Here is a 144179-nt window from a genome sequence, read left to right as displayed (position 1 = left end):
ATATTCATTATGGATATCCTGAAAACCTGAAAGGCTGGCTGTGCACTGAGGACTAGGTTGAGAAGCACTCCCTTAACTTATGATATCAGCAAGGTGAGGAATGATGATCCCATTGGTGTAAAAGGGACTGGAGATCACTGAAGGGCATTATGATTTCAGAAGGTGCTATTGAGTGCGAGGGTGGGGGTTATTACTTTGGGCTTCCTCCCCCATTAAGGATTTGGGCAGGATCACCAGGCCCACCTATTGCTACAGCCAGTAATAGGCATTTCTTTCTAGCCATTCCCATCGGAATGCGTGTTGCTGTGGCTAGAAATAGTGTGAAACATTTGAAATTAGTGTGAAAAAAGTACAGTAATGTCACTTTATTGCAGCTTAGAAAATACACTCCTGATGCAGCCGTTTAGACAGAAAGATGACCAAACATCAAGCGAGCCAACTTTCTTCCATTTGACTGCCCTTCCCGATGTGATAATCCAGGAGGAGGTGTAAAACACTGGGCATCTGAACTGACTGCCACACCGCATTGACAAAATCTTCCTTCCTGACCCCAAACTCCATGATCAGCTGAAATCCCTTCCCTCACAGTCTAAAGTCCTCACCAGACCCACAAATATCATTATCCTGCTCATGGTAATTGAATTCATGTTAATTTATAGAGATATTTCTCAAAACAGAACATTGTTTTACTATTGATAACATTGGGCAACAATGAAAGTATTACTGACTAAAAAGGTCCTACTCTGTGGTATCTTGATGTGCTGAACACGAATATGACCATGAAAAGTTTTTATTGGCTCTCGTTTTGAAGATATTTAATATAGTTCGCTTTCCTTATGTTTAGTCATGTACATTTATCCAGTAGGAATGTAACAACATCCTAAATTAGTCTAGAATGATGTAATATTGCATCATATTGCATAATACCATCATGCACACATCATCCAGAGTTTATTACTTCATTTTCTGATGCAATGCAGTTCTACTGCCATGCTGCTGCTGAGTAAGCTGACGTCAGCAGTGTACTATATGAAGCCCAGTCAGACAGGGTGAGCATTTGAAATATTCCAGACTTTGTGGGATACAGTTTAAACTACTGATGTATAAAACTTTTTCTATGTTATCCATTTAGGTAAATTAATACAGAATACTAATGCCTCGAAAGTGTGTTAATACCATGGACAATTTCTGTTATATTTGTGGGGAAGTGACATTTGCAAAGCAGAAGAAAAAGTATAAGTTCTCAAGTGAAGAATGCATATCATCTTTATTTCGGATGCAAGATTGGCGACCAAGACAAGCCATGGGCATCGCATATATGCTGTGCTACATGTGCAACACAGCTTTCACAGTGGTTGAATGGCACAAGACCATCAATGCCGTTTGCAGTCCCCATGGTGTGGAGAGATGCAGTTCTGCGCAGAGATGCTCCCGAACAGGTGTACAAGAGACAAGCAAAGAAATCTAAGACATAGTCTATGACTTCATTTTTCAAACGGTATTAACCGTAGGTCTCCTACTATTGGCATACAGTTCAAGATGTAATTATATTATTGCATATTACAAAAAAACTAGAGCCAATTTTGCATTTTCACAGTCACATTCATGTTTAGCACATGGAAATTTATAAGAATTGACTAATTTCAATTCCATAACATGACTTTTGTGAAAATTTGTTGCCCAGTGTAATAGGGCCTGATTTTCAAAAGCATTTACCATTTTACCCATGAAAAATAACCCATGCTATAGTTACACAATATTAGGTTCCATATTAGGTGCTACAACCCAAGAAAGAGATCTAGGTGTCATAGTGGATAACACATTGAAATTGTCAGTTCAGTGTGCTGCGGCAGTCAAAAAAGCAAACAGAATGTTGGGAATTATTAGAAAGGGAATGGTGAATAAAACGGAAAATGTCATAATGCCTCTGTATCGCTCCATGGTGAGACCGCACCTTGAATACTGTGTACAATTCTGGTCGTCGCATCTCAAAAAAGATATAATTGCAATGGAGAAGGTACAGAGAAGGGCTACCAAAATGATAAGGGGAATGGAACAGCTCCCCTATGAGGAAAGACTAAAGAGGTTAGGACTTTTCAGCTTAGAGAAGAGATGGCTGAGGGGGGATATGATAGAGGTGTTTAAAATCATAAGAGGTCTAGAACGGGTAGATGTGAATCTGTTATTTACTCTTTCGGATAATAGAAAGACTAGGGGGCACTCCATGAGGTTAGCATGTGGCACATTTAAAACTAATCGGAGAACGTTTTTTTTTACTCAACGCACAATTAAACTCTGGAATTTGTTGCCAGAGGATGTGGTTAGTGTAGTTAGTTATAGCTATGTTTAAAAAAGGATTAGATAGATTCTTGGAAGAGAAGTCCATTACTTGCTACTAATTAAGTTGACTTAGAAAATAGCCACTGCTATTACTAGCAATGGTAACATGGAATAGACAGTTTTTGGGTACTTGCCAGGTTCTTATGGTCTGGATTGGCCACTGTTGGAAACAGGATGCTGGGCTTGATGGACCCTTGGTCTGACCCAGAATGGCATATTCTTATGTTCTTATGTAACTGCACTTCACCCATGCAAGTGGGTTTTTGAAAATTACTACAATATATAACATTGAATTGTCCATAGGATTTACCTATGAAAGTCAATTTTGAAAATTGCTACAATACTACAAAAGTCCTTTGAAAATTCACCTGATTATAAGAATCCAGCTCTCCTTGTATCTGATGCTTCAGCTCCTGACAGAACACAGCTATGGTTTTGGATTCCACATTTTCTATACAGTTACTATGACATAGACTATTAAGTCACTTGAGTAATGTCACATAGGGGGTGTGCATTCGGTCCCTACATATTGGCAATCCGCAACGGATGTGCCAATATTCGTTGCATTTGTGGGGAAGCAAAATGTATTGCGATTCCCCACGAATGCAACGAATTTTCGCCGAATTATTCGGCCGCCAATTTAAACACCCTCCCCTCCTGACCCCCCTAAGACTGACCAAAACTCCCTGGTGATCCAGCGGGGGGTCCGGGACCCATCCCCTGCAGTCTCACACCCTCAGTTCCAGTTCAAAATGGTGCCAGATAGTCTTTGACTTACTATGTCACAGGGGCTACCGGTGCCATTGGTCAGCCCCTGTCACATGGCCATCGGCGCCATCTTGTGCTCCTACCATGTGACAGGGGCTGAACAATGGCACCGGTAGCCCCTGTGACATAGTAAGGGCAAGGCTATCGGTGCAATTTTGATTCCTGGCACCCGACGGCACGAGTGCAGGAGATCGCTCCCGGACCCCCGCTGGAACCCCATGGACTTTTGGCCAGCTTGGGGGGGCCTCTTGTCCACCACAAGACTTGCCAAAAGTCCAGCGGGGGTCCAGGAGCGACCTCCTGCACTCGGGCCGTATTGCCAGTATTCAAAATGGTGCCAGCGCTATCTTTGCCCTCACTATGTCACAGGAGCCGACGGTTGGCCCCTGTGACATAGTGAGTGCAAAGGCTAGCACCGGCGCCATTTTGAGTACTGGCAGCCGCTAGCCTTTGCCCTCACTATGTCACCGACTGTCGGCCCCTGTGACATAGTGAGGGCAAAGGTAGCAATGGCTCCATTTTGAATACTGGCAAAATGGTCCGAGTGCAGGAGGTCGCTCCCGGACCCCCGCTGGACTTTTGGCAAGTCTTGTGGGGGTCAGGAGGCCCCTCAAGCTGGTCGAAAGTCCCTGGGGGTCCAGCAGGGGTCCGGGAGTGACCTCCTGCACTCGTGCTGTTGGGTGCCAGGAATCAAAATGGAGCCGATAGCCTTGCCCTTACTATGTCACAGGGGCTACCGTTGCCATTGGTCAGCCCCTGTCACATGGTAGGAGCACAAGATGGTGCCGATGGCCATGTGACAGGGGCTGACCAATGGCATCGGTAGCCCCTGTGACATAGTAGGTCAAAGGCTATCGGCGCCATTTTGAACTGGTACCGAAGGTTTGAGAGTGCAAGGGATGGGACCCGGACCCCCCGCTGGATCACCAGGGAGTTTTGGTAAGTCTTGGGGGGATCAGGAGGGTGGGGGGTTGTAGTAAATTTTAATTTTAGCCGGGTAACGAATAGGATTAGACATATAACCGTATCGGGGTGCCATACGGATGTATGCAACGTATCTGCCCCCTGACGAATACATATTCCGAATGCAATGTATGGCGTCCCTCTGCACATCCCTAATGTCACAATGAGCAGTATCTATCTAACAGGAGTGATAGTCAATGAGCTAAATCATAGGTATGATGTCATTTGATTTTTACTCACAGGAGAGTTGTCATATTGGAGAGTAAGCAATGTCAGTCCATTGTCACCTTTCTCTCTACCAGGTGCACTCTGGCCATTCTGTGTTGTAAACCATGCAAGGCCCTGTAAAGTCTGGGAGCTGTGGCTTACTGAAGTTCAAAATACAGAATGGTAGGTACACACCAATTGGAAAAAAGGTGTTAGTGGTTCCCCGTACATCTTACAGTGAATTTTGGCTGTAACTCTCAGGAATAATGCCACATGGGACTGTAGGTCACAGTGGTGATGTCACAGTGCTGGAAAACTAGTAGTATCTCCTACATATGATAATCTGCTGAGATTTACCATCTGCACTCATAAACTACTTCCCTATGATCCTTCTCACTGCATTTTTTACCTCCTTGTTCCTCAGACTGTAAATGAGGGGGTTCAGCTGTGTGGAGCGGAGATAGGATTTTACTCTCCTCCTGGACATATGTCGAGTTAGGTCTCAGATACGTACAAAATAGTGTACATATGGCACTGGCCATCCAGTGCTCCTACCATGTGACAAGGGCTGGCCAATGGCACGTATACCCTGTCACATGGTAAGGGCAAAGGGCTATCAGCGCCATTTTATTAGTGGAAGCTGATGACCCGAGAGCGGGAGATCACTCCCGGGACTTCCACTAGATCACCAGGTACTCATAAAAAGTTTTTGGGGGGTTTGGGAGGGTGGGGGAAGCTAAGGGGTTAGTTTTAAAGAGTCGGGGTGGGATTCTCATCCCTAGTAAGGAGGAAGGTCTCAATGCAGGCAAACCCAATGAAGAAATGCAGCTGCACAATGCATCCAATGTAGGAAAAGGTCTTATCCACAGAGATGAAAATCCCAAGCAGTTTGGGAGTGATGGTGGAGGTACTAGGGGTGTGCATTCGTTTTGAACTTAAATGTAAAACGCAACTTTTTTTTTTTTAACTTAAAAAAAAGTTAATGAGGCGAAAACTTTTTTAACTTAAAAAAGTGATGAGGCGAAAACGATCGGATTTCCAACTTATTCAACATAGCTATGTTGAATACGTTGGAAATCGCGATTGTTGATCCTAAATAAAAATTTAAACCCCTCACCCTCCTTAATCCCCCTCCCAAGACTTACCAAAACTCCCTGGTGGTCCAGCGGGGAGTCAGGACGCCATTTATGAACTCCTTTGCGAGGAGCACGTGACGCCGCGTCACTCCGACGTGACGCCAACGTCACGTGCTCCTCGCAAAGGAGTTCAGAAATGGCGTCCTGACTCCCCGCTGGACCACCAGGGAGTTTTGGTAAGTCTTGGGAGGGGGATAAAGGAGGATGAGGGGTTTAATTTTTATTTGCACGTATGGACATAGACTCAACTTATGAAATTCTCCATATGTCCATATTGACCGAAATTGACCCCCCCTTTCGACTTATGGACTTATGAACATAAACTTTTGGTCTGCACACCTCTAGGAGGTACTGCAGATGTCTGTGAATGACAAGTTACTGAGGAAGAAGTACATAGGGATGTGCAGGTGGGGGTCAGCACAGGTCACTGTGATAATCACAAAGTTCCTCAGCAGGGTGATGAGGTAGATGAGCAGGAAGAGAGGAACCTGCAGCTGTGGATTATCATAAAGTCCCAGAATAATGATGGTGCAGGTGCGTCTATTTCTGAACACAATACACCCAACATTGTGGTCCTATCTGCAGGTGCTTGGATTAATGGCAGTGACCTTGGAGTTGGTGCTGCAGGAGAGGGCACATATGTGGAGCCCACAGACTAAAGAATATTCAATTCGTCTCCACCTACCAATGGAAATTTGCACTCAAATGCAGTGGTGGTTAAAAGTGGATCACATAAAAAAGGAGGTTTACCTAAGTTCACCGGACTGGCTAGTACTCACATCAGATGCAAGCCTCCAAGGCTGGGGAGCTCACTGTCAGGAGCTGACAGCATAGGGGCACTGGAGTGCAGAAGAGTCTCTCTGGAACATCAATCAGCTGGAAGCCTGGGCGGTCCGGTTGGCATGCTTGCAGTTTGGCAACAGGTTGCAGGGTCGAGCGGTCTGGATAATGTTGGACAATGCAATGACAGTAGCCTATATCAATTAGCAGGGAGGAACCAAGAGCCAAAAAGTATTGCAGGAAATAGACCAACTTATCAAATGGGCAGAAGTACATATTCTGGAGACTTCAGCCTTGCACATTGCAGTAAAAGACAACATAAGAGCAGAATTTCTTAGCAGGCAGAGTCTGGACCCAGAAGAATGGGAATTGTCAGACAAGTCATTTCAGCTAATAGTGGATCACTGGGATCTGCTGGTGACTTTTTGCAATGCGAAGGTTCCTCGATTCTTCAGTCACTGGAAAGATCCAAAGTCTTTGGGCATCGATGCTCTCATACAGGAATGGCCAGAGGAGAAGCTGCTATATGCCTTTTCCCCATGGCCCATGTTGGGAAGAATGGTTCAGAGTGTTGAGAGTCATAGAGGGATGGTGCTTCTGGTGGCACCAGACTGGCCCAGGAGACCATGGTATGTGGATCTGTAAAGGCTCCTAGTAGATACCCCCCTCCAATTTCCAGTGCACAGGGATCTTTTGCGGCAGGGGCTTGTGCTTCATGACCCAACTCTATTTTATCTTACAGTATGGCCCTTGAGAGGGCTTGCTTGTTGAATTGTGGATATTCTACTATGGTGATTGTCACCTTGCTACGAACTAGAAAGTTTTTCACCTCTTTAGAATATATACAGGTTTGGCAAGTGTTTGAGACTTGGTGTGAAAATCGAGGGGTTCGTCCCCATTTGGTTCAGATCCTGCTTATTTTGGAATTTGTGTAGGATGGTTTTAATAAAGGGTTAGCTCTTAATTCATTAAAGGTACAGGTAGCAGCTCTTGCCTGTTTCAGGGGTCATGTTAAGGAGGACCCTTGTCGGCACATCCAAATGTGGCTCGTTTATTGAATGGAATAAAACACCTTCGTCCTCTCTTGTGGTTATCAGTGCCCTTGTGGAGTCTCAATCAGGTTTTGGATTTTTTAGCAAGCCCTACGTTTTGACTGATGCATATCCTGTCTTGAAAATGGTGTTTTTGTGGTGATTTGTTCTTTGCATAGAATATCCGAGCTACAGGCCTTGTCTTGCCAGGATCCTTTCCTTTGAGTGTCTCTGGGGGTGATACAACAGCGTACTGTTCTGTAGTCTCAGATTTTCACTTGATTCAGTCCATTTCTTTGCTGTATCTGTTGCTACCCTTGGATGTTAAGAGATGTATTGTAAGGTATCTGGAAGTTTCTAAATCTCTCAAGAAGACGGATCGCCTATTTATCCTCCAGGGTAGAGGTGAACAGGGTGAGCCTGCTTCGTGGGCTACAATAACTTGCTGGATTAAGGAGGTAGTCACGGCCATGTTTGTGGTTGCTGGGCAATCATTACCTATTCATGTTAGGGCTCATTCCACTGGGTCTCAGGCAGAGTCATGGGTGGAGGTTAAATTATCTCCTATCAATATTTGCCGAGCTATGACATGGTCTTCCTTACACACCTTTTCCAGGTATTATCATCTGGAAGTGCAGGCTTGGGAGGATGCAGCCTTTGCATGTGCGGTTTTCACTGAACGGCGGGCAACCTCCAGTCCTATTCGGGAGAAGCTTGGGTACATTCCTCTGGTTCTGGATTCATCTGTCTAGATGCTAAGAAATGAGAAATTACTATTTACCTGATAATTTCCTTTTCTTTAGGATAGACAGATGCATCCAGCTTCCCGCTCTTGGCTGCCAAATAATTGTTTTATGGTCCTCCTGCATGACTACATGGTCCGGGGGTTACTAGTAAGTGTTAATCCAGTCCCTAGACTAGTGTTAATACATTTTTTGTCTAAGCTCAGTGTTTCCTGTCAACTGAGTACTGGGATGGTTATCTGGTGTTAACAAGTTTTGTTAGTTTGTCCACAGTTGACTTTTGCAAAGAATACTGGCAGGCTGATGTCACTGCAGGGGTATATATACTGTGATGTCAGCTTTGCTCCAGATCCATCTGCTGGTAGAGGTGCATAACCCCACTGGTTCTGAATTCATCTGTCTGGTCTCAGGATAAGGAAATTATCAGGTAAGTAGTAATTTTTCATTTTGCATTGTGACATACTTATGAACAGGCAAGAATCTGTTTATTGTAGTTATGCCAGTAGTTCTATGGTGAGAAAGTAAGCAATTAACTGATACTAAAGCCTGAGAGAGTGAAGACCACACAGCTGTGCTTGAAAGTGATAAGAACTCAGAGGGAGGCAAGATTACTGCTTTTCCCAAGCATTTAATGTATAAGGAGAAATAACAGCTGGGGAGAGAAGAAGATCACACTTCCGGATGTGATAGCACAGGTTGATTCTTTGGAAACATGTAAGCTTTTTATACATAAGTAGCAATTGTTATTATCTACCATTACTTCCTCTGTATGATCTGATTCTATATATTCTGTCTTCTTTTTACTCAAATAAACTTACTTTCCTAAATACCTGAAACCGTGATCTACTAGATCAAAGTTTGCGTGTGTAGCTATTTATGTGGGAAATAAGCTCCTGGGTTCAAACCCCCCAGTATAATCCCAGTGATTGCATGCGTTTACATTAGGTAAACCTTCAAGGTGGTCCTGTGTGCAAACGGGTGACAAGCCCCTTGGGTAACTCCCAGTGTAGGCCCCAGTGAGATTATCTCCTAGATCAGAGTCCCTGGGAACGATGCCAATGTGCACGAGCTGAACCCAGAACAAGCCCCTAAAAAAACCCCAGAACTAGATTTGACAGTGTAGCACACCATGGCCTGGTCATTGTATTCCTTGTATTTGGCAGGCTCCTAGGCATAGATGTTGAAATTGGGCAGCACGATGGAAAACCTTTGCCTGGCTACCTTTGCACTAATGGCCACACTTCAGGTTTTGGACTCAGTGTACCAGTCCACTTGTTGGAAAAATGGGGAACTGGAGTATCCTGAACTAGATGCTAGAAAGTCAAGAGATATTCCTTGGCCTTTCCTGGGGAAACTAGAGGGTCAGTGATTAATACCTTGCCTAGGCCTCATCCTGGGCAAAGGCCTCCTGAGGGCTGGTCCTCCCCACTTGCTGGAGTTCTCAGCTGCCGTAGTTTTTTTCTTTCAAGACACCTTCCTTCTCTTCAGCTTCTAAAATTTTACCCCCTCTTACTGGTCACATGAAGACCTCTCTCCTTTTCTCATTTGATTTCCATTGTCATCACCTCCGGTTCCAGAGGCTTAAGTGGTAAGACCTCCAACAGTTCTTGGAATGAGATCATCACATTCCCCGTGATGGGAGATACATGTAACTCCTTGGTGGTAACAGCTGCAAATTTAATGCTGTGATCCCTACTGCTTTCAGACACCTCGTATGGGGACACAAATTGCTCTTGCTGGGTCACATGGTATAAGGCCTCCCCCAGCTGCTGGCTTGAAATGGGTGCTGGCTGAGTGCTGCCAGGCTTAGCCTTCCGGTAAAGTAAGTACGAACAACTGCAACGCTGAAGACTAATCACCTGTAGATGCTGTAATGTAAAGCTGTTTGCACACTCTAGAGCTCTCACAGTCTGGCAGCCTCAGCAGATGAATTTAATCCTCCCCTTTGGGATGAAGAAATGTGTGGCTTCACCTCTGGTTGATGTTCCTTGGCTGGTTGGGTCATTTGGTTGTCCCTCGGACCCTAATGGTGGGCTGGGTCTTTGCCTTCCGGGCTTGGCAGCAGAGAGCTGCCTCCTGCCCCAGATTTCAGGGACTCTACCATGGCGATGTCACTTTCCTTCCCTGAAATGCATAAAGAAGTAAAGTGTTATTGATGTGTGCTTATGATCATGACTCTGCAAGCAGCTCACCTCACACTCTCTCCTTACTCCTCATACACTGCTCCACATGTGTGCTGACTTCATGCATTCTTAGCGTCGCTGGGTGGCTCCATGATGTCATGAACTGATGCACTCCCTTCCCCATGTAAGTGTTTGATGTGCTTTTTCTTCTTGCTCGTGGTTTCGGTGGGAATGTTGGCCATATTTCAGAATTTCATGTTTTTCTCCCAAATGCAGCACAAGTTGGCACAGTTGGAAACAGCAATTTTTAGATACAAATCTTTACAATTCACTCCCTGAACCATTCCTTGCCCCATAAGAACATAAGAAATGCCATACTGGGTCAGACCAAGGGTCCATCAAGCCCAGCATCCTGTTTCCAACAGTGGGCAATCCATGTCACAAGTACCTGGCAAGTACCCAAACATTAGATAGATCACAAGCTACTATTGCTTAATTACCATAATAGCAGTTTATGGATTTAACCTCTAGGAACTTATCCAAACCTTTTTTAACCCCAGTAACAATAACTGCTGAAACCACATCCTCTGGCAATGAATTCCAGAGTTTATCACCATAGCTGGGAGAATGGTGATGCAAGACTAGAGATTGTGCTTGCGTGCTGCATGGTTGCCTAGGTGTTGTGTTGCTATGGATTAAGAAAGGAAATTACAGAATACAAACTCAGACAGACAGCTCAAGGAAGGAGGAGCAGATGGCCTTGGCATGTACCGCCAACTGTCTAACTCCCATGGAGTTTGCAGTCACCATAGCAGCCGGGTTTACCTTAAATCCAGCTGCTGTGTCCAAAGCCATATATACAGGGCGGAATTTACCATGCAGACCTCATCTTTAAATTCAGCCTTTCAGGGCAAAAGCCCCTACCAGTGCTTTCTGCTCCTAGCTATTTCTGGGGAGTGATGCCGTTCCAAATGCTGATGGGAATATAACCCCCTGCAGCAAAAGATGCAGTTATTTCTACTATACAGCATTGGTAACATAGCAATGTTGTGTAGGGATGTGCAGAGGGACACCATACGTTGCATTCGGGATACGTATTCGTCGGGGGGCAGATATGTTGCATTCGGACGTATGGCGCCCCAAAACGTTTATACATCTAATCCTATTCGTTACCTGGCTAAAATTAAATTTACTACAACCCACCCTCCTGACCCCCCCCCCCCAAGACTTACCAAAACTCCCTGGTGGTCCAGCGGGGGGTCCGGGAGCCATCCCCTGCTCTCACACTCTCAGCTCTGGTATTCAAAATGGCGCCAATAGCCTTTGACCTACTATGTCACAGGGGCTACCGGTGCCATTGGTCATCCCCTGTCACATGGCCATCGGCACCATCTTGTGTTCCTACCATGTGACAGGGACTGACCAATGGCACCGGTAGCCCCTGTGACATAGTAAGGGCAAAGGCTATTGGCGCCATTTTGATTACTGGCAGCTGACGGCCTGAGTGCAGGAGGTCACTCTCGGACCTCCGCTGGACTACCAGGGACTTTTGGCAAATCTTGGGGGACCCTCCTGATCCCCACAAGACTTGCTAAAAGTCCAGCGGGGGTACGGGAGCGACCTCCTGCACGCGGGCTGTCAGTTTCCAGTATTCAAAATGGCGCCAGCACTAGCCTTTGCCCTCACTATGTCACAGGGGCCAACCTGAAAATCACGATTCAAAATTGCACTAAGATTTTACAACAGCCAGCAGCATTAGAATAATTTCTCACAACCCAGGAGCATTCTTCCTCTATGGTGACTTGATTTTCTATCTCTGGCAGAGTCTTTACAGTCACTTTTTCCACTCTGTATAAGGATTCAGCTGCAGTGAGTCCTAATGTTTGACCCCAAATAGGGGATAGGAGATCCTTTTTTTTTTATTACCATTTTTCCTTTTTGATGTGTTCTTCATGAGATCATGTTTTTTTAACATGCAACTTAATTTTTTCAAGCACTCCCAGTCACTTTGACATAAAATGATTCCAAGAGAGAATGAGGAGTATATATATAAAAAAACATTTTGTTTAACTTGTCTCTTTATACTCTATGGTTTAATATACTAGTATCTCCATTGCGGTCTGGTGGAATCTCCCGGATCGGGTAGCCTCTGGCATGGCAAGGGACCCTTATACGGGAAGCAGCCTATATGGCTAGTCTGGCTTTCTCCCCCAGCTTTTTACTCTTTCTTCCTTTTCTTTTTCTTACCTTTCTCTTCTGGTTTCCTGCTTCTTATCTCTCTACTCTCTTTTTCTTCCTTCCTCAGCCACTCACAGTATTTGTTTACAGCAAGGATATTCAATACCTCCCTCTACAGAATTTATGGTTTCTCACATGGAATCATTGATTACCTCTCTCACCATTGTTTCTTTGAATGTCAATGGTTTCTCACACCCCATCAAGCAAAAGAAAATTTTAACATATCTTCAATCTCTTCATGTGGACATTGCCTACCTCCAAGAAACCCATCTCTCTTCATTAGAATCTCTCAAGTTGAAACAGCAATGGGTGGGTCATGTCCTTTTCAGCCCAGCTGTCCATAAGAAGAGAGGTACAGTGATTCTTCTGCACAAATGCTTGGATGCCCAAATTCTTCATCAAGTTTCTGACATAGATGGTCGATGGAACATAGCTCAAATACAAATTGCACAACATGCATATACTTTACTCAACTTATATGCCCCCAATGTTCATGACCCAGGTTTTTTTCACTCTGTGTTTGCCAATCTTCTTATCACAGAGCCGCTACTAGTGATTGTGGGAGGAGATTTCAACCAAACCCCGGATCCATTTCTGGATAAGACAACTATCCTATGTCTACACGTCTCTCGTCCTGTATGGCCTTAAAGCATCTTCACTCACATAGTTTATCTGACCCATGGCGTCTCCTTCACCTTACTACTAAGAACTATACCCTCTACACACATCCACACTCGTCGTATTCCTGTATAGACTTTTTTTTAATATCCAAGCAATTGATTCCTTCTCTACAGTCCTACTTGCCTTTTGTTCTTTCTACGAATCCCTTTATCAATCTGAAGCAATTTCGTCCTCTGATGTGATTCATCAATTTTTATCCAGGATCTCTCATCCCTCTCTTACAGATGTTCAAGCGTCTCAATTGGATGCACCTCTTACGACAATGGAAACATCAAAAGCTATCTCCTCTCTATCCAGTGGCAAGGCACCTGGTCCAGATGGTTTTACTACAGACTTCTATCATGCTCTTAAATGGACCTGGTGCCCCATCTGCATACATAGTATGACTCTCTTCTGTCTGTCACTCTTGGTTTTTCCACTTTTATGGAGGCTTGTATTATTGTTCTTCCAAAGTTGGGTAGAGACCCCACCCATATATCCAATTATCGCCCAATTTCTTTATTAAATACTGATTACAAAATTTTTGCTAAAATATTGGCTACGCATTTATTCTATTTCTTGGGTCATATTATCTACAATGATCAATCAGGCTTTATAAAAGGCAGGTTGCTTGCTCATAATTCCTGCTTATTTTTGCATATTCATGAGCATGCGAGTGCTTTGCATTCCCCAGCAGTGGCGATCTCATTAGACGCTGACAAGGCTTTTCACTGGGTCGAATGGCCTTTTTTCCTAGCAACCCTGAAATGGTTCACCATCACTAATTGGTGCAGTCCATTTACTCTTCTCCTACTGCCTTCCTTTACGTCAATAAATGTACTCCCCCCCCCCTTTTCCATTTATATAGGGGTACTCGCCAAGGTTGCCCCTTATCTCCCTTACTTTTTAACCTGGCTTTGGAACCCTTGCTACTATCCACCCGGCAATCTGATCGATTGAAGGGTTCCCTTTTGGAGATGTCTCTTTTAAGTTATCAGCTTATGCAGATGATGTTCTTCTTTTTTTGCTTAACCCAGATACATCTCTTCCATCCTTGTTTGAACTTATTTCATCTTATTCACTGGTTTCAGGCTACAAAATTGGCTGGCATAAAACAGACTTGCTTCCTCTCAACTTGGCTGGCTCCCTAGTGGATTTGTCACAATTTCCAATTCAAAAAGTTCAAGGGGGCCTTAAATGCTTGGAGGTCAAATGCCAATTGAATCTCCCTTCCACTGTATTTCACAGTGAAGAATCAGTATTACAATCAGTACGAGATACAATTTTAAAATGGTCACCTTTGCACCTCACATAGTGGGGGAGACAAGACAATATCAAAATGGTATTTGCACCCAGGATCTCATATATCCTTGCTATGATACCATTTTTTTTTTCAACTAGTTTTTATAAACAATTGGATCACCTATTATCCCATTTTTTATGGAACCAAAAGCTCCCCCGCATTGCTTTGGTCAAGTTGAAGAAGCTGACTCAATTTGGAGGGGTTAATTTCCCAGACTTCTATGCTTATCATCAAGCATTTATCCTCCAACAAGCCTACTATTATTTTACTCTTCCTCAATTTGATATCCATATACCCAGAAAGTTAGCCTTAGAGCATTGTCTCTTACAATCAGTCCCAGCAGAATACTTTCCCAGCATTTCTTTAACACCAAATATCATGTCAAACTCTATTATGACTTCATTACATCAGGCTATGGTAGAATTTGATGGAATTCGACCCTCTCATTTACCCTCTTGGAAACAATATAAATTTGCACCCTTGTGGTGCAATCCTAAAATACAAATCGGAAACCAGCTGCCTAATTGGCCGTTATGGCAACAGCATGGGATATGGTTTTTGGCAGATATTATAGTTGATGAGAGACTTTTATCCTTTCAACAGATATGCCAAACATTTGGTCTCCCTTCCATGCAATTCTATGCATGGCTCCAATTGTGACATGCCATCCAGCATATTGATTTGTCACCCCTCATGACATGTGATCTCCCATATCTAGCCACTCTGTATTGTCACTGGCTGAGCAGGGTCACCTAGCTTCCAGATTTTATAAACTCATTAAATTGGCCAAGTCCAACGCCTCCATAACTAGTCTGCAATCTCATTGGCTTTATGAATTGAAGATTGCACAGGGACTAGTTAATTGGCATCATTTCTGGCAAGTTTACATGCACATCTCTCTTTCCTCCAGTCTAACGCAGACTTCCTTTTTTATATTACACCACGCAGTATGGACCCCTTGGAAACTACATAGAGCTGGATTACTTCTGTCTCACTCCTGTTGGTCATGCCAAGAGCCTAGGGGTACATTATCACATATGATATATTATTGCCCATATATCCAAAATTTTGGGGCCCAAATTTGGATCACCGTGTCAAAGATTCTGCATCTCAATCAGCTTCTCACATATTCGATTGTTATCCTGCGAAGTGCAGACCCTTCTATAGGTCTCACTAGAGCCCTCAGTAAATTGCTGGATTTTTTGTTAGGTGTCATACTACACAATATTATGGCTAATTAGAAGCATGGTGACCTGCTTTCTGAACACATGATGAAATTCTGTTTGTATGTTTAGTAAATATGAAAAAGCTATGGCATTGAAATTTCGTAGACTCAAGGCTTGGTGTCAGGTTTGGAAACCTCTCGATGAGTATGTTGAGTTATTATCTCACTGAGGGAGGTGGTTTTGCTTTATTTATACCATTGTATTCTTTCCACCATTGTATAATTTATCTTGAATATGTGTCTTTAAACAAGATCTCTTAGTTCTGCTCACGGCTACTCTTTTTCTTTCCCCTCTCTATTTATATCTCCCTCACTTCTTTCTCTTACTCTCTTGGCTTTCACTTTTTCTCTTCTATACTCTTCTTCACCCTTCTTCCCTCCTTCTTCCCTCCTCTATTATAAGAAATAAGAGGGACATGGTTGTTATATCTCTGCTTGTCTAATTCATCTATAATAGTGTGTTACTCCTATGTTTTTTTCCCATTTGTATGACTAACCTCTTAATAAACAGTTTTCAACAACAACAACAAAAATGGCGCCGATAGCCTTGCCCTTACTATGTCACAGGGGCTACCAGTGCCATTGGTCAGTCCCTGTCACATGGTAGGAGCACAAGATGGTGCCAGCCATCCATGTGACAGGGGCTGACCAATGGCCCAGTAGCCCCTGTGACATGGTAGGTCAAAGGTTATCGGCACCATTTTGAAACCGGCAGCCCAGGGTGTGAGTGCAGGAGATGGCTCTCGGACCCCCCGCTGGACCACCAGGGAGTTTTGGTAAGTCTTGGGGGGGTCAGGAGGGTGGGGGGGTTGTTTAAACTGGCTTATTTAGACAGCCGAATAATTGGGCGAAGATTTGTGTATTCGTGGGAAATCGTGATACGTTTCGCTTCCCCACGAATATAACAAATATGGCCACATACGTTGTGGATTGCAAATTCGGAGGGACCGAATGCACACCCCTAATGTTCTGTATGGCAGAGTTGTCAGAAGGAAATCTTTTCTATGACCCCTTCCCAAAAGTCATCATCTGAAGCATGCAAAAGAAAACCTTGATAAGACAGAATCCTTTTGAAACAAAGTGCTTATTCAGCACGAGTGGGGCCATAAAAGAATTTTTCTCTTTGGGTCTTGAACTACTCATTGGCTAGCTCTTTCATATTCCCTTTTACTCCCATGGCTGGATCCTTTGTAAGTGTGTGCATGTATGTATGTGTGTGTGTGTGGGGGGGGGGGGGGGGGGGGGAGATATACTTCCAGAGCCCAGTGAGACAGCAGTGACCTTTTCACATATTATTTCTTGTCCCTTGTGCTCCCTTGGAGAGGGATACGCTTTTCTCAACACTGTAGACACTGTGAGCACTAGAAATAAGAGACAGGAGACTCTGGCTGAGTGTCCAAAATCAATATCTTTATTGGTGGATAATCAGATGGAAATTGGTAAAGTTCAACTTAATTCTTTTAGTTTCCACAGGTTATTTCTCATTCTGTCTGTACAAGGGTCACTTTACTTTGGTGCAAGGGCAAGGGAGACACTCACCATCCAGAGCTTGAATTAATGAGGTTACCATGTGGTCAAGGATCTCCTTGTTGGGATGGAAAAACCACTTCCAACAGGTCAAAAAATACTACACAGCCTCTGCATAGGATTCTCAATTATCTCTCTTCCCCTGGGCAAAGTCTCCAATGTAACTCAGATTCAGTATTACAGTTTTCCTTGGTCCTTCTTGATTTTACTCACGTCACCGATCCAAAGTTGGGAAGGGATCCTGGAACACGCAGCTTTTTTCATGTTTCTTACCGGGGTAGGAGGAAGGGGCAGCAAAACCCTGCCTCCCAGATTTTCTAACACAACTGATATTAACACCAAAGTTGTTCCTTGCGGTGGGTCACCAGCTCATGGGAAGGTCTTCCCTGTCCCTGGGTGTCCCAAGCACAGGGCTTCCCATTCCCTGAGTCCAAGAAGGCCCAGATGTCTCACAATGTTCCTATTAAAATCTCATAAACAAACCAGAAGGAAAATCCCAACCAGCCAGTGATTGGACTGGAAGAGGAAATCCCTCCCAACCCTGGTCAGGACCACCAAGCAGGGCTCGCTTGGATCCTCTGACTCGATTTGGAAAATCAATTCAAGACTCCTCACTGCCCCCAGAGCTCCTCTTATAAGCTGCTTTTGTTAATTCTCAGGAGGTGGACCATCCCAGCCCCAGCCTATACTAGTAGACTGCTTTCTGAATGTCATATATTATATTGGACTTTTGTTCAGAAGACAGATATCATATTGGAGCTAAGCAATGTTCCCTGTTAAGTTGATGTCGGACCATTGACACCTTTCTCCCTACCAGGCACACTGTATGGTAAACCATGTATCCCAGTGAAACATACCTAGTGGGAAGATAGGTGTTACTGGTCTCCCATGAAACTTACAGCAACCTTTGCTTGTAGGTCACTGGACTGATGTCACATGGGGCTGTGTGTCAGAGTGGTGATGTCACATGGCATGTTTATATTGATTTAGATTTTATATTTCACTTTTTGGTATTTCCGTATCCTCACAGGGCTTACAATTTAATTTTGTACATGAGGGAACAGGAGGGTAAAGTGACTTGTCCAAAGTCACAAGGAGCAACAGTGTGATTTTAACCCAGATTTCCCTGAGTTGTAGCCCACTGTGCTAACCACTAGGCTACTCCTTCATTCCATGTCAGAGTGCTGTAAAACTTGAGTTTGCAGAATGAGTACTGGAGGAATCATTTGTGTGTGAGGGGGGGGGTGTGGGGGGGGGATTAGGAGTGGGATTAACCTGGCAATGTCCTCTGGCTCTTTTGTGCTTGCAGCTCAGACAAAACTAGAACTGGGATAATGCACTGTGAGCATTCATTTGCAACTATGCAGGGGTATTCCCCCTTTTATAACATCTACCTCCCTATGACCATCCTCACTGCATTTTTAACCTCCTTGTTCCTCATACTATAAATGAGGGGGTTCAGCATGGGGGTGACAGCTGCGTAGAGAATGGATAGGAGTTTACCCTGCTCCTGGGAGTATGATGAGGTGGGTCTCAGGTAGACAAAGAAAATGGAGAGATAGAACACAGAGACAACTGTGAGGTGGGAGGAGCAGGTGGAGAAGGCTTTACGCTTCCCCTCTGCAGAGCGGATCCTCAGGATGGCTGAGATGATGTAGCTGTAAGATGTAAGAGTCACAAAGAAGGCAGGGACTGTCATCAATGCAGCTATAACAAACATTATGCTTTGTATGGTGGCTGTTTCACTGCAGGAAAGCTTTAACAGTGGCATGAACTCACAGAAGAAATGATCAATCACATTAGAGGCACAGAATGAAAGGCGGGTGACAGAAACTGTAATCATCCCAGATAGTAGAAAGCAGTTGATCCAGGAAGCAGCTGCCAGCAGGACACAGACTCTATGATTCATGATGAGGGAATAGCGCAAGGGGTCACAGATTGCAGCATAGCGGTCATAAGCCATGGCAGTGAGGAGGAGAGTCTCAGTGCAACCAAAGTCCAGGAAGAAATAGAGCTGCACCATGCACCCAGCATAGGAAATGATCTTATCCCTTGAGAGGAAAATCTCCAGCAGTTTTGGAACAATGTTAGAGCTATAGCAGACGTCTGTTAGTGCCAGGTTACTGAGGAAGAAGTACATGGGGGTGTGCAGGCGGGGGTCAGCACAGGTCACTGTGATAATCACAAGGTTCCCCAGCAGGGTGATCAGGTAAATGAGCAGGAAGACCAGGAAGAGAGGAACCTGCAGCTGGGGATTATCAGAAAGTCCCAGAATAATGAATTCTGTCGCCGTCGTCATGTTTCCCACTTTCATTGTGACCACCTCTCTTCTCTTAGGGGTATAAGAAGAAATTGAAATTGATGTGTATGTTAAGTACAGATATCATTGAACTTTCCAGATGATGTAATGTATGGACAGCAGTAAAAGTCAACAATCTGCTTCTTATGGACTGTAACATTACACCCATTAGCAATAGGGATGTGCTTCGGCTGAACCTTTTGATTCGGCCTTTGTTATTGGCTCGCCGTGGGAAATTTCCTATATCAAGTATTTTATATTTCTAATTTTGTAATCCAAATAAAGAGGTTAAATCTAAAAAAAACAGAAAAATTGAACATAACAGAGGACTAAGGAAAACAAAATAAGAGACATTCATATTAAAATATCAAACTGAATAAATATTAAAAGCCATAGCTCATAAATCAGAAACTTGTCAGGTAAATGCAAAAATAAAAAGTCAAGGTTTAACCTATTTCCTAAAGCTTAAATATTCTTGAAGGGATTATATTCCATAATCTGGGGGCCGATACAAGAAAAGGCTTTTGATCTGGTTTCAAACAATCCAGCATCTTTCACTGAAGGAACACAAAGTAAAGCCTCTTGGGAAAAGCAGAAATCTCTACCCAGAATATATCTCTCGAGGCAATTAAATAATCCAATATGTTTTTGGTAAAATAATGTCTTAAGAACCAGGAAGAGTGTCTTAAATTGAATTCTGCAGGCAATGCAATGATTACAGAGCCGGAGAGATATCGTCTGGGTTTGAAGTTTTAAAAGCATCCTGGCTGCAGTGTTTTGAATAAGGCAAAATCTATCTAATTGCGTAAGGCTGGCATATAGTGCGTTGCAGAAATCAATGCATATTAGATATCAACACATTTTTAATTGATGCAAATCATTCTCTATCAGATCAACTTTCAATTTAGTACGGTGAAAACTTGATTAACATATTTAATCTACATTTGCTGATTTAATATTTTGGACGAGTTTGCTCTGTGTCTTAAAGAACAGGATTTAAGAATCAGTGATAGAAAGTCAGGGACAGTGCCAGGAATTAGAGCTAAGGCACAGGAGCATAAAATGATTTCTCCAGGGTCCCACAACCATAGGCAGGGCCAAGGATTAGAACTTGGAAGTTTTTTTGCTTCCCAGTTCACAATTCCAATACAAAATCAGAGGATACATTATATATGATATGATATTGTATAATTTCAGGAAATTCAGTTACATATTTCCACCTCAGTCATAAGAACCTAAGAACATGCCATACTGGGTCAGACCAAGGGTCCATCGAGCCCAGCATCCTGTTACCAACAGTGGCCAATCCAGGCCATAAGGAACCTGGCAAGTACCCAAAAACTAAGTCTATTCCATGTTACCGGTGCTAGTAATAGCAGTGGCTATTTTCCAAGTCAACTTAATCAATAGCAGGTAATGGATTTCTCCTCCAAGAACTTATCCAATCCTTTTTTAAACACAGCTATACTAACTGCACTAACCACATCCTCTGGCAACAAGTTCCAGAGTTTAATTGTGCATTGAGTAAAAAAGAACTTTCTCTGATTAGTTTTAAATGCACCACATGCTAACTTCATGGACTGCCCCCTAGTCTTTCTATTATCTGAAAGAGTAAATAACCGATTCACATCTACCCGTTCTAGACCTCTCATGATTTTAAACATCTCTATCATATCCCCCCCCCCCCCTGCCTCTTCTCCAAGCTGAAAAGTCCTAACCTCTTTAGTCTTTCCTCATAGGGGAGCTGTTCCATTCCCCTTATCATTTTGGTAGCCCTTCTCTGTACCTTCTCCATCACAATTATATCTTTTTTGAGATGTGGCGACCAGAATTGTACACAGTATCAAGGTGCGGTCTCACCATGGAGCGATACAGAGGCATTATGACATTTTCCGTTTTATTCACCATTCCCTTTCTAATAATTCCCAACATTATATTTGCTTTTTTGACTGCCGAAGCACACTGAACCGACGTTTTCAATGTGTTATCCATTGAAAATGAGGAATTTGGATTCAGAGACAGTGAACACAAGCCATGATGTTTTACAGTCTGGGGTACTGATGTACAGACATCAAGGAAAAAACAGAGGCCAAGTCCATAAGCAAAGCATTTCAAGCAGCACTGACTGATACATGGGGGTAACCTGTACAGCACGGCAGATACTACCATGGGAGGATTACTGGACAGACTGGATGGACCACTGGTCCTTTAATGCCATCATTTCTATCTTTCTATGTTTCTATGTTATTGTAATTTGTCTAGAAATGACTGTCCAATCAAAAAAGATGGAATAGAAATCAAAAATTAAATTTAAAGGATGATCTATCTTGGCTGCCCTTGGATGGAAGGGTCTGAGCCGGGTGGAAGCTTCTGAATAAAACTGTAAATTGTATCTGATGAGATAGCACAGCTCACAAGGCATTAAAGTCACATGCTACAGGTTTGCTGGGTTTTCTCCTTACCTGTTCAGGAGCGCTGCCTCCTCTCCTCCACTGTAGATCAGGTGGGGGCACCTTGGGTGTCTTCAATGCTTTAAGAATGGGACTCAGAGAAAAAACATGTTCTGTCCATCTGGGAAATTAAAAAGTCTCACAGACAATTATGGGGAATTTTCTGCTCTGTGCCAGAGTTGATTTGAGAGTTCAGAAGTGAATGATCTGTAGAGAGAATATGTATTCTGCTGTGCTCCAGCTCTGGTGAGGGAATTTTCTGTCAGTTTTGGAGAAGTTTAGAGAAAGTGTAATCTAGGCTTTGTTTGCCCTGATCAATGATCAACATGTGAGGTTCATATATTAATTTAAACCTCTTCGTCATTTACAAAGACCTCTCCCTGCCTTTTCTCTCATGGTCACCATTTCCCTTCCCAATTAACAGCACTTTTGAGCTTCCTTCTCTGAGATCTTCTCGCACCTCCTCCCCCTCCAGCTGCTGCAGCCCTCACAGTCCCTTCCTCGCTCTGTACCATGTCCCTCATGGATCATGTCTGTCATATCAAACTTTCTTTGTATACTTTCAGTTCTTTTGGGTAGGGTCCTGCTATGTTCTGCATTCATTTAATATTTGTATATCTTATCAAGTTTTCCTGCTGTATTCTCTGTCTGTACCCTGACGGCTCTTTATTAATTGCAAAAAATGAAGCAGTAATCAAAATTCCCTGGCAATGTGAGAGAAAGCCAAGTAAGAATAGTTAGCATAAAAGTTCCTCTATAGGAGGGAGAACAGGTTGTGACATGCAGGAGTTGGGAAGTTCAGAGGACAACCTCAGATTCATCTGAATGGCTGCCCAGTGCTCATCCGTCCAGAGGTGAATTTATTAAACTAAGAATTTCAATGAACTCTCACTATTTAGGTCATCGATTGTTAGCACTCAGGGCTAGAGGGTGGACCCTTGGGCCGGCCGGGCGGAGCGGCAGCTCCGAGATGGACTGGGCCGGGAGGCAGCACACAGCAGGTGGATGTAGAGCTTCACCCGGCGGAGACGGAAACCCCCCAGGAGAAACCCGTAGGGATCCAGACCACCGGGACTGGGTACGTGGCAGAGACGAGGCGTCTGGGCGGACAAGTAATCGGGGCTGGCAGCAAGCAGAAGAGTCAAAGGCGAGCCGCGGTCTGGAGCCAGGAAGACATCCAACAGGATCTGGAGCAGGGCTGGAACCACGAGGACAACAGGAACAGGAGCAGGAGCAGGACTGGAATCATGAAGACAACAGGAACAGGAGCAGGACTGGAACCACGAAGACAGCAGGAACAGGAGCAGGAATGGAACCACGAAGACAGCAGGAACAGCAACTAACACTTCCGCAAGGAAGAGACCTCATTGCAAGGCAAAGTGTCAGGAGCAGACACCGGCTTAAATATCCTGCCGGCATGTGACATCAGTCGGGAGGAGATTCAGCACTTCCGGGTGCTGGACCTTTAAGAGCTTGGTCCTCGCACGCACGCGTGGCCCTGGAGGGGGAGAAGCTAGGATCATGCCTCGACGGCGTCTCCACGAGGGAGAGGCCGCAGCCATGCGGTCGGGTAGGCCCCGGCGTCCGCGGGTCCCGATGCGGCGCGGAGCAAAGCGAGGCAGGTAAGGACCCGGTCGCTAGCTTAGCGACTGGGACTGCAACAGTACCCCCTCCTTTAGGCCCCCTCTTCAAAGGACCAGGCTTGTCGGGGTGATCTAGGTGGAACTGCTGCAACAGAGATTTATCGAGGATATTGCGGGCAGGTTCCCAGGTATTTTCTTCATCACTCCCAGGCCAGTAAGTACTCCCAACGTCTGTTACAGAAGCGGATATTGAGCACCTTGCGTACTTGGAACGTGGGATCCTCGACCGTAGGAGAAGAGGAACCCTCCGGTGGCTGTCGGTGGAATTTGGAGAAGAGCACTGGCTTCAAGAGGGTTACCTGCTGTGCCGCCGGACATTCAGCACTGCCTACCACCACTCCAGGGACCTCCTGGGTCTCCCTCATTGTGGCAGTAAATCCCTGCTGGCATCCCCAGAAGGCCGCCTCCAGCCCTGCTCTTGCCACATGGCAGTGACACCGTCCGACACATGGTCCACACCCGACCCTCTAGGCATGCACTCTTACTGCTTCCCCACTCTTAAAGGTCCAGAGGCAGGAAATACTGTGGCCCTCGGTGATGATATGGCAGCCAGGGATCTATTTAACCCTGGCCCTGGCAAGAGGTAGATGCCTCAGCAACAGGTCTCGCTCTGCCTTAGAGCCACTGGTTGCTTCCTCTGTTCCTGATCCTGCCTCGTCAATTCCTGATCCTGCCTCATCTGTTCCTGCCTCATCTGCTCCTCTTGGTTGGTTCTTCTAGTTTTTGACTCGGTTCATCCGTGGATTCTGCTTTGTCTGCCACCTGTCCCGACCATCTGCTCACTCATCGACTCTTCTGTTAGCCGCCTGTCTTGTCCTCTGTCCCATTTCTGGATTATCCTGCCTGCTACCAGCTCTGATCTCTGGAACATCTAACTTTGCCTCTGACTCTTGCCTTCAGAATCATCTTCATCTGAGACTCATGCCTATGTCCTGCTTGCCACAGCACCCAAGGGCCCAACCTGTGGGGAAAGAAAGCTGGTATAGGTGAAGGTCCAGTTGGGTCTCCATCACCTGCATCCACCTCCTGACAATGAGGTCCTATCAGGGCCTTCCCCTATAGGTGGCACCAACCTCGTCTTGGCAAGGGTCCGCCACTCCATGTAACAGATTGTTAGGAAAGGAATGGAGAATAAAACAGAGAATATCATAATGCCTTTGTATTGCTCCATGTTGTGGTCTCATCTTGGGTATTGTGGACAGTTCTGGTCACCACATCTCAAAAAAGATTTTGTAAAATAAAAAAAGGTACAGAGAAGGGCAACCAAAATGATAAAGGGGATGGAACAATTCCCCTATGAAGAAAGACTAAAGAGGTTAGGATTCTTCAGCTTGGAGAAGAGTCAGCTGAGGGGAGATATGATAGAGGTCTATAAAATAATAAGTGAGTAAATATTAATAATTTGTTTATTCTTTCAAAAAGTAAAAAGACCAGGGGACACACAATGAAGTTATTAGGTGATACATTTAGAACGAATAAGCAAATATATATTTTTTACTCAACATATATTTAAGCTCTGGAATTCATTGCCAGAGGAGATGGTGAAAGCTATTGATGTAGCTACATTTAAAAATGGCTTGGACGAGTTCTTGGAGAAAAAGTCCATAAAACATTATTAAGTTGGAGTTACAGAAATTCACTGCTTATTCTTGGAATAAGCAGCTTGGAATCTATCTAACCTTGGGATCCTGCCAGGTATCTGTGACCTGGATTGGCCACTGAGAGAAATAGGATACTGGGCTTGATGTACATAAGAACATAAGAACATAAGAAATTGCCATGCTGGGTCAGACCAAGGGTCCATCAAGCCCAGCATCCTGTTTCAAACAGAGGCCAAAACCAGGCCACAAGAACCTGGCAATTACCCAAACACTAAGAAGATCCCATGCTACTGATGCAATTAATAGCAGTGGATATTCCCTAAGTAAACTTGGTTAATAGCAGTTAGTGGACTTCTCCTCCAAGAACTTATCCAAACCTTTTTTGAACCCAGCTACATTAACTGCACTAACCACATCCTCTGGCAATAAATTCCAGAGCTTTATTATGCATTGAGTGAAAAATAATTTTCTACGATTAGTCTTAAATGTGCTACTTGCTAACTTCATGGAATGCCCCCTAGTCCTTCTATTATTCGAAAGTGTAAATAACCGAGTCATATCTACTCGTTCAAGACCTCTCATGATCTTAAAGATCTCTATCATATCCCCCCACAGCTGTCTCTTCTCCAAGCTGAACAGCCCTAATCTCTTCAGCCTTTCCTCATGAATTCCCCTTCCATAAATACAGCAAACAATAAAGCATTCACAGACTATTTCAAATTTTCTTGTTATACAAAGTGAAGGACCATGCATGTAATGCCAAACTTATGCTTATACATGCTTAGACAAGTCACATATAATCATCTGTCCAACTGAAAAGTGTGCAATTGTTTCTCAATTTTTTTCAGTCTTTTTCATTTTTGTGCAGTTAAAACAATATGTAATCCAGACATCAAGATACTTGCCTTTTGAGTGAGCATGTTAAAGCTGCATGAATAGGGAAGTACTTGATGTCTAGATTACTTTTAGTTTAATTTTGCAAAAGTGAAAAATACTCAAAAATTGAAAAACAATTGCACACTTTTCAGTTGGGCAGATGATTATATGTGACCCGTCTAAGCGTCTATAAGCATAAGTTTAGCATTTTACCCATAGTCCTTCACTTTGCATAACAAGAAATTTTGAAAGAGTCTGTGAATACCTTATTGTTTGTTATATTTAATCTGCTTTGATGTACACTCTGAAGTGCCGAATAGCGTAATATAAAAAATCTAAATAATTAAATATTTCTTATACTAAATATATCTTCAAACTGATGTTTATTAGGTTTGCTCCATGTCTTTTTTTTTTTTTTTTTTTGCTTCCCTGAAACCTAAATAAAGATATTAAAAGACTTATAACAGATGGAAAGAAAGCCAGGAACATCACCCACATCCAGCACCCCTATATTTTATTATTCCTTGCAGCTACCCAAAGTGGCCGAAACTCAACTGGGCAGATAAGATGGACAATTATGGTCCTTATATGCTCTCATTACCTGACTATGGCCTGGCTTTATCAAAATGTGGTAAATATTGGATGTGATGGGAAAAGGAATGTGTTTTATGTTAATAAGCAGTTTATTGCAATTTGTGCTAATACCTATGGGGTAGATTTTCAGACGAGCGCGAACAGCCTACTTTTGTTTGCGCTCCAGGCGCAAACAAAAGTACGCTGGATTTTAGTAGATACGCGCGTAGTCGCGCGTATCGGCTAAAATCCTGGATCGGCGCGCGCAAGGCTATCGATTTCGTATAGCCTGCGCGCGCCGAGCCGCGCAGCCTACCCCCGTTCCCTCCTAGGCCGCTCCGAAATCGGAGCGGCCTAGAAGGGAACTTTCCTTTGCCCTCCCCTCACCTTCCCCTCACCTTCCCCTCCCTTCCCCTACCTAACCCACCCGCCCGGCCCTGTCTAAACCCCCATCCTACCTTTGTCGGGGGATTTACGCCTCCCGGAGGGAGGCGTAAATCCCCGCGCGCCAGCGGGCCTCCTGCGCGCCGGGCCGCGACCTGGGGGCGGGTACGGAGGGCGCGGCCACGCCCCCGGGCCGTAGCCACGCCCTCGTACCCGCCCCCAAAACGCTGCCAACACGCCCCCGCAACGCCGCGCACTCCGGCCCCGCCCCCCGACACGCCTCCCGACACGCCAACTCCGAAAACCCCGGGACTTACGCGAGTCCCGGGGTTCTGCGCGCGCCGGTGAGCCTATGTAAAATAGGCTCACCGGCGCGCAGGGCCCTGCTCGCGTAAATCCGCCCGGTTTTGGGCGGATTTACGCGAGCAGGGCTCTGAAAATCCGCCCCTATGTGAATGAAGCGTGATAACTTTTTCACACTTTGTGATAAGTGCCAGAATCATTGTATTTCCTACATACAACCACTGCGGGGGACCATGTTTAGTATTTTTAAGGTCCTGGAGGGCCAGCCTAGCTATCAGGGCCACTGGAGAGAGAAAGAGAGAGAGAGAGAGAGAGAGAATGCACCTAGCCATAATGCCCTCACGCTAGATAGGTATTTATATATTTCTATGGGAGGCCCACCTAGTAAACTGAGGTGAGGTTTAGGTATTAATGTAGGGGGTATTAATGTAGGGGTTAGGGGCCACTTTGACATTCGAAGTGAGACGTACAAACAGAACAGTGCTCTCTTGTGAAGATTTGATAACCTTCGGAGTGAGGAAACTCACTCAAAGATGAGATTTGTGCAATGTTCTCTCAACCTAGCTTGATGGACTCTCTATACCTGGGTAACATCAAGAGTTGTTTTTGTAGATATTCATGCAGCGACACATCAGGGCTTTCCCAGTCCCCTCCCACTCCTCTCCAATTTAGGAGCGTACTGGGAAGGAACTTTCTTATCCCCCTATCCTAACCTCTCTTCCCCTTCCCCCCTCTCCCCACCCTCTAAAAACATATTTTTAAATTGTTTACCTTTGATTTTTCAAGTTACTTCAGGGCCCAACCCGAAGTAACAAGCGCATGCCAGCAGCTGGCTGGCATGTGAGGATCCAGGACAGCGAACAATGGAACTGACCTGGCACACACACCTGCCCACCCCTCCCATCCCAAAACATGTCCTCCAGTCCGCCCCTTCCAAGAGGCCTGGCACTTGAGCCAGTCCCGGCCTTTACGCACATGGCTGGGCCTCTTGGAAGATTCGCCCAGTGTGCATAAGGCCCAGCCACACACATAAAGGCTGAGATTTACACACGCCGGGCATTTAAAATCTGCACTTATATTTTTAACCATGCTCCAGTCAAATGATAATATGTGCCTTAACCTTAGGTGTCTCTATACCACTATTTCCAAATCTTTTGGGACTGTGCTGCTGTGGAAGATACCTTGGATAAGGACAACCGTTAAATTAAAAAAAAAAAGACAAGTATTTGCCTTATTGCTGTGTACATGGAAATACCAACTGCATAAATTGAACAAGTTCAAATAAAAGGATTCCCCATGTCCTTGAACTGAAAAAAACCTGTCTCCCATATGCAATATAGTTGTATAGCCCACATTAGTAAACTGATTAAATCAGGTTACAACAAGTTACGGAAACTGAGCCAATGGAAACCATTACTAACCATAACAGATTTCAGAACTCTATTATAAACACTAATATTCTCAAACTTTCACTACTGCAAAGGTCTTCCCGCAAGCCATATAAAACCACTTCAACTACTACAAAATTACGCAACAAGACTAATATCCAGAGGAAGGAAATACAACCACATCACCTCTACATTGATGGTACTGCATTGGCTCCCTATACAATCAAGAATATATTATAAATTTATAATGATTATATTTAATAACATTAACCCAGACAACAATGGACTACTTGGGGTAACACAATTCCCCCCCTCCCCATCCTGAGCTCTCAGATCACCAACAAAGGCCTCTTAGTAATCCCCACTATAAGAAAGACTCATCTGGCACAAACTAGAGAGTAATTTCAATTGCTGGCCTGAAACTCTGTAATTCCGTGCCTGAGGATATAAAAATAACAGACACATAGAAATTTAAAAGTGACTTGAAAACATGGTTGTTAAAAAATGCTTACAACATAACATAAACTTCCAGTGAGTATACCATGACTCAGAAAACCAAAATAAGACTTGAATAATGGGATATATTTAGGATTGTAGAAATGGTGGACCATATTTGGGACCAAAATTGGAGTACATATGGGCAATAGTAAAGCATATGAGATAAGGTACCCTTATTTTTATGGCAGGACCAGCATGCATGTGATAGGACCAACCCCGCACAGTATAATTTCCAGGGCGTCCACAATGCCCTATGCATGATAAAAAAAGATGCGGGAATACCTTCGCAGTAGTGAAAGTTTGAGAATATTAGTGTTTATAGTAGAGTTCTGAAATCTGTTATGGTTAGTAATGGTTTCCATTGGCTCAGTTTCCGTAACTTGTTGTAACCTGATTTAATCAGTTTACTAATGTGGGCTATACAACTATATTGCATATGGGAGACAGGTTTTTTTCAGTTCAGATGAAAATGATATGCGAACTGACACCCGCCATAGATGTTGCCAATTAACTGATTCTGGTACAATATCCAGTTCAGCAGCCAGCAGAGACTGCAGGCCAGATCCATGGCTGGTAAACTTTGATTGCTTAATGATTTTATACAAACGAGAAGCCAGATGACCTAGAGGACCAAACTTAGAATACAATGAGAGCATGTACGGTGATTCCAAAGTAAATAAGTCAGACGAAACCTGATCCTGTAATGCATGACGAATCTGCACCCAGGCATAAAACTGCAATGCAGGGAGACTGTATTGTTCTCAAAGATGTTGGAAAGGAAATAAATCGCTACCATCCCACAAATAAGGCAGGAACCAAATACCGTGACGTTGCCAAAGAGACCATTGAAGTGTATGGCCATCAACTTTTAATTTAGAATTGTGCCAGATGGGAGCGAAGCGGGATTGCCGCCAGGAAGGGAAATCAACAGGTCTAGCGTGGTCCAGTTCCGCAAGGGCACGATGTAAGGATCGCACTATGGGGTTGGATGCTGCGGATTTAAGTAAAGGTACTGCAGGAAAACATTCTATTGGAGCAGGTAGTAGGACAGAGTGCTCTATAGCGAGCCATCGAGGAGAATCTATATTTAATGTGGGAGGGGTGAAGTAATGGTATACTTGCTGTAAAATAAAAGCTTGGTGGTAAGCATAAAATCAGGGAAGTTAACCCCGCCTTGTTGGTTTATCTTCTTCAATTTGGTCAAAGCTATAGGAGGGGTTTTGATCTTCCATAAAAATCTAGTAAGTAATTGATCAATTTGTTTATAAAAATCATTAGAAAAAAAATATAGGAAGCATGGCTAGGTAGTATGTTATTCTCGGGGCTAAAACCATTTTTATAGTATCTAGGCAACCCCCTCCAGGTGAAATGCAAGGGAGACCAGTGGGTGACAGCATCACATAACTGCTGAAGAACGGACAATTCACACTTCCTCAGAGTAGTGGAGGTATCCATATGAAAGTGGATGCCTAAATATTTGAGACCCCCATTTACTTTTTGGATGGGAAAACTAGATAAATCAACTAGAGAGCCCAGAGAATTCAATGGTAACATGTCAGTTTTATGCCAATTGATCTTATAAACTGAGACCAGAGAACATTGGGATAATAGAGCTAAAAGCGAGGAAAGTGACAGATCGGGATTAAGAAGATAAAGAAGGATATCATCTGCATATGCCGATAATTTGTAGGATTTATCTCCAATGTGTAGATCTTCAATCGAGGCAGTTTGCCTAATAGCAAGTAGAAGTGGTTCCAAAGCCAGGTTAAAGAGCAGGGGAGACAGAGGACAGCCTTGCCGTGTACCTGTATGCAAGAGAAAAGGGGAAACCCGATTGTTTATGTATATGAAGGCGGAAGGCGAGGAGTAAATGCGTTGCACCAACAAAATGAATATAGGGCCAATCCCAAACCATTGCAGTGTAGCCAGCAAATATGGCCACTCAACCCGATCAAAGGCCTTTTCAGCATCTAGTGAAATGGCAACTGCTGGAACAGGTAGGGCAGAGGCATGTTCTAATATGTGAAGGAAGGTATGGGCATTATTGGTAATCAGTCGACCCTTAATAAATCCTGATTAGTCCAAATGGATAAGAGAACACATCACATGGGAAAGCCGAGTGGCTAAATTTTGGTGAATATTTTATAATCAGTGTTTAATAGGGAAATCGGTCTATAATTAGAAATTTGCATTGGGTCTCGACCTGGCTTCTGAAGGACTACTATACATGCTTCAGCAAAATGCAAGGAGACTGAGGGGTATGAAAGAAGGGAAGTAAAATACTCATGTAAATTCGGTACCAAAACAGATTTGAATGCATGATAAAAGTCTGAAGTGAATCCATCAGGACCTGGTGCTTTTCCACTGGACAGAGCAGAGATAGCTGAGGAGATTTCTGCTTGCGTGATGGGCAAATCCAAGGTGGAGGCCTGAAGCTTTGTGAGAGAGGGATGGGCGAACTTTAATAGAAAGTTTTGAATCTCTGGAAGAGAATGAGTTGATTAAGATTGGTAAAGCATTCCATAGAAGTCTCTAAATGTGAGGAGGATGTCTGTATCCAAAGTTAGCGGAGATTGAGTGGACGACATTACTTTCACTATATGCTTTTTTACCTGGCGTTTTTTGAGATAAGCTGCTAGCATGTGTACACATTTATTATTTTCCGCATAGTAGTGGGCTTAGTGCGCGTGAGACATAACTGAACTTGGGCACTCAGGTGTTGATTTTATCGATAGCATGCCTTCAGGATGGACGTAAGTTTGGCCCCAGTGGGCGAAGAAATGTGAGCTCGCTCCAATATGTCCACTTCTTCCTGCAGCTGAAGTAATTCAACTTTCTGTGATTTCTTAAACTTAATCACATAATTGATGATTTGTCCTCTGATAGTAGCTTTGAAAGCATTCCGGATGGTTTCCAGGGAAACATCTAGGGTAGAGTTGAACTGGAAGTATTCCATTATCTGGACCTGTAAATCAGCAATAAAAGTAGAGTCAGCCAAAAGAGAGGAGTTGAAATGCCATCGATAATCAGATTGTACAGGAGAGAAAAAGTTAAGCGTTAGGGACACCGCTGCGTGATCAGAGACTAATATAGGGCAGATAACCGCTGACTTGATAGATGAAACCAGGTTAGAAGAAATAAGGAAGTAGTCAATCCTGGAGTAAGATGTGTGTGGAAATGAGAAAAAGATATAGTCCTTAGACGTAGGATGAAGAAGAAGCCAGGGATCTGTAAGACCATAGGAATGTAGCAGATATCTCAGGGCTTTGCAAGACTTGGAGATTTGGGGGCGTAATGTAGTAGTCTTATCCAAGAATAACCGGCATGGATTCCAAGGCTAATAGCTGAGAAAAAATTCCATGAAAAAACTCTGGAGTATCTGCATTGGGAGCATAGAGGTTCAGCAATGTATAAAAATGCTGAGAGATTTGTATTTGAGCATCATTCCGTCTGCCGTCTGCATCAGATGCCTGATGAAGGATTTGTGCATCCAACCACTTATGTAATAGTATAGCAGTCCCTCTCTTCTTATGTATAGCCGGGCTGAAAAGAACAGGACCCCACTCATTGTTGCTGTAATTTTTGCGATTCCAAGGGGGTAATATGGATCTCTTGAAGAAAAGCAATATCAGCATGGAGTGAGTGTAGGTAGGACAAAACTTTCTTCTGCTTTATGGGATGAGAGAAGCCATTGACGTTCAAGAAAATAAAAGTAATAGAGGTTATGGAGGATGCCATGAGATTCACATGGAGCTTGAAACTGGGCGGTATCGAAGAAAAACATTGCTGTGGTATTCCAGAAGAGAAGGCAAGATGAAGAAAAAATCACCAGGGAATTGTAAGATTATAGAAAAAGGAGTATGTAAGAAGGGGAACAAAAAGGAAAAACAAAAATAAAAAACAGTCATTGACCAGGATAAAAAAAAACAATCAAGAAGCCATATTGGTTGCTTAAGAGAAGCTAGGGCCTCTTGTCATACCAGAGGCTGTCACAAACCAAGTGCACTCACCGGACCAGTAACAAGAATGGGTGAGAAAAGAAAAGAAGCTGATCCCGGAGTCAATACATATGAAGAAAAAAGATCTTCCATATTTAGCATGAAAACAGCTGAATCATTTGGCTCTAGTGCTGGTGTGCACCCCTGGGAAGGGATGTACAGTTGGGAGAGAAGAGAAACGCAGAAAAGTCAATTCCTAAGATTCACAATAAAAGAATAATGGAGCCATGAGAACAAAAGCCAGCGGCTTTAGTAGGAAAGAAACATCTCCAAAATCTGAAATGTGTGCTCAAGATACCATTTCAGAAGCTGATTCTTGAGCACATAGAAAATCCTCAAGAGCATTAGGTTGTCGAAAAATCGAGGTTTTATTTTGGAATGTAACTTTCATTTGCACCGGATAAAGGAGGCCATATTGAGCCCCCCAGAGATCGAAGATGCGGGCACAGAGCCAGAAAACACTTTCATCTCGCAGCCATAGCTTTTGCAAAATCTAGCACAAAGAAAATGGTTTTACCTTGAAACTGTAGGGGCAATTGATTTTTAGCCACACTTAGAATGTGCATAACTTGAGGGTATCACAATACATTGAAGATGAGAGATCGTGGGTGTGGGGAATCCTGAAGTGGCCTGGTCAGGACCCGGTGTGCTCGTTCAATTTCAAACGGGTGATCAAATTTTAAGTTTAGAAAAGAGGGAATGAGATGAAGCAAGAAAGCCATGGGGCCAGAGCCCTCAGCGCCCTCAGGGACGCCCAATAATCACAAGTTGTTTTGGCGATTTCTGTTGGACAAGTCCTCGATCTCACCCTGTAGTTGTTCCAGGTCCAGAGCAAAGCGTGGCACCATCGCAGTGGTAATCAGAAGGGAAGAAGTTTGAGCTTCTACATCTTCTAGCCGGGCTTGGAATTGAGACATTTGCTGTGTGACCAATTGTATTTCAGATCGTATAGCTGCCATAGCATCTATTTAGGTTTGCAGCATGTCTTTCAGCTGCTTGAGTTCTACCAGGACTAAGTCAGCAGATGCCATTGTTTTTGGTGTTGCAGCTTTCTCTGGCGTAGGCGGGTCCTGTTTTAGGGCGTTTTGAGCCGAAAGATGCGGCGAACACTGCCTCAATTTTACCTGACTTGGAGGTAGACATCTCCAGCGATAGCCTCCACTGTTTACAATCTAATATTATGAAAAACAACCGGGTACAGCACTCTAAATCGGTAAGGTCCAGCGGAGCTCTGTGGTGAGGCAGCCATCTTAGTTGTTGTGCAAGAGTGCCCCCCATAAGACTTGAATAATGATCTTCCCTCGCAACCTCTCTGTATTCTTAAAATGCTTGCATAAATGGATGTCTGCCCTTTGTCCTATGGCTTACAATTATTGTGATCTAATGATTCTGACATGGAAAGATGATTTATAAAACACCTAAATAAATAAACAAATATAAATAAATAATAAGAAATAACATAACTACCTCAATGGCAATAAAAGAGGCAGGAATACCGCTTAAATAATGTTTTTCCAGATTTTACACAAACTTGACTTTAAAGCATCCAGATCCATTTTTGATCTCAGGGGATCCAGAATGGATCTAGTTAACAGAGATCATTTGCACTTCAGACTTACAATTGTGTCAAGGAGTCACAAAACAAATTTCTAGGAATCCATATGCAAACTGCATGAGTCTATAAGATACCTAGGAAAGGAAATAAATTGATACATGCATTTTCATTTCTAAGGCAATGGTCCTAGACTTCAGGAAAACTAACCTTATTAAAATTACTTCAATAAGTCATTAGCAGGATGAGAAAATCTAGGTGAAGTAGAAGCGTATTGCGGAAAACTAAAAGGAGATTTCATAAGGGCAGCTAATATTTTTATTAGGAAAATTAAAGGAAATGAAAAACAGGCTGCTATGTTTTTCTGAAAAGGTTAAATTCATAAACTACAAGAGACAACAGAAATGAAGACAGGCAGTAATATTTGGAAAAATTAAGAGAATCTGGGAAAGTTGTCAGGAATGTAAAAATTCAAATAGGAGGAAAAAAATAGTAAAACTGGGGACAGAACCTTTTTTAGATATGTTAGATAGAAGGAAAGAAAAAAGTGGCACTGTGAGACTCACAAGTGAAGAAGAGGAATATATAGAGGCTGATGAAGAAAAAACTAACATTTCTTAACTAATATTTCTGTTCAGTGTTCACTGTGGAAAGTCCTGGAGCAGGACCATATAAAATAAACACAGTGTGCAATTCTGGAGACCACACCTTCAACAGGATATAAAAAAGTTGAAGTCAGTCAAGAAGTTGGCTACTAAACTAGTCAGTGAGGATAGACTGACCATTTTAGTAGCCAAGATATAAAGATATGCACCCTGGAGGAAAAGTGAAATAGGTGAGATAACATTCAAATATCTCAAAAGTTTCCATGCACAGAAGGTGAGCCCCTTTCAATGGAAAGGAGGCACTAGAATGAGGGGTCATGTAATGAAGTTGAAAGGCGGGAGACTGAATAATCTTGGAAAATATTTTGTTACAAAGAGGGTGGTTAATATATGGAACAGCCTCCTAGAAGAGGTGGTGGAGAGAAAAACAGTATCTGAATTTAAGGAAGCACAGGATAAATATAGGTGATCTCTATGGAAGTAATGGAAATTATAATGCTTAATTAGTTGAGTGGTTGGGCAGACTAGGTAGGCTATATGCTCATTTTCTGCTGTCATGTTTCTATGCTTTAAAGTGCTAGAAAGTAGAATATAAATCAACTGAAATGTGAGCTTTTCACTTACTTTCTTGCAGGTAGATCTTCAAATCATACGCGCGCATGTACTTTTGTTCGCGCCACCGGATTTTATAAGATACGCACGTAGCCGCGTAGCCGCGCGTATCTTATAAAATCCGGGGTCGGCGCATGCAAGGCTGTGCAAAATCGACAGCCTGCGTGCGCCGAGCCATGCAGCCTGCCTCCCTTCCCTCCGAGGCCGCTCCGAAATCGAAGCGGCCTCGGAGGGAACTTTCCTTCCGTGTCCCCCCACCTTCCCCTCCCTTCCCCTATCTACCCCACCCCCCAGCCCTACCTAAATCCCCCCCTACCTTTGTTGGGCAAGTTACGCCTGCTTGAAGCAGGCGTAACTTGCGCGTGCCGCCCCAGAATCCCCTGGCACAGGCCGCAGTGCCGGGGGACTCGGGACTGCTCTCCCGGCCCGCCCCCGAACCATCGCCACGCCCCCGGACCTGCCCCGGACCGCCCCCTGCCCCGGATATGCCCCTAGACACGCCCCAGACACGCCCCCTCCCACCCCTTTTACGAAGCCCCGGGACTTATGCGCGTCCCGGGGCTTTGCGTGCACCAGCGGCCTATGCAAAATAGGCATGCCGGCGCGCAAGTGCCCTGAGCACGTAAATCCTTCCGGATTTACGCGCGCTGGGGTTTTAAAATCTACCCCTTGGTGAGTGGCTTCAGTATAAGTGGAATGATAAGAAGTCTGATGAACTAGTATATAAATTGGCTGTTGAGCCAATTTGGGACATGTTCCTATAACACATAGTCCTTGCTAGGTGTATATTTTCAACCTTTAGATTAATGGTGGACCCATGGGTCTTTCTATGTGTTATAAATGGACTGGGGAAAGCTTCCTTCCCTTGGTACTCTATTTCCTTATCATTTATTTATGTAAACATAAACACTGCACGCAGCTCTTTGTACATCTTTTTGCTTCCATAAATCTCTTAATACAAGTTTCAGCTATTAGAAATATTTTGCTTTAGGCACAACTTATACAATTCCCCCTTCCTGATAATGTGGGAATTTATGCATTCACATTATGGGGTTGTGAAAGTGTTGCATTAGATGCTTGGCAGAGAGGAACCACTGTGTAGAAATACCAATTCACATTACTCACCAGGTTAGAGTTTCCATGTACTTATTGAGGTAGTTTTTAATAATTCCAAACAAATACTTTATTTAATATTCATAGAGGTGAAATAATGGAACGAGTAATGGGATGCCAGAAGGGCAGGGTGGAGAGGTGCTCCCTCTTGTACCTACCATATTTTCTTCACCTCTGAAGGGGTAATCCAGGGGTAGAGAATGAGAGATTGATCTTTTAGGATGTGCATTTGTTGAAAATGAATATAAAAAAATACAACAGATGAGACAACTTTTGGTTCATTCAAAATGGAATAAACAAAAAATGGCCTCCTACAAAAATACCCAAACAATGTTTGGCACTTTCAAATTTGTGTTGTATTTAAAAAAAAAATTGACCTTCTGCCTCAACTACTCTCCTTCCCTGTCAAAATTTAACCCAGGTCCTGGGCCTGCCTAAATGGGTCTTCCCATACGTTTCTATCACCCACTCCTTCCACAAAATAAATCCAGCTCATAAATACCCTAAATAATGCAAATCAAAATAACATAAATAAATATAAAAAGGTAAAAAAAAATATATCAATAAAATAAATCCCAGAACAAATGATATATTGAAAAAATGTAAATCAAAATTAATAAATCTTTATTCAAAAACAATACCCTTCTATAAACTACCATATTTTATCAATAAAACACAATTTTGTTTAGAGAAGAGATTGGATTTAGAGGTTTCGTAATCATTTTTGGTAAAAGCTTGTATCTTTAGCTCTAACAAATAATTATTTTTTCATTGAATTCCTGCAGCAAATCCATGTGACAGAGAAGAGGGCCACAATGGCCCCAATACCATTTTTCTCTATGTCACCAGTTTTGAAGAAGTATATGTTTATAATTCTGTGATTTCTCTCACATGGTAGTTTGGCTCAGATATATTGATAATAATAGACAAAATACCTAAACAAAGGGGACAACAAATTCCCTTTATAGTAAAAAATGTTTGTCCTGTGCAATGAATGTAAAGATACTAACCACAATATGGCAACCCCTATAGCCAGGCTATTGCACCAATTTGATATTTTTCTTTTTTTGAAATACATTTTACTATTTTTTCTTTTTAAATGCTAATAAAATTATTTCAACATTAGCCATTTGTATTTTTCTTCTTAAATGTTGATAAAATTGTTTCAACTGCAAATGTTCATTGTTTAAAATCATTGTAGTCCAAACACTTGACAGGACCAGTATATATGTGTGTATAATTTGTTTTTGACATCAAACACAAAACAGAGGACTCGGCACAAATGTAATGCCCAAGAATTATCAAATGCTTTTTATTCCCAACACTTTTTTATATTTTTTAATTAGAACCCACATGTGCTACAAATTTCATGAATTAAAACCCACCAACGACGCGCTAACATACTATCACCATTCATACCATTCATACATATAAAAACTCCACAACATCACGTAAACACTATAAATATATACCTATACCATCCGATGTAATATGCTCAACCTAGCACACATGTTTTTGAAGCATAATCATTCTGTTCTATAATCTGAAGTGATACCATCCTACTAGAGAAAAAATACCTGACACTGACAATGTTTCGATGATCTTCATCTGCTTCAGGGTTCTGGGGAGGGTATTTTAACGCATGAAAAAACTTTATTAGAATCTAGTTCCTCATGAGAGGCTTCTAGGAAAAGCCTCTCATGAATCTAGTTCCTCATGAGAGGCTTCTAGGAAAAGTAAAAAGTCATGGGATAGGTGGTAATGTCCTTTCGTGGATTGCAAACTGGCTAAAAGACAGGAAACAGAGAGTAGGATTAAATGGGCAATTTTCACAGTGGAAGGGAGTGGACAGTGGAGTGCCTCAGGGATCTGTATTGGGACCCTTACTATTCAATATATTTATAAATGATCTGGAAAGAAATACGACGAGTGAGATAATCAAATTTGCAGATGACACAAAATTGTTCAGAGTAGTTAAATCACAAGCAGATTGTGATAAATTGCAGGAACACCTTGTGAGACTGGAAAATTGGGCATCCAAATGGCAGATGAAATTTAATGTGGATAAGTGCAAGGTGATGCATATAGGGAAAAATAACCCATGCTATAATTACACAATGTTGGGTTCCATATTAGGTGCTACAACCCAAGAAAGAGATCTAGGTGTCATAGTGGATAACACATTGAAATCGTCGGTACAGTGTGCTGCGGCAGTCAAAAAAGCAAACAGAATGTTGGGAATTATTAGAAAAGGAATGGTGAATAAAATAGAAAATGTCATAATGCCTCTGTATCGCTCTATGGTGAGACCGCACCTTGAAAACTGTGTACAATTCTGGTCGCCGCATCTCAAAAAAGATATAATTGTGATGGAGAAGGTACAGAGAAGGGCTACCAAAATGATAAGGGGAATGGAACAACTCCCCTATGAGGAAAGACTAAAGAGGTTAGGACTTTTCAGCTTGGAGAAGAGACGACTGAGGGGGGATATGATAGAGGTGTTTAAAATCATAAGGGGTCTAGAACGGGTAGATGTGAATCGGTTATTTACTCTTTCGGATATTAGAAAGACTAGGGGGCACTCCATGAAGTTAGCATGGGGCACATTTAAAACTAATCGGAGAAAGTTCTTTTTTACTCAACGCACAATTAAACTCTGGAATTTGTTGCCAGAGAATGTGGTTAGTGCAGTTAATATAGCTGTGTTTAAAAAAGGATTGGATAAGTTCTTAGAGGAGAAGTCCATTACCTGCTATTAAGTTAACTTAGAGAATAGCCACTGCCATTAGCAATGGTTACATGGAATAGACTTAGTTTTTGGGTACTTGCCAGGTTCTTCTGGCCTGGATTGGCCACTGTTGGAAACAGGATGCTGGGCTTGAAGGACCCTTGGTCTGACCCAGTATGGCATTTTCTTATGTTCTTAGTCAAAAAAATTGTAAGCCGTGTTATTTGATTTGAAGTTATCAACAATTCAAAAGTTGTAGCTGAATTCCCCCAGGAGCTTCAGGAAGTTAACGTATGTCCTGAAGCTCAGGGGACACTGTGTTTAATGTGCCACTCAGCCCAGTCCCAGAATAAGCCCCCCTAAAAGCATCCAAACATGCCAGGGAACTGCCCTACACAACCCACCACTGCCTCAGGAGGTGGCTGTAATTTCAAAATACTTTATTAAAAAATGTTTCACATCATGTCCAGGCCTCATCCCCATCCCCAACCACTCTCCTTTATTCCAAAAATCCCACCCCGATCTATGCCTACTGGGAAAGGAGCATTTTGGACTATTTCCATAGCAAGTGAGTGTTTGAATTCAGATGTAAGGATTGCACCACTATGTATACTTTTGATACGTGCATTGCATTATTGTACAAGGTTTTACTTCTGATTTAAAGAAATGTACAGAAGAAGGAAGTTTAGCATTACAATGAATGATGTTGTAATATTTTGTATTGTGTGGCAATGGAAAAATGGGAGAGTTGTGTGAACTTTGAAGTTGATTTTCATTCAGATATAATATACATTTAAACTGAGTAAAGTGTAAGGCTCCCACAGGCTCATTTATCATTTTGTGTTAGGGCTAGGGGTCTGCACTCGTTCCCTACGAATTGGTAATCTGCAACATATAGGGCCATATTCATTGTATTAATGGGGAAGCGAAACGTATCGCAATTCCCCATGAATACAACAAATCTTCACCAAATTATTTGGCCATCTAAAGGAGCCAATTTAAATAAACCCCCCACCATCTTGACCCCCCAATACTTACCAAAACTCCCTGGTGGTCCAGCGGGGGGGTCTGGGAGCCATCTCCTGCACTCACACCCTCGGCTGCCGGTTTCAAAATGGCACCAATAGTCTTTGACCTACTATGTCACAGGGGCTACCAGTGCCATTGGTCAGCCCCTGTCACATGGTAGGAGCAATGGATGACTGGTGCCATCTTGTGCTCCTACCATGTGACAGGGGCTGACCAATGGCACAGGTAGCAAAGGCTATTGGCGCCATTTTGATTACTGGCAGCCGACAGCCCGAGTGCAGGAGATTGCTCCTGGACCCCCGCTGGACCACCAGGACTTTTGGAAAGTCTTGGTGAATCCTCATGACCCACACAAGACTTGCCAAAAGTCCAGCGGGGGTCTGGGTGTGACCTCCTGCACACGGGCTGTTGGTTGCCAGTATTCAAAATGGCACTAATAGCCTTTGCCCTCACTATGTCACAGGGGCCGATGGTGCCATTGGTCAGCCCCTGTCACATGGTAGGAGCACAAGATGGTGCCGGCCATCCATTGTTCCTACCATGTGACAGGGGATGACCAATGGCATCAGTAGCCCCTGTGACATAGTAGGTCAAAGGCTATCGGCACCATTTTGAAACTGGCAGCCGAGGGTGTGAATGCAGGAGATGGCTCCCGGACCCTCCGCTGGACCACCAGGGAGTTTTGGTAAGTCTTGGAGGGGTCAGGAGGGTGGGGGGTTGTAGTTAATTTAATTTTAGCCGGGAAACGAATAAGAATTAACGTATAACTGTATCAGGGGGCCCCCCTTGCTAAATGCAACATATCTGCTCCCCCGAAGAATATGAATCCCGAATGCAACATATGGTGTCCCTCTGCACATCCCTAGTTAGGGCCTTAAATGCACATGGTGAAATGTGCAATGCACATTAATTTGAGTGCAATATTTTTTTTTCTGTGCATTGTTCCTGTGTTAGAGAGAGAGAGAGAGAGAGAGTAAGAGAAAGATTCACGCTATAGGGACAATATGTTACTCTACCATTTATTCCACTGTAAGAGGGGGGCACTATTAGCTCAGGGTGAGATTAGAGTGGTGGGGTAGTTTTTTTTTTGGGGGGGGGGGGCAGTTTTACATATACAGTCAGAGGTATGAACAGCAAAGGTGACATCAGTGAAGATTTTCTGTCATTTGTAGTGGTGAAAGGCAAAAGTTGATTTGTATAATGTGGGGTAGATTTTAAAAAATAGCGCAATCACGTACTTTTGTTGGCGCACCAGACACAAACAAAAGTACGCTGGATTTTATAAGATACGCGCGTATCTTATAAAATCCAGGATAGGCGCGCGCAAGGCTGCCGATTTTGGGCAGCCTGCGCGCGCCGAGTGGCGCAGCCTGCCTCTGTTCCCTCCGAGGCCGCTCCGAAATCGGAGCGGCCTCAGAGGGAGCTTTCTTTCGCCCTCCCCTCACCTTCCCCTCCCTTCCCCTACCTAACCCACCCCCCGGCCCTATCTAAACCCCCCCCCTACCTTTATCCATGGATTTACGCCTCCCGGAGGCAGACGTAAATCCGCGCGCACCAGCGGGCTGCTGGCGAGCCAAGACCCGACCCGGGGGCTGTTCCGGAGGGCGCGGCCACGACCCCGGAACGCCCCCGGGCCGAAACCACACCCCCGGGCCCGCCCCCCAAATGCCCAGTCACGCCCCCGAAATGCCGCGTCATTTGGCGATGCCTCCGACACACCCCCTTAAAAAAGCCCCGGGACTTACGCTCGTCCCGGGGCTCTGCGCGCGCCGGCAACCTATGCAAAATAGGCGCGCCGGTGCACGAGGGCCCTGCTCGCGTAAATCTGGCCGGATTTACGCGAGCAGGGCATTTAAAATCCGCCCGTGTATTCTCTATCTAGCTTGATTGCAGCTAGGTAGAGAGTGACATTTTGGTCCCATTAGTGTCTCTCTCTCACTCTCCCTCCCTCTCTTCATATCACAATATGATCAGCCTGCATTTTGCCATCTAATTCTCCAGAACTGTTTAATGTTTAAAGATATAGCTTTCATTGCCACTGAGATTCTGCATTTGACATGGCCACATAAGCAGTGATAGAGTAATTGACAACAGATAAATACCAAACTGGCCCATCCTGCCTAGTTGAGATTCATTCATTATGCGTAGATGCGCGTACATGTTTCCATAAATAAACAAACTCCCCCCTATCACTTAACCTTTATTCCCAGTCTTTTTCCTTCCACTGCACTCCATATCTATCTCAAGCATACCCAAAATCTGTTCCATTAATAGTCTCTAATAGACCATTTTATGTAATATCAACTTCAACTCTCAGTCTTACAAGATTAATTCTTAAACCAACACTCACGCCTTGTGAATCTCTTTATTACCAAACATTGCAATATTATTCACAGCTGCCAAATTAACGTCTGAGGTTATCAGTACTCCACAAAGCATACTAGGGATGTGAATCATTTTTTGACGATTTAAAATATCGTCCGATATATTTTAAATCGTCAAAAATCGTTAGAGGCGATATTTAATAGGAATTCCCCCGATTTATCGTCAAAAATCGTAAATCAGGGAAGGGGGAGGGAAAGGGGGAGGGGAAGGGGGAGGGGAAGGGGGAGGGCGGGAAAACCGGCACACCAAAACATCACTAAAACCCACCCCGACCCTTTAAAATAAATCCCCCACCCTCCCGAACCCCCCCAAAATGTCTTAAATTACCTGGGGTCCAGTGGGGAGGTCCCATTGTGAACTTCCACTCTCGGGCCACGGGTGCGTTGATAGAAATGGCGCCGGCGCTACCTTTGCCCTGTCATATGACAGAGCAAAGGTAGCGCCGGCGCCATTTTGCTTCCTGTCCCCCGACGTCACGAGCGTAGAAGATCGCTCCCGGAACCCCGCTGGACCCCCAGTGACTTTTGGCCAGCTTGGGGGGCCTCCTGACCCCCACAAGACTTGCCAAAAGTCCAGCATGGGTCCGGGAACGACCTCCTGCACTCGAATCGTGTTGCCGTACGGCCGGCGCCATTTTGCAAAATGGCGCCGGCCGTACGGCAACATGATTCGAGCGTAGGAGGTCGTTCCCGGACCCCCGCTGGATCCCCAGGGACTTTTGGCCAGCTTGGGGGGGCCTCCTGACCCCCGCAAGACTTGCCAAAAGTCTAGCGGGGGTCCGGGAACGACCTCCTGCACTCGAATCGTGTTGCCGTACGGCCGGCGCCATTTTGCAATATGGCGCCGGCCGTACGGCAACACGATTCGAGTGCAGGAGGTCGTTCCCGGACCCCCGCTGGACTTTTGGCAAGTCTTGTGGGGGTCAGGAGGCCCCCCCAAGCTGGCCAAAAGTCCCTGGCGGTCCAGCGGGTTCCGGGAGCGATCTCCTACGCTCGAGACGTCGGGGGATAGGAACCAAAATGGCGCCGGCTCTACCTTTGCCCTGTCATATGACAGGGCAAAGGTAGCGCCGGCGCCATTTTCTATCAACGCACCCGTAGCCCGAGAGTGGAAGATCACAACGGGACCCCCCCTACTGGACCCCAGGTAATTTAAGACATTTGGGGGGAGTTTGGGAGGGTGGGGGATTTATTTTAAAGGGTCGGGGTGGGTTTTAGGGATGTTTTAGTGTGCGGGTTTTCCCCCCCTCCCCGATTTACGATTTACACGATATTTACAAAAACAAAACCGCGGCGATTCGATTCCCTCCCCCCCCCAGCCGAAATCGATCGTTAAGACGATCGATCACACGATACACATCTCTAAAGCATACATCTACTGTATATACATTATGGAACTCTATTCCGGAGTACATACGACTAACAGAAAATCGCAATGACTTTAGAAAAGCTCTAAAAACATACTTATTTATCTGTGCCTATAACATATCAGAATGAATATACCAATTCTGTTCTCTAATCCTATAGCATTGTTTGATATCCAGTTGTAAAGTGAATGTAAAGTTTGTAATTTTATAGTAATTTTATTGTATGTTAAACATGTATGTTTTACGATGTAAACCGCTAAGACGGATAGGCAACTACTCCAAGTGCGGTATATAAAAACTTTCAAATAAACAAATAAATAAATACATTTATTAGCCTTATGAAATTATCCTTTCTTCCCAGTGAGTTTCTTGTATCTCTTTAGATTGAAATGAATTTGCAAGAGTACTTCAGAGTTTTTCTTCCATTTGACACTGGGGCCAGTATCAGGCTTCCTGCAGGTATATTCTCCTAGAAGATCCTTTTGAAATTTAAACCCATTAAGTTTTAGCACTGGGTAGCCCATCTCTTTGCTATGTTGTCAAATGTTTTTAGATTACTCAAGGCATTGAGAAAAAATAATTTTCTTTTGAGGGGGGAAGGAGGGAGAATAGACCTGGAAACATTTTTTCAAAAAGTTCACAAATAAAATATTTCAAGTGTGCCCCAGGCTGTGAATATTCTCTAAGATGGATGGACATAACCAGCTGGAGAAAACAAAGATATTTCTGGGCTTTTTTCAAACAGCCTGCATCAGTAGCAAAGCAAGAGGCTGCTTCGACTGTAGGATCATTTTCAAAGTGAAACATGCAAGCAGCCAAGTGCTGTCCCTGCTTCTTCTGTAGGTGACAGAGGGGGCAGATAATAGCTTCTAAGGTTTTCAACACATCCATGAGATTCACGGTTTTACACCCCTGACCTAAATACTCCCCCAGGACTGGTCCTTTTTAGTGCAGATTAAAGTTTGTGCGCTGTGGACGCCAGACAAACTTTTCAGCTGTACTAAGCGTGGGCACATTATCTACCTGACAATTTTCCTGGTAAAGTGAAGTTTAGCTGGGCAATGGGCTTTATCATTTGTCCTTCCATCTCTTAGGGATTCACTAAAGTCCTTTGCTAGAAAAGGCAAACATGTTTAGTGTCCCACAAATGATGGCTTCCTCTTGATGGCTTTTTTGAGTGCCACTTTTAATTCTTTGCTTCTCAAGCTATAAATCAGGGGGTTTAACAATGGGAGAATGACTACATACAATGTGGTAGGCAGCTTGTTTGAATTCATAGAGTTCCCTGTCTTGGGCTGCATATAGACTCCTAGCAAAGTCCCGTATAAGAGAATGATGACTGTGAGGTGAGAGGAGGAGGTAGAGAAGGCCTTGCTTTTCCCCTCTGTAGAATGGATTTTTAGTATGGTGGAGATGATGAACACGTAGGATGTCAAGGTTAGCAGAAAAGGGGTGATGACTGCAAACGTGCCTTCTGCTAAAATCATAGTATAAATGACAGAGATATCTGTGCAGGAAAGTTCCACCACTGCTGAGAGTTCACAGAAGAAAGGATTGATTGCATTGGAGTCACAGAAAGAAAACTTGGCTGTAACCATAGAGGGTGGCAATGGGACTATCAAACCCATTGTCCATGAGAAAGCTGCCAGAAGAGCACAGGGTCTCTTGCTCATGATGATGGTATAACGCAGGGGATTGCATATTGCCATATAACGATCATAGGCCATGGCAGTGAGAAGCAGAAATTCTGTACTTACACAGATCAAATAGCAGTACATCTGCAGACAACATTCCTCAAAAGATATCTTATTGCTGTCTGTTAGGAGTAGAGATGTGAATCGTTTTCCATATCGTCTTAACGATAGAAATCGTGTGGCAGGGCAAAAAAATCGTGTTAGGCACGATTTTTTAGTTAAAAAATCGTTAAAAATCGTTTTTTCCGATTAGTGCGCACTAACTCGAGTTAGTGCGCACTAACTGGGAGTTAGTGCGCACTAACTGAAAATGATACAATTTGACACTTTTCAGATCAGTTAAGGTCAGTTTAGGAATGAATATGTATTCCTATTGGCTGCCCTCTTATTTATTCATGTTACCAAGCTTCCCACTGACAGTATATGGGGGATGGGAAATGGAAACAGTTGGTAGCTTGACAAAACAAGTAATGTGATCAGTCAATGTGACTAGAACTTGTGCCCTAACCCTGATACCAGGGGTATTGTGATCTTCCTGCACACAGTGCCCTATCCCTATTAATACCAGGAGTGTTGTGATCTTCCTGCACACAGTGCCCTAACCCTGGCACCAGGGGTGTTGTGATCTTCCTGCACACAGTGCCCTATCCCTATTAATACCAGGAGTGTTGTGATCTTCCTGCACACTGTGCCCTAACCCTGCCACCAGGGGTGTTGTGATCTTCCTGCACACAGTGCCCTATCCCTATTAATACCAGGAGTGTTGTGATCTTCCTGCACACAGTGCCCTAACCCTGGCACCAGGGGTGTTGTGATCTTCCTGCACACAGTGCCCTATCCCTATTAATACCAGGAGTGTTGTGATCTTCCTGCACACAGTGCCCTAACCCTGGCACCAGGGGTGTTGTGATCTTCCTGCACACAGTGCCCTATCCCTATTAATACCAGGAGTGTTGTGATCTTCCTGCACACAGTGCCCTAACCCTGGCACCAGGGGTGTTGTGATCTTCCTGCACACTGTGCCCTATCCCTATTAATACCAGGAGTGTTGTGATCTTCCTGCACACAGTGCCCTAACCCTGGCACCAGGGTTGTTGTGATCTTCCTGCACACAGTGCCCTATCCCTATTAATACCAGGAGTGTTGTGATCTTCCTGCACACAGTGCCCTAACCCTGGCACCAGGGGTGTTGTGATCTTCCTGCACACAGTGCCCTATCCCTATTAATACCAGGAGTGTTGTGATCTTCCTGCACACAGTGCCCTAACCCTGGCACCAGGGGTGTTGTGATCTTCCTGCACACAGTGCCCTGTCCCTATTAATACCAGGAGTGTTGTGATCTTCCTGCACACAGTGCCCTAACCCTGACACCAGGGGTGTTGTGATCTTCCTGCACACAGTGCCCTATCCCTGGCACCAGGGGAGTTGTGATCTTCATGTACACAGTGCCCTATCCCTATTAATACCAGGAGTGTTGTGATCTTCCTGCACACAGTGCCCTAACCCTGACACCAGGGGTGTTGTGATCTTCCTGCACACAGTGCCCTATCCCTGGCACCAGGGGTGTTGTGATCTTCATGTACACAGTGCCCTATCCCTATTAATACCAGGAGTGTTGTGATCTTCCTGCACACAGTGCCCTATCCCTAATACCAGGGGTGTTGTGATCTTTCTGCACACAGTGCCCTATTCCTGATACCGGGGGTGTTGGTATCTTCTTGCACACATCCCGGTATCAGGGATAGGGCACTGCATGCAGGAAGATCACAACACTCCTGGTATCAGGAATAGGGCACTGTGTGCAGGAAGATCACGACACCCCTGGTATTAGGGATAGGGCACTGCGTGCAGGAAGATCACAACACTCCTGGTATTAATAGGAATAGGGCACTGCATGCAGGAAGATCACAACACCCCTGGTATCAGGGATAGGGCACTGTGTGCAGGAAGATCACAATACCCCGGAGGAGTGAGGGTCAGGCAGCTCCCCCCTGTCTGTGAAGCCAGCCTCTCACTAGTAATGCAGGGAGGGAGCTGTCTCAGACTTCACCATCCTCCCCCCCCCTCACCCACACACCATTCACTAGCTGGGACATGGGGGAAGTCAGGAGTGAGGGTCAGGCAGCTCCCCCCTGTCTGCGAAGCCAGCCTCTCACTAGTAATGCAGGGAGGGAGCTGTCTCAGACTTCACCATCCTCCCCCCCCCCCCCCCTCACCCACACACCATTCACTAGCTGGGACATGGGGGAAGTCAGGAGTGAGGGTCAGGCAGCTCCCCCCTGTCTGTGAAGCCAGCCTCTCACTAGTAATGCAGGGAGGGAGCTGTCTCAGACTTCACCATCCACCCCCCCCCCCCCCCTCACCCACACACCATTCACTAGCTGGGACATGGGGGAAGTCAGGAGTGAGGGACAGGCAGCTCCCCCCTGTCTGTGAAGCCAGCCTCTCACTAGTAATGCAGGGAGGGAGCTGTCTCAGACTTCACCATCCTCCCCCCCCCCCCTCACCCACACACCATTCACTAGCTGGGACATGGGGAAAGTTAGGAGTGAGGGTCAGGCAGCTCCCCCCTGTCTGTGAAGCCAGCCTCTCACTAGTAATGCAGGGAGGGAGCTGTCTCAGACTTCACCATCCTCCTCCCCCCCCCTCACCCACACACCATTCACTAGCTGGGACATGGGGGAAGTCAGGAGTGAGGGTCAGGCAGCTCCCCCCTGTCTGTGAAGCCAGCCTCTCACTAGTAATGCAGGGAGGGAGCTGTCTCAGACTTCACCATCCTCCTCCCCCCCCCCCCCTCACCCACACACCATTCACTAGCTGGGACATGGGGGAAGTCAGGAGTGAGGGTCAGGCAGCTCCCCCTTGTCTGTGAAGCCAGCCTCTCACTAGTAATGCAGGGAGGGAGCTGTCTCAGACTTCACCATCCTCCCCCCCCCCTTACCCACACACCATTCTCTAGCTGGGACATGGGGGAAGTCAGGAGTGAGGGTCAGGCAGCTCCCCCCTGTCTGTGAAGCCAGCCTCTCACTAGTAATGCAGGGAGGGAGCTGTCTCAGACTTCACCATCCTCCTCCCCCCCCCCCTCACCCACACACCATTCACTAGCTGGGACATGGGGGAAGTCAGGAGTGAGGGTCAGGCAGCTCCCCCCTGTCTGTGAAGCCAGCCTCTCACTAGTAATGCAGGGAGGGAGCTGTCTCAGACTTCACCATCCTCCTCCCCCCCCCCCCCCCTCACCCACACACCATTCACTAGCTGGGACATGGGGGAAGTCAGGAGTGAGGGTCAGGCAGCTCCCCCCTGTCTGTGAAGCCAGCCTCTCACTAGTAATGCAGGGAGGGAGCTGTCTCAGACTTCACCATCCTCCCCCCCCTCACCCACACACCATTCACTAGCTGGGACATGGGGGAAGCCAGGAGTGAGGGTCAGGCAGCTCCCCCCTGTCTGTGAAGCCAGCCTCTCACTAGTAATGCAGGGAGGGAGCTGTCTCAGACTTCACCATCCTCCTCCCCCCCCCCCCCTCACCCACACACCATTCACTAGCTGGGACATGGGGGAAGTCAGGAGTGAGGGTCAGGCAGCTCCCCCCTGTCTGTGAAGCCAGCCTCTCACTAGTAATGCAGGGAGGGAGCTGTCTCAGACTTCACCATCCTCCTCCCCCCCCCCCCCCCCCTCACCCACACACCATTCACTAGCTGGGACATGGGGGAAGTCAGGAGTGAGGGTCAGGCAGCTTCCCCCCTGTCTGTGAAGCCAGCCTCTCACTAGTAATGCAGGGAGGGAGCTGTCTCAGACTTCACCATCCTCCCCCCCCCCTCACCCACACACCATTCACTAGCTGGGACATGGGCGAAGTCAGGAGTGAGGGTCAGGCAGCTCCCCCCTGTCTGTGAAGCCAGCCTCTCACTAGTAATGCAGGGAGGGAGCTGTCTCAGACTGGTATCAGGGATAGGGCACTGAGTGCAGGAAGATCACAACACCCCTGGTATCAGGAATAGGGCACAGGTTCTAGTCATATTGACTGATCACATTACTTTTTTTGTCAACTACCAACAGTTTTCATTTCCCATCCCCCCAACCATCACCTCAGTTGTAACCTTGGTAACATCAATAGATAAGAGGGCAGCCAGCCAATAGGAATACCTATTCATTCCTAACTGACCTTTACTGACCTGGATAGTGTCAATAATTTGTATCATTTTCTGTTAGTGGTCCTGAGTTTCCATTTCCATTTCCCATCCCCCCAACCATCACCTCAGTGGGAACCTGGTTAACATCAATAGATAAGAGGGCAGCCAGCCAATAGGACCACATATTCATTCCTAACTGACCTTTACTGACCTGGAAAGTGTCAATTTGTATCATTTTCAGTTAGTGCGCACTAACTCCCATTAGTGCGCACTAACACGATTTAACGATTTTTAACGATAAATCGTTAGAATTTCTATTGTATCGTGTTCTATAACGATTTAAGACGATATTAAAATTATCGGACGATAATTTTAATCGTTAAAAAACGATTCACATTCCTAGTTAGGAGGATTGCCAGCAGTTTTGGAACAACAGAAGTCAAAGAGATGATATCTAAGGTAGACAGGTTGGTCAAGAAGAAATACATAGGGGTGTGCAGGTGTCGATCGGCGCATACAATGCAGATAACGAGGAGGTTCCCCAGCACGGCCATCAGGTAGAGGAGAGAGAAGAGAGCAAAGAGAGGGAGCTGTAGCTCTGGGAACTCTGAGAAGCCCAGAATTAGGAATTCTGTCACACGGCTGCGATTTCCCTGCATTCGTGCTCCATGGAATTCTGAAAGGAAGAAAAAAGATACAGAGCAAGGGAAAGTGAATAGAAACCAAGCATCACTGAGATTAAAATAAAATATCACAAAATACCCAGAAATAATGAAGTAATAAATCAGAACAGCAGAGGCAGTATATTTGCAAAATATGTCTGCCATGCCAAACAGCATTTTTTTCTTTTTCTCTATTTGACATAATAAAAGATACATTTTGGGGTAATTTTACAGAGATAAAAACCCTGCTCACTCCATGCATGAACAGGACATACCCGTATAAAGTTGTCTGCATAATGGGCTTTCAATTATAAATTATTCCACTTCCACAGGAAAATCAATATCTTACCCGTGGAAATGACTTTGAAAATTACCCTGGATATCAATCACAGGGTAAGAGGTAATTGAAGATTTACTGCTTCAGTGTCACAGGCAAGGATTTACACTCTTTCACAGTCATAGGGAGACAGCTGCACAGTCACAGCTTAAGGGAGCCAATCTTTCAAACCTATCAAGAACAGCTTTTTGGAGCATAAGTAGATGAGCAGAGAATAATGCTGGCATTTTATAAACAGCGGGAGCTGCAAGGTTTACAAAATACTGCACAGCTCTGCTCCCAATGATTGCATGTATGTTTCAGTATGTGCAAATATTTCCAATGCTTGTATAAATATACTCCTGTATATTGTAGGTGGATAAAAATATATAACATGTATCTTTAATAACCTCCGTTTATATGCAGAGGCAAATATTTTATAATGTATGCATGTATATCATTTTAAACATAGTTACTTGAAATCACCAGTTAGCAGATGCCACTTCCAGATCACCCAGTCCGTCTCCAATTCACCCAGACCCTCTTGTACTTCACCTTGACCCCCCCTACCACCACTTCACTCAGACCTCCCAGCCAACATCTGCAACCAAGGGACAAGTCCAGTTTTATTTGCACAAGTCAGTTAACAAGGGTAAAAGTGTATGAATAAGTTTAGTAAATGTATACGTGAGTATCTCTTATAAAATTGCAACTACTAGAACCCTGTCCTGGAACCTGCGGTAAAATGTGCCTGCAAAATGGAAAATACCCACATATTATTGATGTTTTTAAAATAGCATATACATGAACACATGCTACTTATGCACCTATATGCACATTTTAAGAACAAAACCCTTTAAAAAATGTAATCCAGAGTGATACAACCTCTGTGTTACACACTCACACATTTATAATGATCTTGTTTCTAGTTTTCAAATATATAAAGGGTTTTTTTTCTCGTCTTTAAGAAGTTCATTTGTAAAGCAAAATCTAAATGCATAGTGTACTCTGTTTTCCTATTTTGAATATGCAATTGAATTTAAAAATTTAAACAAATAGATTAATTCTGTGCACTGATTAAATAATCAAGATCCTACATTTTATGTTTGAATTTGTATTTTATTCCTGAATCAGTATTTAACTTTAAGGAGATAATTTCATAGCTGCCCACATTGGTGTAAAGTCTGGGGGTAACTTTTAAACCCCAGAGACTTTACCCCAGTATCTAAAATTAATTTACTCTTCTACCTTCACTTTGAAAATTATTCCACAAAAATTATGTACCCATTTTTTCCACTTACCAATGTATGCAAATCCTCGCTCAGGACGTCCGCTTCAAAATGTAAGTAAGCAATAAGTGTCCAGACACCAGGAGTGTAACATTTCCCACACATAGGGCAATTTGTTGTTAAAATCCCATATCATGGTGAAATGGCTTTAACATTGTACTCTGAATATTTTTGAAACCATCTCATACCGACCTTCTCTTACCATTGTCAATCAAAGTGAATTGGAAAGTGCAACTCTGCTGATCTTCATCTGATCCCTGAAGCAAGCCTTGCATGAATCCAAGTAAAGCATGAATGCAGCATAGATAACTGAGGGGCGGATCACTCATCAGTGCCTCATGCAGAAAGACATCACACTGATACCACAAAGCATGAATGCAGCATGGATAGCTGAAGAGCGGATCACTCATCAGTGCCTCATGCAGAAAGACATCACACTGATATCATAAAGCATGACTACAGCATAGATAATGGAAAAGCGGATCTTTATCTAAGCAATCATCAGAACCTAAATATATGAGCCATCTCGAATCATGCTTCAGATCCAGCCACGCTCAGCTTTATCTGATACATTTTGGCAACTTTAATTTATTAGAGTATTTCAATGTTACAATACAGGAAAAGCAAATTAGATCTATAAAATGAGTTACTCTTGGAAAATGTGTGACTGGTCTAGGAAATTAACATAATTATTAGTATTCTTATACTTCTTAGACCTTCAATAATGGTAGCATTAGGGAATTAGAAAAATGCAGAGATCAGAGCTGCCCTAAGGTAGGTCTTAGAAAGGTTACAACTGAAATAATAGCCACCCTAGGATAATTTAAAAAATCTAAATTCTTACATTGTAACATATTATAAATACAAAAACCCTTCTTTGACCTGATTCTAATGTTTATTTAATATAGAGGTTAACTTCTAAAAAACCCAAATGATATAGAATAAAATATTTTCACAGATTTTGCAATGATTTAGATCAGAAGAAGGCACAAGTCACATGGATATCTGCACCTGATGATGAAGTACTCAAGAAAATGATTTATCTAGAAGAGATCATCCTTACTTCAGGGTTATAATTCTAACAAAGAATAACATAAGAAGCCCATTTGTGATGCAGCTTTTTGCAAATTGTAACGAAGCATGCATCATAATGAATGACATTGGTACAGGTTCTAGTGTAAAGTAAGGAAGGTTCTGATCCAAACACTTACCTTCTTAGTAAATGGCATCTGCAGCTCTAGTATGAAGAGCGGGATAAAGGATCACAAGTCCATCTGGGATGTGATCCCTGAACACATGGACCATCTGTTTTTTTCTTTTTGCTTAGTGATTCAATCTGTAAAGAAGCCAGAGAGATTCTTGTCATACATTTTGTACACCTAATTCCTTTAGAGCTTGCTAAATTTTAAGAAAATTAATGATAATCCACATATGAAATACTTTGATATAATTTTTCCATTTTTTTCGGTGACACCATGTAGGTGTCTTACCGTATATATTCTGTGATGTCTTTTGGGAAGAGTTGGGACCAGTTGCACGTACTCCATCTAGTGACTGATAATTATTCAGTCACCAGTATTGAAAGCATGTGCTCTCATTCCAGTTTCCAGGGGATAAAGAGTGACGTTTTTCCAGGTATCTAACCATAATCCAGGAGCCAGAAAACTAAGCACAGGAAATTGAACTAAGATTTCCAGTCCTGGAACAGCTGAACCTGGCCTAAAAGGTACAGTCAGTATTTGAAGGGGTTCACCTGGGTAATATAAAGAGTTAGCTGTATAAACTTTATGGTTTCAATTTCCTTTGCCACTGAATGGCTTTATTTTAGAGATAAGAACATAAGAACATGCCATACTGGGTCAGACCAAGGGTCCATCAAGCCCAGCATCCTGTTTCCAACAGTGGCCAATCCAGGCCATAAGAACCTGGCAAGTACCCCAAAACTAAGTCTATTCCATGTTACCATTGCTTAATGGCAGTGGCTATTCTCTAAGGGGCGGATTTTAAAAGGAGCGCAAATAGGCCTACTTTTGTTTTGCGCTCAGGCGCAAACAAAAGTACGCTGGATTTTAGTAGATACGCGCGGAGCCGCGCGTATCTACTAAAAAACCTGGATCGGCGCGTGCAAGGCTATCGATTTTGTATAGCCGGCGCGCGCCGAGCCGCGCAGCCTACCCCCGTTCCCTCCGAGGCCGCTCCGAAATCGGAGCGGCCTCGGAGGGAATCCTCTAACGACCTCCCCTCACCTTCCCCTCCCTTCCCCTACCTAACCCACCCGCCCGGCCCTGTCTATACCCCCCCTTACCTTTGTTGGGGGATTTACGCCTCCCGGAGGGAGGCGTAAATCCCCGCGCGCCAGCGGGCCTCCTGCGTGCCGGGCCGTGACCTGGGGGCGGGTACGGAGGGCACGGCCACGCCCCCGGACCGCCCCGGACCGTAGCCTGTACCCGCCCCCAAAATGCTGCCGACACGCCCCGAAAACGCCGCGACGATCGGGACCGCCCCCCGACATGCACCCGACACGCCCCCCTCGGAGAACCCCGGGACTTACACGAGTCCCGGGGCTCTGCGCGCTCCGGTAGGCCTATGTAAAATAGGCTTACCGGCGCGCAGGGCCCTGCTCGCCTAAATCCGCCCGGTTTTGGGCGGATTTACGCGAGCAGGGCTCTGAAAATCCGCCCCTAAGTGAACTTAATAGCAGGTAATGGACTTCTCCTCCAAGAATTTATCCAATCCTTTTTTAAACACAGCTATACTAACTGCACTAACACATCCTCTGGCAACATATTCCAGAGTTTAATTGTGCATTGAGTAAAAAAGAACTTTCTCCCGAATAGTTTTAAATGTGCCCCATGCTAACTTCATGGAGTGCCCCCTAGTCTTTCTATTATCCGAAAGAGTAAATAACTGATTCACATCTACCCGTTCTAGACCTCTCATGATTTTAAACATCTCTATCATATCCCCCCTCAACCGTCTCTTCTCCAAGCTGAAAAGTCTCAACTTTATTCTTTCCTCATAGGAGTGCTGTTCCATTCCCCTTATCATTTTGGTAGCCCTTCTCTGTACCTTCTCCATCACAATTATATCTTTTTTGAGATGCAGCGACCAGAATTGTACTCAGTATTCAAGGTGCGGTCTCACCATGGAACGATACAGAGGCATTATGACATTTTCCGTTTTATTCACCATTCCCTTTCTAATAATTCCCAACATTCTGTTTGCTTTTTTGACTGCCGCAGCACACTGAACCGATGATTTCAATGTGTTATCTACTATGATGCCTAGATCTCTTTCTTGGGTGTAGCACCTAATATGGAACCCAACATTGTGTAATTATAGCATGTGTAATTTTTCCCTATATGCAACACCTTGCACTTATCCACATTAAATTTCATCTGCCATTTGGATGCCCAATTTTCCAGTCTCACAAGGTGTTCCTGCAATTTATCACAATCTGCTTGTGATTTAACTACTCTGAACAATTTTGTGTCATCTGCAAATTTGATTATCTCACTCGTCGTATATCTTTCCAGATCATTTATAAATGTATTGAAAAGTAAGCGTCCCAATACAGATCCCTGAGGCACTCCACTGCCCACTCCCTTCCACTGAGAAAATTGTCCATTTAATCCTACTCTCTGTTTCCTGTCTTTTAGCCAGTTTGCAATCCACGAAAGGACATCACCACCTATCATATAACTTTTTACTTTTCCTAGAAGCCTCTCATGAAGAACTTTGTCAAACGCCTTCTGAAAATCCAAGTATACTACATCTACCAGTTCACCTTTATCCACATGTTTATTAACTCTTTCAAAAAAGTGAAGCAGATTTGTGAGACAAGACTTGCCTTGGATAAAGCCATGCTGACATTGTTCCATTAAACCATGTCTTTCTATATGTTCTGTGATTTTGATGTTTAGAACACTTTCCACTATTTTTCCTGGCACGGAAGTCAGGCTAACCAGTCTGTAGTTTCCCGGATCGTCCCTGGAGCCCTTTTTAAATATCGGGGTTACATTTGCTATTCTCCAGTCTTCAGGTACAATAGATGATTTTAATGATAGGTTACAAATTTTTACTAATAGGTCTGAAATTTCATTTTTTAGTTCCTTCAGAACTCTGGGGTGTATACCATCCGGTCCAGGTGATTTACTACTCTTCAGTTTGTCAATCAGGTCTACCACATCTTCTAGGTTCACCGTGATTTGATTCAGTCCATCTGAATCATTACCCATGAAAACCTTCTCCATTACGGATACCTCCCCAACATCCTCTTCAGTAAACACTGAAGCAAAGAAATAATTTAATCTTTCCTTGATGGCCTTATCTTCTCTAAGTGTTCCTTTAACCCCTCGATCATCTAACGGTCCAACTGAGTCCCTCACATGCTTTCTGCTTCGGATATATTTAAAAAGGTTTTTACTGTGAGTTTTGCCTCTACGGCCAACTTCTTTTCAAATGCTCTCTTAGCCTGTCTTAATAATGTCTTACATTTAACTTGCCAACCTTTATGCTTTATCCTATTTTCTTCTGTTGGATCCTTCTTCAAATTTTTGATGTAAATCATTTTGATGTAAATCATTTCACAGAAGGATGGAGTGATCTAGGGTGTGGATTACATATACCTGGCTAGTGCTGAATATCAGTGCTAGCTGGGTAAAGTTCTCTGGCTAACACCAGATGGGAAAAAAGTACTGTCCTGAATTTAGCCAGAGAACTGTAAGAACCCCCCTACACAGACACAAAATGTAGCTTCTGCAACCCATGCAAAAATGTTCAACTTTGAAAATTACTATCCCTGTGTGACCTATAGTCCTGCAACCTGCCCCATCTCCTTCAAATGTTAAAAAATAAAGATGTGAAATAAAGCTATCAATCCAGTGTGGGAATTCCAAATGTAAACCCAAAATACACCCACATCTCCTCCATCTCCCTGCCATCCTGCACCCCCCACCCCACAGACCTGTGTTTCCTAGCCAAGGAGAGGAAGAGGCAGGACCCTTCCCACCTGTTATTTCCTTTCTGTTGCGGTCCCGACCGCCCCTCTCCTGATAGGGCTCAGGCCCACCTACTTCCGCTCCGGCGGTCGCCGGATTCCACCTGGTCCACGTCCCAGTGGACTCTCTTTTCGCACACTTCCCACGTGGCAGACGCCATTACGGGCCTGTTCCTCTCCAGCCTTGCGTGCGCGTGAGGATGCTCTTCTTGTGCGCCCAGCTCCCGGAAGCCCTGCCCTGCCCTCTCGGCTGACATCACGCTCTGCTCCCGATATAACCGGCGTTCAGTCATTCCCTAAACACCTTGCAACGAGGTTCCCAGCTATCTAGTTGCTTCCAGTTGATTTCCTATTGTCTTCCTGGTTCCAGCCTTGACCCCGGTTTGCTTCTGACTCCGCTACAGCTCGCTGCCTGCCTTGACTCCGGTTTGCTTCTGACTCCGCTACAGCTCGCTGCCTGCCTTGACTCCGGTTTGCTTCTGACTCCACTACAGCTCACTGCCTACCTTGACTCCGGTTTGCCTCTGACTCCGCTTCAGCCCACAGCCTGCTCGTCCCCAGTTTGTTTCTGACTTCGCCGCTGCCTGCAGCCTGCCCTGTCTCCACTCTTCCTTCTACCTCACTGCAGCCTGCCGTCAACCCTACCCGGGTTGCCACAAACTCTTATCTCTGCCTGCCTGCGCTGGTCCCAGCGTATCTTCTGGGCCAGTCCCCTGACCTGGTCTTTCACTGTGATTCTCTGGCAATACATGAACCACCTCTGCTGCTGATAGGCTTCCTGCCTTTCCTCCACCTCAGCCTTTCTGGACATTCACAGCAGCGCCTAAGTTCCAAGGGTCCAGGCCCCTACGGGCTCCTCCCGGGGGGGTCCCAGGCTCCGGGTGAAGCCTTGCCAGATTGTGTCTCCACCTCCCGGCCTGCCCTATCATCTCCAGTAGGCCGGCCCAAGGGTCCACCATCTACTCTCGCAGCAGTCAAGCCGCAACACCTTCAGTTAAATTCATTTAAAGGTGAATTTGAAAAGGATGGTACATGCATTAATTAGGGGGTGTGTGAATATGTTGGGCTCTTGGACAATGACCATATTTATTTATTTATTTATATTTACATTCTGCTTTTTTGGCACTTCAAAGTGTACATCTAAGCAGAATACATTCAGGTACTATAGGTATTTCCCTATCCCCCACAGGGATTATTATCCAATTTTGTAGGGATGTGAATCGTGTCCTCGATCGTCTTAACGATCGATTTCGGCTGGGAGGGGGAGGGAATCGTATTGTTGCCGTTTGGGGGGGTAAAATATCGTGAAAAATCGTTAAAAAATCGTAAAAAATCGAAAAAATCGAAAAACCGGCACATTAAAACCCCCTAAAACCCACCCCCGACCCTTTAAATTAAATCCCCCACCCTCCCAAACCCCCCCCCCAAATAACTTAAATAACCTGCGGGTCCAGCGGCGGTCCGGAACGGGCTCCTGCTCCTGAATCTTGTCGTCTTCAGCCGGCGCCATTTTCCAAAATGGCGCCGAAAAATGGCGGCGGCCATAGACGAAAAAGATTGGACGGCAGGAGGTCCTTCCGGACCCCCCGCTGGACTTTTGGCAAGTCTCGTGGGGGTCAGGAAGCCCCCACAAGCTGGCCAAAAGTTCCTGGAGGTCCAGCGGGGGTCAGGGAGCGATTTCCCGCCGCGAATCGTTTTCGTATGGAAAATGGCGCCGGCAGGAGATCGACTGCAGGAGGTCGTTCAGCGAGGCGCCGGAACCCTCGCTGAACGACCTCCTGCAGTCGATCTCCTGCCGGCACCATTTTCCGTACGAAAACGATTCGCGGCGGGAAATCACTCCCTGACCCCCGCTGGACCTCCAGGAACTTTTGGCCAGCTTGTGGGGGGCCTCCTGACCCCCACAAGACTTGCCAAAAGTCCAGCGGGGGTCCGGAAGGACCTCCTGCCGTCCAATCTTTTCGTCTATGGCCGCCGCCATTTTTCGGCGCCATTTTGGAAAATGGCGCCGGCTGAAGACGACAAGATTCAGGAGCAGGAGCCCGTTCCGGACCGCTGCCGTTCCGGACCGCCGCTGGACCCGCAGGTTATTTAAGTTATTGGGGGGGGGGTTCGGGAGGGTGGGGGATTTAATTTAAAGGGTCGGGGGTGGGTTTTAGGGGGTTTTAGTGTGCCGGCTCACGATTCTAACGATTTATAACGATAAATCGTTAGAATCTGTATTGTATTGTGTTCCATAACGGTTTAAGACGATATTAAAATTATCGGACGATAATTTTAATCGTCCTAAAACGATTCACATCCCTACAATTTTGTACCTGACAGCATCCAGATACCTGCATAACTGCCGTTGCATGCCCATCTTAAAACTTTTAAAAAATGGCAGGGAATGGGTGTGGTGTGGATGGGGCATGGGCATGTCGGGGCCTGTTCAAGCGATGTGCACATAACTACCTACCTGCTCCGGTGCACACCTAGGTCCCCTGCTGCATAGCTATTGCTGGCATGTAAATTACAAATGAAAAAAAAATCAAGCCATTTCGGAGGGTTTAATCATTCTGAGGTAACTGGCGGGAGTGCAGGCTATCAGACTGGCTGTTAACTAGGTGAACAGGAGGATGAACTGGTAAATTGGTAATGGCAACGGGGTGGGTGTGTGCCCCTTTTAAAATTCCTTGACTTTTGTGGTAGAAACATAATTTGCATGCCCATGTGTGCACCCACTTAAAATGAGCACATGGACAGGCTATTTTATAATGAGCACATATACACATGAAAGTTATAAAATAGCACAAAAATAAATATTCTGCCATCATACAGTGTCTCTGGTGCTGCAAGACTTATTTAATAAAGTCTTTGTAGCCTGACAACCTGGTATCTTTGGGTGCTAGTGACTTATAGGTGAAGCCTTAAAGCACAACAACCAGTTTAATCATTGGTCACTTCTTTTTGTCTTGGCTATGACTATTTAAGCTGTGATAATCAATGTTTATAAGATGCGCACAATTGAGAAATATGTAATGTGCACTTATCTCCTTGGTCTGATCCTGAAGTCGATCCTCCGACGCTGCAGGGTTTCGAAGTAAGAAACTCCTTCTTCAGGGAACTTCAGAAAAACATATACGGATGAAAATGGTTTGAGTTAGCCTGCTATGCAAGATAAAAATAAAATTGTAGGAGCCGAAGGAGGGAGAGTGGAAGACCGCCGGAGTCCCGCAGGTGGCGGCAATTTGAAAGAACTGATCACAGCTGTGAGGGCTGCGAGTGCCTTGTGTCATCAGCCTGATCCGGGGCTTAAAAACCCCATGAGAACCGGAGTACCTTGGAGCCGAAGGAGGGAGAGTGGAGGACCGCCAGAGTCCTGCAGGCGGCGGTAATTTGAAAGAACTGATCGCAGCTGTGAGGGCTGCGAGTGCCGTGTGTCATCAGCCTGATCCGGGGATATAAAATCTCATGAGGAACGGCGCTTAGTCACCGCCGGCGCGTCGCCTAAGCCGCGCGCACCAAAGGGGCGCGCGCAGCTTAGACTGGCTTTGACCGCCTTTGACTGCTTGGCTGTCTGAAAGTTTAAATTTGGATTTATGGGGCGTAAAAGGAAGGCCAGGGCCTATACATCATCCCCGGTTACTCCCAGAGTCGGGCCGATGGATACTCTTTTGAATAGACTCAATAAGCCAATTGAGGACGTCGACAGAGACTCCTTTGAAGTCTCGTTAAGTCCTGGCTTGGGACCCACACCCTCTCAACCCCCAGGTGCAGCGACCGTGGAAGGAGCCATGGGAAGTGAGACTGCAAACGTAAGTAGAGAGGGAATCCCTCCCGAAGAGGAGGGTATTGAAGCTCTACATCATTTGTCTTCCTTACAGCAGGAAGGTGAAAGTGGATTTCCATCACCACTTCAAGCGAGCATCCAGGCAGTGGATTTGGATGCATCCAAAGTTACGTTAGGGGATCTTTGGAGAATGTTGCTGAAACTTGACTCTAACGTTACCCAAATGAACTCCTCTCTTTCAATGATGGTTAACAATAATAAGTTATCAATTATTGAACATGGGAAAAAGTTAATAGATATGGACGTTAAGGTAAATAATTTATTAACTAATGTTCAAAATATACAGGGGTAGATTTTAAGAAAGTGCGCCTTCGCGTACTTTTGTTGGCGCACCAGGCTCAAACAAAAGTACGCTTGATTTTAGTAGATACGTGCGTAGCCGCGCGTATCAGCTAAAATCCAGGATCGGCACGTGCAAGGCTGCCGATGTCGTGTAGCCGGTGCGCGCCGAGCCGCGCAGCCTGCCGCCGTTCCCTCCAAGGCCGCTCCGAAATCGGAGCGGCCTCGGAGGGAACTTGCTTTCGCCCTCCCCTCACCTTCCCCTCCCTTCCTCTATCTAACCCACCCCCCCGGCCCTATCTAGACCCCCCCCTACCTTTGTCGGGGGATTTATGCCTCCCGGAGGGAGAAGTAAATCCCCGCACGCCAGCAGGCCGCTAGCGCGCCAAGACGCGACCTGGGGACGGTTCCGGAGGGCACGGCCACGCCCCCAGACCGCTCTGGGCCGAAATCACGCCCCCGGGCCCGCCCCCGAAACGCCGCATCCCGCCCCCAAAACTCCGCGCCGATCCGACACGCCCCCCTCGAAAAACCCCGGGACTTACGCGAGTCCCGGGGCTCTGCGCGCGCTGGTAGGCCAATGGAACATAGGCGCACCGGCGTGCAAGGCCCTGCTCGCGTAAATCCGGGTGGATTTACGTGAGCAGGGCTTTTAAAATCCGCCCCACAGAGTGTAGAAACAGCACGAGTTTCTGATAATGTGATGTTGCATAATGACATTGAGAATTTGGAAAACTTGATGAGGATTAAGAATTTAAGATTTGTCAATTTTCCTTATACAAGGTTATTATCTCCATATGAGATGTTTGTAAAATATCTCAAAGAAAATCTGTCTTGCAAAAATGAGGAAATACCCCTTATTTCTAAAATCTATGACTTTCCTTTTAAGGTACTTGATAAACCAGGGGAAGTGGATGATATACAGTCCCCAAGAATATCAACTTTCCTTGAAGATTCCTTGGACATAATAAATAAAAGGACAACTTTGTTTGTCTCCTTTGTACAGGAAAGGGATAAGAAGTTAATATTTGAGAAATCCCTAAAAAACCGAGAGATATTATTCTGTGATCAAAAAGTTTATACATTTCCTGATGTTTCTAGGTCCACGCAAGGACGTAGAAAACAGTTTCTTATGTTGAAGGCCAAAGCATTAGAGTTAGGGGCAACTTTTTATTTAATGTTCCCCTGTCGATGTTTTGTAAATTACCAAGGGAATAAGTTTATTTTCTAGTTACCTGAACATATGGAGAATTTCTTAAGGGATAAGGAATTGGAAAAAATGAATCAAGCCTCAGCAACAACAGTGGGTTGAATTAAATTGAAATGTGTCCTCCAATGTCCTTATAATTATATTTTCCTATTCGTTTATTGTTTAATGGCTTCCTTTATAGGTTAAATGGAGCAAATTTATATAATTTTCTTCTAGTAATATTATATGTTGATGGTTATGTTTTGCAAAATTTATTTACTTTATTTGTGAAGGAAAATTATAATTATTTAAGTGTGATTGAAACTTAATAAGGATTAAATTTAAAAAAATAAATAAATAAAATTGTAAGCGAGCCCTTCAATGCTACTAAATCTCTAACAATTTTAAGTTATGGCTAATAGTGGAAAAACACTTACTGAATGACTCTGATATGGTCAGCTTTGCGCGCTGATAATGACAACTTATTTGCACTGCAACAACAATAGCGATATATCATACTTGAAATGGATGCTCAAATCAAATCAAGGATCAGACCAAGGAGATAAGTGCACATTACATATTTCTCAATTGTGCGCATCTTATAAACATTGATTATCACAGCTTAAATAGTCATAGCCAAGACAAAAAGAAGTGACCGAGGATTAAACTGGTTGCTGTGCTTTAAGGCTTCACCTATAAGCCACTAGCACCCACAGACACCAGGTTGTCGAGCTACAAAGACTTTATTAAATAAGTCTTGCGGCACCAGAGACACTGTGTGATGGTCACTTTAACTTTCATCAAGTGATATAATCAGAGCCTTTTCTATAGCAGAATATTGATTTTTGTGCTGAATTCTGGATTTCAGCTTTCCTTTAGTTATAAAATAGCTGCATCCCTGGGAGGGGCCGATACACATGCACAAATGTGTGCCCGGGCGCCAGTTTGAAAGTTACCGTCCCTGTGTGCCCTGTATCCCTCCATCCCCTTCAAATGTTAAAAAACTAAGCTGTAAAGGAAAGCTATAAATCCAGTGTGGGAGTCCCCCACCTCCTCTTCCCCATGTAAACCCAAAATACCCCCATATCTCATCCCTCTGCCTGCCAACCTCGCCCCACACCCCACAGACCAGTGCCAGACCTTAGAGGGTGAGAGGAAGACTCAGGTCCAGCTCCTCCTTCCTCTTCCTCCCTTTGGCTTGGGGATGCCCTGTGGCTGTACAGCAGAAAGGTGCCCTCTGCATAGAGACAGGTGCCCGAGTCACATCGCTTCTGGTGCCAGTTTTATATCTGCTGTATAATGGGGAGGGGGGAATGGCATCACTTCTGCTCTTTACATCGTAAGAACCCCACAGAAGGAGGCAGGTGGGGGCCGGGAGGAGGTCCCCAGCCCTAGCTCATGGTTCCATGGGATTGGGGGGGGGGGGGGAGGATGGATAGGCCCAAGCCACAGGCTGCTGGGTGGGAGGTCAGAGCAGCCTGGGGAGGCTCCACCTGGGTCTGGCTTAGTTCAATCAGGTAGACCTGGGCACAGGAGAGTTTTTGGGTGCTGGAGGGGGTGCATAAGGTTTCCTGTTGATCTCATTTTGTTTTATTTTTTTTGGGGGGGGGGGGATAGTTTTTTGTTTTTTATTTTTATTTGGAAAATGAAGCAAACCAAATGAAAAAATTACAAAGACCAAATTGAATCCCCCAAATCCCTTTAAACAAAATATGAAGGAAAGCACATTTTTTATTGCTGCACATCCCTGCTGCTTGATGCTCCATGTTTATGGTTCCATGTTTGAGACTCGAGCCAGGACTTTTGTGGCTGTGGGTGCAACTCTCTGAAACTCTCCTTGTAGAGTTAACAGCTGAGAAATCTGTTAGAACCTTTACGAAGGAATTGAAACTCCTGTGTTTATTTTTGTTTACTCATTTTTTTAGAACTGTAAATAGAACATCAGTCAGAATTGGTTAATATTAGTCAGGATGTGCATGAGACTAAATGCCTAAGGCAGAGATTAAGAACCATTTTTACATTGCAGCTGAGTCCTGAATTTATTTGTTTCTGCCATGGAGTTTTTATTTGGAATTTTGTACTCTGTGGTATACTGTGTATGTTAATCTGTAAGAACATAAGAACATAAGAACATGCCATACTGGATCAGACCAAGGGTCCATCAAGCCCAGCATCTTGTTTCCAACAGTGGCCAATCCAGGCCATAAGAACCTGGCAAGTACCCAAAAACTAAGTCTATTCCATGTTACCGTTGCTAGTAATAGCAGTGGCTATTTTCTAAGTGAACTTAATTATTAGCAGGTAATGGACTTCTTCTCCAGGAACTTATCCAATCCTTTTTTAAATACAGTTATACTAACTGCACTAACCACATCTTCTGGCAACAAATTCCAGAGTTTAATTGTGCATTGAGTAAAAAAGAACTTTCTCCGATTAGTTTTAAATGTGCCACATGCTAACTTCATGGAGTGCCCCCTAGTCTTTCTACTATCCGAAAGAGTAAATAACCGATTCACATCTATCTGTTCTAGACCTCTCATGATTTTAAACTCCTCTATCATATCCCTTCCTCAGCCGACTCTTCTCCAAGCTGAAAAGTCCTAACCTCTTTAGTCTTTCCTAATAGGGGAGCTGTTCCATTCCCTTTATCATTTTGGTAGCTCTTCTTTGTACCTTCACCATCACAATTATATCTTTAGTGTAAAACATTTTTATTAACCATAAACACGTGAACAGACAAAATAAGTCCGAGATGCGGATTTTCTGCTACATCCCGGAACCCAGGCAGAGACACCATGAAAGAGATCCTACCCCCTCCCCCAACCCCTAGTCACCAACAATAGTTCCTTGTCCAAGCCTTCAACTGAGCATCCACGGGCAGCTGGGCTTGTCATGGTCCAGACAACAGTTAGTCATTCAATATCAAACTTTTGGCACAGTGGGAGAGCGCCTGCAGGTATACATCCCAGATTTGTAGGAACTGACGTCGCCGTGACGGGGACGATTTCGAAGCCAGATTGTCCATTTGCATCATGCGATGGAGATGAAGTCGCCACGTCCAGAAGGACGGAGGAGTCTGCTCTCGCCATTGAAGTAAAATCACCTTTTTCCCCACTGCCACAGCTTTTTTTTTAGAAACAAACGCAGACCCAGCCCTCTAACCAATGGACGAGGAATGCAGTCAAATAATAGCATATAAGGAGAGAGGGGGAGATGGAGATTTAACAGCCCCTGCAAGTATCCCACAATCTTCCCCCAGTACCTTTGGATAATTGGACAGGCCCAGAAAGCATATGACAGGGTGCCTATGGAAACATGGCAACGTGGGCATAATACTGACGTGGTCAATTTGGCGTGAAAGGCAATTTGTGGTGATATAAAGGCACGCCTCAGAAATTTAAGTTGCATTTCCCTAAAGTACATATTACCCATCAGGCTGGGTAAGGTCTTTATACAGGCAGCAAAGACTGCTACAGGCACAGTGAAAACCCCATCCCGATTCCAGCGTTCCACTGATGCCAGGTATGAGTTCTGAGCTAGACCACGAAGCAGACCCTTATAATATCCCAACAGGGAAGGTGTACGCTGGCTACCAAGCTGGAGGAATTTAGCCAGGGCCTGAAAGTGTGTCGGTATCTTAGTCAAGTGGGGTAAAGATAGTATATAATGACGTAATTGCAAGTAACCAAACACATGCCCATTAGTTAGACCATACATACTTTGGAGTTCAGCAAAGGAAAATAAGTTACCTGTGTCATCGAAAACATGACCCAGCTGGGTTATGCCCTTCTGTCCCCATTCTCGGAAGATTCTAGTTTGAGAGCCCAATGAAAACTCGGGGTTACCCATTATGGTGTGTTAAGAATCTCCACGCCTTCTGTATAGCGTTATCAATGGGTCATGTAAAAGTACACTTGGGAGAGCCCGCCCAGGACCGAGAAGAACAAATTTAAGATCAAAGGGGGCCACCAAAGTGCACTCTGCCAGGTTATTGACAAAGACGGAGTCCCCCAAAATCCAATCCCTGGCCACCCTCAAGTTTTCTGCAATGTTATAACGTAGCAGATCTGGTACACCCATCCCGCCGGCCCCCCACTTCAGTTTTAACCACATTAAGGGAATCCTAGCTTTCCTACCCCCACACAGAAAAACGCCCAGCAAATGGTCTAGAGCTCCAAGGTCGCAACGCTTAAGAGACAATGGAAAATTTTGCAACAAAAATAGCCATTTGGGCAGAAGTATCAACTTAAACAAATTGACCCGTCCCCCAAGTGACAAAGGGAGATTTCGCCATGTAAAGAGCTTGTCTTGAGTATGCTTAAGTAAGCCCACAACATTGTGAGCATAAATAGCCTCCAAATCCATAGATAGAAAAATCCCAATATATTTAATGAATTTACTCGCCCACTGCAGAGGGAAGGAACCCCCCATTGTTCCCGCAAGGTACCAGGAAAAGCCAAAGCCTCTGATTTGTCCCAATTAATTCTTAGGCCTGAAAACGTACCAAAATCTGTGACCAAGTCAAGAAGAATGGGCAATGACCATTGCGGGGCAGTTAGGAAAAGAAAAATATCGTCAGCAAAGGCAGCATATTTAAAAATCTCACGTTGCTGCCCAGAATGAAACTACACACCACGTATGGTGGGTGAGGCTTGTATAACCAATAACAAAGGATCTAGGGTGAGCAGAAACAGCAACGGGGACATTGGACATCCCTGTCTTGTCCCACGCAAAACTGAAAAGGGAGGAGAACACTCTCCATTAACCAAAACCGAGGCAACAGGGTCACGATAAAGTAATTGAATACCCTGGTAGAAAAACCCTCCGAATCCCATTGAACTCAGCAACTGGAACATGTACCCCCACTCCACCCTGTCGAAGGCCTTTTCTGCATCTAAACTTGCCATCAGAAATGGAATCTCTGCTCGTTTACAGAGCGCCATTGCAGCCGCCACTCGCCAAACATTAGTGAGCGCATAACATCATTTAACAAACCCCACTTGACCTGGCTGAATCAGCTGCGGTAAAAGGACCCCCAATTGTGTGGCTAGTATCTTGGCCAGTAGTTTGTGGTCGACATTTAACAAGGAGATGGGCCTGTAAGAGGCCGGTAGTAAGGGATCCCGCCCCGGCTTGGGAATCAGCGTCACATGTGCGATATTCCCGTGTGTGGGAAAGGTTCCCCGCTCTATCAAGGCGTTAAAGACTAAGGGGAAAAGCCCTACGAGTGGCTCCACCAAACACTTGTAAAACTCCGAACTGTACCCATCCTGGCCCGGAGCACTCAATTTCTTGGCGCCCTGAATAGCCAATCTTACTTCTTCCACCGTTATTGGTTCATTCAAAAAACGGCTTTGCGCCACCGTTATGGAAGGTAAAGTCAGCCTGTCACAAAAGGCTTCCCAATGCTCGGCGTTCCACCCCTCAGACTGATAGAGAGAGGCATAATAGACCTGAAATGACTCCAGGATGGCCGAAGTAGTGTTCACCACTCGACCTCTGGTCGATTTGAGTGCCGGAATATGCCGTGAACCACTAGCTGACCTAACCAAATTAGCTAACATTTTCCCTGCTTTATTCCCGTATCGACCCCTATGACATAGTGAGGGCAACGATAGCGCCGGCGCCATTTTGAATACTGGCAATACGGCCCGCGAGCAGGAGGTTGCTCCCGGACCCCTGCTGGACTTTTGGCAAGTCTTGTGGGGGTCAGGAGGCCCCCTCAAGCTGGCCAAAAGTCCCTGGGGGTCCAACGGGGGTCCGGGAGCGATTTCCTGTACTCAGGCCGTATTGCCAATATTCAAAATGGCGCCGGCGCTACCTTTGCCCTGTCACAGGGTAAGGGCAAAGGGCCATCGGCGCCATTTTTATTAACGCAGCCGATGGCCTGAGAGCTGTTGATCGCTCCCCGCGCTCCCGCTGGACCACCAGGTAATTTTGAAAACCTTTTTTGGGGGTTCGGGAGGGTGTTTTGATTATCGGATCGGGCGCAGCCGATAATCAGAACTCAAATCAGGCTGGGCGATAAAAATTTTAAGATTTGAATCAGACCCAGAACCGGAACCGATCAGATTCCGGTTCTGATTCACATCTCTAATGTCTGCAGCCTTCCTCCGCAGGGCCTGCAGAATCTTGGAGCACTTAATGGGGGAATTTAACCCACAGACATTCCAGGAGATTATTGACGTTCCAGCACTACTCATACATCCGTACCCACCATGCTAATTGTCCTAGGTATTGAGATTTCAGAAAAAGGGATGGCCGTCCCAGCATGGACCACCCCTCAGAAATGTGAATTCCCCCTGCCCGTGGACCCAAAACAAACAGGTGACCAAGCCTCTTCCCATCCCTAACCACCCCCCTCATTCCCCACTCCTGCCCAGAAAGTCCCTCCCTCCTGCCCCTCCCTTTACCCCCCCACATCCCCCTTATCAAACACATGTTCAGACTAAATCCCCCCTTTATTAGATCACTAGAGACAATCAGACTCCACCCCTCCCCAACCAATCCCTGCTCTCCCCATCAGCATACCAAAAATTGCAGAACATCAACTGTAATAAACCCAGAAAGGGGATCTAACCCCATGGAACAGCATATGATAACTGAATATAAGAGTTAGAAGGCAAACAAAACATAGTAAACATGCATCGGGACCAGAACAGCAAGCTATATATCATATACACCCTGCAAGCTTTCCATCTGGTGGCACTTGTAGTTCAAAAAGTCCAGCGTCATGTGCCGGCTCACCCCTCCAGTGTCCAAATCCAGGACATCCCAAGAGACATAGAGTACCAATTTCAAAGTCCACTCCACTTGACTCGCAGCCCAGGTAAAACACAGGTCAGCCAAAGCCAGTGCACCTCACTAGCCCGACGAAATGGCAGAAATCAGGGCTGAGATCCGGCTCCCGCCGTAATGGTATCCAGCGACGCTATATAAGTTCGTAGCTCTCCCACCTCCGAGAACCATCTGGGACCTCCCAGGGTAGTGACTTGTACTTTGGCCGGATAAATTAATACTTCGCGCTGGCCCAGGTTATTGAGCTGGGCATAGTAGGGCGATAGCAATCGGCGCTGAGCGGACAAGGCGGCAGAAAAGTCCTGGAATATAAGAATTTTCTTGCCTTCAAACTGCAAGGACTTCCCACCGCGCACCGCTTGCAAAATATCCGCCTTATGAGCGAAATTTAAGATCTTGGCGATTACGACCCTCGGCCTGTCCTGCTGCGCCCACTTCTGGCCCAGCCGATGGGCCCGTTCAATGCGCAGCGGGCCGCGCATCACCGGGAGTAAGAGTTCCTTTGTCAGCCAGGCCTCGAGGATTTTAGGGAGATCCTGATCATCAATCGATTACGATAGACCCACAAACCGAAGATTGGAACGGCGGGACCTATTTTCCAGGTCCTCCAATCTGTCTGTGTTTTGCACAATCGCCGTCTGCATCTTTACCAGCTCAGACCGCATGGTCTGGACGCCATCTGCTGTTCCTGAAACTCGCTGCTCCAACTCTATAAATCGCATTACATATCCAGCCAGGGATGTTGTCAGCTCTGAGATTTGGTTGGAAAGTTTCTTAAATTCAGGCTCCAGAGCCGCTACCACCGCGGCTCTAAGATCTAGAGATGTGAATCGGAACCAGAATCTGATCAGTTCCAGTTCCGATTCAAAATCTTAATATTTTGATCGTCCGGCTCGATTATTTTTTTGTTATCAGCTCCGCCCGAACCGATAACAAAAAAAGCCTCCCCCACCCTCCTGAACCCCCAAAAACCACATTAAAATTACCTGGTGGTCCAGTGGGGGCGCGGGGAGTGATCTCCCACTCTCGGGCCATCGGCTGTGTTAATAAAAATGGCGCCGATGGCCCTTTGCCCTTACCATGTGACAGGGAATCCGTGCCATTGGCCAGCCCCTGTCTTTAAAGATGGCGCCGGCCATTCAGTGCTCCTACCATGTGACAGGGGCAGGCCAATGGCACGGATACCCTGTCACATGGTAAGGGCAAAGGGCCATCTGCGCCATTTTTATTAGTGGCAGCCGATGGCCCGAGAGTGGGAGATCGCTTCCCGCGCCCCCACTGGACCACCAGGTAATTTTAAAAGGTTTTGGGCGGGGGTCGGGAGGGTGGGGGAGGCTCAGGGGGGTCAATTTTAAGGGTCGGGTGGGTTTTTTTTTATTGGGCCATCGGCGCCATTTTTTTAGTGGCAGCCAAAATGGCGCTGATGGCCCGAGAGCGGGAGATCGCGCTGGGACCCCCCCCCCCCCCCCCCCCCCTGGACCACCAGGTAATTTAAAACATTTTGGGGGGTTCGGGAGGGTGGGGGATTCATTTTAAAGGGTCGGGGTGGGTTTAGGGGTTGTTTTGGTGTGCCGGTTTTCCCGCCCCCCCCCCTCCCCTGATTTACGATTTTTCATGATAAATCAGGGGAATTTCTATTGTATCGCGACTCTAACGATTTTTGACGATTTAAAAAATATCTGACAATTTTTTTAAATCGTCAAAAAATGATTCACATCCCTACTAAGATCCGCCCAATTTCCCGGTACTGGTGAGTCCGCCATTCCTGTGTCATCGTCCGACATAGCCTCAGTAGGCCTGGTTTTCTCTTCTCTTTTCTCTTTCCTTCTTTGCGGTCCTTGTTGACATTTCTACCACCCGAGGCTTCCTAAAAGCTCAGTAATCAAGCTGATGCAATCGCGGCTGTAAATGCAGATTTGGGCTGCCCTAGATAGGGTTGGATGGTTTAGGCAGGAGCCAGCAGAGGAGACCTACATCCATTCCCCTGCACAGCGTCACGTGGTCTTCACAATTATATCTTTTTGTATATGCGGTGACAAGAATTGTACACGATATTCAAGGTGTGGTCTCACCATGGAGCGATACAGAGGCATTATGACATTTTCCATTTTATTCACCATTCCCTTTCTAATAATTCCCAACATTCTGTTTGCTTTTTTGACTGCCGCAGCACACTGAACCGACGATTTCAATGTATTATCCACTATGCCGCCTAGATCTCTTTCTTGGGTTGTAGCACCTAATATGGAACCTAACATTGTGTAACTATAGCATGGGTTATTTTTCCCAATATGCATCACCTTGCACTTATCCACATTAAATGTCATCTGCCATTTTGATGCCATGTTTTCTAGTCTCACAAGGTCTTCCTGCAAGTTATCACAATCTGCTTGTGATTTAACTACTCTGAACAATTTTGTATCAACTGCAAATTTGATTATCTCACTCGTCGTATTTCTTCCCAGATCATTTATAAATATATTGAAAAGTAAGGGTCCCAATGCAGATCCCTGAGGCACTGCACTGCCCACTCCCTTCCAATGAGAAAATTGTCCATTTAATCATACTCTCTGTTTCCTGTCTTTTAGCCAGTTTGCAATCCATGAAAGGACATCACCACCTATCCCATGACTTTTTACTTTTACTAGACCCTCTCATGAGGAACTTTGTCAAATGCCTTCTGAAAATCCAAGTATACTACATCTACCAGTTCACCTTTATCCACATGTTTATTAACTCTTTCAAAAAAGTGAAGCAGATTTGTGAGGCAAGACTTGCCTTGGATAAAGCCATGCTGACTTTGTTCCATTAAACCATGTCTTTCTATATGTTCTGTGATTTTGATGTTTAGAACACTTTCCACTATTTTTCCTGGCACTGAAGTCAGGCTAACCAGTCTGTAGTTTCCTGGATCGCCCCTGGAGCCCTTTTTAAATATTGGGGTAACATTAGCTATCCTCCAGTCTTCAGGTACAATGGATGATTTTAATGATAGGTTACAAATTTTTACTAATAGGTCTGAAATTTCATTTTTTTTAGTTCCTTTAGAACTCTTGGGTGTATACCATCCGGTCCAGGTGATTTACTACTCTTCAGTTTGTCAATCAGGACTACCACATCTTCTAGTTTCACCGTGATTTGATTCAGTCCATCTGAATCATTATCCATGAAAACCTTCTCCAGTATTGGTACCTCCCCATCATCCTCTTCAGTAAACACCAAAGCAAAGAAATCATTTAATCTTTCCGTGATGACCTTATCTTCTTTAAGTGCCCCTTTAACCCCTCGATCATCTAACAGTCCAAATGACTCCCTCACAGGCTTTCTGCTTCGGATATATTTTTAAAAGTTTTTACTGTGTGGTCTTTGCCTCTACGGCCAACTTCTTTTCAAATTCACTCTTAGCCTGTCTTATCAATGTCTTACATTTAACTTGCCAATGTTTATGCATTATCCTATGTTTTCTCCATATCACAAAATGATCAGCCTGCATTTGGCCATCTATGGCTCCAGAAATATTTAATATTTAAAGATGCAGCTTTCATTGCCACTGAGATTCTGGATTTGTCATGGCAACATAAGCAGTGATAGAGTAAATGACAACAGTTAAAAACCAAACTGGCCCATCCTGCTTGCCTAGTTGAGATTCATTCACTATGCGTAGATGCGCATACATGTTTCCATAAACAAACAATTAATAGTCTCTAATAGACCATTTTATGTATTATCAACTTCAACTCTCATTCTTACAAGATTAATTCTTAAACCAACACTCACCCCTTGTGACTCTCTTTATTACCAAACATTGCAATATTATTCACAGCTGCCAAATTAGTGTCTGAGCTTATCAGTAATCCATAAAGCATACATCTACTGTACATACATTTATTAGCCTTATGAAATTATCATTTCTTCCCAGTGAGTTTCTTCTATCTCTTTAGATTGAAATGAATTTGCAAGAGTACTTCGGAGGTTCTGGAATTTTTCTTCCATTTGACACTGGGGCCAGTATCAGGCTTGCTGCAGGTATATTCTTCTAGAAGATCCTTTTGAAATTTAAACCCATTAAGTTTTAGCACTTGGTAACCCATCTCTTTGCTATGCTGTAAAATATTTTGAGGTTACTCAAGGCATTGAGAAAAAAAAAATTTTCTTTTGAGAGGGGAAGGAGGGAGAATAGACCTGGAAATATTTTTCAAAAATTGCACATATAAAATATTTCAAGTGTGCCCCAGGCTAGGAATATTCTGTAAGAAGGATGTACAGAACCAGCTGGAGAAAAAGAGACTTTTCTGTGCTTTTTTCAAACAGCCTGCATCAGTACCAAAGCAAGAGGCCGCTTCGACTGTAGGATCATTTTCAAAGTGAAACATGCAAGCAGCCAAGTGCTGTCCCTGCTTCTTCTGTTGGTGACAGAGGGGGCAGATAATAGCTTCTAAGATTTTCAACACATCAATGAGTTGCACTGTTTTACTTCCCTGACCTAAGTACTAGGGATGTGAATCGTTTTTTGACGATTTAAAATATCGTCCGATATATTTTAAATCGTCAAAAATCGTTAGAGCCGCGATACAATAACAATTCCCCCGATTTATCGTCAAAAAATCGTAAATCAGGGGAAGGGGGAGGGCGGGAAAACCGGCACACTAAAACAACCCTAAAACCCACCCCGACCCTTTAAAATAAATCCCCCACCCTCCCGAACCCCCCCCAAAATGCCTTAAATTACCTGGGGTCCAGAGGAAGGGTCCCGGTGTGATCTTTTACTCTCGGACCTCCGGTGCTTGTAGAAATGGCACCGGCGCTACCTTTGGTTTTTCCGTACGGAAAAATGATTTGCGGCAGGAGATCACTCCCGGACCCCCGCTAGACCCCCAGGGACATGGCCAGCTTGGGGGGGCCTCCTGACCCCCACAAGACTTGCCAAAAGTACAGCGGGGGTCCGGAACGACCTCCTGCACTCAAATCGTTTTGCCATACAAAATGGCGCCGGCCATACGGCATATGGCCGGCGTATGGCCGGCGCCATTTTGTACGGAAAAACGATTCGAGTGCAGGAGGTCGTTCCCGGACCCCCGCTGGACTTTTGGCAAGTCTTGTGGGGGTCCGGAGGCCCCCTCAAGCTGTCCAAAAGTCCCTGGGGTTACAGCGGGGGTCCGGGAGCGATCTCCTGCCGCGAATCGTTTTTCCGTACGGAAAAACGATTTGCATGCAGGAAGTCGTTCCCGGACCCCCGCTGGACTTTTGGCAAGTCTTGTGGGGGTCAGGAGGCCCCCCCAAGCAGGGCAAAAGTTCCTGGGGGTCCAGCGGGGGTCCGGGAGCGATCTCCTATGCTCCTGACCTCGGGGGACAAAAAACAAAATGGCGCCGGCGCTACCTTTGACCTGTCATATGACAAGGCAAAGGTAGCACTGGCGCCATTTCTACAAGCACCGGAGGTCCGAGAGTAAAAGATCACACCGGGACCCTTCCTCTGGACCCCAGGTAATTTAAGGCATTTTGGGGGGGTTCGGGAGGGTAGGGAATTTATTTTAAAGGGTCGGGGTGGGTTTTAGGGTTGTTTTAGTGTGCCGGTTTTCGATTTACACGATTTTCACGATTTTCACGATATTTAAAAAACCCAAACGGCGACGATCCGATTCCCTCCCCCTCCCAGCCGGAATCAATCGTTAAGACGATTGATCACATGATTCACATCTCTACTAAGTACTCCCCCAGGATTGGTCCTTTTTAGTGCAGATTAAAGTTTGTGCGCTGTGGACGCCAGACAAACTTTTCAGCTGTACTAAGAGTGGGCACATTATCTACCTGCCAATTTTTCTGGTAAACTGAAGTTTAGCTGGGCAATGGGCTTTATCATTTGTCTTTCCCTCTTTTAGAGATTCACTAAAGCCCTTTGCTAGAAAAGGCAAAAATATTTAGTTTCTCACAAATGATGTCTTACTCCCAATGGCTTTTTTGAGTGCCACTTTTAACTCTTTGCTTCTCAAGCTATAAATAAGGGGGTTTAACAATGGGAGAATGACTACATACAATGTGGTAGGCAGCTTGTTTGAATTCATAGAGTTCCCAGTCTTGGGCTGCATATAGATTCCTAGTAGGGATGTGAATCGTTTTAGGACGATTAAAATTATCGTCCGATAATTTTAATATCGTCTTAAACCGTTATGGAACACAATACAATACAGATTCTAACGATTTATCGTTATAAATCGTTAGAATCGTGAGCCGGCACACTAAAATCCCCTAAAACCCACCCCCGACCCTTTAAATTAAATCCCCCACCCTCCCGAACCCCCCCCCAAATAACTTAAATAACCTGCGGGTCCAGCGGCGGTCCGGAACGGCAGCGGTCCGGAACGGGCTCCTGCTCCTGCATCTTGTCGTCTTCGGCCGGCGCCATTTTCCAAAATGGCGCCGAAAAATGGCGGCGGCCATAGACAAAAAAGATTGGACGGCAGGAGGTCCTTCCGGACCCCCGCTGGACTTTTGGCAAGTCTCGTGGGGGTCAGGAGGCCCCCCACAAGCTGGCCAAAAGTTCCTGGAGGTCCAGCGGGGGTCAGGGAGCGATTTCCCGCCGCAAATCGTTTTCGTACGGAAAATGGCGCCGGCAGGAGATCGACTGCAGGAGGTCGTTCAGCGAGGGTTCCGGCGCCTCGCTGAACGACCTCCTGCAGTCGATCTCCTGCCGGCGCCATTTTCCGTACGAAAACGATTTGCGGCGGGAAATCGCTCCCTGACCCCCGCTGGACCTCCAGGAACTTTTGGCCAGCTTGTGGGGGGCCTCCTGACCCCCACGAGACTTGCCAAAAGTCCAGCGGGGGTCCGGAAGGACCTCCTGCCGTCCAATCTTTTTCGTCTATGGCCGCCGCCATTTTTCGGCGCCATTTTGGAAAATGGCGCCTGCCGAAGACGACAAGATGCAGGAGCAAGAGCCCGTTCCGGACCGCTGCCGTTCCGGACCGCCGCTGGACCCGCAGGTTATTTAAGTTATTTGGGGGTGGGGGATTTAATTTAAAGGGTCGGGGGTGGGTTTTAGGGGGTTTTAATGTGCCGGTTTTTCGATTTTTCGATTTTTCGATTTTTTAACGATTTTTCACGATTTTTCACGATATTTTACCCCCCCAAACGGCAACAATACGATTCCCTCCCCCTCCCAGCCGAAATCGATCGTTAAGACGATCGAGGACACGATTCACATCCCTAATTCCTAGCAAAGTCCCATATAAGAGAATGATGAGTGAGGTGGGAGGAGCAGGTGGAGAAGGCCTTGCTTTTACCCTTTGCAGAACGAATTTTTAGTATGGCAGAGATGATGAACACATAGGATGTCAGGGTTAGCAGAAAAGGGGTGATGGCTGCAAACGTGCCTTCTGCTACACTTATAGTATCCATGACAGAGATATCTGTGCAGGAAAGCTCCACCACTGCTGAGAGTTCACAGAAGAAATGATTGATTTCATTGGAGTCTCAGAATGAAAACTGGGATATAACTATAAAGAGTGGCATTGGCACTATTAAACCCATTGTCCATGAGGAAACTGCTAGAAGAGCACAGGGTCTCTTGCTCATGATGATGGTGTAACGCAGGGGATTGCATATTGCAACATAACGATCATACGCCATAGCAGTGAGAAGTATAAATTCTGTAGTCACACACATCAAATAGCAGTACATCTGCAGACAACATTCCTCAAAAGATATGCTATTGCTGTTTGTGAGGAGCATTGCCAGCAGTTTTGGAACAACAGAAGTCAAAGAGATGATATCTAAGGTAGACAGGTTGGTCAAGAAGAAATACATGGGAGTATGCAGGTGTTGATCGGCACATACTATGCAGATAATGAGGAGGTTCCCCAGCACGGCCATCAGGTAGAGGAAAGAGAAGAGAGCAAAGAGAGGGAGATGTAGCTCTGGGAACTCTGAGAAGCCCAGAATTAGGAATTCTGTCACACGGCTGTGATTTCCCTGCATTTGTGCTCCATGGAATTCTGAAAGGAATAAAAAAGAGACAGGACAAGGGAAAGTGAATAGAAACCAAGCATCACTGAGATTAAAATATCACAAAATATGTCTGCCATAGCAAACAGCATTTTTTTTCTTTCTCTCTATTTGACATAATAAAAGATATATTTTGGGGTAATTTTACAGAGAAAAAAACCCTGCTCAGTCCACGTATGAACAGGACATACCCGTATAAAGTTGTCTGCATAATGGACTTTCAATTATATAGTATTCCACTTCCACAGGAAAAGCAATATCTTACCCGTGGAAATGACTTTGAAAATTACCCTGGGTATCAATCACAGGGTAAGAGGTAGTTGAAGATTTACTGCTTCAGTGTCACAGTCAAGGATTTACACTCTTTCACAGTCATAGGGAGACAGCTGCACAGTCACAGTTTACGGGAGCCAATCTTTCAAACCTATCAAGAACAGCTTTTTGGAGCATAAGTGGATGAGCAGAGATTAATGCTGGTATTATATAAACAGCGGGAGCTGCACGGTTTACAAAATACTGCATAGATCTGCTCCCAGTGACTGCATGTATGTTTCAGTATGTGCAAATATTTCCAATGCTTGTATAAATATACTCCTGTATATTTTAGGTGGCTAAAAATATATAACGAGTATCTATAATAACCTCCATTTATATGCAGAGGCAAATATTTTATAATGTATGCATGTATATCATTTTAAACATAGTTACTTGAAATCACCAGTTAGCAGATGCCACTGCCAGTTCACCCAGTCCGTCTCCAATTCACCCTGAAGCTCCCCAAACACACAACCATCACTATAGCTTCACTCAGATATCCCAGCCAACATCTGCAACCAAGAGACAAGTCCAGTTTTATTTGCACTAGTTAGTTAACAAGGGTAAAAGTATATGAATAAGTTTATTAAATGGTTACGTGAGTATCTCTTACAAAATTGCAACTACTACCTGTACTTTTGAACCCTGTCCTGGAACCTGCTGGTAAAATGTGCCTGCAAAATGTAAAATACCCGTGAATTCTTGATGTTTTTAAAATAGCATATACATGAACACATGCTACTTATGCACCTAAATGCCCATTTTAAGAACAAAACCCTTTTGAAAATTTAATCCAGACTGATACAACCTCTGTGTTACACACTCACACATTTATAATGATCTTGTTTCTAGTTTTCAAATATATGGAGGGGTTTTTTTTTTCTCGTCTTTAAGAAGTTCATCATGTAAAGCAAAATCTAAATGCACAGGGGTAGATTTTAAAAGCCCTGCGCGCGTAAATCCTGCTGGATTTAGGCGCGCAGGGCACTCGCGCGCCGGCACCCCTTTTTTGCATTGGCCGCCGGCGTGCGCAAAGCCCCGGGATGCGTGTAAGTCCCGGGGCTTGCTAAAATGGGCAGTCAGGGGGACGTGTCTGCGGTCCGTGGGCGTGTCTGTGATCTGGGGAGGTCTGGGGGTGTGGCCGAGTGCCCCGACACAGCGGCCTGTGTCGTGGCCTGGCCAGCCGGCGCACGCAAGCAGCAGGCGTAACTCTATCGAACAAGGTGGGGGGGAGCGATTTAGGTAGGGCCGGGGGGATGGGTTAGATAGGGGAAGGGAGGGAAAGGTGGGGGGGGGCACAAAAAAAAAAAAGTTCCCTCCGAGGCCACTCTGATTTCGGAGCGGCCTCGGAGGGAACGGACGCAGGCTGCGCGGCTCGGCGCGCGCAGGCTGCCGATTTTGCGCAGACTTGAGTGCGCCGACCCCAGATTTTCAAAGATACGCGCGGCTACATGCGTAGCTTTTAAAATCCAGTGCACTTTTGTTTGCGCCGGTCATGCGAAGAAAAGTACGCGCGGACATACTGTTTTAAAATCTGCCCCCTAGTGCCTGGACACTCATTGCTTAATGCTTACTTGCATTTTAAAGAGGAGGTCCTGAGGGAGGGTTTGCATGCATTTGCAAGTGGAAATATGGGTACATAATGATTGTGGAATAATTTTCAAAGTGAAGTTAGATGAGTAAATTCATTTTAGATACTGGGGTAAAGTCTCTGGGGTTTAAAAGTTACCCCCAGACTTTACAACAATGTGGGCAGCTCTGAAATTACCTCCTTAATGTTAAATACTGGTTCAGGAATGAAATACAAATTCAAACATAAAATGTAGGATCTTGATTATTTAATCAGTGGGCAGAATTCATCTATTTGTTTACATTTTTAAATTCAATTGCATATTCAAAATAGGAAAACAGATTACACTATGGGCCAGATATTCATACCCACACGCGTGCAACTTGTGCGTGCCAAGCCACGCAGCCTTCCTCCATTCCCTACAATCCCCCTCCCTTCCCCTCCCTAACCTGCCTCCCACCCTACCTAAACCCTACCTTACCTTTAACTTATAAGTTGCGCCTGCCTCCAGGCAGGCGTAGGTTGTGCGTGCCGGCCAACGGTCGTCCCGCTATCCTGGGCACAGCGGCAAATGACCACTGTGCCTGGAGGATCCGGCCCTGCCCCCGCCTTGCCCCACCTACTCCCCACCCCCTTTTTCAAGCCCTGGGACATATGCGTGTCCCGGGGCTTGCGCGCGTCTCCAGGCCTATGAAAAATAGGCTCGGTGCACGCAGGAGGGTTTTGAAAGGGTTCTGCGCGTATATTACGTGTATAACCCTTTTAAAATCCGCCCCTCACTGTCTAAATTCCTTGGGCTCTGGTCATTAAATCATCCCCTTTTTTGGAGAATGCAGATGAGGGTTGCTGAGCTGAACCAGGCCTGTAGCCTGGTGTTGTATTTGCCTCCAGCTAACCCTGGCCCCAGGAAGGGGGACTACATGGATAAGGAAGCAAAACATTTCCATAGAAAAGAAAATTGAAGGGAGGTAGAGTGGAAACTTGAGAATATCCTTCTTTACAAGAGGGTGGTTGGTGCTGGAATAACCTCCCATCAGATGTAGAGGCAACCTAAACATGACAACATTTACGGTGTAACGTGAAATCATTTTGGGAATGGGAAAGGGGGGTAGGATGCCAAAGGGAGCCAGAGAGGAATCAACGCTCCCAGAGTCAATGTTGTAAACTGTTATCTTTATTTGGAACGACGGTACTTAAAATGGCTAAATAAATAAGTAAATAAACATTATAAAACACCTGCCTCCATGTTTAATCCTGGATCATTATGAATGAATTGTTGCAATACTTATGCACATGGTAGGAGCACAGGATGGTGCTGGCCATCCATTGCTCCTACCATGTGACAGGGGCTGACCAATGGCACCAGTAGCCCCTGTGACATAGAAGGTCAAAGGTTATCGGCACCATTTTGAATACCGGCAGCCGAGGGTGCGAGTGCAGGAGATGGCTCCTGGACCCCCCGCTGGACCACCAGGGAGTTTTGGTAAGTCTTGGGGGGGGGGGGGGTCAGGAAGGTGGGGGATTGGATGGTACTTAATTCAATTTTAGCTGGGAAACGAATAATAATTAACGCATGTACGTATCGGGGTCCCCCTTGCCGAATGCAACGTATCTGCCCCCCGACGAATACGAATCCTGAATGCAACGTATGGCGTCCCTCTGCACATCCCTAGTTCAGAGCCTGAGATTGCTCTCCTCTACAAAAGAGAATGATGCAATTGAATTTCATGCCCCTAACAAGCAGTGCAGAAATAAATATGCATGTATAAGATATTACCTATGAGAAAGGTGAATTTTAAACAGCCATTTTATAACATACACGCATATATGTGCGTATGATTCAAAAATCGCTACATGTGTGCACAATTTTGTATGGACACATGCTTGTGCATGCAAATGCTGGCTCTGCGCATAAGTGGGGAGATGTTATTAGATACACGCCAATACAATTCCCAGTTTAGAGTCTGTTCACAGTTTACCCAGGAAAAACCTTTCTAAGCCCCTTAATTACCCTTCCTCCCTTTTACCCTGTTATAGGGATGTGCAGAGGGACACCATTCATTGCATTCGGGATTCGTATTCGTCGGTGGGGCAGATACGTTTCATTTGGCAAGGGGGCCCCCCGATACTTTTATACGTCGGCCCCTGTGACATAGTGAGGGCAAAGGCTATCGGCTACCAGTATTCAAAATGGCAGGAGATGGCTCCAGGACACCCCGCTGGACCACCAGGGCGTTTAGGTAAGCTTGGGGGGTTGTTTAAATTGGCTCCTTTAGACGGCTGAATAATTCGGTGAAGATTTGTTGTATTCGTGGGGAATTGCGATACATTTCGCTTCCCCATGAATACAACGAATATGGCCCTATATGTTGCGGATTCCCAATTTTTAGGGAATGAATGCACACCCCTACCCTATTATGCTTGATCCTTGAAACCCCGCTGACTAGCCCTGTTTTTTTTTTTTAATTTTAAACTTGCACATTCTCCATAGCAGAATGAAAGTTGCACAGTAGAGGATCACAGTGCTAGCTGAGGCTCATAAATATTTATATGCACATTTCAAGTGACCTTCCCAGAATGCCCATGTCCCACTCATGCTCCACCCAGACCACTACCATTCCCAGCCTCTTTTCTAACTTTGATTTGTGCACATACCAGGAAATGTGAGTTTACTCAGGAGTTTCTTAAAGTCCGTGTTAGAGGAGTTGAAGAAGAGCAAGTTAAAATATCTTCCATCGGGCCATACATTCCTTTTCATTTTTCTTTTAAATGAACATGAATTTTTTTTTATATGTGCATAAAATTTGATTTTATGCACCTAAAATGACATTTACATACTATGGGGCAGATTTTGTAATCTACACATGGGCGAAGATTTGTGCACGCAACCTGGCGCTAGGGGAGCCCCGATGGCTTTCCCCGTTCCCTCTGAGGCCGCTCCGAAATTGAAGCGGCCTCGGAGGGAACTTTCCTTCCACCCCCCCACCTTCCCCTCCCTTTCCCTATCTAACCTGCCATCCAGCCCTAACTAAATCACCACCCTACCTTTAATTCTTGATTTATGCCTGCCTCTGGGCAGGCATAGGTAGTGCGCGTGCGCGTTAGCCGAGTGTCGGCGCGCGAGCCCCCGGCACGACAACTGTGCTGGAGGCCTCGGTCCAGCCCCCGCCCCACCTCCGGCCCGCTCACTACCTGCCCATTTTTTCAAGCCCTGAGACATACGCACGTCCTGGGGCTTGCGTGCATCGCCGAGCCTATGAAAAATAGGCTTGGCGCGCACAGGAGGGTTTTAAAAGGGTTACGCGTGTAACCCATTTAAAATCTGCCCCTTTGATGGCAACTTAACAGCCATGAAGGCCTGCATGGACACGTGTATGGTGGCTCAAGTGAATGGACACAGTCATTTCATAGCATATGCGTGTACATGGGCACACAATTTTGTATGGACGCGTGCTTGTGCACACAAATGCTGGCTCTACCGTGTAAGTGGGGAATGGTATTAGATATGCACGCCAACACAATTACCAGTTTCACCAGTCCGTTCCTAGTTTACCCAGGTAAAGGCTTCCAACTTCCTAACTCCCCCAATTAATCTTCCTCTCTTTTACCCTATTATCCACGACCCTTTGAACCCAACTGAAACGCTCTAAGTTTTTAAACTTATACACCATCCATAGCAGAAATGGAGTCACAGACACACAGTAGAGAACACCAACGCACATTTCTGCATGAAATCCGTGCACATTTCAAGTCAGCTTCCTGGAATGCCCATGCCCCGCCCAGACCATGCCAGCACCATACCCCTTTTAAATTTTTTTATTTGTGTTCATATTGGGAGATACATGCATTCTCAGGTGCTTCTTAAAATCCTCACGGTTATCACCAGCACGAGACTTGCACGTATCTCCTGGCTTTAGTGCATGTAGGACTTTTAAAATTCACCTTTATGGGGATAATTTTCAAAAGTATTTACATGTGTAAAATTGGGTTTAACACATGTAAATGCACTTTACTATTGTAAGTGGGCTTTAAAAAATTGCTATAATAAATGCCATTGAATTGTTCATAGGTTATATAGGTGTAAGCGCACTTTACGTGTGTAAATCACTTTCGAAAATTGCTATGATAGTATGTTATGAACATATTTCATAACAGTTTTCAAAAGTCATTTACAAGCATTTAGGATAAGATTTTAAAAAATGCATGCACGTGTCCATGTGTGCACGATTTTATAACATGTGTATGCTGGCGTGCGCATATTATAAAATCCCAGGTGTAGAAAGAGGTAGAAATAAGCTCATTTGCATGGCAATGAGATTGGGGCTCACCCAGTTCCCTCCCAATGTAGTCCAATTTAGGAGTGGACTGGGAGGGAACTTTCCATCCCCTTCTCCTCTCCTCCCCACTCTCGTAAACCCTTTTCTTTTTTAACTTTTATTTTGCAAGTTACTTCAGGGCCCGACCTGAAGTAACTTGCGTGCGTCGGCAAGGCAAGGAATGGTGCTGTCCCGGCCTGCCCCACTCCGCACCAACAGCCCTCGGCACATATTCACACCCTGGGGTTTACACATATAACTGGGCCCATTTAAAAATATGCCTGGTGCGCGTAAGGACCAGCCATGCACATAAACCCTTGGATTTACATGCGCCGGGGTTTTAAAATCCGGCCGAAAATGGACTTCCACATGCATAGCCTATGGACATTTCAAATGCATTACTATAGCAATTTTCAGAAGCCCACTTGCAATAGTAAAATGCATTTACATAGATAGAAACATAGATATAATGGCAGAAAAGGACCAAATGGTCTATCCAGTCTGCCCAGCAAGCTTATGGTAGTTTCTGCAACGCCAAACAATTCACCCCCAAATTTACCAGCTTCCCAGACCATCAAGCCAAGGGCATGATTGGTTTCTGTTTGAGTCAACCTCTCCCTCACCTCTTGCCACTGAAGCAATGATTGAGTTGCATCAACACCATGAAGGCCCATTGGTTAAAGACAGTAACCACAATACCAGCAAGTTACCCCTATGCACTCTTTTCTTCATTTCCATCTTGTATCTAATTCCTCTTTTCCTCCTTTCTCCCTGCTGTTGAAGCAGAGAACAATGTTGGAGTTGCATCAGAAGTATCAGGCTTATTGGTTAAGGGTAGTAACCGCAACACCAGCAAGTTACCCCCATGCACTCTTTTCTTCATTTCTATCATCTAACCTTTAGGGATCCACAGTGTTTATCCCATGCCCCTTTGAAATCCTCCGGAAGGGCTTTCCAGGCATCCACCATGAAGAAATATTTTCTGACATTGGTTCTGAGTTGTTCTCCCTGGAATTTCATTACATGCCCCCTAGTTCTATTGATTTCTTTCAAAAGGAAAAGGTTTATCAATTGTGCATCAGTAAAATGTTTCAGGTATCTAAATTTCTATATCATATCCCCCCTGTACCTCCTCTCTTCCAGGGTATATATATTTAAGATCTTCAATCTTTACTCACAAGTCAGTTGATAGAGACCCCCCACTACTTTGTCGCCCTTCTCTGGACCTTCTCCATCCTATCTCTGTCCCTTTTGAGTTATGGTCTCCAGAACTGAACACAATACTCCAGATGAGGCCTCACCAATGACCTATACAAGGGGATTATCACCTCCTATTTCTTACTGGTTATTCTGCTCTCTATGTAGCCCAGCATTCTGTGTTAAATCCAATTTAAAGCATATAAATGCTTTTTAAAATCACGCACTAAGGGTGATTTTTCAAATTCTTGCATAAAAATGATCATATATGCACGTAAGTATAATCTTTTCAAGTACATACTGTTTAATAAACATCAAACATATGCACATTTTTTGCTTTCATTGAGTTTTATACGCATGGAAAAGGAAGCAGTCTAGGGGTGTTTTGGGGATGGGGCCAAAATTTACACACACATAAATTGCTATTAAAGGACTCTTATGCACATAGACTTGCTAACTTATAGCTAGATTCATCAAAAAGTGTTACTAATGCATTGATAAAAAGGGGTGTGTTTATGGAAATTTGTGAATTACCACATCACACAGTAACTTACCGTGTCACATCAGTAGTATTGCATGCTGCAATAAACTTAGCTTGTGCTGGGAGATGGGAGAGAGAGAGCGGGAGATCGCTCCCGGGATCCCAGCTGGACCACAAGGTAGTTAAGATTTATATCTCTATAGGAGGGCCATCTAATAGCTTGAGGTGTTGGTAGTGGTTTAGGGTTTAGGGGCCAGTTTTACATGTAGAGTAAGATGTACGAACAGCACAGTACACCTTGGTGAAGATTTGACGTTATTTGGAGAGAGGAATGTCTCAAAAAATGAAATTTCTATTATGTTCTCTCAATCTTGCTTGATAGACTCTATTACAGGGTACAATCAAACTAGGGTGGGATAACATAGTACAAAATTTCATCTTTGTGAGAATTTCCTCACTCCAAATGATGTCAAATCTTCACCAAGGTGTACTGTGCTGTTTGTATGTCTCACTCTACTTGAGAAACTGCCCCTAAACCCTTAAGCACCACCAACACCTCATCTCAATCTATTAGATGGCCTTCCTATAGAGATATAAATATTTAACTACTCTGAGGGCCTTATAGATTAGGGAAGTGAATCGCTTCCGGAATTGGTTCCGGTTTCGGCATTGTGGACCCGCGGGAAATCTTTGTTTCCCACGGTCCAGACGTTTTTTTTTTTTGCTGTCTTGAGCCGAAAAAAAACCCCCACCCCGACCCTTTAAATCAAATTATCTAGCATCCCTCACTCTCCTGACCCCCCAAAAAACTTTTCTAAACTACCTGGTGGTCCAGCTGGGATCCCGGGAGCGATCTCCCGCTCTCAGGCCATTGGCTGCCTGTAAACAAAATGGCACCGATGGCCCTTTCCCTTACCATGTGACAGGGGCTATCGGTGCCATTGGCTGGCCCCTGTCACATGGTAGGAGCAATGGAGGGCCGTTTTGTATCAGCTATTATATCTTTCATACAATGTGCAAAGGTTCATAAGAACATAAGAAATAGCCATGTTGGGTCAGACCAAGGGTCCATCAAGCCCAGTATCCTGTTTATAACAGAGGCCAAACCAGGCCACAAGAACCTGGCAAGTACCCAAACACTAAGAGGATTCCATGCTACTGATGACAGTAATAGCAGAGGCCATTCCCAAAGTCAACTTGATTAATAGCAGGCAATGGACTTCTCCTACAAGAACTTATCCAAACTTTTTTAAAACCCAGCTTCACTAACCGCACTAACCACATCCTCTGGCAACAAATTCCAGAGCTTAATTGTACATTGAGTGAAAAATAATTTATCATTTATTATTTATTTATTTTTATTTATTTATTTTCTTTTATATACCGTCATTCGATCGAGATATCACATCGGTTTACAGGTAACTGAGAGAATAGGGCGGGGTCCGCCCTATTTTACATTATAACATGGTAACAATTATAACATGGTAACAATTATAACATATAACATATATACATTATAACATGGTTTATTTATTATTTATTAAAGGCTTTTATATACCGACTTTCTTGATACAAATCAAATCAACTCGGTTTATATCGAACTAGGCAGTAACTATAACCAACCAATCAACAAGAGACAATTTGAAGGAGTATAAAGTTACATTATAACAAGGATGCCTTAACTGGGAGTAGGAAACAAGAAAGGGGGAACGAAGATAAAGTACAATATACAAAAGAGTATGTGAGGGAGGCAAGGAGCCGTCCTCATGATAACTTGTAACATGATTTAGTGTTTATTTATTTACATAATTGCTGGAACGTTATTATTTACATAATTGCTGGCACAATTCTAAGTCAGGCTGTTGGACAAGTGGCGGGGAAGGCTCGGCAGAACAGCCATGTCTTTAGTTTCTTTTTAAAAGTTAGTAGACAAGTTTCTTGCCTGAGGTCCAGAGGCATGGCGTTCCAGATGGAGGGACCTGTGATAGAGAATGTCCGGTCTCTGATGTTTGAGTGGTGCACAACTTTGATAGAAGGAACATGTAAGGATCCCTTGTAGGCATCCCTTAAAGGTCTGGCTGTCGAGTGCAGTTTGAGAGGGTGTAGCAGATCAAGAGGGGTCTGATGGTGAATGTATTTGTGGATAATTGTGAGTGATTTATGGAGAATCCTGAATAATACGTACAATTATTCAAGGATTTATTCCAAGTAGTCTTAAATGTGCTACTTGCTATCATCATGGAGTGCCCCCTATTCCTTCTATTATCCGAAAGTGTAAATAACCAATTCACGTCTACTCATTAAAGACCTCTCATGATTTTAAAGACTTCTATCATTTCCCCACTCAACCATCTCTTCTCCAGGTTGAACATCCCTAACCTCTTCAGCCTGTCCTCATAGGGGAACTGTTCTATCCCCTTTATCATTTTGGATGCGCTTCTCTGTATCTTCTCTATCGCAACTATCATTTTTGAGATGCAGCTACCAGAATTGTACACATTATTCAAGGTGCTGTTTCACCATGAAGTGATACAGAGACATTATGATATTTTCTGTTTTGTTAACCATTCTGTCCTTAATAATTCCTAACAAATATATCATAATCCGCTTGTTATTTAACTACTCTGAATAATTTTGTATCATCTGAAAATTTGAAAACCTCACTCACCATTTCCTTTCCAGATCATTTATAAATATATTGAACAACACCTGTCCAAGTACAGATCCCTGAGGCACTCCACTGTTTACCCTTTTCTACTGAGAAAATTGACCATTTAATCATACTCTCTGTTTCCTGTCTTTTAACCAGTTTATAATCCACGAAGGGACATTGCCTCCTATCCCATGACTTTTTAGTTTTCTTAGAAGCCTCTCATGAGGGAATTTGTCAAAAGCCTTCTGAAAATCCAAATACACTACATCTACTGGTTCACCTTTATCCACATGTTTATTAACTTTCAAAATAATGAAGCAGATTTATGAGGCAAGACTTCTCTTGGGTAACCATGTTGATGACTGTGTTCCAATAAACCATGTATTTCTATATGCTCTGTGATTTTGATCTTTAGAATAGTTTCCACTATTTTTCCTGGCACTGAAGTCAGGCTCACTGGTCTATAGTTTCCTGGATTGCCTCTGAAGCCCTTTTTAAATATTGGTGTTACATTGGCCACCCTCCAGTCTTCAGGTAGAATGGATGATTTTAATAATACCTAACCTCTATAAGTTGGATATCATTTAATATGGAAAAAAAATTATGTCTGGATATTTGGCATCCCAGTCCCTAACTTGAATATCCAGGGATGGTACACATATGTGTTCTCATGCTGGCCCACATTGAGAGCCAATGTGTTTTTATGTGTTCATATGCTCACGTTATAAAATAGGCTGCTTGCACGCACATGTGAGCCTAATTTTAGGTGGCTGCATGCATGTGCGCACAAATCCTAATTCTACTACATACTCTGGAGATTTTTAAAGCGACACACGCTGACGCCATTCCGAGTTTACCAATTCATCCACCATTTTGCCCAGTTAACAGATGGGTTCTGCAACCCCAACCTTGTTTGATCGCCTACACTGGCCTCAGTTACCCTTAATTCCTTTAAAACCCTCAGAAATAGCTTGATCCTTTTATTTTATAAGATACATGCTATTTATAACAGAAGTAAAGTTACACAGAAAGAGACCTCACCGCTCACCAGGGCAGGCAAGTATTTATGTGCACGCCTCTTGGACATGACCTGAGATACTGATGCCCCACCCGACCATGCCCATATACTGCCCTCTTTTGAAAAATGTTGAGATGTGCGCACAGCGGGAGATACACACGTATCAGGACAGCTTTTAAACTGCGGTCAGCACAAGCCCGACTTGTGCATGTATATCGCATTTTTTGCACACACCGGGCTTTTAAAATTCACCTTTTGGTTTTGAAACAAGAAAATACCCGATCACATTCCTTAAGGACCCTCCTACATTCCCTTATTCTATTATATGCAACTTATTTGAAAATTATTGAGCACATTTTGGCTTGCCTTTGCTTTCTAACTTTTCTGTTAATTTTCAAGGCTTGTGTTTCTCATTTCAGCTTTTTTCCCCAGTCCATGAACTGGTTTGAATTTATGGGGGCAACAATCACAAGTTCTTACATAGGTAAATGTTACTGTGTGTTAGTATTTAAAATTTCTTCACAGAATCATTTCTGGTTCTGATCTGTAAGTCATCTGATCAATGTAATATATTCTTCACAGAGAAAAATAAAATTCTTTATTTTTCTCTGTGTACCAGCTAATTGTGTGGGTAATATTTACCTATAAATTTACATATGTAATTTTGAAAATGCGAAAGCACCAACGTTAGTGCTAGGCTCTGCCTGATTCTCTCCACAGGAGCACTAACTCTCACATCAGGCAAATCACAAGTATAAAGATAAATTTTAAGACCCGCGTGTGGGTGCACATGTGTGGCACTTTTCCCAGCACACGCACATGGACCTGGCAATTTTATAACATAACGCGTCCTGGGGGGAATTTTTGTAGCCTCACGCACCAACGCAATAGCCCTTTTTCCCAGTTCACCCCAGTAAAGGAAAGACCTTCCTAATCCACCCTGATAACTTGCTTCCCTTTTACCCTATCACCCCAGACCCTTAATACCCTGCTGACTAGTGTATTTTTGTTTTGTTACATGATTGCACGCCGTCTATAGCAGAAGTAAAGTTATGCGGTAGGGGACCCTGGCGTGCGCTTGTGCGTGTGTAACTGCTTATGTGCTGGATTCATGCTACAGACCTGGCCTGCCCATGCCCCTTGCACTGCCCAGACCTCACCCACTCCAAGCCTCTTTTCAGCAAAAAGATTTTTGTGCGAATAACAGGAGATCCACGCGAGTCTGAATCACTCACTTTTCTCCCGATTTTGGTGCATAAGATTTTTAAAATTGACCAGATAGTAGAGAAGTGCATTTGACTGACATGAGCGTACAGAAAACAATGATGAAAGACATTTTTTGTTTCAGTTATGCCCCAGAAATGAAAGGGGAGAACCCATAAACATTAGGAAAAAAACAATATTTTCATTATCATTTCTTTATGTTTCTCATTCATGCCTAAGGTGCAAGTAAGACAGCAGCAGCTGGATTGCGTTCCTTCTTTTCATGGTACCTGAGCAACGAAGCAATGCCAGTGAGGCCATACTCTGAGCACAGCTAAGGGCAGAGAAGGGGACTCAGGTCAGCAAGCCACTGGCTCCTCAGTGTCACTTCTGTGCAATCTCTACAGTTAACACAGTTCCAGGAAAAGATGCTTTCTGTTGCTACTGCTATACTTTGGAACTCTGCCCGATGAACGTAGGAGAAAGTCCTGATTTGAAACTTCCAAAAACCACTGCCATTTTTTTTTATTTAAAATCTCTCAGTCTAGGGAATGCCAAGCAGATTCTAAAAAGTGTGCAAGTACGCACGTATCTTCTGGTACATACACAATTTGAAAAGCTAATAAAGGGGTCGCGAGTGGGCATGGTCTGGATGGAGCATGGGTGGGACATGGGCATTCCAGGAAGTAAACTTGATATGTGCACATAAGTCTCCTACCACATAACTTTTATTCTGTTATGGACGGAAAATAAATATAAACATAAAAAAAATAGGAGCGTGAGCAGGGTTTTAAGAGTCAGGATGAAAAGGGTAAAATGGAGGCTAATTATCGGGGGGGGGGGGGGTTAGGAAGTCCGATCTGTTAACTGGACGAACTGGGAATGAATTGGGAAAAAGGGCTATTGCATTGGCGCACATTGTTTTAAAAATCTCCCCTCTTATGCTGAAAAGCCGGCATTTGCGCGCATGTGCGCTCGTCCATATAAAATTGTGTGCACATGTATGTGCGTACAGCTGCTTTTATACCATCAGTGCATATTCATGCGTATGTTATAAAATGCACATGTTCTTTCATGTGAGCCTGCATACGCACATACAAGTACGCTCTTGTGGCTGTTTAAAAGTTCCCGTCCCCATGTGTGTGTGAATGTGACAATTTTTGCACACGCTGTTTGGGTTATTGGATTTCCTATATTGTACTGTAGTAGTACACATAGGCCTAGCCAGCTAGCCGGTCTGGTTTGTGAGTGTGACAGAGAGTCAGTATTAAATTGTTACTGGTGAATATTGTGACATCAGAACCCCTGGTAGCCAGTATTTCCAATCCCACCATACCAATGTGAGGGAAAGGAAAAGGAGGGAATGATAGCAGAAAGAGTCATCCAAGCCTGCCAGGAGCACAAACAGCGAGGAAAAAGAGAGTCTTACCCCTAAATGTATGAAGGTAACATAGTAATGACAGCAGAAAAAGACCAAATGGTCCATCCAGTCTGCCCAGCAAATTTCATATAGTGTTAAAGGCCACAATGCATAGGTTACCTCTATGTCTCTGTTAAGGACAGTAATTGCTGCTCTGTGCTGGTTACCCCTAAGCCTTATGTTAAAGGAAGTAATATTTACAATCAGACAATGCTGCTTGAACATCCTTGGCTTTTTGTCTTGGCCATAGATGCTGACCAGTGCTTTTTCCCTGATGTCTGCATATTGGTAACCCAGACCGTATAGGTTGGGTCCCAGTATCAAATGTTATATGAATCTAATTTCCATTTATACTCCCTGCCTTCAAAGCAGAGAGTGATATTGAAGTTGCACCAAAAGCATCAATTAATGTTAGTAATCCCCATGCCTTCTCTTAAGGGTAGTAAATGCTGCTACATGCAGGTTCCCCCCAAATACTCATCCTCATGCTGACAGACCTGGGAAAATGTTGAGCAAGAAATATTTAACCAGCTGACACACTCCCCTATGCTCCTGCACCCAAACTATACTGCAAGAGCACATTGTTTACTGACATATTCATATCCAGCATCACACACTCATTCATGCCCACCTTACCCTTCCCACACTCATTCATCGTCTCATTCTCATCAGACACTAGCACTCCATAATCTAATACACTTTCTTGCCGTTTCCACACATATATAGTTATTATTATCTATCCAGCACAAGGGCATTCACAGTCAGCTTTCCAATACTCCTTGATGGATACAGAACCATCCAATACACTTTCAGAAACATTGGTCTGTCCACCATGCTATTATTTAAACTCAGAATTGACAACTCTCACTGTAATATTTATGGAGGGATATTAGCCATGTAACAAAATAGCTATCAAAGAACAGCCAAACGTCCCATTTTCATATAGTGATAAAAAAACACCATTTTAATCATAGGTCCAATATTGGACCTATGATTAAAACTTTTGGCATAGAAAAATCTCTGCTCAATGCAATGAGTTATGCCTATATATGAGGCCCATTGATAATGAGTAAAAAAAACCCGTAACACTGTGTTTTTTTTTATTACTATATGAAAGTGGGACGTTTGGCTGTTCTTTGATAGCTATTATTTAAACTCATCCATCCATAAAATGATGAATCATACTCAGTGGGCTATCATACTCTTACTTGGACATTTCTCAAGCACACTCTCAACACAAACTAATCCCCACAAGAACATACGTTCAGCTCACATTCACTAAAGCCCTTCTACCAAAGCAAAATTTCTTTGTGTGCAAATGACAGAAAAGCTTATACCTGCTATGCCTGAGGTGGGAAATAAATGTAAACATCAGTGTATAAATGGAAAATTCAGAGTAAACAGTACCAAGAGGGTAGAGTCACTGTCCTGTAGGTTACCCTCTTGGGCTGAGGTCATGTACATTTTCATTAATATGCAATGAAATGTGGAAATGTGAAAGGGACTGGAGACTTGTAACCTCTGATGGAGAGATATAGGACTCAAGCCATGTAAACCTCATTTATACAGCTTTCTAAAGAAAAAACTTCCCTCTTTCCTTATGATTAAAAAAATGGGAAATATTTTAGATGCCAACTGCAATAAGTACCTTTCACCCATAAATGATTCTAAAAAAGGGGTTTGGTTGAACTGCACACTAAACACAGTTCAGAAATACAAGCAAATTTATTATAAATCATAGTCTAAAGATTATAATTGAAACTAGTTGTAAGATGTTAAATTGTTCTAATGATGAAAATCATTGCAAAGAAATTCCAGAAGAGAACATTTTGATGAGTTGCACTCAACCATAGACAGTTCAGAAAAATGCAGAACTTGAATGTGGCATTTAATAAGTGATCCATATTGTCATGCAATATTATACAACATGCATTAGATTAGAGGTTTTTATAAACATATTCAAATCTTCCATCAGAGGCATCCACAGCAATGGGAAGTTTAAAGAAACAAAATGTTCAAGATTTATTGGTCAGGAAGTTTGCTGAGCGGTTTTGCTTATTTAAAATTAATGTTGTCATTTCTCATTAAAAATTCATTTAAAAAAAATGCAATTCAGCTTGTTAAAAGGTGGTATTTATTTTATTTATTACAAACATTTATTAATTATCTTACTGTTAAAAACACCCAAAGTGACGTGCAACAAGATAAAATACAATATAAAACAACTGTTTAAAACAAATAAAACACATTCTTCAGCTATCAAAGACAGCTAATATTATCACCAGGAAGCTATTTACAAGCCTTTATCTTATATCCATGACCAGACACTAATGTTCCCTCACTCAACCAAAAATAGTGAGCATCATTCATGTTCTCAGCTTTTTACATAATTATTAATATTAGTAGAGCTATGTCCTAATATCCAGTTTCCTTCTTTATAAAAATGTACATAAGGTTACGATGATTAACCAATGGTAGGACAGTTTTCAGTGCCAAATTTCTGTACCAAATGCATGAATCTGCCCTGGTTTTTTTTGCAAGGAATGTTAATTGCCAAACATTTGACCACTGCCCAAACTTTCTTAGCTCACATCTCATTCTGTCTATTTTCTCAGGGATGTGCACTAGGATTCTGATCTTATTGTCATCTGCAAAGAGGCACGTCTTTCTTTCTAACAAATCTGCAATATCATTCACAAAAGTGTTAAACAGAGCCGACCCTGGGACCGATCCCTGAAGCACTCTGCTGCATGCCCTGCTTTCTTCAAACTAAATTCCATTTACCACTGCCCTCTGTCATCTACCAGTTCCTACTCCAGTCCACACCGTGGGACCCATTCCCCCGCTGCTCAGGTTATTTTTGAGTCTCCTGTGCAGGACTGGATCAAGAGCTTTGCTGAAATCCAAGCAAACCACATCCAGCTCACGTCCTTGATCTAATTTTCTCATCACCCAAGCAAGGAAATCATCTTCATTTCATACAATCTCTCTCTCTCTGGTAAAACCTTGCTGCCTAAGATCCTGCAGTTGACTGGATTTTCGATACTTAACTATTAATACCTTTGTTAGAGTTTCCATTAATTTTCCCAGTTCTAGGGGTTGACGAGGCCAAAAGAATCACAAACTTTAAGCCATGATCCAGTGGTGTGATTGTGTATTCTATTTTGACATCAGTCACCAAAGTCTGAATTACTCATTGCATCTTTCAGTATCAATCCTGACACAAAATGAAATATTATCATTTAGGAGAGACTGATTTTCAAAAAGATGAATTTTGAAAGCCCAGCATGCACATTAATTAGCAAAGCAACCATATTTTAAAAAGCACCCAGTTACTTGCGGAAATGCTGTAGTGCACACATCTCACAACTTTTCAAAGAAGGGTGTAGTCTGGGAAGGGCATGGGTATGACGGGGTCTAGCCAAGAAATGCACGCATACTAACGTAGTCCGGCATGTGCCAGGGTTTCCTGCCATGTAACTTCACTTCTGCTATGCATGGCTTGTAAGTTTTTAAAAAAATTGAGCCAATGTCTAAAGGATTTAGCTTTAACTGGGTGGTGGATGAACTGACCAATTGGTAATGGCATGAGTGATCGCTCCTTTTAAAATTTCAAAGCTGAAGCATTAGCCAGTTAAAATTTGGCACATATGTGTACATGGCCAGGCTATTTTACAACATGCACGCATATTCATATGCAAATTAAAAAATATCCACATCCCTGGGTGCAGGCTGAATCATGCATGCAAATGTGTGCCCATGTGCTGGTTTGAAAATTACGATCTAAGTTTTGATGATAAGATTTTGAAATCATGATTCTAGATTTTGATCACAATAACGATTCAAAATCAGCAAAAACAACCAAATCACACCCCTTGAAATGCTGGAAATAATTTGTGGTTTACTCTAGACTTTGGATTTAATTTGCCTAAGAGATGCATGTCCAATATAAATTCAGTTGAAATGTTGCCTCTTGTAGGTCCATGCAGTATGAATAATTATCAATATACTAGAAAATATACTATTTTACTTTGGGAAAATATATATAATATTAGGGGCGGTTTTTCAGAGCCCTGCTCGCGTGTAAGCCTATTTTACATAGGCCTACCGGCGCGCGCAGAGCCCCGGGACTCGCGTAAGTCCCGGGGTTTTCGGAGGGGGCGTGTCGGGGGCGTGTCGGGGGCGGGCCCGAACCGCGCAGTGTTTTCGGGGCGTGTCAGGAGCGTTCCGTGGGCGGGCCCGGGGGCGTGGCTACGGCCCGGGGCGGCCCGGGGGCGTGGCCGCACCCTCCGGACCCGCCCCCAGGTCGCGTCCCGGCGCGCAGGAGGCCCGCTGACGCGCGCCGACAAAGGTAAGGGGGGGGTTTAGACAGGGCCGGGCGGGTGGGTTAGGTAGGGGAAGGGAGGGGAAGGTGAGGGGAGGGCAAAGGAAAGTTCCCTCCGAGGCCGCTCCGATTTCGGAGCGGCCTTGGAGGGAACGGGGGTAGGCTGTGCGGCTCGGCGCGCGCCGGCTATACAAAATCCATAGCCTTGCGTGCGCCGATCCAGGATTTTAGTGGATACGCGCGGCTCCGCGCGTATCTACTAAAATCCAGCGTACTTTTGTTTGCGCCTGGAGCGCAAACAAAAGTAGGCTATTTGCGCTCCTTTTAAAATCCGCCCCTTAGAGTTTAACAATATCTAGTATATACTGACTACGAATGATATTAAGCTGGTCTATAGCAAGTTATTTTATCAGTACTTTTGCCTTCTAAGAATGTATTCCCTGTCAATGAGCTATGCACATACATTAAATCTACTTAAGCAAATTAAAAGCAATTCACAAATAATAAATACATATATCACTTTGAATTGACTTACAGTGTGCGTTCATGAGATGAACAGAAGCTGCTTCTCAAATGCTAACTTTGGATCAGCCAAGTTATAAAGATGGTCAAAGCATTTGGGACCTGATCATTGGAAAACAGGGAATTCACAGAGCTGAGTCACTCAGTCAGACAAACTTCTGAGATATGAATAACTTTTTTTTTTCGTGTTTACTTTTAAAGAATGTGAACAGAAATTGGCTATTTGATAAGGCAAAAGCTGAATCAATTACAAACATTTATTAAAAGTCTGCAGTTTAGAGTTATTTGAATTTTTCTGTTGTCAACATTTCCTATTTTTTCAAAACATTTTCAAAATTAAAGAGATGAAAGTGGCACTGGCTGGCCCTGTAAACCTGCCATCTAGATCACACACTGTGGCGCTGGAATTAGGGCTGAGATCAGAACCCAGCATCGGGTACCTGCAGTTGGGATTATTTGTTTCCCTATGTGCATCACTTTGTACTTTTCCACATTTCATTTCATCTATCTCCTACTCTCACAAGGTTCTTCTGCAGTTCATCGCAACCAACTGATATTTTAACAAATTTGAATAATTTTGAGTCTTCACAAATGTAATCATCTCATTCGTTGTTCCTTTTTCCAGATCATTTATGAACATGTTAAAGAGGACAGGCCCCAGTACCAGTCCCTGTGATATTCCACTATTGACCTTTCTCTATTTGGAAATTGACCATTCAATCCCATGCTCTGTTTCTGGCCAGTGATTTTGTTTTTAAGAACGGCTTTCTTACCATTTTGCCCAGCCCTGACATTAGGTTCACCTGACTATAAAATGCAACACATGAGACCAAATTTATTTAATTCATGACCTCTCTCCCCACTACAAAATGAATTTAAACTAAAATTTGTGTCTCATTTGTTTATGTTTTCCATTCAAGTCTATGGGCCTCATTTTCTAAAGTATCGCAGGCCTGCGATACTTTAGAAAATGTGGTAATGAGGGGCGGGGGGGGGGGCTGAAACGGGGGGGGGGGGGACGGTCCTGCGCTAGCCGGCAGCGATCGCACCTCCGCGGTGTGATCACTGCCGGCGACGCGCCCAATAATTACACCATAAAAGGTGTAGTTATTGAGCGCGAAATAGGCAGTGAAAAGGCTCCTTACCTTTTCGCTGTCTGCGCCTTTTTCGCGGGGTCGGCCCCGGTGATGCCCCGATTCCTCCTCTTCCGGGGCCGACTCCACCCCGATGACGCTAGCGCACCTTTGCGCTAGCATTAGCAAATGAGGTCCTATGTCCCATTGAAATGTGCAGCTGTGAGACTGGCAACTAAAGCCACCAACCATTTCCTGGATGAGGGAGCTTCCAAGCTGGACCTGAGGTGAGAGAAGTAGGAAAGCACACAGGATGGAGGACCAATTCAAGTAAAGCATTTTTTTTAAAGTAGGCTATACCTGGCATCTGGATCAAGAGGCTAACATCCTCCATTGAAAGGTCTAAGCATTGTCTTGTCTTTTCAGAAGCTCTCTTAGAGTCATAGGGGTAGATCTTTAAACAATACGCGATTGCATACTTTTGTTGGTGCCCCAGGCGCAAACAAAAGTACGCTGGATTTTATAAGATACGCGCATAGTCGCGCGCATCTTATAAAATCCTGGATCGGTGCGCACAAGGCTGCCGATTTTGGGCAGCCTGCGTGCGCCGAGCCGCGCAGCCTGCCTCCGTTCCCTCCGAGGCTGCTCTGAAATCGGAGAGGCCTCGGAGGGAACTTTCTTTTGCCCTCCCCTCACCTTCCCCTCCCTTCCCCTACCTAACCCCCCCCCCCCCCCCCGGCCCTATCTAACCCCCCCTACCTTTATCCAGGGATTTACGTCTGCCAGCGGGAGTTTGTGAGGATCCTGGCTGAAGCGTTTTGCAGCATCTGAAGAGGTTTGGTAGAAGAGGGCAGGAGACCAAGCAGAAGCGCATTACAATAATCAATCTTTGAGAATAGTATGGCTTGAAGGACCGAGTGGTAGTCATGGAAGTGAAGGAGAGGTCTTAACTGTTTTAGGACCTGTAGTTTGTAAAAGCCTTCTTTGGTGGTGCTGTTAATTAATTTTTTAAGGTTCATTCTGGAGTCTATTCTGAAGGTTCATTCTGGAGTCTGTTCTGGAGTTCATTCTGGAGTCTTGGTACTATGCTTGCTAAATCCAGTCTGTCAGGTTATACAAGCACAAATTAGCAGAGTGAATAATCTTCCCTCGCTAACAGGGATAATATATATACAAATGACCTATCAAGAAGCAGTCACATTCCTGGAAGAATGTCTGCTGCTTTTTTCTCCAGATGATAACTTGTTAAGCAGGATCTCTTTCAGGAGACTGGGCAGTATCAGGAACTCTGGGTCTTTGCAGAGTTTGTCAAGCTGACCTCTCTCAGTTGAGCTCTTTGGGTGGAACATACGCTATGTTGTTTCTTGGTCTACTAAGTCTCCTTTTAATAATACCAAACTGATAAGAAAAAAGTGCTGTGTGTTCTTAGGACTACTCTGAAATGATGGGTTTCTTAGATTTTATTCACTACTTCTAATCGTCATTTTATACGTCATTCTCTCTTCCATTTGGGACCACTAGCCCTGCACATTCTCTAAATGTAACACATTCTGTCGAACAGCCAGAATCATAATAATAAAATCAGCATCAATAGTTTCATGTAAATAAAAGCAATTATATAACTATTATTTCAGATAGCAAGTAAATACTACTGTAAAAATGTGTGATCCTCAAAAGCTGAGAGTGTACTCGTATCCATAGGACCTGTAAAAGTATATTCTGTGTCTATAAACTAAATCTTGGTAAATGTCAGGTGTTCCCCAGCCTTCAGCTCTAGCACTGCACTTAGTTCTACTCTTCAAAGACAAGACTTTAACTCCCTAACTGCCAGCTTATTTGCTTTTACATCTAAGTGCTGTTCTTAATTTCTATCTAGGTAATGCCTCCATCTTGTATTTTGTATTTCTCCATGACCCTGAAGTATTCCAGGCTGCTTCTAATTAGATGAGGAAAAGGGATAGAGGCTGTGGCATAGTAAAATTTTCAGTGAACTCAAGCACAAAGCTACATCCTATAAAACTCAGAAAATATAGCCTGCTGGTCCATCTGGCTCCTGAACCCACACCTCTAGTGTGAGGCAGCTGCTGGTGTCATGTTTGTCATCCTAAATCACTTGTAAATAGGCCCAGAAATAAAATAGATAAATAAAAAGAAAGTACTGACTGAGGCCGTGGAGTAGGAGATGGGCAGAGTCTGTAAGATGCTGTGAGTTGGAGCCGTTGGGATGATGCAGGTCTCTGGGGGCCATGGGTGAACCAGAGAGCTGTGAGGGGTATGGACCAGAGAGCTGTGAGGGGTATGGACCAGAGAGCTGTGAGGAGTATGGACCAGAGAGCTGTGAGGGGTATGGACCAGAGAGCTGTGAGGGGTATGGACCAGAGAGCTGTGAGGGGTAAGGTGCAGTGACTGAGGATGGAGTAGGAGACGGCCAGAGTCTGTAAGATGCTGCGAGTTGGAGTCGTTGGGATGATGCAGGTCTCTGGGGGCCATGGGTGAACCAGAGAGCTGTGAGGGGTATGGACCAGAGAGCTGTGAGGGGTATGGACCAGAGAGCTGTGAGGGGTAAGGTGCAGTGACTGAGGATGGAGTAGGAGACGGCCAGAGTCTGTAAGATGCTGCGAGTTGGAGTCGTTGGGATGATGCAGGTCTCTGGGGGCCATGGGTGAACCAGAGAGCTGTGAGGGGTATGGACCAGAGAGCTGTGAGGGGTATGGTGCAGCGACTGAGGATGGAGTAGGAGACGGCCAGAGTCTGTAAGATGCTGCGAGTTGGAGCCGTTAAATGATGCAGGTCTCTGGGGGCCATGGGTGAACCAGAGAGCTGTCAGGACTGTGGTGCAGCGACTGAGGATGGAGTAGGAGACGGCCAGAGTCTGTAAGATGCTGTGAGTTGGAGCCGTTGGGATGATGCAGGTCTCTGGGGGCCATGAGTGAACCAGAGAGCTGTCAGGACTGTGGTGCAGCGACTGAGGATGGAGTAGGAGACAGCCAGAGTCTGTAAGATGCTGTGAGTTGGAGTCGTTGGGATGATGCAGGTCTCTGGGGGCCATGGGTGAACCAGAGAGCTGTGAGGGGTATGGACCAGAGAGCTGTGAGGGGTATGGACCAGAGAGCTGTGAGGGGTAAGGTGCAGTGACTGAGGATGGAGTAGGAGACGGCCAGAGTCTGTAAGATGCTGTGAGTTGGAGTCGTTGGGATGATGCAGGTCTCTGGGGGCCATGGGTGAACCAGAGAGCTGTGAGGGGTATGGACCAGAGAGCTGTGAGGGGTAAGGTGCAGTGACTGAGGATGGAGCAGTCTGAGAGGGTGCGAGGCTTCAGCCAGAATTTGTGTTTGAGGGATTGCAGCGGTTCCAGTGCAGGGGGAGAGGCAGTGCAGGGTACGGGTCATTAAGACTACGGTTGTAAAGGGGAAAGCTGTGCCTGGATGTTGTGGCCGCTGGTCCCAGCCCCCTCCCAATTTTGGTGCTGCCTGGAGGACAACGTCGAGGCACCGAGATCAGGCTCAGCCACCGCCAACTGCTGCTGCCATTACTGCCATCAGGTAGATTTAAAAATAAATAAAGTCAGAAAGCGGCGATTGAGACTCATTAGGAAGAGGCAGCCAGGGCCCTTTCAAGCCGTCACCGCAGAGATGACCGGGGCAGAAAGTGTCGGGTCATCTCACTGGGCCTGATCACTCATGTGGGCCCCTCATTGTGGAACATTCTCCCAACTGAACTGAGAGCAGAAAAAGACTTTGAGCTTTTCAGGAAGTAAATACAGACTTTATATTTTATATTTTAGCATCGCCTTCAAATCCAAGCTTTCAATGTGTGAACGGAATCTATTGAGCTGTTCTGTTTCATCAAGTTTTACTTGTGATTGTTGTCCGTATTGCTTTTTATTGCATTTTATATATCTGTAATTTATTAAATCCACACTGGACATATTTTAAAGGAAGAAGAGGACAATGAAAATGGTTAAATAAATAAATCTCCTTTTGGCTGCATAGAAAAGTGATGTTCCGGGATGGGGTGGGGTTGGGCCTTTTTAGGCAGATTTGGAAATGAAGTGAATATATTAGAGATGTGAATCGTGTGCCAGATCGTCTTAACGATCAGATTCGGCTGGGGGGAGGAAATCTGATCGTTAAGATATGTCACATGTAGGAGCGCTGGATGGCCGGCGCCATCTTTCTCATCAGCCCCTATTATAGAGTATAGTATAATTGGGGCTGATGAGTAAAGATGGCACCAGCCATCTTTAAAGATGGCGCCGGCCATCCAGTGCTCCTACCATGTAACAGGGGCCGGCCAATGGCACGGATACCCTGTCACATGGTAAGGGCAAAGGGGCATCGGCGCCATTTTTTTTTTAGAACAGCTGATGCCTGGGAACGGGAAATCTCTCCGCGAGGCCCCCCTGGATCTCTCCTCTCCCCGAGGCCCCCCAAGGCCCCCCTGGACCACCAGGTAATTTTAAAAGGTTATGGGGGGGTCGGGAGGGTGGAGTCGATTTAAAGGTCTTTAACCAGGCTCAACTGTTCCCTATGAGCTGGAGCAGAGGAAGTATAAAGGGAGACTTCCCTTGCTCATTCCTCGACTTGGCAACGTCCCCTAGCGCTGTCTAGTCTGCTTGCTTCGGTAAGTCTTCAAGCTTTGGATCTCGTTCCTGTTCTGTCTTGACGTTCCTGGTTCCTGACTTCAGATTGGCTTACGGTGATTCTCTGGTTCCTGACTCTGGATTGGCAAGCGCTGATTCTCTGGTACATGACTTCGGACTGGTGAGTGTTGACCCTCTGGCACTTGACCTAGGACTCCTTCAAGACCACCTCCTCCAAGGGCCCACCTAAGTCCCAGCGGCCCGGGTCCCTACGGGCTCCATCTGGGGGGACCGCGGGATTCCAGGGCGAAGCTCCAGTTGGCCCTTGCACTGTTACCCTGACCTCCCTAGGTCCACCTAAGCCCCAGCGGTCGTGTCCCTACGGGCTCCTCCCGGGGGGACCGCAGACCACCAGTGGTGAAGACACAGCGCCTCATCTCGTCTCTTCACCGCCTCCGTGTTCGCCTCAGTCTCCAGTGCCAAGGGTCATCTGGTCCTGCCTCCTGTTCTGCCTCGCCACCCGACGAGAGAGCCTACAGAACCTCCGAAAGGTATTCCATCCTCTCGTCAGCCAAGGGTCCACAAGCCTGAGCATAACATGCACTAGGAACTGAGAACCAGCAACCCACTCTGAAAGACCATTTGGACTGCTGCTTGGAACCAGTTTGAGTGTGAGGAGAGAGGGAGGCAGAGGGCTCAGAGGTGACTCTGGAGATGTGGACAATATGCTGAAACTTGGACAGACATGACGAAGGCGAAGCATGGCCTTAAACTGAAGAATGGCTTAAATTCAGTCACAAGGCTTGAGGTAGGAAGATGGCTAGAAGGAAGAAGATGAGGGGTCAGGTCTTGGAAGAGGTGGATAAGAACATAAGAACATGCCATACTGGGTCAGACCAAGGGTCTATCAAGCCCAGCATCCTGTTTCCAACAGTGGCCAATCCAGGCCATAAGAACCTGGCAAGTACCCAAAAACTAAGTATATTCCATGTTACCGTTGCTAATGGCAGTGGCCATTCTCTAAGTGAACTTAATAGCAGGTAATGGACTTCTCCTCCAAGAACTTATCCAATGCTTTTTTAAACAGCTATACTAACTGGATGGCTGGAACAAGAACTTCAGAGATCAGGGACAGGACTTAGGAACTCAAACTCAAGAACTCTGAACTCAGGAACTTGATTCAGACTCAGGAACTTGGAACTCAGATTCAGGAACCTGAAACTCGGCCTCAGGAAGTCAGAACTTGGAAATGGGAAGAGACTCCAAAGACTTGAACCAGTGGCAAAGCCTTGGATAGGACTCTGAAGGATTGAATTGAAGACTTGGATATAGGAATGAAGACTACGTCACAGGAACCAGGAGATCAGGAACAGAAACCTACATGAAACCGGGGAATCTGAAAGACCTGAAACCACAGGAAATCCTTGCAAAGACCTGGAGCAATGGGAGAGGTAAACTTTTAAAAGCCTGAAGTAATGATATCTAGGGATGTGAATCTTTTTTTGACGATTTAAAACAATCGTCAGATATATTTTAAATCGTCAAAAATCGTTAGAGCCGCGATACAATAGCAATTCCCTGATTTATCATCAAAAATCGTAAATCGGGGGAGGGGCAGGGCGGGAAAACCGGCACACCAAAACAACCCTAAAACCCACCCCAACCCTTTAAAACAAATCCCCCACCCTCCCGAACCCCCCCAAAATGTTTTAAATTACCTGGGGCCCAGTGGGGGGGTCCTGGCGTGATCTCCCACTCTCGGGCCACAGCTGCGTTAATAGAAATGGCGCCGGTGGCCCTTTGCCCTTACCATATGACAGGGCAAAGGTAGCGCTGGCGCCATTTTGGTTCCTGTCACCCGACGTCATGAGTGCAGGAGAACGCTCCCGGACCCCAGCTGGACCCCCAGGGACTTTTGGCCAGCTTGGGGGGGCCTCCTGACCCCCACAAGACTTGCCAAAAGTCCAGCGGAGGTCCGGGAGCGACCTCCTGCACTATGTCGACATAGTGAGGGCAAAGGTAGCGCCGGCGCCATTTTGAATATTGGCAATACGGCCCGTATGCAGGAGGTCGCTCCCGGACCCCCGCTGGAATTTTGGCAAGTCTTGTGGGGTCAAGAGGCCCCCCCAAGCTGGCCAAAAGTCCCTGAGGGTCCAGTGGGGGTCCAGGAGTGATCTCCTGCACTCGTGATGTCGGGGGGACAGAAACCAAAATGGCGCCGGCGCTACCTTTGCCCTGTCATATGGAAATGGCAAAGGGCCACCGGTGCCATTTCTATTAACGCAGTTGTGGCTCGAGAATGGGAGATCATGCCGGGACCCCCCACTGGACCCCAGGTAATTTAAAACATTTTGGGGTGGTTCGGGAGGGTGGGGGATTTGTTTTAAAGGGTCGGGTGGGTTTTAGGGTTGTTTTGGTGAGCCGGTTTTCCCCCCTCCCCCGATTTATGATTTTTTAACAAAAATAAACATGACGATCAGATTTCCCCCCCCCCAGCCAAAATTGATCGTTAAGACGATCGATCACACGATTCACATCCCTAATGATATCATCAGGAACAGCTGCAGGATTTTTCATTCCGTGGTCCCTTTAAATTGTGAGCAGAGGCAATGAGCCACGTCAGAGAATGTCAATGGCATTTCAGGCCACACAGGAAGCAGGAGCAGGATCAGCAGCATCTCACTGCTGCATGGAACAGGCAGCATCGGCAGCCCAGAGGCATCACAAGGCCATAAAAGGAGCATAACTGCCCTCCCCCCCCCCCCCCCCCATGACACCACGCCTGATCCCAAAGTCTTTCAATAATGCAAACTCTCACCAATGTTAATATTGCTGTTGTCCCAAAATCCAGCCTCCATGTTTCCTGATGCCTTTAAGATTGCTCCCTGACTCACTGACCAAGTCAAAGCAAAGACTGCGTAGCACACCAGACAGACCTGGCTTCATGAGTACCTGAGTCTTCCACTAAGACTTGTTATTTCAACCTGGCAGACTGACTCAGATACTAATTTATACTATGGATGCAAATTGGTACCGGACTTGTTTCCAGTATCATGTTCATAAAAAAACCTCGGGAAATCTTCGTTCCAGCGGTTCTGGGCATTTTTTTTCATCTGTCGCAAGCCGGGAAAAAAAACAACCCTCCCCGACCCTTTAAATTTAATTATTTAGAATTTCCCACCATCCCCACACCCCAAAAACTTGTATAAAGTACCTGGTGGTCCAGCGGGGGTCCCAAGAGTGATCTCCCGCTCTTGGGCTGTCAGCTGCCACTAATCAAAATGGCACCAATGTCCCTTTGCCCTTACCATGTGACAGGGGCTATCGGTGCCATTGGCTGGCCCCGTCACATGGTAGGAGCAATGGATGGCCTGCTCCTACCATGTGACAGGGGCCAGCCAATGGCACCGATAGCCCCTGTCACATGGTAAGGGCAAAGGGCCATCGGTGCCATTTTGTTTACTGGCAGCTAACAGCCCAAGAGTGGGATATCTCTCCCCGGACCCCTGCTGGACCCCCAGGTACTTTAGGAAAGTTTTGGAGGGAGTCAGGTGGGTGGAGAATTTTAAATAATTAAATTTAAAGGGTCGGGGTGGGTTTTTTTCTGCTAATTTTAACATTAACATTGGTGAGAGTTTACATTATTGAAAGACGGCTGGCACCATCTTTAAAAAATGGCGCGGGTCATCCATTGCTCCTACCATGTGACAGGGGCCGGCCAATGGCACCGATAGCTCCTGTCACATTGTAAGAGCAAAGGGCCATCAGTGCCAGTTTTTTTACTGGCAGCCAACGGCTTGAGAGTGAGAGATCACTCCTGGGAACCCCGCTGGACCCCCAGGTACTTTAGAAAAGTTTTTGGGGGGTCGGGAGGGTGGAGAATTCTAAATAATGAGATTTACAGGGTTGGGGTGGGTTTGGGGGTTGATTTTGAATGCCCTTTCCTCCCACCCATCCCTCCCCCCCCCAAAAAAAAAATGATAACAGAACCCAAAGAAAGATTTTGTGGAGTTTCCTATCACTTTCGGAGCCGCCCCCCCCCCCCCCCCGATATTTGATGAGTTTGAAAATATCGTACCATATTTTCAATCGTCAGAAAAATGATTCACATCCCTAATTTATACTATCATTACTAGGGATGTGAAGCATTTTTCTGACGATTGAAAATATTGTACAATATTTTCAAACTCGTCAGAAATCAGGGGCTCCCCGAAACCAATAGGAAAACCCCACGAAATTGTTCATGGGGTTCTGTTATCATTTTGGGGGAGGGTGGAAAAAATGTCACACAAAAATAACCCCTAAACCCAACCCGACCCTTTAAAACACATCCTTTAGCATCCCCCACCCTCTTGACCCCCCAAAAACTTTTCTAGTAGGGTGGTAGGAGCTATGGACGGCCAGCGCCATCTTTAAAAAGGGTCGGGGTGGGTTTTTTGTATATCGGCTCGGGCACAGCCGATAAAAAAAAAAACGATCGGACCGCACACAAAAAATTTCCCGATAGTCCCCGAACCCGGAATCGGAACCGATTCTGATTCAGATTCACATCTCTAATCATCGGACCGCACGAAAAAAATTTCGCGATGTGAATCGGAACCGGAATTGGAACGATTCCGGTTCCGATTCACATCTGTTCCGATTCTGGTTCCGATTCACATTGTGAAATTTTTTTCGTTTGGTCCAATTGTTTTTTTTTTAATCGACCTTAGCCGATAAACAAAAAACCTACCCCGAACCTTTAAAACAGATCCCTTAGCTTCCCCCACCCTCCTGATCCCCCAAAAAACTTTGTAACAGTACTGGTGGTCCAGTGGGGGTCCCAGGAGGGATCCCCCGCTTTTGGGCCGTCGGCTGCCACTAATCAAAATGGCGCCGATGGCCCTTTGTTCTTACCATGTGGCAGGGTATCCATGCTATTGGCTGGCCCCTGTCACATGGTAGGAGCACTGCTTGTTCAAGTATTGAGTCTAACAAAAAAATTAAGAAAAAATAATAAATATTAGTATGTAAGAGAGAAACAGATCTTCAAAATAGTTATGATAAATGGTTATTCATACTATGAGATTAGTATGTCTTTTTTTTTTCTTTCATTAAACCAACAATTTTTTTATAGTGTTGACTTTAAATTTTAAAAGTTTATTGAAGGAGCTAGCTCAGCGGTGGAATAACTTGGCTTCTTAAACCATTCATAGGAACATCTCCCAATTTCTGGCTGATGCCCCAAAGGCTGCAGCAATGACATCAGCTGCAGCCCCTCACGACCACTTAACAGCACTTACAACTGCTGAACTCCCCAAATGTGCAGAATCCACACCAGCAGTGGTGAATAATAATAAAGTCATTCCTGCCACCGCTGTGCACACAGCAACTGCCGTCCCTGCCCTGTCAAATGCTGGGACATGGATTACCCTTACGAGAGAATCTTTGGTGGCTGGAACCACCTTGCCAGACACTATGACCACCTCCCCTGCCTCAGACCCATCCTCAACCGAGGCAGCGACCATGACTGGCAGAACCACTCTTTCTGCCTTGGAGGTGGCTGCATCACCGGCCAGTGAAGGAAACAGTACCCCTGCTGCTGCTGTACCACCTCATGCAACAGCGGGACAGTAAACAGACAGGGCTCAGATGCCCAGTTCTTCCCCTGTCATCACACCCACCTCTGCTGCTGCCAAACCACCATAGGCCTGTAAGATCCTATGCGGTGGTGCTTTAGGCTCAGCAGCTGATGGCTCTGTGAGGGCGGGGAAATGGGACCAACCCAGTCAGGTTATAAACATTAGACCTCTCTTCAAATAAGTCATGTCACCTACCCTTTCCATGGGATGACCTGGAGTAATGCGTTCAGGTACCCAGACATGGGAGGGGAAACTATTGAGGACCATGTATTGACACTGGATGAAGAGGTGGGATCTTCAGCCACTGTGGCAGCTGACAGGATGTATGGAAAAATAGTACTTTTCCTCTGTACACTGGCTGCCACACATGTGGCAATAGTGACAGTATAGTGATGGGAGATGGTCTTCGTACTATGGGTCACAGTTGGCTAATGCTGGGCAGGATCACAAAAGTTATAGATCTCTTCGGCTACAATAGAGATGAGTAAGTGACCTTAGCCCATCCCATGAGTCTTGCAACATCTGTCAATTGACCATCGCTTCTTCCTTGAGGGAATTCTGCAGACCAGTTATCCTTACCCAATTCAGATCCCCATACAAGCAGAAATGATTATTAGTTTCATGTGTCGTGAGCCCCCTCTGCCTCCCCACCCAGGCAATTCATCCAGACTGTCAAACTTCATCCCAGCACATTTCTTCACTATGTAGAGATGCAAGATCTACTCACTTATGCTGCACTCCATGCACTTCCTTGCCTTCATCTCCTACTCAGTCACCATCTGGCAGGAGACTGTTCTGCCATCTGAGGGTGAGAATCCCTGGTGGGCATTGTCTATTCCCAGCACACGTCGAGCCCGCTGGGAACCTGAGCTGCAGCATCATACATGGCACTCTTAGCATGGTTGAATTTTTAGCTTTGTTTCATGGACTCCTCCCTCTCCTGTCCCTTTTGAGGGTCCATATTTCTTGTGTTTTTCTTTTGTACCAGACCACAGTCCTTTTTCTTTTATGTAAAAATCTGTGTCTGCAGTTCTGGCTACATTTTCTGCTGACATGTTTATTTTTGGGTACACCAAATCCCGTACCCCAACTTCCTTCACGCTCTTGCAAAAAAATGTCCATATACAAGACCAGGAGGCAACCACTAAACAAGGACATGGAATGTGAGTTCCTGTTCCAGGCATTGGTGTTCTCCTACCTGTGAACAGGCCACTACGTCATGGTATCTACTGGAATGGTGGACACCTTTACCTGCCAATGGGCACTCAATAGTGTGCTCTGCTCAACACCTACCCTCCCAGATCACATTCTTCACTGTAATATTTGTTTATCCCCATGCACAATTTTTATATTTGATTTACAGTCAAGTTATACTGGTTTTAGGTGAAATTAGTTTAGATTGGTTCTTTTCTTTGGTTCCCCTTAATGAGAAACCAAGTTGTATGTAATGATCTGGAGCGACCATTAGGTGGCACTGGATCAGAAACCGATCTAGTGTTACCTCCTAGAGAGAGGCTGTGTGCACATTGTGCTCCTGCTGCAGGGATTAAAGAAACCTTTATTTTCATTTCTTTAGACATAATTTTGACATATTTTAGTTAGGTTTGTGTTGAGGTATTGGTCCTCACTTTTAGTTAGAGTCTATTTTATTTATTTAGAATGTTATTCTATTTGTTTGTTTTAGGAAAATGAAACTCCTCTGCTTTTCCCTGTATATGAATGCATCCTCTCTTCCCTTCCCCCATTCACTTCTCACACTTTTATTTTTAATTACTCAATACACACATTTTTATTAGTTTCAGGGTAACTTTTATTTTAGAGAGGGGCAGTTTTTCAGGGCTTTAGTTTTAGGGTGAGTTTTATTTAGGCAGGGTTAATCCTAGGGCTGATTTTCTTTCTTATTTGATTGCTTTACATTTTTCATTTGTTTGTGCTTTGCCTTTCAAACCCCCATAGGAGCTAAAGGTCAGGGCTCTTTCTCTCTTGTTGTGTTTGGTTTAGTTATTTCAACCCTTCCTCCATAATTGCCTTTTTTTATTTTAGTTTAGTTTTATAATTTGCCTTGACCCTTGGGCCCTGGGAGCTCCTGGAGGGGGGAAGTAACTCAGCCGCTCAGTCAGGTTGGAAGCTCTGCAACCCGGCTGAGCTCTGATCAAGCACCTGCTGCAGCCCTTCCAGGATCAACTGAGGAGCCCCAGCACTTTCAGTGAGTTTGAGTTTCTTTTTACTACTCACTCCCAGGGCACTTCCTACTGTATATTTCTGAACATAGGTTACTTAGTTATATTTTTCACAAACATTTTATTTATGCCTACATCTTTTTCATTTTTAGTTAAATAAAATAAAGAATAAAAAATAAATCACGCTTCAGAGGAACCATTCACCTTCCCTTTCACTAGGGATATGCAGAGGGACGCCATACGTTGCATTCGTGATTCGGATCCGTCGGGGAGCAGATACGTTGCATTCGGCCGTATGACGCCCCGATGCTTTAATACGGCAATTTCTATATGTGTCCCAGCTAAAATTAAAATTAACTACAACCCCCCACCCTCCTGACCCCCCCAAGACTTACCAAAACTCCCTGGTGGTCCAGCGGGGAGTCCGGGAACCATCCCTTGAACTCTCACATCCTCAGTGCCAGTTTCATCATGGTGCCGATAGTCTTTGTCACAGGGGCTACCGGTGCCATTGGTCAGCCCCTGTCACATGGTCATCGGCGCCATCTTGTGCTCCTACCATGTGACAGAGGCTGACCAATGGCACATGGTAGCCCCTGTGACATAGTATGGGCAAAGGCTATCGGCGCCATTTTGAGAACTGGCATCGGACGGCCGGAGTGCAGGAGGTCGCTCCGGGACCCCCAGGGACTTTTGTCCAACTTGGGGGGGCCTCCTGACCCCCACAAGACTTGCCAAAAGTCCAGCAGGAGTCCAGGAGCGACCTCCTGCACGCCGGCCGTCCGATGCCAGTACTCAAAATGGCACGGATCGCCTTTGCCCTCACTATGTTACAGGTACCGACGGTCGGTACCTGTGACATAGGGATAGATTTTAAAATTTTGCGCGAGCGCGTACTTTTGTTCACGCACCAGGCACGAACAAAAGTACGCTGGATTTTATAAGATACGTGCGTAGCCGCGCGTATCTTATAAAATCCGGGGTCGGCGCGCGCAAGGGGGTGCACATTTGTGCAACCTGCGCGCGCCGGCCTCAGAGGGAACTTTCCTTTGCCCTCCCCCCACCTTCCCCTCCCTTCCCCTACCTAACCCACCCCCCCCAGCCCTATCTAAACCCCCCCTTACCTTTGTTGGCAGATTTACGCCTGCTAAAAGCATATGTAAATCTGCGCGCGCTAGCGGGCTGCTGGCACGCCATCACCCGACCCAGGGGCTGGTCCAGAGGCCTCGACAACGCCCCCGGTCCGGCACCATGCCCCCGGGCCCACCCCCCAAACACCGCATCACGCTCCTGAAACGCCGCATCATTTTAGACGCACCCCCAACACGCCCCTTTTAGAAAGTCCCGGGACTTACGCGCGTCCCGGGGCTCTGCACGTGACGGTGGCCTATGCAAAATGGGCGCTCCACCACGCGAGGGCCCTGCGCGGTTAAATCCAGCTAGATTTACGCGCACAGGGCATTTATAATCCACCCCATAGTGAGGGCAGAGGCGATCGGCGCCATTTTGAGTACTGGCATTGGACGGCCAGTACTCAAATGAAGGGGGTCGCTCCTGGACCCCCGCTGGACTTTTGGCAAGTCTTGTGGGGGTCAGGAGGCCACCCCCAAGCTGGCCAAAAGTCTCTGGGGGTCCAACGGGGGTCCTAGAGCGACCTCCTGCACTCCGGCCGTCCGATGCCAGTACTCAAAATGGCGCTGATAGCCTTTGCCCATACTATGTCACAGGGGCTACCGGTGCCATTGGTCACCTCCTATCACATGGTAGGAGCACAAGATGGTGTCAATGGCCATGTGACAGGGGCTGACCAATGGCACCGGTAGCCTCTGTGATAAAGGCTATCGGCACCATGATGAAATTGGCACCGAGTGTGTGAGTGCAGGGTATGGCTCCCGGACTCCCCGCTGGAGCACCAGGGAGTTTTGGTAAGTCTTGGGATGGTTCAGGAGAGTGCGGGGTTTGTTTAAATTTTTATTTAGGTGGCCATATAATTCGGCGAAGATTTGTGTATTCGTGGGGAATCGTGGTACGTTTCGCTTCCCCACGAATACTACGAATAGTGCAATATATGTTGCGGATCGCCAATACGGCGAAAACGAATGCACACCCCTTCCTTTCACTGCCAATATCTCCAAAGAAAGAACAGCATGGGCAAAGCTGGGGGAAACATAAGAAAGGTGCCAGCTGGAAAGCGTTGCCAAAATCTGGCTGGCACCCCAAAAGCTGCAGCAATGTCACCCGCTGCAGCCAAACACCCCCCCCCCCCCCCCAGGAACTCCAACTCTGCAGACTGCACGTGAGCAGCAGCACATAACACCAATCCTGGCATTGCTGGTCACAGTGTAAGACCTACCCCAACACCATCATCTGCTGGAACAGAGAACCCACTTTTGAGGAATTCTTCAGTGGCAGGCACCACAGAGCCAGCAACTGCAAATACTCTTCCTGCCTTAGCTCTATCCACCTCTGAGGCAGTCACTCTTACTAACAAGATCCTTCTTCTACCTTGGAGGTGGCTGCTTCACCAGCCAGAGAGATAAACAGTACCCTTGCTGGTATGGAAAATACTAAAAACCTCAAGAGGCAGCAGGGCACAGAAAAAATATGTATTTATTTATTTATTTAAAGGGTCTTCTATACCGATGTTAGTCGAAACATCACATCGGTTTACATCGAACAATAGCAACGGAAATTACAAAAAACAGGGGAAGGGTAGGGGGTACAAAGAACCAAAAAGGAGAGCAGTGAAGCTTAGGAACAATTAACAAGTGAACTATAATGTCATAAGAACAAAATCATAGTCAAGTTCAGATCGGTATTCCGTCACAATTCAATATTCGTCAAGGATTTTGGGGAAAGGCTTGTTTGAATAGCCAGGTTTTGAGTTGGGCTCTGAATTTGGTGATGCAAGGTTCAAGTCTGAGGTGGGTCGGGAGTGAGTTCCAATGCACAGGTCCAGCAATGGAGAGCGCCCGATCCCTTGTAGATGTGAGGTGTGCTTTCTTTAGGGAGGGCACATGGAGGGACCCTTTGTTTGTGGTCCTTGTCGGTCGAGTCGAGCAGGCAAGTTGGAGGGGATCTACAAGCCAGTTGGAGTTATGGGAATATACGGCTTTATGGATAATGGTCAGGGATTTATAGAGGATACGGGAGGGAATAGGGAGCCAATATAGGTCCTTCAGGATCGGGATGATGTGGTCATATTTGCTAGCATTGGAGAGGGTTTTGGCTACAGCGTTCTGCAGCATTTGGAGGGGCTTTATGGAGGAGTAGGGTAGGCCAAGAAAGAGGGAGTTACAGTAATCCATCTTGGATGCCAGTGTAGCCTGGACGACAATGCGGAAGTCACTGGCGTGAAGTAGAGGTTTCAGGTTTTTTAAGACATTAAGTTTGAAGAAACCCTCTTTGAGTGTGGCACTGATATGTTTTTTGAAGTTCAGTTGTTGGTAGATTAGGACCCTCATGTTCCTTGCGCAGGGCTGTGCATGAGGAATCTTGGCAGCGGAGTCAATTGTGAGTGAGGGGTTGGTGGGGAGGTGATGGGATATGAGGAGGAGTTCAGTTTTGGAAGTGTTTAGAGCAAGATGGAGGTTGGTAAGTAAGGAGTTGATGGCAGCGAGATGATTTCCCCAAGATTCAAGGGCGTCGGATAGGGAGCCTTGAATGGGTATGATGATTTGCACATCATCAGCGTAGAGAAAGAATTTGAGGCCAAGTTCCGATAAGAGTTTGCACAAGGGGGTGAGGTAAATGTTAAAAAGGGTAGAAGAGAGGGAGGAGCCTTGAGGGACTGCTTGGGCGAGGGTGTAGTGGGAGGACTCAGCATTGCCTATTTTCACAGTGAATCACCTATTGTCGAGGTAGGATGAGAACCACTTAAGGGCTGTGACAGAAAGGCCAATGTCGGTTAGGCGGGCAAGAAGATGGGTGTGATTTATGGTATCAAAAGCTGCTGAAATGTCCAGTAGATCAAGAATGTAGCTGTGACCTTGATCCATTCCCCTGAGTAAGTGGTCTGTCAAGGAAAGTAAGAGGGTCTCAGTGTTGAGATATTTACGGAAGCCAAATTGGGAGGGGCGGAGAAGGTTGTGAGTTTCAAGGAATTCTGTAAGTTGCGAGTTGACGACCTTCTCCATGACTTTTGAGATAAATGGGAGATTGGAGATAGGGCAAAATTTGGCAGGGTCCTTGGGGTCTAGTGAGGTTTTTTTGAGCAGTGGTTTGACCACGGCATGCTTGAGTGAGTCGGGAACAATGCCTGAGGAGAGGGAGCAGTTGATAACATCAGCAATGGGCTTACAGATGATGTCAGGTATGGTGAGGAGGGCTTTGGTAGGGATAGTATCTGAGGGATGAGTTGCAGGTTTCATCTTTTTGAGGATTGATGTGATTTCAGTGGATGAAACGAGTTCAAGGTCGTTAAAGGAGGACAAGGGTGGGGCAGTGCCTGTGGCAGCCGGGAGGGAAGAGGGTGTAGGGGAAAATCAGAGGAGGATAGTTGCAATTTTGTCGTGAAAGCAGCGTCCCAGTTCTTCACATTTGCTGCTGGCTTCGCTGTCAGGAATAGGGGGGGATGTGTGTTTGGTAAGGGTAGAAACATAGGTGAAGAGGGCTTTGGGGTTATATTTGTAATCGTGGATTCTTAGGGCGTAGAAGTCTCGTTTGGCTTTAAGGGTGGCTAGCCTGTAGAGAAGTAGTGAGGATTTGAATATGGATGCTTTTTGCGGGGATGGGTCTTTACGCCATGTACGTTCTTTTTGCCTGAGCTCATATTTCATTCATTTGAGGTCTGGGGAGTACCATGGGTTTTGCTTTTTTGCAGATGGTTTAATTTTATGTGTGGTGATAGGGCACAGTTTGTTTGCAATATCTAAGGTGATGTGGCTCCAAGAGTCTAGGGCTGCGTTCGGGGTTGAACAGTTGAGTTTCAACGAAGAGCTGGCGAAGGCTGAAGTGAGGTCCTCACTAGGGCAGGATTTTCTGTAGACAATAGATGTGGTGGAGGGGGAGTTGAATGATTTGGTTATCTTTATGGAGAAGTAAGATTTGACAATAGCGTGATCGGACCATGGGGCAGGGGTACAGAGTGGCTTAGAGGATAGGCGAATGCTGGAGTTGACAAAGAGGAGGTCCAGGGTGTGCCCTGCTTTATGAGTGGGGGAGGTGATAACTTGGGTAAAGCCGATGGCTTCGAGTGAGCTGAGGATGGCTTCACAGGAGGAGGAGCGGGGGGTGGCATCAACATGGAGGTTGAAATCCCCCAGGATAATGGCAGGGGCATCGCTGTTGATGTTATTGGAGATGGATTCAATAAGGGGGGAGGGATTGTGTTTGAGAATGCTAGGGGGGGCATAAACTAGGCAGACCTGGAGATTCTGGGATTTGAATAGCCCAATCTCTAATTTGTGTGGTGTGATGATTTTTACAGGTTTGAGATTCATGAGCTTTTTGGCAGCTAAGAGGAGACCACCACCTTGTTTCTTGGGTCTAGGGATGGAGAAAAAGTCATATGTGTCAGAAGGGAGCTGGTTGAGAAGGACAATACCTTGAGCCAGGTTTCAGTGACAGCGCATATGTCTGGCTTGTGGACATCTAGTAGGTCAGACATTATGACAGTTTTCTTGGATAGGGACTGAGCATTTAGAAACATGATGAACAGGGTGGTGAGACCTAGGAGCTGAGTGAGTGGGGAGATGAGGATAGGGAGGAGGAAGGATTTGCGCTGGGTGGGCTGGCTGGTTAATATGGGGTGATGTGTTCTGTGGGAGGGGTGATGGATGCATGGGATGGGGAGGCTAGAATTGCCAGCCATGGTGGGGGATAAGGAGGAACGGGCAGTGCTGTAGGCGAGGGTCAGATAGCAGGAGGAAATAAGCAATGAAGGTGCGGTCACAAATAGTATATAGGCATAATGCAGTAAAGGTAACAGTGATATGAAAGTGGTTGAAGCATATTATACAGTGGTATCAGATGAATCAAGATCAGTTACAAATGGTACATACACTAACGGCAAGCTGCGAAAAATAAAAGTCACCTGAGGTGTGTGAAGTTTTTGCTGAAAGTAGGTGCTTGGGGGCAGGTAACCTTAACGGGCGCCTGGAATCACAGAGCCACTGGCAGACCATGGGGCATAGAGGAAGGATCAAGCAGCGGTCTGGTCCTGTGGAGCAGGTGTACACAGCTGGAAGGGTGCTCAAAGGGTGCACTAAGGGGTGCAATGCATGGCCCGCGGCGCCTGCGGTCGGGGCCTTGCCTTTAGGCCTGCGGGTGGCCGGAAGCAGTGTCGGTTGTGACATCAGAGGGGTGGGCAGACCTCGCGAGGAGGGAGGGCTGTCTTCACTTGCCTACCTTGCCTGCTGGACCGTCCCGGCAAGTTGAGGAGGCCGCAGGGAGTGCTCCGGACCCCGATTGGCCTTGCACCGGCCGCGCGGAGCACAGAGCCCCTGTTCCTCCCCTCTCTTTGTATCTATCTCTGCTGCAGTCAGACCACCGTAAATTAGATCTTATACAACAGTGGTATCAGAGGCAGCAGCTGTTGGCTCTGCTGGGGGAATGGAGGTCAAGCACAGTAGCCAGGATCATGCAGGCATGGGGTCAGGTGCCCAGCAATGAGAGAAGCAGACATCAAGGAACACATAATAGCATTGACTGATGCGGTGCATCTCACAGCCATTGTGGCAGCTGGCAGGATATAAAGAAAAATAGTATTTTTCATCCATATGTTAACCACCACACACATGACAATTGCGAATGGCAATAGTGGTGGACTGGGGTCTTCATACCAGTTGAGCCTCTGAAGGTCCCTGGAACCAGGGTGGTACCATTAAATGTACCATGTTAAATACTTCAGACAGTATTAATGGGGTACCTGTGCACCACGGGAAGGTCCACTCTCCCATCACAGTGATACCCCTGGGGTGCAAGAACAGTGTAATCAGGTACCCCTAAATTGAAGGCCTACTTTGACTCCTCATTGCTCCTGATGAGGCCATAAACACTGTGGATCCATAAAGTCTAGAGGATGTGAATGAAGAGAAGAGGCATGGGGGTGGCTTGCTTGCGGGAATGATGGCTACTATCTGGTGATGAATATCCTTATTCAATAAACATACACACGGTTAATGCAACTCCAACATTGCTCTATGCTTCAACAGCAAGAGGAAATGTGGAAAAAAAGATTTACATCCACAAAAAAGCAGGGGAGTAGCTTGCTTGTTACGGCAGTTACTACCCCAAACCAAATAAGTCTGATACTTCACTTTCAATGCATATCCAGCATAGCTCTCTGTTTCAACAGCAGGGAGAATGAAGAAAAGATGATTTATATTCAGACAACAACCAACAAGGACTGAATTACATAGTCTGGGTAAACAAATAAGCATGGGTGTAGCTTGCTTATTACGATGGTTACTACCCCGAATCAATTAAGCCTGATACTTCACTTGGAATACATATCCAACGCAGCTCACTGCTTCAACGGCAGGGGGGAATGAAAGAGGATTTATATTCAGACAACCAACAAGGACTGAATTGCACAGGCAGGGTAAACAAACGGGAGTAGCTTGCTTATTACGGCAGTTACTACCCCTAACCAATTAGCTAGATACTTCACTTAGATGCAGCTCCAGCACTGCTGTCTGCATTGATGGTGGGGGTGAAAGGGAAATAGAACCAAAAAGTTACTTATAACGGCCAAGAGTAACAGATAAGTATGAAAAAAAATAAGTGTGAAAGCTTGCTGGGCAGACTGGATAGAAACATAGAAACATAGAAATGACGGCAGATGAAGACCAAACGGCCCATCCAGTCTGCCCAGCAAGCCTCACACATTTTTTCTCTCATACTTATCTGTTTCTCTTAGCTCTTGGTTCTATTTCCCTTCCACCCCCACCATTAACATAGGGAGCAGTGATGGAGCTGCATGCAAGTGAAATGTCTAGCTTGATTAGTTAGGGGTAGTAGGGGTAGCATCCGCCGCAATAAGCAAGCTACACCCATGCTTATTTGTTTTACCCAGACTATGTTATACAGCCCTTATTGGTTGTTTTTCTTTTCCCCTGCCGTTGAAGCAGAGAGCTATGCTGGAAATGCGTGATGTATCAGTCTTTCTCCCATGCCGTTGAAGCAGAGAGCCATGCTGGATATGCATCGAAAGTGAAGTATCAGGCACATTTGGTTTGGGGTAGTAACTGCCGTAACAAGCCAGCTACTCCCCGCTTTGTGAGTGCGAACCCTTTTTTCTTCTCCCCTGCCGTTGAAGCAGAGAACTATGCTGGATATGCATTGAAAGTGAAGTATCAGGCTTATTTGGTTTGGGGTAGTAACTGCCGTAACAAGCCAGCTACTCCCCTCTTTGTGAGTGCAAATCCTTTTTTCCATATTTCCTCTTGCTGTTGAAGCTTAGAGTGATGTTGGAGTCACAGTAACCATGTATATGTTTATTGAATAAGGGTATTGTCTCCAGGCAGTAGCCATCATTCTGGAGAGTCCCCCACTCTTCATTGGCGGCCTCTTGAATTTATGGATCCACAGTGTTTATCCCACGCCCCTTTGAAGTCCTTCACAGTTCTGGTCTTCACCACTTCCTCTGGAAGGGCATTCCAGGCATCCACCACCCTCTCCGTGAAGAAATACTTCCTGACGTTGGTTCTGAATATTCCTCCCTGGAGCTTCAAATCGTGACCCCTGGTTCTGGGCCGTTTGGTCTTCTTCTGCCATCATTTCTGTTTCTATGTTTCTATAACTGGATCAGTAGTCATGGCTCATGACATACATCTAGGATTTGTACTAGAAGGGTTTGCAGCCAACTGGAAGCAAAGATATAATTACATAAAGACATGATGTCACCATTTTATACATATTTTCACCATTTTTTGCTGCAAATATCTTTACTGTGTAGTTTTTAAATTGTTTTCTTTCTAATGTCATTTGAAAGAGCATCTTTTTTTGCTACAAATGTCATCCTGGTTCATCTTGGACCCAGCTTTGCTTTGATCAGAATTACATTTCCAAGGACAAGCATCATTTGCATGTGTGAATGCACTATGTTAAAAAGAGCCACCTTTGGCACCCAGCTATGAAATATGCAAATTAGCTAGATATGTGAAATTTTACAATGCAACTCAGTTTACTGTGCTTACCACACTTTTAGCTTTTGACACATATTTATTTAGACATATTTTTTAAATTAGTCATCAAAATCAATGCAAAACTTTGCATACTGATTAGTTACCGTGCATTGGTCAGTGGTGGCTGAGCCACTGGAAATTCGGCAAAATTAACAACCCCATCACCTAGGAGCCACTCCAGAAGGCCAGACAAGGTGCCAGCCACAGGTTTCCAAGCTTTTATTTAAGCACAAAACAAGAAAAGTCAAGACACAAAACAAGAAAAGAATCACTTAAACTGCAGATTTCACAAAAATTCACTTAAGCCTGGATTTTAAAAGAGCTATGCACATGGCCGGGCCTTGCATTAGCCGCATGCATTTACAACAGGCCTCGCCATAGGCATAAACCCTGGTACGTGCAGAAGTGGCAGCATAGGGAAAAGGGGCATGGCGGGAAGGTGGAGCAGGGGTCGGCCAGGTCTGTGGCCATTAGACCCTGTCCTAGGGAAGCATGCACCGGCAGCCAACCAGCACATGGAACTTACGTCTGCTCATTGGAGTAGGTAGGTAAAAATACAAAAAAAGTTAGAAACTTAAGGGAGAGTTTAGGGGTCGGGGAGGAAAGGGGAAAAGGTAGGAAGGTGAGGTAGGGGTGTAGGGAAGTTCCCTCCCAGTTCACTCCTTTATGGAGCAGACTGGGAAGGAACTGGGGAAAAGGCAAATCATGTCACTGCGTGCAATTTAAAAAATACCCTCCCCCCCCCACCCCCCGCGCGCAGAAGAGCCCACCTGCCTGCACATGCGGACACAGATATTAAAATCCGGCATGCATGCACACATGGGAACCAGATTTTATAACATGCGCGTGCAAACACATGTATATTTTAAAATCAGTGCGTCCATGTGCATGCACCGGGAACTGCACGTGGGTCTTAAAATCAATCCCAAGTGTTTTTTTCTGTCTTGCCCATGCTTTTGAATGTCCCATCAATGTATGACAAAGTGGCTTGTGAATAAATGTACTGTCTGCCTGATGAAGTTGTTATGGGTGCATTGAAGGTAGCAATACTGGGGCAGATTTTTGAATTGGCGCGCGCGGGATACATTTGTGCGCCCTACCCGGTGGGCACAAATGTACATACAATTTTATAACATGCGCGCGCTAATGCACATTTTAGATGCATCAATGGGGCTGAATTAATGATTTTCCCTTGTGCCAGCAACTGTATGACTTTTGCTAGATCTCTCATCCTGAACAGATCTGATTGCTTCAATGTTCTCCTTTGGGACAAAGAAAAATTTGATGCCAGGGACACAAAGAGAACAGTTGTGTCAAGGGCCAGGGTATGTTCCCAAAATCTCTGCTATAACACACTGCTAACATGACATTACCCTAGTTCCTTGTGAATGTGATACTTTTTGTATTTTCAGGCTTTCATACAATAAATAACAGCACAATAAAATGTACATTTTCAGGGGTCATTTAAAATAGTTTGTTGAAGCAAGATGTGTCCTAAACTACAAGCATGGTAAGCACGGCGAGCTGTAAAATTTCACATTCTGGCTCATTTGCATGTTACACAGCAGGACGCCAAAGATGCCTCAAATTTAACATAGCGCGCCCACACATGTAAATGATGCATATCATTGAGGCCTTAACTCTGACAAAAGCAAAATCGGATCCAAAATGAAACAAGGTGACTTTTGTAGAAAAAATAATGCTCTTTCGTATGACATGAAAAAGAAAATAATTAAAAACTACACAATAGAGATATTGTCACTTGAAAATTGGCAAACATTTGCATTAAAAAGTGACATTGGAGTTAGCCATCTATGTTAACTGGCTAACTTCAATATTCAGAGTTAGCCAAATGAGTTAGCAGGCTAATTCACAGGGACGGTAACTTTCAAAGGCCACACAGGCATCCATGTGCATGCTGATTTTATAACATGCCCGCGTCGACCCTCCCCATGCACACAATTTTATATTGGCATGTGCATGTGCACACTATTGCCAAATCGCGTGCATAAGTGGGGAGATTTTACAACCTGCGCAAGGTGACTGAATAGGCCTTTTTACCCAGTTCCCGCCCATCTGCTCCAATAAAGGAGGGGACTGAGAGGGAACTTCCTAAACCCCTTACCTAACCTGCCTCCCTTTTCCCCTACTAAATCCGTCCCCTAAAACCTCGCTTGCTACCCTACATTTTGTTTTTGTTTAAACTTACTTGATCTCTGAGGCAGCAGCAGGATGTGCGGGCCAGTTGAATCCCGGCACATACTTCAGTGGGACAGTGCCTAATGGTGCTGTCTCGGCCTGCCGACACCCCAACCAGACGCCCTCAGCCCACTCTTTTTTAGTTTAGGCCTTCCAATGTGCATATGGGCAGATACGCACGTGGCTGTGGGCATTTTAAAATCTCTGCAGCGCACATGTGTCCCATCCACGTGCGTATCTGCCCACTTCGGCGCGCCGGGCTTTTAAAATTCAGCTGTAAGGGTTATTCCCGTAGACACAAAATGTGAGAAAAGCCTTAATGAGCCTGGTCCTAAGTCTGATTGTGCTAAAGAGCTGTCCTAAAGTTAGGGAGCAGTTTCATTATTGAATATACCTCCATTGATAGCAGGATAGCTTTATCCAGCTAACTTTGCTAGCCAGACTGTGTCTGAATATGGACCTCACAGTTATTAAGATTAACAATGGAAGACCCTTGGTCAGATCTAATTTTGATGCATAATTTGTCATCCATGAATAGGTGGCATTCAATGTTGAAAGACTGGGAAAGGTTGCAGATTGATTAAATGTAGATAATGAAGAGGATCAGAGAGAGATCAGAGTCCTGTGGTATTCTATAATTTAGATCTTTGGAGGTGGATGGTTTGATGGCTCATGAGGCAGAATGTGTTTCTGTTGGCTTGAAAGGATTTAACATTAAGTTTCAACTACCAAAAAGTCCTCATTAACACTGTCAATCTCAAAACATCAATTGTTAATAATTATGACCTTCATAGTCGGCTTCATCGATTAGTAATTCACCTTTAGGACTCAGCCTTATATTTAATCATTGGTCATATTGTTCAAGTGAGCATTTATTCCCAAACTGTGTGACAAAACACATGTGAATATGTTTTTCTTATTTTTGATTGTTCTAATTCTGAAAAATGTCTAATGAAGAATAACAATGCACTTATCTGTGTGCACTTATCTGTGTGGCCATTTAAGGGCAGTGTCTTCAATGTCAATATTTCCTAAGCCATGGATCAAGAGTTTGTGATCAACTGCATCAAAGGTAGCATAAAATTCTATTAGAACTAAGACAGAGTCACTGCTTTGATCCTCATTAAGATGAGTACCATTGGTAATGGCCAATAGGACTGATTCAATTCTGTGACCCTTTCTGAAGCTGGATTGGTGAGGTTGTAGAATATTGCCCTCTTCAAGGAAGCTGAGGAGTTAGAAGAAAACCATTTTTTCTATTAGTTTGGATAGTCAAGAGGAGCTATTTTATTTTATTAAATTATATTTGAATATGAAAAATTGTCTCCCATAGGTGTGAGTTTCAGGGACTGCAAAGGTACCTTCCTTAGGAAAGGGATGCTGAGGATTCTTATGCAACTTCATTTCTATACCTTTACTGGACATTGGAGGTGCATCAGGTAGTTGTGGGATCATCCTGCACTCTATGAGTTTCCTACAGAGGAAGAAAACTTCTTAAAGATTCTTAGGGCTCAGTACCTCCTTTTAGTTTTCAGGAATGAAAGCACAGTCACTCTAGCTTGGATTACTCCAAAATTTAAACCATTTATTGAAGCAGTTGTGCTATTGTAATCAATTAATAAATGGGACATTTTCTGAGAGTTATGTCCATACTAGAAATCTAGATAATCACATACAAAGTTCATCAGCATGCAGGGGCTTCCTCTGATTCTAAACCACTATCACATTTCCACATGTAATCTCTCTCTCAGTAAAATCAGGAATATGGTAATGAGCTGCTTTGCATGCACAAAATAACAGTACAAATTAAATGAATATATAACATAGTAAAATATAAAACAGAAATAATAAAGGCATGACTAAAACATACACAAATGCATCATTAAATAATCTGACCTAACAATTAAGAAGATATCACCAGTATGTGGAGGATCCAGGCCAATTTCCCTAGTCTGTGCTCACTAGAGCACCACATTTCCTGCTGTGCTTGATAGAGAAGATGAGGAGGGGGAGCGACTTATGTTCAAACCAGTGGAACAAAATGACTTTGCAGATGGCACTTCTTTTTAAAATTTCTGCTACGCCAACCTTTGTTACACAGGATATCCCCTGGACCTACAGGTCCTGTGAGAGTTTTTCACATGGTATCAAATTACTACAGTTTTAAGGGTCATCCCAAATCTAGAAATAGCAATGGAGGTAGGGTTGATTGATTCAACAGATAAACCAGGCATCATTCAGAAAGTGAATTTCCCTAAAATAATAATTTAACTCTACACTATCAGTATGGTTGAGACAATCTCTGCCTCCTAGAATTCCTATTTTTGAGGGGTCAACACTGATGCCTAATGAATTTAGTCAAATCTGTTTAACTGATTTGCAGAAGAAAATTAAATTAGGACCCTGGCTAGAACCAATCAATCCCTTAGTTGAAAATAGAAGAGTTTCAGATAGCAAGGATTAATATGTATATATATATATACATATATATATATATATATATATATATTAGTCTTTGTTTACTGCTTTCTATCTCTGCCTTTTCTGAGGGCAATTTTTACTTCCTGATTTCTGAGGCTATAGATAATGGGGTTCAGCATTGGAATCAAAACGGTATATAGCAAGGAAAACAGTTTGTCTAAATCTGGGGAATACATTGAGCTTGGCCTTATGTAAGTTGATATAAGAGTCCCATAGAATAGAATAACGACTGTGAGGTGGGCGGAGCAGGTGGAGAAGGCCTTGTGTCTCCCTTCTGAAGATCGTATTTTCAGGACGGCCTTGATGATAAATACATAAGATGACAGAGTTAATATAAAGGGGAAAAAGGCAAAAAATACAATTTCAGTTACAATTAAGATTTCAAGGATATGGGTATCACTACAGGAGAGTTTTATTATTGCATTGAGGTCACAGAAGAAATGGTTAATCTTTTTGATACCACAATAGGAGAACTGGGATACAAAAACTATGATAGGAATTTCTTCCAGAAAGCCAGTTATCCATGAAGCAGCCATCAATGAGATACAGACACTTTTATTCATTATGAGTGGGTACCGCAAAGGGTTGCAGATTGCCACATAGCGATCATAAGCCATTGCTGTGAGAAGGTAGAATTCTATACCTATGAAACTTAAGAAAAAGTAAATCTGTGTGAAGCATAGAGAGAAGGAAATATATGTTTTCTCTTTTAAGAGAGTTTCCAGCAGTGTAGAGAGTGTGACTGAGGTGTTACAGATATCCAAGAAGGACAGGTTACTGAGGAAGAAGTACATGGGTTTATGGAGATGACGGTCAGAGCACATCAGAGTTAAAAACCCAAGGTTTCCCAGCACAGAGATAAGGAAGACAGGTAAAACCATAACAGAAATGAGGAGCTGCTGGTGAGAATGTCTGGAGAAACCCAGAAGCATGAATCCTGTGTTCAATGTTTTATTCTCCTCACCCATTGATTCAGTGCTCATAATCTGTTGGGAAATACGGATAGTGATATAAATACAACTGTAGCAAAATGTTTTCCAATACTCATGTTGTATTTTTTTGCTGCTAATGTTGTAAGCAATTCTTTCATTCAAGTCTTAAAGTCACTGACATCAGCACTCAAATTCATATACATGTGTTTCCCTACTATCAGGCCGATACAGTAAGGACACGGTAGAAAGAGTGTGGCAGTGCCGGGCACCCGCTCGTTTGCCGTGCACACAGTTTGGATCACATACCACTCGATACAGTATTTAAATGGCATGCAAATGCAAGCTGCGTCCAAAGCGCGTCCAAGAAGCGTCCATGAAGCGCAATCCATTTTACTGTACAGGTGCTATACAGCACCTATACTGTATCCTGGGTGCGCTGGTACCTGTCATTAGAGATGTGAATCGTGTCCTCGATCGTCTTAACGATCGATTTCGGCTGGGAGGGGGAGGGAATCGTATTGTTGCCGTTTGGGTGTGTAAACTATCGTGAAAATCGTTAAAATCGTGAGCCGACACACTAAAACCCCCTAAAACCCACCCCCGACCCTTTAAATTAAATCCCCCACCCTCCCGAACCCCCCCCCCAAATGCTTTAAATTACCTGGGGATCTAGCGGTGGTCCAGAACGGCGGCGGTCCGGAACGGCCCCCTCAATTGAATCCTGTTGTCTTCAGCCGGCTCCATTTTGCAAAATGGCCGCCGCCATTTTGCGGCGGCCATAGACAAAAACGATTCGACGCAGGAGGTCGTTCCGGACCCCCGCTGGACTTTTGGCAAGTCTTCTGGGGGTCAGGAGGCCCCCCAAGCTGGCCAAAAGTTTCTGGGAGTCCAGCGGGGTTCAGGAAGCGATTTCTTGCCGCGAATCGTTTTCCGTACGGAAAATGGCGCCGGCAGGAGATCGACTGCAGGAGGTCATTCAGCGGCGGTCCGGAACCCCCGATTTACGATTTTTTAACGATAAATCGGGGGAATTGGTATTGTATCGTGGCCCTAACGATTTTTGACGATTTAAAATATATCGGACGATATTTTAAATCGTCAAAAAACGATTCACATCCCTACCTGTCATTTCAAATGTCATTTCAAATGACAGGTACCAGGAAGTGGAAAAACATATTAGGAAGGACTTGTTGTTTCCAAGCATAACCTAAACTCTTGCCTGCCCAACCTAAAATCCAACGCACCAGGAAAGCCACTCCTCAGATCGTGACTAATCCCATCACTGGAAGGACAAAAGATTTTTTTAAGCGTCCCAGTTCCTCTCTCCGCTATATCAATGCATTCTCCTTTCCACTGCAATGCAAACAGTATTCTGAAAAATAACTTTCAAACCCAGGGGGTGGAGCAGTGTTGTGCTTGATAAAACCTGCACTCAACAGGATCGGGCAAACTTTCCCCCAACCCCCGCTCACCTGCCCTGGCCGCGTCCATGGGTGCCGGTCTCCGGAGCAGCCCCATTCCTCTCTCCCCTCCTCTCAGGGGCAGCCGGTGGCGAGAGCGGCTTCAGCAGCCCTCGCCGGCGATGGTGAATGAGCGCACACCGTGACCTCGGACGTCCAGCCGGGCGCTCAGGTCACAGTGTGCGTTCATGCACCCTCGCCGGCGGGGGCTGCTGGAAGCCGCCTCGCATGGGGAGTACCCAATCCGCCCCGGATTGAAAATGGCGCCGGCCATATTGCCGTACGGCAACACGATTCGAATGCAGGAGGTCGTTCCCGGACCCCCGCTGGACTTTTGGCAAGTCTTGTGGGGGTCAGGAGGCCCCCCAAGCTGGCCAAAAGTCCATGGGGGTCCAGCGCGGGTCCGGGAACGACCTCCTTCACTCGAATCGTGTTGCCGTACGGCAATATGGCCGGCACCATTTTCAAAATGGTGCCGGCCATATGGCAACACGATTCGAGTGCAGGTCGCTCCCTGTGACAAGTTAAGGGCAAAGAAGATTGGCGCCATACTGGCAGTCGATCGCCTTTGCCCTTAACTTGTCACAGGGAGCGACGGTCGCTCCCTGTGACAAGTTAAGGGCAAAGAAGATTGGCGCCATTATGAAACCTCCAGCGCAGCACCCTCACGGCACGATTGAATGGATGGCTCCCGGACCCCCCGCTAGACCACCAGGTACATGTAAAAGCTTTTTGGGGGGGTTCGGGAGGGTGGGGGAGGGTAAGGAATTTCTTTTAAAAGGTCGGGGTGGGTTTAGGGGTTTCTTTTGGTGTGCCGGTTTTCCTGCCCTCCCCCAAATAATTCCCGTGCCCTATTTAACGATACAATATAAATGCTCCTGACTATAAATCATGGGCATTTGTATTGTATCGTGTACTCTAACGGTTTAGAACGATTTTAAAATTATCAGACGATAATTTTAATCGTTCAAAAACGATTCACATCCCTAATATTGATTCCACTGAGCATTTAGTTTCTTCTATAATCTGTATCCTGTTGGACTCTATATCCTCCAGGATATAAAGAGCCACACCTGTACCAAGTTGATCCTCCCTATCATTGCAATATAATTTGTACCCTGGTATAGCACTGTCCCATTGATTATCCTCCTTCCACCAAGTCTCTGTGATGCCAATTATGTCAATCTCATCATTTACTGCTATACACTCTAACTCTCCCATCTTACTTCTTAGACTTCTGGCATTGGCATACAGACATTTCAAAGTGTGTTTTTTGTTTTTATTAACAATCTGCTTTTCAATTGTTAGGGATAATTTGGAAATCATTAGCTTTGGTGGTTTTTTACATATAAGCACATGGACTATGTTTGCAGTTAATGGAACCTCTCTGTTGGGATGCGCTAACTCTCCTGTTTTATTAGTATCCTTCAAGGATACATTTCTCCGAACCATGCACTGTTGAGTGACTGTTGGCTTTCCCTCTTAATCTAATTTAAAAGCTGCATTATCTCCTTTTGAAAGTTAGTGCCAGCAGCTTGGTTCTACTTTGGTTAAGGTGGAGCCCATCCTTTCGGAAGAGTCTCCACTTCTTTAAAAGTTTCCCTGGTTCCTTACAAAACTGAATCCCTCTTCCCTGGACCATCGTCTCATCAACGCATTGAAATTCTGGAGCTCTGTCTGCCGTCCTGCACGTGGAACAGGAAACATTTCAGAGAATGCCTCCCTGGAGGTTCTGCATTTCAGCTTCCTACCTAAAATCCTAAATTTGGCTTCCAGAACCTCTCTCCCATATTTTCCTATGTCATTGATGTCCACATGTACCAACAGCTGGTTCCTCCCCAGCACTGTCTATAATCCTATCTAGGTGACGCGTGAGGTCTGCTACCTTCGCACCAGGCAGGTAAGTTACCAGGCGGTTCTCACATCCACCAGCCACCCTGCTATCTACATTTCTAAGAACTGAATCACCAACTATGATGGCCGGCCTAACCCTTCCCTCCTGGGCAGTAGCCCTGGGAGATTTATCTTCAGTGCAGGAGCAGGTTCTTGCTACAGGATCACTTCCTGCTACACCAGGGTGATGTTCTCCTACTGAGAGACCTTTCAGATCCAAGGCAGCACTGGGGCTGCCAGACTGGATTTGTGATGGCTACTATGTCCCTAAAGGTCTCATGAATGTACCTCTCTGTCTGCCTCAGCTCCTTCAAGTTTGCTACTCTAGCCTTCAGAGATCAAACTCGTTCCCTGAAGGCTAGGAACTCTTTGATCCAAGTGCACACATACAATCTCTCACCGGTGGGTAAAAAATCATACATGTGAAACTCAGTGCAAAAGACTTGAAAGCCCTACTCTTGCTGCTGGACTGCTGCCTTATATCTTAGTTTTATTGAGTTCCTACTTAAGTTTAGGATATTAATGGGGTTGGAATTAGAGTACTTTAAATTTACAGAATTAATTTAATTACTAATTAATCTGTTATTTAAGTTTAGGATACTAAGGGAGATGGAATTAGAGTACTTTAAATTTACAGGTGAATTTACTAATTAATCATCTAGTGTCCTACAAGGGGATGATTAATCTTTCAATAAGGGCTGGTACAATAGTGTGATTTAGATTAGACCATGATTGATTTTTAATGATAGTGTCTCTTGCCTAAAAATCAAGAGTTAAGTGGGTGGGAAAGACAGACACTAGAATTATCTATCTCTGGCTTGCTTATTACCTAAGACACATACAAATTCTAAAGAATATATCCCTCTATTTCACCTTTCACCAAACTTTTATAAGTCTAAAGATTTCCCAAAGCAATACTTACCAATCCTCTTTAACCACCATTAAATTGATCTTCCCTCAGTTAATCGAAGAGTTTGAAATTTGTGTTCCTAATGTCACGCACTTCCAGTCCTCTTCTACTACAAAGTGTGCAGGGCCTCTGGAAGCTGGGGCTGTGGAATTCATTCCCTGGATCACTTGTGGTGACCTCTGGACTCCTCTCCTAGGGAAGTGCTGGGAGCAGTATGCAGATGAGCCTTCTGGTCTTCTTCTACTATAAAGGGTGTGGGGCCTCTGGAAGCTGGGGCTGTGGAATTCAATCCCTAGTTCACTTGCGGTGACTTCTGGACTCTTCTACCGGGGGATGCTGGGAGCAGTATGCAGATGAGCCTTCCGGTTTTCAATTTCTTTTTACAATTCTACAACCAAGAATATTAGCATTTATTATGGTAATTATACCTAAATTTATATAAGCTTTGAAAATTCATTTAAAACTTCTGAACATACAAAACATATTAAAAACATGTACATCTTAATATAATGATCTTATACAAGTTACACAAAAGCACACATCTAATAAATTTTTATATAAGACCAGAAAACTGCAAACCTTGTGTGAATTTTCTTATGTAAATCAATAGGACACTGTCTTAAAAATCCTTTCTACCTTAAAAACATCTGGAACATCTATCCAATACTCTTTTGGGTAGATTTTACAAATTTGCGCACACATGTACTTTTGTACGCACATCAGGCACAAACAAGAGTACGCAGGATTTTAATAGATATGTGCATAGCCACGTGTATCTGTTAAAATCTGGGATTGGTGCGGGCAAGGCTGTGCAAAATCGGCAGCCTGCACACGACGAGCCGTGCAGCCAGCCTCCGTTTCCTCTGAGGCTGCTTCAAAATCGGAACGGCCTCGGAGGGAACTTTCCTTCTATCCCTCACACCTTCCCCTCCCTTCCCCTACCTAACCCACACCCCCAGCCCTACCTAAACCCCCCCTACCTTTGTTGCACAAGTTAAGCCTGCCCAAGGCAGGCGTAACTTGTGCACGCCAGGCCGGCTGCCAGCACGCGATTCCCAGGCCCGGGAGCCATTTCGGAGACCTTGGCCATGCCCTCAGGCCAGAACCATGCCCACTACCCCGCACCCAAATGACGCGCCACCGCAACACGCCCCCAACATGCCCCCCCCCCCCCCCCAGGAAAGCCCCGGTACTTACGCGCGTCCCGGGGCTTGTGCGCGCCGCTGAGCCTACTCAACTTAGGCTCGGTGTGCGCAGGGGGAACTTTGGGCAGGTTTTTGGGGGGTAGACGTGTATCTTACACGTGTACCCCTTTGAAAATCTGGCCCTTTATATATCTATGTAAGAAGAGCAACACGCCAGAAGTATCATTTATGTCTTTATAAAGGTCAACAAAATACATCAAATACAACATGAAAGGGAATGATTTTAGATGGATAGGAGGAAGTGATGCAATATTGTGAAACTTGAATAAGGAGAAGTGGGAGGTCTGTGAGGGTATAGTGAGGGATAAATATTAGAGATGTGCATTTGTTTTGGCCAAATTGGAAAATTTCAAAGAAATTGTCCAATTCGGCATGGGTTGGAGGACCCGAAAAAAGGTTGGGCTTTCCCCAAAATTTCGTGGAAAATCGTTTTTCGGGTAGGCGTGGGGGGGGAGGAGCACATTTCTTTAAAAAAAAACCCAAACCCACCCCAACCCTTCAAATTTACTTAAGAACATAAGAACATAAGAAATTGCCATGCTGGGTCAGACCAAGGGTCCATCAAGCCCAGCATCCTGTTTCCAACAGAGGCCAAAACCAGGCCACAAGAACCTGGCAATTACCCAAACACTAAGAAGATCCCATGCTACTGATGCAATTAATAGCAGTGGCTATTCCCTAATAGCAGTGGCTATTCTGCTTCCTTCCCTAAGTAAAATTGATTAATAGCCATTAATGGACTTCTCCTCCAAGAACTTATTCAAACCTTTTTTGAACCCAGTTACACTAACTGCACTAACCACATCCTCTGGCAACAAATTCCAAAGCTTTATTGTGAGTTGTGTGAAAAAGAATTTTCTCCGATTAGTCTTAAATGTGCTACTTGCTAACTTCATGGAATGCCCCCTACTCCTTCTATTATTCGAAAGTGAAAATAACCGAGTCACATCTACTCGTTCAAGACCTCTCATGATCTTAAAGACCTCTATCATATCCCCCCTCAGCCGTCTCTTCTCCAAGCTGAACAGCCCTAATCTCTTCAGCCTTTCCTCATAGGGAAGCTGTTCCATCCCCTTTATCATTTTGGTTGCCCTTCTCTGTACCTTCTCCATCGCAACTATATCTTTTTTGAGATGCAGCGACCATAATTGTACACAGTATTCAAGGTGTGGTCTCACCATGGAGCGATATAGAGGCATTATGACATTTTCCGTTCTATTAACCATTCCCTTCCTAATAATTCCTAACATTCTATTTGATTTTTTGACTGCTGCAGCACACTGAGCTGACAATTTTAAAGTATTATCCACTATGATGCCTAGATCTTTTTCCTGGGTGGTAGCTCCCAATATGGAACCTAACATCGTGTAACTACAGCAACGGTTATCTTTCCCTATATGCAACACCTTGCACTTGTCCACAATAAATTTCATCTGCCATTTGGATGCCCAATCTTCAAGTCTTGCAAGGTACTCCTGCAATGTATCACAGTCTGCTTGTGATTTAACTACTCTGAATAATTTTGTATCATCTGCAAATTTGATAACCTCACTTGTCGTATTCCTTTCCAGATCATTTATATATATATTGAAAAGCACCGGTCCAAGTACAGATCCCTGAGGCACTCCACTGTTTACCCTTTTCCACTGAGAAAATTGACCATTTAATCCTACTCTCTGTTTCCTGCCTTTTAACCAGCTTGTAATCCACGAAAGGACATCGCCTCCTATCCCATGACTTTTTAGTTTTCGTAGAAGCCTCTCATGAGGGACTTTGTCAAACGCCTTCTGAAATACACTACGTCTACCGGTTCACCTTTATCCATGTGTTTATTAACCCCTTCAAAAAAATGAAGCAGATTTGTAAGGCAAGACTTCCCTTGGGTAAATCCATGTTGACTATGTTCCATTAAATCATGTCTTTCTATATGCTTTACAATTTTGTTCTTGAGAATAGTTTCCACTATTTTTCCCGGCACTGAAGTCAGGCTCACTGGTCTATAGTTACCTGGATCACCCCTGGAGCCTTTTTTAAATATTGGGGTTACATTGGCCACCCTCCAGTCTTCAGGTACAATGGATGATTTTAATGATAGGTTACAAATTTTAACTAATAGATCAGAAATTTCATTTTTGAGTTCCTTCAGAACCCTAGGATGCATACCATCCGGTCCAGGTGATTTGCTACTCTTTAGTTTGTCAATCTGACCTACTACATCTTCCAGGTTCACAGTGATTTCGTTCAGTTCGTCTGACTCATCACCCCTGAAAACCATCTCCGGAACTGGTATCTCCCCAACATCCTCATTTGTAAACACGGAGGCAAAGAATTAATTTAGTCTTTCTGCAATGGCCTTATCTTCCCTAAGAGCCCCTTTAACCCCTCTGTCATCTAATGGTCCAACCGACTCCCTCACAGGTTTCTTGTTTTGGATATATTTAAAAAAGTTTTTATTATGAGTTTTTGCCTCTATGGCCAATTTCCTTTCAAATTCTCTCTTCGCCTGTCTTATCAATGTTTTACACTTAGCTTGACAATGCTTATGTTTTATCCTATTTTCTTCAGATGGATCCTTCTTCCAGTTTTTGAAGGATGTTTTTTTTGGCTAAAATAGCCTCTTTCACCTTTCCCACCAGTGCAGGGGTTATGCTGGCCCTTCAATAATCATATTTTCATTTTTCCAGTTACCAATCTCATTGATGTTGTTTAACAAGAAATTCTAATTTTGCAATGAATGCTTGAACTTTGTTGTATCTCCTTAGGGCCGGATTTTAAAAGGTTACACACGTAAGTCCCGGGCCTTACACACTCCGGGCCAATTTTCAAAGGGCCTGGCCACACGAGTAAACCCTCAGGATGCATGCAAGTCCAGGGGTAAGCAAAAGGGGTGGCCTGGTGGGAGGGACAGGGCCACAGGCACCTTGCATAGCAGCCATTTGCTGCTGAGATGGGGGATCACGCGCCAGCAGGGTGCCTGCATGTGCAACTTGCTTCTGCTCAGAAGCAGGAGCAAAAGATAGGACAAAGAATTTGGAGGTATTTAGGATAGGGATGGGGAGGGCAGGATAGCATACTCTGAATCATGCTTACCTTCCAAGAAAATTAACTTTACTGAGATAAAACTCTCCTTTGAATCCATGAGTTCAATTTTTTTTTAATTTATAGTTTATTAAATTTCTAATATCATTTACAATGAAAAGAAATCAAGTAATTTTGGAATACATGTCAAATTCAAAGGAAATCAAGCAAAGAAAACAACTTAAACATTATAATTCCAACTATTAAGTCCACATTATCTGGGGAGCTATAATAAGAAAACAATAAGAAAAAATGTCAATCAATATAGACCTCACTCACACCATACCTGCTACCACACCCTTGTCCCCTCCCTCCTCATCCCTTCCCCCCAGAGACCATGGATTGTATCCAATCAGTAGTAGTGTGAGTGTGGTTGTCTGGCTATGGGCTGGGGAGGGCGGGGCTTGGGGAGGGGGACAGCAAACTCAGGGATGAAATGTGATGGGAAGGAAGTGCACCTGCTGGTTTCTAGTTAGCTATCACTGCCTTGGATTGCTATTACAATGTATGTTGCTGTTTTCTGCTGTTGTGGGCTTGCTTCTATTCTATATGAGCTCTGGTTGTGTTTTCTGGCCAATAAAAATTATTTTGAAAAAAAATAATATAGACCTATGGAGATATTATTACTTATATGACCAGCTTTAATTATCTGTCTTATAGGCTAGTTATGAACCCATCATCCCCCTTTATAAGTTATACTTCCAAGTGATCAGGTTGAAGAAAAACAAACTTGTTCTTTTGGTAAGTAATAAGACACTTACATGGAAATTTGAGGAAGAATGTGGCCCTGAGTTCAATTTTTTTTCCAACTATAATAAGTATCTTTCTCTCATTAATGATTATAATTGCAAAATTTGATTGAACTATGTACGTGGGAGGTAATTTCCAGAGAATTATGTAGGCATTGCATGCATAACATTAGTATATATGCGTGCAGGAAGCATGTACACATGTATATGCTATATAATAAATTTCAAGTCTATGCACATAAATGTTAATGGACTAAGGGGACATTATAGTGGTGTTCTAGGATGGTATTCAGAAGTATGCATGCAAGTTACTATTTTGTCAGTTGCATATACTAATACATTACTATTGTCTATACAATTATACAACTGGTAATTGACTTGCACAATTGAAATCAGACTTGCCTTTTGTAGTTTTTGGATGGGAGGTCTGGGTGAACTTTTGGGGGTTCAGAGTGAAGGGCTGGAGAGATGAGGTGAACTGGTGGAGGTCTGGGAGAATTGCTGGAGGAATTGTTGAACTGGTGATTTCAAGTTCTCACAAGTATGTATACTCTGAAGCAAAGCAGATGCATTTGAATGTGACCTTAAAACATGATTATTTCAAAATGCCTATAACCTAACTTAAAATCACCTGAACACAGGGCATGCACCCTCAAGGACAATGACATTAAGAACCTATCCTCTAATCTAAATATCTTATCCCAAGTACATGTCAGTCTTTAATGTGTATGTTGTTTGACCTCATTAAGTCATTGTAATTGTCAATGTATATTATGTACGTCATGTTGTAAACCATTGTGATCTTTATTTGGAATGACGGTACATAAAATGGCTAAATAAATAAGTAAATAAACATTATAAAACACCTGCATCCATGTTTAATCCTGGATCATTATGAATGAATTGTTGCAATACTTATGCACATAAAATACACGGATTTTTATAATATGGGTAGAAAAATTATGCATAGCCCTGCATTATAAATATATGTGCATATGGAAACATGAGCATACACTTTCAGGACAGAAATTAATGTTATTTTATAAACTATGTATCACCCATCATTCAATTTATAAAATACTAACATTTAAAGCAGCAGGAAAACAGAAATAAAATAATTTTGAATAACAGCCAAAAGATTATGCTTAAAACTAGTTTAAAGATGTTAAATCATTCTAAACAAATAACACAAAAATCATTCAAAGAAATTATGAAGAAAACATTTTGATGAGTCACACTCAAAAATGGAACACTCAGAAAAATGCAGAACTTGGGTGTGGCCATTTAATGAGAAATCAAAATTTGTAAAAATTGATTATTTTTCATGCAATATTTTATGACATATCTACAAAGTTCAAATTTTTAAACATATTCAGAATCTGGGTTATTCTGGTCAGTGTATATCAGCTTCTCACCCTTTGTTGCATTAAATGTTAATTGCAGAGCTTTCGACCAGTGTGTACAATTTATAAGATCATATCACATTCTACTCTCTTGGATATGTGCATTTTGCAGTAGATTTTAGTGTCATCCACAAAGAGACAAAGGGAGGCTACTAAAGTGGCCGATGGTCTTGTTCTAAACCATATTGGGAAAGACTATAAGATTTAAACATGCATACCCTAGAGGAAAGGTGAGATCAAGGAGATATGATAGAGATATTTAAAATATCTCAAAGGTTTCCATACACAGGAGGTGAGCCTCTTTCAATAGAAATGAGGTTCTAGAATGAGGGGTCATTGGATGAGGCAGAAAGGGGGTAGAAGGAGTAATCAGGAAATATTTCTTTACAGAGAGAGTGGAGGTGGTGTGTGGAATAGCCTCCCAGTTGAAGTGGTAGAGACAAAATTGATATCTGAATTCAGGAAAGCAAGGGATAAATAGAGGGTCTCTAAGGAAGTGACAAGAATTATAAGTTCCACTTAACACTACCCTCTGTCCACAAGCTGTTTTAAGTCCACCACTGGGGACCCATTTCCAGGCTGCTTGGGTTATTTATGAACCTCTTATGTATGACAGTGTTAAAAGTTTTCCTGAAATAAAAATAAACCATGTCCAGTTCATGACATTGATCTACCTCTGTAGTCACCCAAGAACTTAATCAGATGCATTTGACATGATTTCCCTCTGATAAAACCATGTTGCCTCAGATCCTGCAACACCCTTGATTCAAGATACACAACTACCCTTTCCTTATGTAAAATTATTTATTGTCTTTGCTATCAGTATCTACAATCTGAATTACTCATTTCCATGAATTCTGTTGCAGAATAAACTTTTCTTATTTAGGAATGAATTATTTTATGTTTTTTTAAACAATTACATTTTGAATTTATGATTCTAGATTTTGATCACAGTAAAAATTAAAATCATATCACTTGGTTATGATATGTGCTTTACTCTACATGCATTTCCAAATACAAATTCATTTGAAATTATGCCTCTTGTAGGTCCATACATTATATATAATTACCAAAAATATAAACAATTATAATTTTATATTATTTAATTGACATATGTTAATTAGAGTTTGATATTATATGGTATATGCTTTTGCATTTCTGACTCTACTGACAGAAATGAGTTATGCACCTAAATACAATTCAATTGTACAGATTAAATGCAATTCACAAGTGCTACATACAAATTTGATAAATTTGAAATGACTTACTGTATTCATTCGTGTGATAGACGGTAGTTTCTTTCTGAGTGATTTACCAGTTTTGAATTAGTCAGCTAATAAAGATGGCCAACACATTTGGGACCTGATTGCTGGAAATTTGGGAATTCACAGAGATAAGAACTCAGTTAAACTCTTGAGATGTAATAACTTTGTTTTATCATGGGGCACTTAGTTTTAATGAACATAATTGGAAATTATTTTGATTTGTAAAAGTTGAAAGCATTAGTATTTGGTGGAAGTTTACAGTGTAGGATTCTTTGAGTTTATATAACAGCTTTCCATTGCCAGACAAGCAAAAAACTAATTGGTTATTGATGAATAATAAAATGCAAAATATCTTTGCATTTGTATGAGAATACCAGAAAAGACTTTATATAAGATTTATTAAAATAATTACATGAAAGTCTATAAATATAAACTATCAAATTCATTATGCTATAAAGCATACATTTCTTTATATATTGGTTTATTGTTACAGTGCATGCTACATCATTTTAGTGTGCCGGTATTCTAAAATGATTTTTGTTTTGTTTGATGTTTAATATTTTTTTTTTTATTGTGCTCATCAGAAATGAAATAAACACCTTAGCACAAAGAACAAAAGGAACAAAATCACAAAGGCAAAACCAAAAAGAAATGAAGGGCTCATCCCCCAAAAGTTTAGAGCCAATGTTTAAAAATTGAAGTTCCTGTAGGCTTTCACCTATTCCCACCCTCCCACTTAACCCATCTCTGGTGTTACTTTCATACCCGCTAGAGGGCATCAGGGGCCTATTTTTGGAGCATAAGGAAAAGAGTGAGTGGGTATCATCCCTGCCCTTTGAAAATATAGACCAGACTTGCCTCATCCCTTGAGTCTTTGTTCTGCAATCTCCCTCAGAAGATCAGAGATGAGAGCTCTCCTCGTCTTCTGTATCTCTCCATTTCCCTACCCATGAACTATGCTGTGAACTGCTTCGCCTTTTAGAAACTCTGCCCAAGAAGCTGATTTTGAGAACTGACTCTTCACCTACACCATACTTTTAACTCTTTTCTTTCTCCTTTCTTTAGCTGATTTGGTGGCGGCTGGGAGGAGGGAACATGAAAATTGAAAGGACGATGGATGAGAAATGATTTAAAGCAGTATCTGTTTCTTTTGATGACTGAGTGGTTTTCTACATGGGTAGCCAAATGCATGACAGGAACTACTTTATCATAAATAAATATATTATTGTTTCAACTACAATGTTTAATCTCTTTCTTTATATTCTAACAGATTATGGATACTGAAACAATGGAGAAGGAGAATAAGACATCAGCCACATAATTTATTATTCTAGGATTCTCTAAACACTCTCATGAGGAAATCTTAATTTGTGTAATTGTTTTACTAGCCTTCTTTCTCTGTGCTCGGAAACCTTGGTTTTAACATTAATGTTGTCTGACCATCTTCTCCAGAAACCCATGTACTACTTCCTCAGTAACCTGTCCTTCATCGATATCTGTAACACCACAGTCACTCTCTCAACAATGCTGCAAGGCCTCTTTAAAGGGAAAATATTAATTTCCTTCTCTCTATGTATGACACAGCTTTACTTTTTTCCTACTTTTAACTGCCATGGCCTATGATCACTATGTGGCAATATGCATATGCAACCCCTTACTATACCCACTCATGATGAATAAAAGGATCTGTATTTTACTGGTGGCTGCTTCATGGATAGCTGTCTCTCTGGATGAAGTTCCTATTGAAATTTTCATATCTCAGTTTTGCTATTGTGGATCCAATGAGATTAACTATTTCTTCTGTGACCTCAGTACACTGCTAAAGTTATCCTGTAGTGATAACTAGAGATGTGAATCGTGTGATCGATCGTCTTAACGATCGATTTCGGCTGGGAGGGGGAGGGAATTGGATCGTTGCTGTTTGGGTTTTTTAAAAATTGTGAAAATCGTGAAAATCGAAAACCGGCACACTAAAACATCCCTAAAATCCACCCCGACCCTTTAAAATAAATCCCCCACCCTCCCGAACCCCCCCACAAATGCCTTAAATTACCTGGGGTCCAGAGGAAGGGTCCCGGTGTGATCTTTTACTCTCGGACCTCCGGTGCTTGTAGAAATGGCGCCGGAGCTACCTTTGCCTTGTCATATGACAGCTTGGGGGGGTCAGGAGGCCCCCCCAAGCTGGCCAAAAGTTCCGGTTGGGTCCAACGGGGGTCCGGGAGCGGAGGCGCGGAGAAGCACGTGACATACGCGTCACTCCGTCGTGACGCCGACGTCACGTGCTCCTCGCAAAGGAATACAGGGATGGCTTCCTGACTCCCCGCTGGACCACCAGGGAGATTTGGTAAGTCTTAGGGGGGTCAGGAGGGTGGGGGGTTTAAGTGTTTATTTAGGTTCAACGTATTCAACATAGCTATGTTGAATAAGTTGAAAATCGCGATGCGTTGTGCATCATCACTTTTTTAAGTTTAAAAAAAAAAAGTTGCGTTTTACATATGCGTTCAAAACGAATGCACACCCCTAACTTACATTATCTGCACCAAATGAAATAAATCTGGGTTCTAACTGATAGTTATATGTATGCATTGCATGCACTATGACTGCAAAGATAAGGAGAGACAGTAAGAAGAGTGCTCCTTTCTCTAGGTCTCTCCCAAGTCTCCCTTCACTCTAACCCCTGCAGCTCTTCTGCTCGCATCCATTCCTTCCATGCCCTGCACTCCTTTCACTTCCATCCCCTCAAACCTCCAGCTGCAGCCTCCTTACTCTCATCCTTTCTCTCATCTCCTGCACCCTTCTCACTCACATGAGGGCAGAAAAAAACAGGAGAAAGCTGTGGGTGATTGGACAAAGGGAAACAATGAGTGGTCTGCAGGGGGAAGCAGTAAAGAGAAAAGGATGTGGGGGTTAGATGAATGAAGGAGCGACTGCAGTTGTACTGGTGAAGGAGGGGGTGAGAGGGTTGTAGGTAGAAGGAGGTAGCAAGAAGAATTAGAGAGCAGCTTGATATATTTATTTATTGATTTTTTATATACCATCATTTAGACTTGCCTTCATAATGGTTTACAAGCAAGATATAAAATGGTAACATTCAAATCATAAAAAATTAAATAAAACATATTACATCTAAAAATACAAGTGTTATACATACTTTAGAGTATCAAACTAAAATTACTTAATTAAAATCCAAAATCAATATTTATCACTAAAAATGTATCAAATAAACAAGTAAAATAATTATAAATAGATGTAGTGCTTAATAAAAGTTGTCTGTTTGAGACAAGGGAGAAGAATAAGGGAGTGCTTAAGGGTATGAGTGAGAATTATGAGAGAGGACTGCATAGAAAGAGATTAATAGGTATGGAACTCTATAAAATAAAATAATCTTACAGTACCAGAATTAAAGGGCTTATGAAGTAAGGAGGAGGCATTGTGGGTCAATATGGAAAGAGGTAATCTATAATCTGTTTATAGTGGTGTAATACGCATACCTCCATACATAGAAGACATGGATAGAGATGTAATGGAGGATATCCACAAAATTGCTATGAAAGGGCAGGTGCTATTGCCAGGGGATTTGAATCTGCCAGATGTTAATAGGGACATGCTGAATGGGTTTCCTCTACAAGTACAGAGCTCCTGGATTCTCTGCAGGAAGAACTGCTCCATTAACTGATAATGGAGCCCACATGGGAAGGGGCAATACTGGACCTGGTGCTGACCAATGCAGACATAGATTCTGATGTGGTAATGGACGAACATCTGGGATCCAGTGAAAACTGGAAGGTAGGGTTCAGTATTAGAGAGCAGGAGATGAAGGTTCATTCAATGGCGAGTGTCCTAGGTGTCAGGAAAACTCACTAATAAAATAGGGAAGTACCTGAAGGAGGTGTTAGCTGCTTTAGGGGAGGTAGAATAACAGTGGGCTAAACTAAAAGGAGATATTATTAGGGCTCCTAACCTTTTTTGTTAGGAAAGTAAATAGAAAAAAAAGGTCACTATGGTTTACTAAAAAAGTAAGAAAAAATAATTTTCATAAACTGTAAGAGATCACAGAAAGTGCAAGACAGACAACAATAACTGAAAAAGTTATAGATCTCTTGCACTACAGTAGGCACGAGGAGGTGACCTTAGCCCATCTCATGGGTCTTGCAACTGTCATCTGATCCAGGAAAGCAGGAACACCTTGTCACTTGACCAACGCTTCTTCCTTGAGGGAGTTCTGCAGGCCAGACATCTTCACCCAACTCAGATCCCAAAACATGCAGGACTGATTATTAGTTTCATGCCTCGCGAACCCCCTCTGCCTCCTCATCCAGACGGTCAAACTTCATCCCGGCACATTCTTCACCATGTAGAGACGTAAGATCTACTCACTCATGCTGCACTCCATGCACTTCCTTGCTCTCATCTCCCACCCATTCAACATCTGGCAGGAGACTGTTCTGCCATCTGAGGGTCAGAATCCCTGGTGGGCATCGTCTATTCCCAGCACATGTTGAGGCCGCTGGGAACCTGAGCTGCAGAATCATACTTGGCACTCTTAGCATGGTTGCATTTTTAGCTTTGTTTCATGGACTCCTCACTCTCCTGTCCCTTTTGTGGGTCTATATTTCATGTGTTTTTCTTTTGTGCCACACTGCAGCCTTTTTCTTTTATGTAAAAAACTGTGTCTGCAGTTCTGGCTACATTTCTCTGCTGACATGTTTATTTTTAGGTGCACCAAATACTGGATCCCAACTTCCTTCTGGCTCTTGCAAAAATATCCATGTATAAGACCAGGAGGCAACCACTAGACAAGGACATGGACTGTGAGGTCTTGTTCCAAGCATTGGTGCGCTCCTACCTGTGAACAGGCCACTACATCATGAGGTCTACTGGTTTGGTGGACACCTTTACCTGCCAATGGGCACTAAATAGTGTGCTCTGCTCACCCCCTGCCCTCCCAGATCACATTTTTCACTGCAATATTTGTTTATCCACATGCACAATTTTTCTATTTGATTTACAGTGAAGTTACACTGGTTTTAGGTGAAATTAGTTTAGATTTGTTCTTTTCTTTGGTTCCCCTTAATGAGAAACCAAGTTGTATGTAATGATCTGGATTGGCCATTAGGTGGCACTGGATCAGAAACTGATCTAAAATAGATCTTGTGTTACCTCCTAGAGCAGGGGTCAGGAACCTTTTTGGCTGAGAGAGCCATAAACGCCACATATTTTAAAATGTAATTCCATGAGAGCCATACAATATGTTTAAAACTAAATACAAGTAAATGTGTGCATTTTATGTAAGATCACACTTTTAAAGTACAATAAGTCTCTGAAAATATTACACCAGGCCTTAAGACACCAATACATCTCCTATTAGGAAAACGGACCAAGTCAGGCTGCTATAGAGTCCTACACAGAAACTACACGCCAGCAGAAAACCTCACCTGAATCACGTGCTGTCCCTCACCTAACATAGAATAAAGAGACCAAAACGCATAACAAGAAGCATGCAGACAAAAACTGAATTGGAAACTGCAACAAGCCAGAGTCTCTGTATGCAGTGTAACAAAGGAAAAAAGAAACATCACACATCCTTATAAAACAAATCAAGAAATATAAAATCATCAGCAGTAAAACTGTACTAACAAAAAGAACATATTTCGAAACAGCTGATGAGTGGAATATCCAATAATTAAAAACTCATATAAAACATTTCCAGATACCAACAAAATATTTCAAAATAGCAGACACAAAGATCCAGTAATGAAAAATAATAAGGATACAAAAATTTTTTGCTCTGCATACCTGGGAACGTTTGATATCCAGGTGTCCTGAGATTGTTCTGAATTAGCAGGAGGTGGGGTGGTTTGCTTGGAACTTTCTCCTCTCTCAGTCACATACCAGCGCTCTCTCTCACACTGGCTCTCAATGACACACCTATACACACATGCTCTCAGTCACTCACATATACAAATGTTTTTTCTCTCTCACTTATATAGGCTCTTAATTACACATTTACACACATGCTGTCTATCTTTTCACGCTTACACACACACAGGCTTTCAATCACATAAATACATGCTGTCTTTTTCTCTCACACACAGACTCTCATTCACATGCTTACAAACATGTCCTCTCTTTCTCTCATTTACACACAGGCTCTCAATCACATACTCACATGCTCCCTCACCTAAATCAGCTCTCAATCACACACAGACACACATGGTCTCTCTCTCTCATTTAAACACAGGCTCTCAATCACATACTCACATGCTCCCTCACCTAAATCAGCTCTCAATCACACAGACACACATGGTCTCTCTCTCTCATTTAAACACAGGCTCTCAATCACATACTCACATGCTCCATCACCTAAACCAGCTGTCAATCAGACACAGACACACATGATCTCTCTCTTACTTATACACACAGGCTCTTAATCATACATACACATGATCTCTCTCACACACAAAGGATCTCAATCATACACACATACTCTTTCAAACAAACAGGTTTTCAATTACAAACTTACACATACAGGTTCCCAATGGTAAACTTACATTCATGCTCTCTCTCTCACAGGCAGGCTCTCAATCACAGACATACTCTCTTTCACATACACAGGCTCTCAATCATTCACATACATGCAATCTCTCACTCACACACACAGGATCTCAAACACACATGCTTGCTCGCTCATTCACTCTCTCTCTCCCCCCCCCCCCCCGGGAACTCGCGGCAGCAGCAGCCACCTCCCAACGCTAACCTCCTTCATTTTCAGCCCTCGCGGAGGCGAAGGCGGAGTCCCATCGGCCGCGGTTGAAGATTTTCATTTTCCTCCGAGCCTCGCTGCAGTCTTCTTCCCGTCGGACACTAGCGTGCCTGCGCGGGTCTTCCCGCGCAGGCACCCGATGCTCTCCACTTCCTCTTCCGGGCCGCGGGAAGAAGAGAGCACGCCGGTGCTCTCTTCTTCCCGCGGCCTGGAAGAGGAAGTGGAGAGCATCGGGTGCCTGCGCGGGAAGACCCGCGCAGGCACCAGATGACTCCAGCACTGGCACCCGGCTGACACCCGATGACTCCCGCGCAGGCACCCGGATGACTCCAGTCGGCGTGCTCTCCTCCCCTCCGCGGCCCGGAAGAGGAAGTGGTGAGCATCGGGTGCCTGCGCGGAAGAAGAGACCACGCTAGTGTGGTCTCTTCTTCCCGCGCAGGCACCCGATGCTCTCCACTTCCTCTTCCGGGCCGCGGGGGGGGGGGGGAGGAGAAGAGAGCACGCTGGTGCCGCTGACTCCAGCTGTCCTGCCGCGTTCCGCCCGGGCTGACAGCATTTTAAGCCCGGGCGGCGGAGGACCGGGGAGCAGCTGGGTCAGCGGG

The 144179-nt window shown here is 44.5% G+C and overlaps 2 protein-coding genes across 2 annotated transcripts; both read right to left on the bottom strand.

The window, feature by feature from the left end:
• Window positions 1–9991: 9991 nt before the first annotated feature.
• LOC115077570 (olfactory receptor 151-like) lies at window positions 9992–19358 on the bottom strand. The gene is made up of 4 exons (XM_029579865.1): window positions 18459–19358; window positions 13134–13165; window positions 10637–10779; window positions 9992–10092 (listed from the first exon to the last, which is right to left on the bottom strand). The coding sequence occupies exons 1-4, from the start codon at window positions 19356–19358 to the stop codon at window positions 9992–9994; spliced, it is 1176 nt and encodes a 391-aa protein (XP_029435725.1).
• A 12426-nt stretch (window positions 19359–31784) lies between these two features.
• LOC115077569 (olfactory receptor 13F1-like) lies at window positions 31785–124542 on the bottom strand. Its single transcript, XM_029579864.1, has 2 exons — window positions 124000–124542; window positions 31785–32024 (listed from the first exon to the last, which is right to left on the bottom strand). The coding sequence occupies exons 1-2, from the start codon at window positions 124534–124536 to the stop codon at window positions 31785–31787; spliced, it is 777 nt and encodes a 258-aa protein (XP_029435724.1). The 5' UTR covers window positions 124537–124542.
• Between the last annotated feature and the right edge of the window lie 19637 nt (window positions 124543–144179).

This window comes from Rhinatrema bivittatum, chromosome 16, assembly GCF_901001135.1.
Source record: "Rhinatrema bivittatum chromosome 16, aRhiBiv1.1, whole genome shotgun sequence".
Classification (NCBI taxonomy): domain Eukaryota; kingdom Metazoa; phylum Chordata; class Amphibia; order Gymnophiona; family Rhinatrematidae; genus Rhinatrema; species Rhinatrema bivittatum.
The sequence above is the reverse complement of the archived record's forward strand: the minus strand, read 5'-3'. Positions and strand labels throughout refer to the sequence as shown.

Excerpts from the sequence above, each read along its gene's own strand:
- LOC115077570 (XM_029579865.1), bottom strand. The coding sequence starts at position 19,358 with ATGAAAGTGGGAAACATGACGACGGCGACAGAATTCATTATTCTGGGA. Across the intron at positions 10,780-13,133 it reads ATTCGTAGAAAGAACAAAAG|CAACACAACACCTAGGCAAC; the intron begins GCAAGTAGGACT and ends CTTAATCCATAG. Across the intron at positions 10,093-10,636 it reads TGTTACTGGGGTTAAAAAAG|GGAAGGAAAGTGACATCGCC; the intron begins GTTTGGATAAGT and ends TATGCATTTCAG.
- LOC115077569 (XM_029579864.1), bottom strand. The coding sequence starts at position 124,536 with ATGGCTTATGATCGCTATGTGGCAATCTGCAACCCTTTGCGGTACCCA. Across the intron at positions 32,025-123,999 it reads ATAGCCTCAGAAATCAGGAA|GTCCAGATAATGGAATACTT; the intron begins GTAAAAATTGCC and ends GCTGATTTACAG.